Consider the following 144,179-nt stretch of genomic DNA (forward strand, 5'->3'; position numbering starts at 1 on the left):
ATTTTTACAACTTGATCTTCTGTATCTCTAAGTAATTCCATACCAACCAAGACTCGATCCATCAAATTGCTCCAAATCAAAAGAGTATCACCTATTTTTCCATACAGTGCCTCAAATGGAATCATTATTAATGAAGTACGATACCCATTATTATATCAAAAATTCTACTAAATGTAGCTAGTCCTCACATTTGGATGGTTTATCCATCACATACAACACTAATTTATCCCCAATCACCTGTTTAATGTGCTCAGTTTGTCCATTAGACTCTAGGTGATATGCATTACTAAAATTCAAATTCGTACCTAGCCCTTTAAATAGTCCCATCCAATAATTAGACATAAAATTCGTATATCTATCTAAAGTAATTTCCCGAGGCACACCATATAGCTTGGAAAATACCCTCATAAGATTATCATCCATGTTATCCACTTTATACGTTGATTTTACTGGAATAAAATGAGATGATTTGGGAAGCTTATCAACCACCACCATAATCAATTCATGCCCTTTTGTTGTCCTAGGAAATTTAGTACTAAAATCCATCGACACCACATCCCACTTCCATTCTGGGATGGGTATAGGCTACAACAAGCCCACTGGGTTATTTTGTTTATCCTAACCTTGTACACTCTAAATACCTTGCTATGAAATTCACCACATCCTTCTTTAACCTAGTCCAAAAATATTGTTTTTTTACTATTGTAGTAATCTTCTGATATCGTGAATGTCCTACATAAGGAACCCTATACATATTCTTCGTAATGAATTCTTTAACTTGTTGCACATTTGAAACATTTATACAAATTTCATAAAGAAGAATCCCATTTCATCCATGTCCATAACCCAAATATTTTTATTACTTTTCCTCCTGCTGAAAGTTATTCTTGATATCCAAATATTTCCAATCCAAATTCCTAGCTTCCAAGATTTTGTTCATTATATCAGTCTTACACACACTTACTATTGAAGCATGCATTAAGTGCACTCTCCAGTTGAGAGCATCATCCTTTTTATTCTCCTTTCATTTTATATACTTAATCTTGAAATCATATTCAACTAACAATTCTAGCGACCTAGTTTGGTGAGCATTCAAAATCAGCTACTCAAACAAATGCCACAATCCATAGTGATTTTTTGTAGCTCAACTCTTCAACCCACAAGATAATGTCTCCAAATCATAAGAGAATGAATTATAGGCACCAACTCTAAATCATGTACATCGTAATTATTTTCATGTTCCTTGAACTTCCTAGACTCATAACACACCATGTACCCATTTTTCATAAGCACCCCTCCCAAACCTTCGTTATACACATTAGTTCATACCCGAAAATATTCATTCAAGTCTATAATATTTAATACCATAGCAATTTTTAGAAAATCCTTTAGACACCGAAATGCCTCTTTACACTCATAAGCCCATTCAAACTTGATACCCTTCCTCTACAATAAAGTGATAAGGTAAGAAATCCTCAAAAATCCTCCAATGAACCTCCTATAATAGCTAGTCAAGCCCATTAAAGACCTAAATTCCGAAACATTCTTTGGTGCAAGCCATCCCTCAATGGCCCTAATCTTTTCTAGGTCCATAACTACCTGTTGTAGCGGTTACAACCACCCTTCAAAATTTTTCCCATGCTTCGTTTTCGAGCCTCGCTTCTAAATCACAACAGTTCATCTTGCACTAATCCAGGTATTTGTGCTTCGATTGAGCCTCATCCTTGAATCTTGGCTTGTGCTTTATTACTTGGTTTATTATCTAACCCACAAGCCGATCTCTTGACTTGGTTCCCATATAGTTCTAGGCTTGCCTTAGAGAAGTATGAAATCCTTTAGGGCAACCAACCTTGCTCTCAGGAATTGCGTTGTCCAAGATGACAATGAGTCTTGAGCTTAAGAATTGTGCAGTGCTAGTTGACATCCAGCCTTCAGCTGGGAAACTACACAGAGCATAAGAGGCATCCTAGAGCCACTCAGCCTGGAAATTGTGCAGAAGCATTCTACTCAAAAGATTCTCAGTGCATGAACTAGAAGTTTTCCCAGTTCCCCCCAGAACTACGCAATCTCTTTGGGCCATGCATGACAACTTTTCTTGAAAAAGGAAAAAAAAAGCAAAATTAATCCCTAAAAAATAGGGATCTATTTTTAGCAAACCGAAGGAGGCACTTTATTTATTTTGGAAACTATCACCAAGTGTCGCTTTTTCCTTGATTTTTGGCCTTCACGTCATAACCCCTAAATTGAAAAAATATATTTAATTGACGTTGCGAGAGCTAATTTTCACATTCGATCTTGGAGCTATGTCATTCCCAAGGAGGTCAAGGAACCTTCAGTGTGATCGTCATCGCTTTTCTGCGTAAGTTTTGATTTTCTAGTCTTTTACCACTTTTTTTGTCACTTCTACTCGCTTAGCTTGTGACAGTGTTGTTTCACTTGTTTTGTTGAATGAATGTTTGCGTTTTAACTTGATTTAGCTTGTATAAGTGTTGTTTCAAGTTTTTCATTTCCTTTCCTAAGTGTTGCACGCACTATCATATTTTTTCACTATTGGTCATTGTTGTGACAACTCCCATCACATGCTTCATTTTTCTTTAGTTTGATCAATTTCTACACTCGTTTTACTTGCATGCATGATCACTCAGTTAGATATGCACTCAACATCACACCATCCTTCAAATCTATTTGATTTCACACTCCCCTTAGGCAGATCTAGGCTCCCCTTGCCCGAATCTTGTATTCCCTGCCATGCACTACACATTCTGGGAGCTCAAGGCCTCTGCCTTGGCTTCTAGAATTGCACAGAGGATACCCTGACATGGCTCCAACTGCGCATTACACAATTCTAGTAGCCAACTATTACACAGTATTTTGTCACACCTCCTGCACTTCCTTGTGACATACCCCAAAGTGCTTGAAACATGACCATTATATAGTATACTCATCCATGTATACAACTCATATCCCTCCTAAGACTTTGATTGGAAAATTCCTTGCACTTTCCCTAGAAAAATAGCTCTTAAAACCCTAAAATGAGAATAGTCACTCTTATAAGGCTTTAAAAAGTGATGGTCACATGTTATAGTATACTTGACTAGCGATGGCATCACTCTGTTCTTTTGCATACCCGTGATGATCCCAAAGAGGATGGGAAGCTTCGTGATCTAGAAGCTTCCAGAGCGACGAGCTAGAGGTTGTTTGTTATAGATGAGGTTGAATCCTCCTCACTTGGCCTCTTAGTCTTATCCCTATGAGCTACCTCCTTAAGAAGAGGGCCTAATCCTATCTTCGGAGAGGTCCCAACTCCCTTTCCCAACCTATAAATTTGTCCTCTCCCATTCCCTAATGGTTGGTCTATGTCTATTTTAACCCTTATGTTAAGATTGTGCCTAGAGGCTATTCATTTGACTTGGAGAAGGAGTTCTTGGAGAGTTCTTGGCTTGGACTTGGATTACGACTCAAGGAGAGCCTATCAACATCAAGGCTTTGGTTGTAAGCTTCCCTTTATTTTCTAATAATATACAATTGTTGGTTCATCTTCCCAAAATGTATAGGTTCATTTATCATTTAGCTTGACATTCCTTGATCAGTTAAGTAGATTACTATTGGATTTTCTATCTATTTTGGTATGTTTTGTTGTGTTTTGATCACTTGTGCAGTTGCATAAACACTGAGAGAAGAAGGAACAAGCTTGTGACACAAGCGGTTCAGAGTAGTCAACAAAGGAAATTTGAATAGCATCAGAACGAGGTAGGCCATATCCTTCATTCTTCTTTTCAATCATAATCTAGGAAGATGTCTAGTTGATTGTCACTTCAGTTGCTAGACCCACTCATTGGGGTAGAGGGATCATCTCTGTCCATAGAGAGGATTAACCTTGTCATCCAAATGGTGACTCCACTGGGGAGCCTATGATCCTTTCCTTCCAATTCTTCACCTTGTCTTTTGACGAGTTTGATCAACCATTCATTCCCGGACTTCATTTTTTGTCTGTAGTTAGTCTCACTTCCTGGTAGATGCTTGAAGGTAGTTGATTTGAGTTGTTCTTGAAGATTTTTTGCTTTCTCCATTTTTCTCTCCCATCACATTTTGGCCTTGATAGTCGCTATGATATCGTGGATGTGTTGATTACAGTAGCGATGATAGCTTCTTTTCTCTTAACAAGTGTGATGATAACATGAGTTAAAGAAATTTAGGGTTTATCTTCTTGTTTTCATGCTTTTTCCTTCTCCCAGTGATTTACCAGTGTGTTTTTAGTTGACTCTTTCCTCGTCTGGTTACAATCACCTCTTAACTTGGTTTAAGTGTGTTTGGAGTTTGATTAGCCTTTCAGGGTTTCTAGGTATTTTAGGTCATCCTTCATCCACTTGTTGAGCTTCTCATTGTTAGGGCCTAAATCTACCTCAGGCTGAGAAAGGTAGGATCTAGGGTAACATCAAACCATGCTTAACCTGGTAGATAGCCGTACCAGGTTGGGAGAGGGATCTCTCCTTGTCAATCTAAGTAAAGATGGCCAATGAAGCTTGAGATGACTGATGTAAGGACTGATTTTAGGCTAGGTATGTGTACAAAGGTGTTTGATTGAATTTGATGATGTTTTGTTGGCTCAAATGTGAAAGGCAGATTTGAGGCCTGGGGAATGAGGCTTAGTTTTGCAGAGATCTCTATGGGGCAAGGTAGGAAAGTGATTTATTACTTCAAATTGAGTGATATGGAGAGGTTTTAGATAGATGAGGAGTTGAAAAGGGCTTCAAGAACTCAGGGATCCTTTTCAAACAGCTGAAAACATAGATAACTAAGAAAACCTTAGGTAGAGCACTGCACTTGCAATGTATTCTACCTTTATCCTTGTTTGATTTAGTTAAGATGAAATAAAGAGAGATATGGCATACATAAAACACATGTAGACTTACAATTACAGAAGAAAACACAATACCAAAGCAAGATGCCACATGAATCCCATAAAGTGCTGCAAACCACTGGTCTATTCCTTAGCCAAACTGCTGAAATGAATATACAATGAAGCTCCAAGCTTTCCAAAAAGTCTAACCTTCTGCCAAATTCCAACCACTACACTATGAAATTCATACAATATATTCATTTTATCATCCTTGTACTAAGGGAATTGAGCTCAACCATTTTCTTCAAAATAGAATCAATTACATTAAACTTGGGCCGAATTTCTGAAAATAGGTGTTGAAGATGACCTCATATCTCCTAAACCATAGCACCTGTTACAAAAATGAAAGTATTTTTTTTAGATAAGGTCATGTTGGAGGAAAAAATCTCTCAAATTTGGGAAATTCGTTTCCAGCTGCTCGCAATCTATTCCATAAAATCATCTCTAAAACAAAAAATCATTAAAAATTTAAATCTGTGAAAATGAGTTGTAAATATCTAGTCACATATCCCAATTCATGACACCTGTGAATAAAATGAAAGATGTTTTTGTTATATGGATCGTGGTTAACAAAAACCTCCTTGGGTTTTTCAAAATTACTTTCCATCTGTTGTGAAATGGCCCCGAACTAAATGACTAAAACAGTAAAAAATATGAAAAAATTTGCTTTGTTTTAATGTAGGATCCAAATATCACTGTATATCTCCCACATAGTAGAACCTGTGCATAAAATGAAGGAGGTTTTTGTTATTTGGTATGTGATGAACAAAAACCTCTTTCACTTTTGAAAAATTCCTTACCATTATTTCAGAAACTATTTTTTTACTAAACTTGTCATTGTGTGCAGTGACTGACCTCAAAACATGCATAACCAAGAATCACTCATCCATTTCGATCATATCTTCTAATCTGGGAGCTGGTTACGGGAGTGTGATATACCGTTGGAAATATTTTTCTGAGCTTACTCTGATGGACACACTTGTGACATGTTTTGTGCTGAACATCATGTGCAAAACATCTAAAAAAACCAAACATAATAAAAGCTCATGTTGATCCCTGGTGACAAGCTGCGAAGACTGGAACTAACATCGGCCCCATTGGGGATGGCAGCTCCTTGGAGGTGTCAAGAACACCATAGACCAAGTGCCTCATCCATTGGGCATGGATTCAAACAACTGTAAACCCAAAACAACTCATACCAATCCAAAAACATATACATACTGCAACATGTACATAAACAAATACCGAAAACTGAAACACTACCTTGGGCAGCTTATTTATGTACAAATCTAACCCACTTTGCTGCAAAATTGATAAATCAAGTACTGTTGAAATTCCATATCAACCAATCATGTAACTGTGAAAAGGAAACTGCTTGAAAGTGCTTCAACCAGGACACAAATGTAAATGCTGACAACCATACATGCAGATAACGAGTTTGGTTATGTAAAAGACAATTTGATCTATCATTCAAACTGAAAAAAAGGTTGCAATAGGATTAAAAAAACTAGACTCTGTTTGCTGCCCCAACTCCTCAATACATGCTTCCAGCTGCAAACTGTCAATGCAAACATCCACAGTCAGCTCTATTGTTTCTTATTTTGAAGGAGGGAGAGTTTCCAAGGACTTTTGGGGATCTTAGAATTCATATGATTGGATCTGATCATTTAAATACTGAATCTCCTTCTCAAATTTTTCAACAACTAACTCAAAGAAACCAGTTTTAGCTTTAGGAGGAAACTTCGGAGATCTCAAAAATTGAAGCACAACAATGAAAAATACTTCATCAATTTCAATATCCACTAACTGATCTCTAACTTCTTTTAAAACTTCACAAAGCGCAGGGTTTGCCACATACCCTACCATTTTATTTTAGTGCATGAATGGATCAGTGAGCACTGGAATCTCTGGATTGAGTTGGAGTCACCAGGTGAATGTTTCAGCCTTCATATGTGTCTGACTGTTGTCCACCATCAGCAATCAGATCTGCAACTTGAATGATCTTTCTCAGAGAAGATCTGTCACCTCTTCCCCAGTTTAATGTACTGGGGAAATTTGCAAGTCAGATGTTCAGTTCATAAACTAGACCGGAGATTGACTGAAGCAGCGTTTATCTACTTATGCACTTGCAAAGCAATGTGCAGTTCGAAGGCTTCCTGGCATAACTTCAGGCTCCATCTGTAGTTTATAAAACAAAGAACACTAACGAACAAACAATCTGATCTCCCCAGTATGGTCGCCATTATGTTAGGGCCTAAATCTACCTCAGGCTGAGAAAGGTAGGATCTAGGGTAACATCAAACCATGCTTAACCTGGTAGCTAGCCCTACCAGGTCGGGAGAGGGCTCTCTCCTTGTCAATCTCAGTAAAGATGGCCAATGAAGCTTGAGATGACTAATGTAAGGATTGATTTTAGGCTAAGTATGTGTGGAGAGGTGTTTGATTGAATTTGATGATGTTTTGTTGGCTCAAATGTGAAAGGCAAATTTGAGGCTGGGGAATGAGGCTCAGTTTGCAAAGATCTCTATGGGGCAAGGTAGGCAAGTGATTTGGTACTTCAAATTGAGTGATATGTAGAGGTTTTATATAGATGAGGAGTTGAAAAGGGCATGAAGAACTCAGGTTTCCTTTTCAAACAGCTGAAAACATAGATAACTAAGCAAACCTTAGGTAGAGCACTGCACTTGCAATGTTTTCTACCTTTATCCTTGTTTGACTTAGTTAAGATGAAATACAGAGAGATATGGCATACATAAAACACATGTATACTTAAAATTACAGAAGAAAACATAATACCAAAGCAAGATGCCACATGAATCCCATAAAGTGTTGCAAACCCCTGGTATATTCCTTAGCCAAACTGTTGAAATGAATATACAATGAAGCTCCAAGCTTTCCAAAAAGTCCAACCTTCTGCCAAATTCCAACCCCTACACAATGAAATTCATACAATATATACATTTTCTCATCCTTGTACTAAGGGAATTGAGCTCAACCATTTTTTTCAAAATAGAATTAGTTATATTAAACTTGGGCCGAATTTCTGAAAATAAGTTTTGAAGATGACCTCGTATCTCCTAAACCATAGCACCCGTTACAAAACTGAAAGAGATTTTTGTAGATAAGGTCATGTTGGAGAAAACCCTCTCTCAAATTTGGGAAATTTGTTTCTAGTTTCTCACAATTTGTTCTACAAAATAATCTCTAAAACAGAAAATCATTAAAAATTTAAATGTGTGAAAATGAGTTGTAAAGATCTAGTCGCATATCCCAATTTATGACAGCTGTGAATAAAATGAAAGAGGTTTTTGTTATATGACTCGTGGTTAACAAAATCCTCCTTGAGGTTTGCAAAATTACTTTCCATCTGTTGTAAAATGGCCCCGCACTAAAATTACTAAAACAGTAAAAAATATGACAAATTTGTTTTGTTTTAATGTAGGCTCCAAATAGCACTGTATATCTCCCACATAGTAGCACCTGTGCATAAACGGAAGCAGGTTTTTGTTATCTGGTATGTGATGAAAAAAAACCTCTTTCACTTTTGAAAAATTCCTTACCATTATTTCAGAAAATGATTTTGTACTAAACTTGTCATTGTGTGCAGCAACTGACCTCAAAACATGCATAACCAAGAATCACTCATCCATTTCGATCATATCTTCTAATCCGGGAGCCAGTTATGGGAGTGTGATATACCATTGGAAAGACTTTTCCGAGATTATTCTGATGGACACACTTGTGACATTTTTTTTGCTGAATATAATGTGCAAAACATCTAACAAAACCAAGCATAGTAAGAGCTCATGTTGATCCCTGGTGACAGGCTGCGAAGACTGGAATTAACACTCATCAGAGATCAATTACCTATGTTAAAGAGTCTTTTGTGTTTTTGGGCATCCTTTGCAAATCACTTTTGGTTCTTGTGTCTTAATTTGGTTTCATTAGTGTTAGATTGAGTAGATACTGTGAAAGTCACTTAAGTTCCATTTGGCAAACAATAGAGTACAAATTGATTGTCTCATTTGAATCAAAAGAAAGCGTTTTCTTTAAGTTTGTGTTTCAAAAGTTAAAGTGAAAGTGTTTACCTTTTCATAGTTTTTAAAGCATTTATTGTTGCATTCAAATCATTAATGTGAAAGAGATTTTCATGTTTGTTGGCTTGCTTGCATTCTCTTTTACTTTTTTGCACTAGATTACATTGATTGCACTAAAGTGAAAAAAAAAAAAAAAAAAAAAAATCATCATTATATCTTAAGGTATTTCGCTTTAAGGTTTTTGTTTTGGAATTACATTTGCTTATGATATGAAAGATTAGATTTCATGTTTTGCATTTAGCATTTGGAAATTGTCATTAATGCACTTTTTCTTGTTTGATGCATGATTTGAGTGTTTCTCTTCCTTACATAGGTAGCTTTCATCGAATTGAAGGAATTCATTTCATCATTTAGTTGCATTTTAGGAACATGTAACATCGCTAAGCCCTTGAAATTGAAACATAATTCCAAGATCAACTTTAAAATCTATCAATTAATCTAAGGATCATTTGAAACATTAACATTCATACTTAGTGGTCTAGGCTAGAGACGTGTTCATATGTCTATAAAACTTAGTAGTTTTCATTCGCTTTGGCATTAGACATCGCTAGCACGGACTTGTGCTCCCCATACCATCGCGTATATAAAGGGAGACCCTCATATGTTGCAAACCTTTATCCATAGGAAGTCGAGTCTGCTACCCTATAAACATGATACACCGAACACAACATTTGGGGAGATTTCCTGCACATAGGTCAAGTCGTTGGAAAAATATATTTTTTGAGGTGTATATTGCAATTCATGGTTACTTGGTACTCCTTTTTCCTACAGTTACCTGAGTAGTCATTTCGATCTTTTCTAACTCTTTAAATTTGAAAAGATCATCGAGCACTTGTCCTTTCAAGCCCACTAAACCATCGAAAGTGACTAGAGTCACCTTTTCTTCCTTTTCTCAACTCTTAAAAGATGAAAAGGAAAATTTTTGGTTTCTAAAAATAACTACCCACTATAAACATGTCGAACTCAAGAAGTTGCTTCTTGGACCAATATTGAGTAATTCCTTGTTAATTACAAGATTGTTAAAAAGCCCTCAACAAATCTCCTTTCCTTTTTTTATCTTGAGAGGAAGTCATCATGGTTGAGCCATTGAGTTCATCTCATAGTTCCTCTTCAATGTATGACACTGAAGGGTCCTCCCAAGGAGTTCATCCGAAGCTTCCTCAATCACTTGAAGATCAAGGTTTTGAACTTGGCGTTGTTCCAAGTACCAACCCATGCCTTCTCATCCAACTCCATTGGATTCTTGATCACCTCAAGAATATGATCCTGATACCGATAATCCTATACAGACCCCTCAGAGTCTGCAGACAACTGAGAGTCTGTAGACTCCTGAGAGTCCACAAAGGCTTGTTATTTATTTTTTGAATCCATTATTTCATTTTGTTGCGATATCTCCTTAGCATCCTTAGAGTCCTTACGATTGGCCTGGTATTCCTTTGGAGTTATCTCCTCACAGATCTCAGATTCCTTGTCACCAATTGTTTCCATTTATGGAGTTAGAAGGTCAAATCCCAACCCCTTCTCCGGGTCATTCAAAAGTTTCCACTACCCATACTCCTCATGTCTATGATGAACAAGGATATGAATTTCCTCCATAAGGCTTTCCTTTTGTAGGAAGATTTCCATCTCTCACCCTTCCAGAAACTAGTGAACCCATGTTGCCACTTGGTCATACAAACTTAGCTCAGTTAGTCTCAGCTACTCCTAGTGCTTCGTCATTATATCAAAATCCCATTTGGTCTTCAAATGCTATGCCTACATCCAATCCATTCATTCCGAACCCACCTGCTCGAACTTCTGTACAAACTGTTGTCACATTAGTTCCTATTCAACCTACGATTCCATCGCAACCTATCTCATCATTTCAACCGACCCGTCTGGTACAACCGACTATTTTAGGTCATGTTTCATTTAGTTCTTCTACCCCTCAGTCAAGTGGATAGAATGTGCCACCACCCGAGGGGAAAGATCCAAATATTCCTCTTATGTCAGGTGAAACCAATGTGAATGGATTACAAAATCACATAGTTGGAGTTAGTCAACCTTATTATGGTGGTATTCCTAACCCTTTTGATCCATCCGAGTTAGGTAACATCCAATATCAGCAGCCTTATATGCTTCAGATTCCACTCCAACAGGCTTACGTCCCATATGGTTTGCATGCCTTGGTTAATCTATCTTACATTCCTCAAGCAAGAGCTTATGTTCAGCCTGGTCAATCTATTATTCCTGGTGGATATGGTTAGATTTAATTTGGAAATTATCAATACCCACAGGGTATATCCCAAGGAACTGTCCAACAACCCTTGCAGTAGCAAATTCAACCTTTGTAGCAGCAAGGGCAACCTTCGTAGCAGCAAGGGAAAACATTGCAGTAGCAAGGGAAACTATTATAGCAACAAGGGAAAATTGTGTCGCAGTCTTAGCAGCCTTTGCAACACCAAACTCAGTTTGTTCAGCAGTCTACTCAACCTTTGTACTCCCAAGGCCAGTGTTTGAAACAAAAAATTCAACCTTTACAGTAGCAAAGTCAACCATTGTAGCAACAAGGTCAATCTTTGCAGCAACAAGCTCAATATGTATATCCACAAGGCTAGCCCTTGCAAACATAAGGTCAACCCCTGCAGTAGTAGGGTCAATCTCCTTATGTCCAAGGTCAACAGGTTCAACAACCTTACAACTCATATGATGTGTACCATGCTTATCAATGGCCTATGGTGGGTCAATATCAAACCTACCCTGGAAACAATCCACCTTATGATCAAGGTAACACTTAGTGGGGACAAAATCAGGTCCTGTATGGACAAAATCCTTCACTGTGGGGTAAACATCCTTACTAGCAAGGATGAAACCCACAATTTGGGTCTCCTCAAAGACCCTATATTTCGTTCAACGTGCAATTTCCTTTCTTGGCTACGTTGGAGTTTCCCGATGTCTCGAGGCTCACGAATGATCCCATTCTTCATTCACCTTACTGGCCTCCAATTCCAACTAAAATTCCAAGTGATTGCCCCAAATTCGAAGGAAAGTCTAAGGAGGACCCGCAAGCCCATGTGATGACATATCACCTAAGGCGCTCCTCCAATTTGTATGTCGACAATTCTATCCATCTTCACCTCTTTTAGAGAACCTTCACAGCTGTTTCCACAAAATGGTATATTGAGTTGGCTCAAGGTAATTAGGTTGACTTCAACTCTCTAGCTATGGCCTTCCTCACCCACTTCTAATTGTAAGTTCGATATGAAACTCGCACTCATTTTCTAACATCCCTTAAGCAAGGTACTGGAACCCACATTTCCAATCATATCCATGAATGGAGACGTCAGCGTCACCTCATCAAATTCGAGATTTCTGATGAGTTTTTGGCTGAATGGTTCACAAAATCATTCGTTAACAGGATTTTTATGGATAGAGCTATGGGTGGATGTGTTATGAAAGAGAAAGTTATTGCCCGTGCTCAGCATTTAGACTTAGTCTATTCGCAATCTGGCATGTTGTATGAGATGTTCCCTAATGCTCCGAGACCATCTTTAGATCTGACAACACCAAATTCTCCTTATGTGCCACCTGTTGATGGTGTAATTGGTTTTGTGTCTCAGACTTCCACGAAAGCTTCTTCAAAGTAGAAATATGTTTCAAGCACTGGTTCCAATAATCCTTCGAAAAAATCATCCAATCCTGGTAAAACCTCTGAGGTACATGATGTTCAGTCTACCACAGTAGATATGGCCTCTAAAGGTAAGAAAAAGGGAAAAGGTAAAGCCAAAGCCAATGCTTCAAAATAGGATCCACCCAAATCATCTGCTGATGATGTTTCTAAGAGGAAGTCGAAATATCATTGCCTCATCTATAAGGAAGATCATTACACCAAGGATTGTCCATGTTGTTCTGAAGTTAACCACTTGTTGAAAGGGACTCCAACTATTTTCAAAGAACCTTTTCCATCTTAGCAGACACATTTGGTAGACCAACTGTAATCCTCTGCCTCCTTTGGTTCCCAATTTTTCATGATGTAAGGTTCATCACCTATTTCGATTGCTACTCGAACAAAGGACTATCAAACCATGCATAAGCAGACGGTGGAGAAATAAGTCACCGATATACCTTCTACTTCCACTCCATCCAGTTCTGGTCCACTCCATATTGAGTGCCCTAATAGTGAATCCATAATCCGATGACCTCCCAAGGGTGTACTTCGGAAATCATCTTATAATCTGAATGCTAGAGATGCACAACGCTACAATATTGTTGAGGATTTAGCTCAAGAACCTTCACAGATGTCTACCTTGGAGGTTCTCCAAACCTGTCCAATGCAACGGTTGCCACTATTGTCTACTATAGGCACTATTGATCCTACTGATTCGATTCTGATTACCTTTGATCTTGAAAACCATGTTCCTCGTCTTCCTCATCAGATTGCTTTTCTGATATAGGTTCTTATCAAAGGAAAGACGATCCATCATACAGTTATAGATGAATGTGATTATACCTGCATCATGTCTGTTTCTTGTTGGAAGACCATTGGCTCTCCTTCTCTTAACCAGTACCCAAACACTTTGGAGGCCTTTGATGGTAGAGGCTCACGTCCATACAGTATTCTCACGAACTTGTTGATTACATTGGAAGGAAAGACCGTTGAATTAGAAGTAGAAGTTGTAGATGAAAATATCAACTACAACTTTCTTCTCAGGTGAAGCTGGACCCATGCTATGTTTTGTGTGGTTTCTTCTTTGTTCTAGGTGCTTCGTTTTCCTCACGAAGGAAAAATTGTCACCGTCAACCAACTGTCTTTCTTCTCTTCTGGTTCATTGAACGACAACATCCCTTACATGGGAAATACTGAGATTCCTTATGAGAGTGTGGGGGCAGGTCTCCTTAAAGACTCAGCTTTAATGGGTACTTTTACTCTCCCACCTTTGAATGTTACTTCAATCAATATGATCTTGGTTTCTACGAATCCTTGGATTATTCCTACCCCAGATCAAATTGATTCATTTGGTGATTCTATGCCTTTAAGTCGAATGGAAAAAATTATCAAGAAATTGTTTTAGCTTTGATGGATGCCTCATAAAATCACACTGTTTTCAATATGAACCTGGACACTTATGTGCCATCTCCTTGGCTTGGTTCTTGGGATTCTCTGGATCCTTTGAATGAGACATTCCCCACCAACGAGTGTATCATTGAGGTCATGTCTTTGGACAGAACGCCTAGGAACAGTCTCCATCATCATTCTTCATTTCTTCCCAGCCTCAGTGAGATGCCTTCATGTCTTGAAGCGTTTGTTTCTCATTGCCCCACACCTCCACTTCCAGTCCTCGTGTATGAATTCATGTCTAAGGGTAATATGGGAAACATTACTGCAACTTTGCTTGTTGACATTTCGATTCACTCTGAAATCATCAAGATCTTTCAACTAGGGGCATCTTTTCCTCATCATGAGATCAAGTTTTTCCCACCTCCTTTCATGATATTTTTTCATCGAGTCTCTACCATTTACCCATTATCGTAATGGGGTTTTCATGTTATGACTTATAACCCTCCCTCTCTTGGGGGGCATGGGGCCATAACTTTTTATGAGTTTTACTCTATTATTTGGGCGATTCGATGCTTACACATCATGTCAATGGTGAAAATCCAGTTTTATTCTTTGTTGATTTATTACCCGAGTCCGGAAATGGACTCCATCTGAAGAATTATTATGCGTGAAATTCGTGTAATGAATTTTGTACATTCGTGTGTTTTTTTTTATTTTTAGTGTGTTTGCTTTCTTTGAAGACATGCTTTTTCTACTTACCTTGTGTTCCACTCGGTTTGTAGATGTCGTCAAGCCATTACGTTGGTTTTGCTGATGGTGCTTGTCATAGCACACAGAACCTATCTTCCGCAGCATGGGTACTCTATGACCCTAATGGCAAGTTGATTAACTTACAAGGTATATGCCTTGGTTGAACAACCAATAATATAGTTGAATACAATGCACTCATCGAACTCTTGTAAGAAGCAGTTGCTCTTGGCATTAGGGATTTAGCTGTCAAGTTGGATTCACTGCTCATTGTGTTACAATTAAACAATCATTACTCAGTGAGAAATCCACAAATATTTCATATGTATCTACGTGTTATATTACTGGAAAGAAATTTTGATTTCATCACATATCAACATATTCCACGTAATCTAAATACATTAACAGATGCATTAGCAAATTTTGTTCTTGATAGGGATTTGCTTCATTTATAAAACTGGTCATATTATGGACACATAAGTAGAAAATAAAACATGCAGATATATATATATATATATATATATATATATATATATATATATATATCGCATCTGTTAGAGTTCTTACATCAGGATATAAAAAAAATAGAGTGTTCTAGGACATTTGGCTTTCAAAGCCTACAAAATGTGTAAAAGAGCTAGAAAGGCTATAGGCCTTCATGGTGCTCATGATAGCATGAGACTTCTCTGATCACTCGGCCTAACAACCAACGCAGTCTCGCAGATACTCCCACTATGTGTCTCTGCCAACACAGTGGCACCTCATCAATAGTGGCATACTCTGGGACTCCTCGAGTTATTGCCTCCAGGTTGCACTCCATCTCAATTAAGGGGTTTTCCCTTCTTCATAGTATGCACCCACTATCTAATGAGAAACTCGTTGTGCTATTGGCGACATTCCAGGTGGTCTATCTGGTCCCACATATGCACATTTATCACAATTTGAGTCTCATTTTAGACATTTACCAAAAAATCATAAAACTTGAAAAAATCCAAAAAACAAGTTTTTACCAGCATTAGTCCACTGTTCTTTTGGTGGTAGAGCTAGATTTGGATCCCACCTAAAATCCATGCTAGCATAAGCATAGTCATCTACCACGAGTAGTTGGCATTCTAGCGAAGTGAAAATTTGTGGTGGGTAATGCATATGCTGACCCGTTCCTCCTCAAGGCATGAGTTGACTCCATCTCACTAGTCTCGGATCTTGGGGGCAAGAATCTGGTACCTTTGCCCACTGATACCAGAATAAGGGAACTCACTCTAAAAATAAGACCACTAGTATCGAACTGAACCCAAAAATACTTCAGGTGTCCATGCTTCCCCTTGGTCAGTTGTCTTTTCATATTCGCTAGAAGGCCTCCACACCAGTTAAATATGGTGGGAGTCAAACATGCAATAGCATACTAGAACTGGGATTTCGACCTCATCCAAGGCTTTTGTGCCATATACACACACCATAGTGAACAAGATTGTTCTCAAGACAAGGTTGTTGGTGATTGTTGTTATCTTCACCTTCCCTCCATTGGTCATTTCAACACCTGGACAATGCCTCTGGACTAGAGTTCTCATACTTTCACCTCCTGGATGAGATCCAAAGAGTTGGATTGCTTCCCCTTTTCGAGACAATCCTATGATGAAGTTAATATCTGCCTCCTCAAGTTCTAGTTCTTGGCCTTTTATGATGAATATCTCTTGATCTACATCCCAGAGATTGGTCAAATAGGGTAGAAATTCCATCTATGCCCTTAACCTTGTGGTCCTAAAGAACTTTAGAAACCCATAATTCCTCAGAACGGTGATGCATTTAGGATTCTGAGCTACTTGGTGGTCTTTGGCCCGATGACCTCTTTCTTTCCATTCCAGAACAATGATCTCCTGCAAAATATCATTTAACACGAATTAATTCTTTTTTCATGGATTAAAATAAATAAAAAATTGCTTGAAAAAAGGGTTTTTCTTCCAAAAACTCCACCTCGGCACCATCGCTCCTACTTTACAAACAAAGAAATATCATCGCGCGAGTTTTTGGGCTCGAGCGCGATCATCGTGGGTTCGATGACCATACCCATGATGATTGTCGATGCCCTAAAAATTAAAAATCCTACATTATAACATATAAATTGTTGTTTAAAATGCATAAAAATGCGATAAAATGCAAGAGCTGGGATGGGCCTCTAACCTATTGTAGATGGTTCATGAAATGGTACTCTGGATCTCCCATAACAACCACTTGAAAATCAAGAAAATTAGGGCACAAATGCACTTTCAGAGATTACTATGGTAAAATGGTAAAAAAAAAAAACTTTTGGTTATTGATAAGTTTTGCAAGTCTTTTTTTTTAATATTTTAATAATATTTTAATATTTTTTCTATATATCAGTGATGGGTGAGTTTCTTTGTGTAGTTACAAGTACCTTCGAGTGAACAATGATCATTATTGACTGATTCTTGCGAGTTTTATTTTATCTCTTTTTTGGACTCATTAAATAAATGAAAAGGAAACCCGCTGGAGTCATCTTTGAGCTCTTTTTTGACTCTCGAAAAGTGAAAACATTGCTGAGTATTTGTCGTTTTGAACTCATTAAAGTAAATGAATTGACGTCACCTAGGTATAAGTTTACCCCTTTTTCGGGCTAAGATTAACTACTTACAACAAAGGTACACCTTGATCGATATGGTCAAGAGGTTCTCTTGGATATTGTTTTCTACCTTTTCAGATTCAAGGGACAATTTACGAAAAGGGACATGATGGATTTTTATTTTTCGCCTCTTTTTCAAACTCTCTAAATGTGAAAAAGATACCGAGTTATTCTTGCATCAAACTCGTTAAAACTTTATGATGAAAGACTCATTGCCATGATGAGACCAAGTTTCTCCTTCCTAGGGCTCATACAACTTACTAGGATGGATTCATTCGAGGAATGAACTTACATGACAAGAATATGCTATCCCCTTCAATCTTGTGATAAAAATAATTAGGGTACTCGCTAGAAATAGCATGGAGAAATGAAGATGAAACATCCTTTGTATTGACATCATGTATATCTTAAACATGACAATATTCTGCTCTCGTGTTAGGTTTGAGATATCCTCACTCAGTCACTTGTCCTCCCAGGTTTGGGTGATCCATTTTTTCCTCTCATTTGACTATTCCATTTTTTCATCATGAAATTTAGTACTATGTCGAGTCATATGCTACCACACTCTGGAGTCGTGTCGCCAATGTTCAAGAGAAGTCTAATTTGCAGTTATTTACCTATACATTGTTTGAGTCATTGTTACAGTCTTGAAAATTATTCCACTTTATTCCTTGTTTGGTGTTGATGATGGGGGATTCATCATTTCCCTCCTTTGACGGGTTGCTTCCTATCAATTTCAGCTCATTATCTAGGAAGATGACATAGAAACTCCCTTTTAGTACCATATACCTAGCATGCCTTAATGGCAAGTTCTTCACATCCGAAAACATGTCTTCATCATTGGCTTTCGATCGGGTGATTCCATGTGTGTTCAACTTCAACTTCATTATCACCTTCATGGATTGCATTGTTGTAATTTGAGATCCATTATAATTATTGGTGGTTTCTCTCGTACCTGTTAATGGTCCACATCATTGGCTGGTAATCAGGTGGTTTTCTAGCATGTTCGACTTCAACACATTTATTCGCATGTTAGGATCCGTACGTTGATCAGGTCGGGATCGAGTGCAAGACCCTGAGTCTTGTCTAGTATGACCCAGGCTGCATGGATTTATATGTCATTCATGATTGTACACATGTTTCTACTATACGACTGGTTATGACCATATCGTTGGACTTTATATTTATGATGTTCCTTGTTATATGGATGGTTGCGCCCATACCATCGATATTTTCATATAGCCTTCATCATCTAGATGGTTATGCCCATGCCGTAGATTCATGTCTTGATCTCAGATATGTATGTATATATGCTTCCTTGATTTACAGGTCTCCTGATAGTGCATGTCATTGTCCTTGTGTTGGCTTGAGGGGGCCTAACCCAAGTTCAACGTTAATTAGCCAAACAAATCCCTACACTATTGGCCCTCTCAGCATCATCTCGTGGAGTACAGACCGAAGTCTCACTCGAAGCCGTATGGGGGGATGCTGGAACTAAGTTTCCACACCATGAGATGGTTATGATGTCGTTTGATTCCCTTTATCCCTACCGTCGCGCAGGTGTCTTCGCTCTAGGGCTTGCAAGACAAACCCTCTATCCCATCCTTCAATACCTTCGTGAAAGTATATGATTGACCTTCGCACATGTAGGTTTTAATCCCATACAGAGATTACCTGCATAAAAATTCTAAAACACAGAAAATAAATAATGTGAGAGAAGAACACATAAAACACATATACACAAAGATTTTCCCCTGGATCCCAAAACCAGGACTACCAGCTTGATTTTTCATTATGTTCCTTTCAATGTTACAACACATATTTATACATGCTGAAGCATCCAATACCATGGACCGAAAACCATCGTGTCTAATACCATGGACCAAAAACCATTGCGTCCAAAAAACATGTGCGAAAATCATGCACAAAACCATAGGTGGGTCCGCCCAGCCTAACATAGGGTCCAAAACCAAAATTTTTCGGGGCGCTGCCCCGGACCCCATAAAGTGGGGTTATGGGTGCCCCTCAAACCCCCTGTTAACTACGTGGAAAGAATATAACACAACCCAACATTCTCCCACTTGTTGTTTTCTTTCCACAAGGGGCCACAAGAGAGCTTAGTCATTTTTTCAGCCCTAAAATGCCCATTGTCTCTCTACACCAAGAGAACTTCTCAGAGCTCACAGATTTTGTCAATGCATCTGCAATATTCTTCAAAGTGTCCCACCTTTACCAGCAACACCTTTTTGTCTTCTATGATATCCCTCATAAAGTGATATTGAACATCAATGTGCTTTGTCTTTGAATGATATGCGGGGTTCTTTGCCAAGAAAATTGCACTTTGGTTGTCACAGTCTATCCTTATAGCTTCCTGTACTAATCCCATACTTGAACACAATCTCTGCAACCAAACTGCTTCCTTGCTTGCATGAGTGGCTGCAATGTATTCTGCCTCTGTAGTTGATAGTGCCACTACAGTTTGTTTCTTACTCATCCAACTGACTGCACGTCCAAATAAGTTAAACACATACCCACTTGTAGATCTTCTCTGATCCAGATCTCCAGCCTAGTCTGCATCAACAAAGCCATGAATATCCAACACTTTGTCCAATCCTGGTCTTCCTTGGTAGCACAGACCATAATCACTAGTGCCACGCAAATACCTGAAAACCCGCTTCACTACTGTCCAATGCTCCTTTCCTGGTTTTGACATAAACCTACTCAATACTTCCACTGCATGTGCAATGTCTAGTCTAGTACAGACCATTGCATACATCAGGCTAATGACTGCACTTGCATATGGAACAAGGGACATGTCCTCTTCCTCTTCTTGTGTCTTGGGACATTGTTCAGCAGATAACCTCACACCTACAGGAATAGAAACCTTCACCGGTTTACTATCCTGCATATTAAACCTCTGCAGTATTGTCTCATCATACTTCCTCTGGTTTAACCGGAGCTTTTTCTTTGCCCGATCTCTTTTAATTTCCATGCCCAAAATATAGTTTTCAGCACCCATATCTTTCATGTCGAATTTGGAGGACAATTGGGTCTTCAAATCCTTGATAATTTCTTTGTCATTTCCAACTAGCAACATATCATCCACATACAAGACCAAATAAATAACACAGTCACCAATTAATTTAAAATACACACAGTGATATTCTTTGCTTCTGGTGAAGCCAAGTCCCCGTATAAATGTATCAAATTTCTGATACCACATCCTTGGTGACTATTTTAACCCATACAGAGACTTCTTTAACTTGCATACCAGTTCTTTCTTACCCTTCGCTGCAAAGCCTTCAGGTTGCTTCATGTATATTTCCTCTTCCAGATCCCCATGAAGAAATGTTGTCTTCACATCCATCTGTTCTACCTCAAAATCAAAAGCAGTAGCAACAGATAAAAGTAATCTAATAGAAGTTACCTTGCCAATAGGAGAAAAAATATCACCAAAATCAATTCCCAGCACCTAGGAATAAACTTTTGCTACCAACCGAGCTTTGTATTTCTCCACTTTTCCTTCTGCATTTATCTTGTTTTTGAATACCCATTTGTTGCCAATGGGTTTCCTACCAGCCGGAAACTCCACCAGATCCCAAGCCTCATTTTTGTGCAAAGATGCCATTTCATCAACCATGGCCTCTTTCCAGAGTTTTCCATCCTCTGAATCTACTGCTTCCTTCACAGTTCTAGGATCATCGTCAGTAATAGATAAAACAAAATTTGAATAGAAAGCAGATGGACTATACCTTTCAGGCTACCTTCTTTCTTGAACTGATCTTCTCACAGCTGGAGTTTGTGGCTCTTCATCTTCTGATTCCTCCTCTGCTATAGAGTCTGATTCTTCCTCCTTTAGCACAAACTCTATCTTCTCAGGTTCCTTTCATTGGACTTCATGTTTGATAACATCTTTCACCTCTCTGAACACCACATCACGACTGTACACAACCTTCCGTGTGACTGGGTTACAAAGCTTATAACCCTTTAAACCATCCTTATACCCAATAAATATGCACTTTCTATCCAACTTGGTTCGTTTCTCCTTTGGAACATGTACATATGCATCACATCCAAATACCCTCAGATGTGGAAGAGAGGGTTTCTTACCAGTCGATACCTCTTGTGGAGTCTTATCCTCCAACGCTGATGAAGGTGACCTATTGACCAGGTAACATGCAGTATCCACCGCCTCTACCCAAAATTCCTGTCCTAACCCGACACCGCTGAGCATGCTTCTTGCCCTTTCCATCAAACGTCTTATTCTTTCTTTCTGCAACTGCATTTTGCTAAGGTGTATATGGAGTAGTCTTCTATCGTGCTATACCACACTTCTTACAAAATTCTTCAAATTCCTTACTGCAAAAATCTCCACCATTATCTGTCCTCAGCACCTTTATCTTCTTCTCTCTTTGATTTTCCACCAGAGCCTTAAATTTGTAAACCTGTCAAAGACTTCAGATTTCTTCTTAAGGAAATATATCCATGTATTCCTCGAGAAGTCATCTATAAATGATACATAGTACATAGAATTACCCAGTGATGGAACCTCCACAGGTCCAAACACATCACTGTGCATAAGCTTTAATATCTGTTTCGCCCTCTTACTACCAGAGGGGAAACTCACCCGATTGTGCTTCCCATATACACAATTTTCACAGAAATCAAAATCCAGAGAACTATTACTCATACCTTCTACCATACCTTTACCATGAAGTATTCGAAGGCCCTTCTCTCCAATATGTCCAAGCCTTTGATGCCACAGCATGGTCTTCTCTCCAGAGACCACTAGATTTTCTACTCCACTTTCAGGAACCAGAGAACTATTGCACCCATCAATAACAATGCTACCTTGTAGCTTGTACAAAGTTCCAATCCGAACTCCCCACATCAATACTAGTGCTCCCCGAACCATCTTGCAGGTATCCTTATCGAACACTGTTTTTACACTTGCATCATCCAGCTTGCTAACAAAAATCAAATTTTTGGCTAATGCAGGAATATGTAGAACACCTTGAAGCATTCTAACCCTTCCACCTTGCAACTTCAACTTTACTTTTCCGCGACCAACGATTCTAGCCTTCCTATCATCCCCCATGAAGACATCACCACCATCATATTTCTCACACTCGCAGAACCACTCTCTATGGGGAGTGAAGTGAAAGGATGCACCTGAGTCAATCAACCATGCTTCATGATCTACATGTGTATTTGAAGAAGCCAAGTACACATCCCCACCTTCATCTGAGGTGGTTTTCGCCTCTACAAAAGGAGCCTCATCAGATCCCTTTCCTTTGTCAGGAGCTTTAGATTTACAATCCATTTTGTAGTGTCCTTCCTTTCCACATTTCCAGCACACCACCTTTATAGGTTTTCCTGGAGATTTAGATCTCCCTTTAGATTTAGATCTCCCACTCGATGACTTATTTTTGTTTCTGTTCTGGGTCTACCCTCGTACAGACAAGGCATCACCATTTTGGCTCTCCATATTTTTCCATATCATCTCCTCCGTCAGCAAGGAGGAGACGATTTCATCAAAATGCAAGGCAGTTGCATTGCTACCTATTACAATAACCAGACTATCCCACGAATCTGGTAGAGAACACAACAAGCTGATGCACTTATCTTCATCTAAAATTTTAATATCAATAGATGCTAACTGACTTACCACAGTATTAAATGCATTCAGATGCTCTGTCACGGAGTCTCCATCTTTCATCCTCAGGTTATATAGATTTTTCCGCAAGAACAGTTTATTCACCAGAGACTTAGATTGGTACAAAGTCCCTAACTTGTCCCACAAAGCCTTCGCCATAGCTTCCCTTGATACATTCAGCAATGCTAAATCTGAGACACACAATCATATTGTGCTCTTTGCCTTCTCATCCAACTTCTTCCATTCTTCATCGGACACTCCTGTTGGTTTAGTACCCGGATCTACCGCAATCCACTAATCTTTATCCACCAACAGATCCTCCATCTTGAGTTTTGACAACTCAAAATTTTGACCATTAAATTTCTCGATCTCTATCTTTCCACTACTTGCCATCTTCTTTCACCACTAGAATTGATCTTGTAGATCTCCCATTGAACAAGGTCTACCACAGGCCCGAGCGAAACCCCTCAGCAACAAAGGCGTCCCCTTGAAGCCAAAACTGCTCTGATACCAAATGTAGCTTTTAACCCCGTATAGAGATTACCTGCATACGAATTCTAAAACAAAGAAAATAAATAATGTGAGATAAGAACGCATAAAACACATATACACAGAGATTTCCCCTGGATCCCAAAACCGGGACTACCAGCTTGATTTTTCATTATGTTCCTTTCAATGTTACAATACATATTTATACATGCTGAAGCATCCAATACCATGGACTAAAAACCATCGTGTCCAATACCATGGACCAAAAACCATCGCGTCCAAAAAGCATGTGCGAAAATCATGCACAAAACCATAGGTGGGTCTGCCCAACCTAACATAGGGTCCAAAACCAAAATTTTTGGGGCGTTACCCTGGACCCCATAAAGTGGGGTTACGGGTGCCCCTCAAACCCCCTGTTAACTACGTGGAAAGAATATAACACAACCCAACAGCACAACCCTATCCTGTGCCTCAGGTACTTTTGCGCTGCTACGGCAGCGTGCCGTGCAGATTCCCCACTTGTCCTAAGTGATTTGCTTATCTCGTCAAATACTTAAATTTAATACTACGTAAACAAATATTCGTAATTGTGTTCAATTATTCAATGTAATTGCATTCATTCGCGCACCATATAAGCATAATATAGGAAATTCATACATAAAATGTCCAAACACATCAACAGAACAAAGACACAGAAATTGCAGAATAACTCCTTTTATTAATATCCTCCATGTTTTTATAGACTCTATCCACCCTACGCACAAAGTTGTAGGGGTCTGCACACTCAGCAGCAGACTTCTACCCTAGGCCTCTGCACACTCAGCTGCAAAGCCTCTATCTATGCTATGACCCAAGACTTAGAATTCTTCTTCAGGGCTATCACTCTATTACATGATCTACAATTCTATTCCTTGATTGATGTCTCTAAAACTTCTTAGCTCTTTTTATACAATCCCATGGTCCGCAGATCATGTGTCGATTTCTTATAGCCGACTTTACTTTACAAAACTAAGGGTTGACTACCCTTTTTGACACATACACCTTCATGCTCCGCGACCACAAAATGCAGAGTCTTTAGAATTATATTAAAAAAATTGACTTAAACATGAGCTTTTAGCCCCAAAACTGCGCTTGGGGGATCCCACTCCCAACAGACCCCCAACACAAACATCGTGACTCGCCCTTGATTCACTCAGTAGGTGTGGAGATCTTTGCGTGGAGCCCATCTAGCTCGACCCGGATGACTGCAACCTCGACCATGCACTGAGCTATTGCCTGCTTCGTATCTTCAACTTCATTCTCAGTTACTGCTCCTGCACTGTCAGCGTAAAGCTTTTGTTGCATCACTTGCAGATTTGCAAGCTTTCCTTCAATGTTTGCTATGACTGTGTAAGCTTCCTCTAGCCAGGGCATTAGTCGCACCTTCAACAATGCTTCCTTATGCAGCACTGTATCCACATGTTCCTTTAGCTTCTTGGCTTCCTGCATCTTGGCTAACCTCTGTGTCAGCGCGAAAATTATTTTTGTGCCCTTAACTTCGTCATAGTGTTGTTGGAGTTCACATGCTTCCATCTCTAGCCTCTCGATGTTTGGGTCCTCTTGCAAGCTGTTCAAGACCTCAAATGATCACTCGAACAACTGTGTGCAGTTTGCTACTGCACTCTCTACCGCCGCGACTACTTCTGTGATAGCGGTAGCCCATTGTTCCTTTACCTCTAGCGGTGTTGAAGGCTGGGCCCTCAACTAGAGATCTGTAATCTATAGGTTCAGCTCCAACTGAGCCTGCCCCATCTCTGTCCGAGTGTCACCCACCTCTGTGGCCAATTTGAGGATGCGAACCTCAACTGGCTCCTCCTCTGGAATGGCCAACTTTGGGACCATCCTACATGCCTCCTCCACGACCTGCATGATATTCTTACTCTGGTTGGTTGCCTCGGCCTCAACAACAATGGAAGCATTTCTCTGTGGGGCCATTTGTTCATTGTTTATACTTTGTTCGCTGATGACCTAGAGGATGCAGTGCTCATGGGCCCTCAACTCTGCAATTACTCCATCCCGCAAGAGGTGGAGTGCTTCGTGCGAAAGCACTACCATGTTCAGTCCAACTCCCTTCAAGGCACTGACATTGGACTTGTCAGCCTCATTTTCTGTGGTCAGTGCTCAATCTGACAGCACTATCGCACTGGAAGCCTTCATGCCCAGCATATCGACAGCATCTGAATGCCGATAGCCAAGCTGGTAGACATTGTACCAGCTTGCAATGCATGGGTCTGCAACTCCTGCAACCTAGTCTGGATGGCCCCTAGTATGATTTGTTGCTGCTTCTCAAATTGCTGCAAGGCCTTTGTGGTGACAACTATGAATATGTCACCGATGTCATATAAGTCACCCTACGTCAATGTGATAGGGTCTAGCGAGGTCTTGGTCACTTTTGATTTCTTTCTAGGCCCTCCCTTCTCTAGCTCTCTTGGGCGCTTAATGCGGGTGGACGTCACCTGAGGGTATGTGCCATGCTGCTTTTTGTCCTCCTCTTTGGTCTCAAGTGAAAGAGACCACGCACCTTTTTCAGAGCCCTGCTCTGTGCCACCTATCTATTTTCCTACCTCCTTTCCTGCCTGTTCTGCCTGGCCCTTCTCAGTGGCCTACTTTTTCCTCTTTTCAACCAGCTGTGCCATCTTCAGCTTGGCCTCTTCCTTCTTCTTCTATACAGCGAACTTGCTTCCACCCACCGCCAAGTCCATAGTAGTGCACCACTCCACTGACCATTTATCAAGCACCGCATTGATAGCATCATCTATGGTCGGGTATGGAAAGTCATACCACTTCTGCGGAGGGTCCTTCCATGCCCTGATTGATATTTGATGGAAATCAACTTTAAATTCGACATAACTTTATAGGTTAGCGGATAGCGTGGATGACAATCATGGCTTGTGATTGATGGCCATTCTGATATTCATTTCCATCAAGATCTAGAATATCTTGTTGTCCTGAACTCGCTCCACATCCTTGGTCACCCATAACAAAGCATGCTTCACTGCTTTAGGAAGGTCTGGCGTGATCGAGGGGAACTAGCTCTCCTCTGGTATCTCCCATGCTATCAGCACGATCGACAGCAAGAGCCACGCATAGTGGAAGGTCTTGCTTTTCTCTTTTGCTTCGTGGCAATTTGCTAGGAACTCTTCGCGAAGGTAGTCTAACCAGTTAAATTGGACTCCTTCCGCACACTGTTGTGTGAGTGTGACGACAGGTGTCAGCACCTCATTGACATGACACTTTTGCATCACCTTCCCTACAAGAATTTTTGTTTCCACTTTCACAGCAGGGTTGCAGATGCTGGAGATAGCGTACCTGCGCAGCTTCTTCACTAGCTTGAATTTCTCCTTCATTGAGTATGCGAGTGCCTGCTCGCCACCCTTGCCACCAAAGATCATAGCTGTATTTTCACCTGTATAAGGCAGGCACAGTATTCTATCAAACAACATATCGATGATGGGTATCGGCTCCTCCAGCCATAGACACCCATCATGCACCAAGCACAACAACTAGTTGATGACCACAACTATCACCATGGTGCGGTTATAGTGCGACACCCAGAGAAGTTTCAATAGTCCTCCCTTTTCTACCCCGTTGAGCCACCTCTGCGGCTCCAACCTGGTCATTCCTATATTTGTGTCTATGATGCGACGCATCAGCTTCTCAATCACCAGATGTGCGAAATTCTCGTGGTTTGCCAAGTCCCAGTCTTCAAGCTTCAGTATGGGCACTTGGGCCAAGCGCGGACCATCAAAAGTAATTTCATCCAGTAGTAGAGAGGTTTGTAGGGGAGTCTTACTCTCATCAATGTCCTTTGGGACCTTGGACTTAGGCTTGCGTGGAGGGACATACTCCAGCAACCGTGTAATGGGGCTCGCACCCTAGGTTTCAACCTCCTCTACTTCCACTCCCACATTCTCATCGTCCATCGGGATGTCTTCGATATCCTCCTCCTCTACTTCTAGTTTTATAACCTTGCCTTTCTCCTATGCAATGGGCTTCTGTGGGTTTCGCCTTGGCGAGGTGCACACCGATATGGTAGGCTATTTTCCCTTCTTGTCCTTCATGGTTTCCTTGGTCGGGATTGGCTTCAGTCTTGGCATTCTTGGGGTTTTAGGGACCTCTACCAATACTTCAACTACTTCTGCCTCTCTCTCCATTTCCTATGTCGGCTCCTCTAATACTTGTTGTGTATTGATAACTTCTAGGGGCGCTGACATGATCTTCCGCAAGAATTCCTGTGTGTCTACCAGAAAAGTCGCAAATACCCTAGAAACTATCAGAAGCTTTTATTTCTCACGATCCATAGGCACTTGAGAGCTCAACAGCTGAATACTCAAACTACCAAGTGTTTTTTGTTGGACCGCCACTTGTAATTTATAGGGCATTTTGAATTCAATCTGACCGTTACCCCCAAAATCAATTCATTAATTCCCAGATGTGGGTGCTCAACAAGGACATTGAAGTGGCAGTCGAACGGAATAGCATGTGGCTAGCCCACATGGCCTTCCGTAGTCTGGCACACTGGTCTAAAACTGGCATTAACAATAGCCATAAATGGCATTTAAGGGGGCACCGTCTCCAACCTGTAAGCAACCACCCACCTCGGCTCTAAGCAAATATGAATTCCAGGGATAATCTCACCACTGCACTTGTCCATCATCATCTACCACTGCAATGCCTCTACCCTCAAGCCGCTGCAGCACCCAGCTCTTGCACTACCACCGGGAGACGCTTCCACCTCCTTTGTTGCATTGATTTAGGCCCGGGAATTCACTTCACGCAGAGCCTGGCTTGCCATTTCGTCCTCCACTCAGCCTCTGCGGCTAGTCCCTCCTCTGTGCATCCCATAAATTCTACTGAGCTTCTGCATCACTCTGAGCCTAATCCCGAAAGAAATTATCAAACTTCTAAAGCCAACATGCTGAGAACACATCATCATATGCGCAATCGCAGGGGTGGAAGTAGAGGAAGCCTGACTTGTCCCCATCATTCTCCAGTTTTTTATTCCACTTCCTCTCTGGCCCAACAGACTACTGGGAGCTACCCAAACACCCGTAGTGGAAGAGGCTGCTCTCAATCCTACCACCTCCATTCGACGCCCCCTGCCTCGCCTCCCAGTGGCATTCCTTCCATTTCTTCTTCGCCTCCTAGAGGCACTCCAGCCCATCCACAACCGCATCTCTAGTCTGCCCAATTCACCTTTTGCTCATCCATGAACAGGCCCATCATCACCGCCACTATCTCCATTTTCTTTCACGAGACGGAGCAAGCAATTGAGGGACAAGCCACTGAAGGTGGTGGTCGCACCAGAGCAATTGAGGAGCAGACCACTGAAGGTGGTGGCCACACCAGAGAAGAACCAAACATGGCTCAGACGAGCACCCACAGAGCAGGGAAGTGGCAAACAGGGAAGGAGACGGGACAAATAGGGAAGGAGGCAAACCAGGACCAGCATGAAGAAGAAGCCACGGACCCTTATCATTGTTTCATTGAGGAGGAACATCCGGAGTAGCAGGAAGGCAACACGGAGGCCTTGCAACAGGCAAGTGTTGACATGGAGGATTAAAGGTGCTTCATCGTGGAGGAACACTCGTCATCTCCACCTCGCTCCTAGTCAGCCACATTGCTTGCCGAGTGTTTGCCACACAGCCCGCCACGTGTTTGCCACACAACCTGCCACGTGTATGCTTTTCTCAGGTTTTTAGAATTTTGCTTTCTAGTTTCTTTAATGGGGGTTCCAGAAAAACTGATGGTTTTAGGTCCCTTAGTTGGTTTCTATTTCACCTTGAACAACTGATAAAAAACTGTGCGCAATTGCTGGTTTCCCCTGCGTGGGCAGCAAGTTAAATTTTTGAAATCGTTTTTTGATTCGAACTGGTTTCCCATTATGGGTAGTCCAAACTTTGTCTCTGCTATTTTTTTCCATTACTCAGGCATGGATAGGCAAAGGCTTAGGCCTCAATGTACAATATTTTTTCAATAATATAATTATCCTAACTTATAAAAAAAAAAATCAGTTCATTAATGTCGAATTGGACGTAGATTTTCAAGGATCTAACCCATAAATTTCATCATAAATGCTGGCTGCCCACTCCATTCAGCCTCACTTTTGCCATCTTTTCATGAACAATGACTTTAATGGTCACTTTCTGACCGACCTGCATGATTTTGACCTGGGTAGCACAACTCCCTCCGCGCTATCGTGGACCTAATGACACATCCTTGCTTCACACCATCTTCCTATCATGCATCTCCCCAACACAGGCAGTGTATTTTATAGTCCCACGCCTCCTTTCAGCTGCCCAGAGTGCTAAGACTGTTCTACCTTTATTTAGTCACATTGTCGGACGGTCGGTGTATGGCTTCAAGCGACTACCATTCACCTTTCCGAGGAAAGGCTCTCCATTCAATTTGACCATCTGTATCTCTCCTCCATCAGTAATCTCCTTAATAACATAAGGCCCTAACTAGTGCATCCTGAACTTTCCTAGAAATTTATCAAACTTTCTATCATGTAGCAAAACCAGGTCATTTTCCTTAAACGAGCGCAACTTAATGTGTCAATCATGCCATGCCTTTTCGTGCTACTTCTGGACCTGCTAGTGAAATCCTGCTAAAAATATTTCTTCCTCCAATTCATTCAGCTTTACAAGCCTCTCCTCTATGGCTTCATGATCCATGATACCTGTGAGCATTGTTACACACAGGCTAAGCAAAATATACTCCATAGGCATTACCGCTTCCACACCATAGACAAGCCTAAAAGGGGTTTTTCCAGCCAACTTCTTGCATGTCAATCGATAAGCGCATGGTACTGCAGGTATGCATACTTCCCAATCACTTCATTGAGCATTGCAAACCTTGGTCAGTGCATTTTCGAGCACTTTGTTGAATGCTTCCACCATCCCATTACTTGTGGGTGATAAGGCATACCCTTTTGGTGGTATACCTGAAATTCCTCTGTCAACACATTGATTGTCTCATTCAGGAAGTATGTACCACGATCACTCATCAAGATCTTCGGGAAACCAAATCGCATCAATACATGCTCAAATAGGAACTTTGTGGCAGTCTCGCCCGTGCAATCCTTCATCGGCTGCACTTCTACCCAACGAGTCATATACTTCATCGTGGTGATAATATACCTTGCTCCTGTCTTTACTTATGGCTGAATGTGTCCTACAAAATTATCGCCCACTTTTCAAAGGGTTGTAACATCATTTGTGGATTCAAAGGCATCTCATCCTTCGACGATGGTCTTCATGTCCTTTGACACACATCACACGCCTTGCAATATGATTTTGAGTCGTGATGCAGGGTTGGCCACCACAACCCTACTCGTAGAATCTTCTGTGTGGTTTCTCTCCCTACTTACTGTCCTCCCATAATGCCCCCATGAGCTTCTGTGAGGATGCTTCTTCTTTCAAACTCAGGTACATACCGTCACAATATCTCATCAGTCCCCATCTTGTACAGATGCCCAGCAATGACAAAGGATTCTATCGCGCGCACCAATAATTCCTTCTTTTACTGGACAATGTACACTTCTGGCAAAGTTCCTACTGTTAGAAAGTGTATTATATCCTCAAAATGACCATTCTGGATGCGCACTGCAAATAGCTGCGCGTCAGGCAATCCTTTTTCCAATTTAGTAGGTTCCTCCCCTGTTTCAATGTGTGACATATGGTCTGGTCCCGCTTTCAATCATCCAAGCTTCACAACTACTTCAAAATCATACTCCTGGAACAATAAGAGCCCCTTGAAAATCCCCCCCCCCCCCATTTTGTTATGAGGAATTTTTCATCTACGGATAAATACTAATTCCATACGTAGGCATCTATACCTAGAACAATAGATTTAAAGTGCTTATCCTTTTTCTATATATGATAAATAAGACAAGGGAATCAAAGGACCTACTTGTTCTTTCGCTTTCCTTTTGTCTCCTTTGTATGACTCCTGTCACTCCTTCTCGAACTTAACTTGCTCAAAAAGTACCTGCAAGCATAAACAGAAGACAAAGAACCAACCAAAGCAAGAGATCTATCGACTATAATTAAATGGAATCAGATACATTCACACATATAAACATCATAAATCAAGATAAGCATATGGGAAAAGGTGTAAACAACTTTATTAAGTAGAAGGAATAATTACAACCATGAAGTTTGATCCATTTCTACTCTTCCAGCTTGGGTTCCAACCAACATCACATCAATAGCACAACACTCCGGCAGCATAACAATACTTGCTTATAATCTCAATCCTCACACCAATAGTATCTCCTTACAAATTCTTAAAGTCCATCCCCTGATCACTTAGATGAGTGCTCAATTTGTAGGCAAATGGAGGAGGTTTGGTCATAAACGAGGGTATTGAATGGCCTTCCAAACTTAGAGTTAGTTTCCATGGAGGAAGGGATGAGAGGATAGGAGGTTACTTAACTCATTCCCTATCCAATTTCGATCTCATAGGAGATGATAAGTGTGGGAATCTTCTAGATGGCTCCAAAAGATAATAATATTCCTAGAACCCTATGATGATTTCGCTCAAACTCGCCCAGCGTAGGTCAAAGTGGGCCTAACTGCTCTGTAGATCACCCTTGCATGGGCCTAAGTGCTCTACAGAGCACCCTTGCATGGGCCTACCTGCGCTGGTCCTTCCAGGAGGCAATTCTGGAGGTCTTCAGGCCAAGAAACTCTCAAGGAAGGAGGCATTCAAAGTGTTGACTTGTCCAGGGCATGTAGCAACTGAATTAGGGTTTGATGAGCCCTAATAGTATTGATCTCGATGATGGGAGTGATGTGCCAAAATGGATCTGTAACAGCTGCCCCCTAAAGCATGAAGTCGAAAAATGTTAATGTCGAGTGAAATGCTTTACGATGTGATGAGGAGGTTCCAAAGTGGATGGTGACCTGCATCGATTACAATACATCATATCATGATATTTTGATTTTTTCTTGTGAATCTCTGAGGGAAGGCATACCCATGCTCAGCATATAAACTTCCATTACAAGTACATATATAGTCGTCTATAGATATAGACCCATGATAGGATGACTATCAATGTAAATCCATTGTATGGATGATTTGGTACATTTCCTAAAATTGCAACCTAGATGGTTGAAACTAGATCCATGGTCTTCTATCTTGTTCAATCGTTCGCTCAAGTACGAGTCTAACCATGCAAATATGCGATCTCAAGTCGAACATGGGAAGACACCATCTCATTACCAGCTAATGATGTAATCCATTAACAAACGTGAGAGAAATCACCGATAATGATAATGTTCCTCAAGGTACTGCAGTACATTCTACATGGTCTGAATGGATGTTTTGATGTCGAACACGATACAAAGTCTTTCGGTCGAAGGCTAGTGATGTCAACCTATCGCCAGAAGAAAGAAACTTTCCATTGATGTATGCAAGTATCAAGGTACTGAAGGGGTGTTTCTAAGTCAGTGTCTTGGATAATGTGTTGATGTCGACAAGAAGTGACTTGTCAAAAGAGGGCCTTGATGTATCCCACATCAACGGCACTAAACGAGTGTAATAATTTTGGAGATGGAATTTGACTAACGACACAAAGTTCAGGAATGGTGGTCATGAAAATGAAGGTTTATGATTATTGCAAAGGATGAATTTCAAACTGAGTGACTTCTGTTGAACATGTCAGCGACACTGAATGGATTGGCACCATTGACCCAAAACAAAAGTAATGGATGGTATGATAGACCAAGGTATGATGATCATCAAGCAGATAACCCAACCCAAATAGTCACAATGATGAAGTGAAAGTGTCATGTTCAAGAGCGACCTGCTGCCATAAAGGGGTTTTTTACCCCTTTTCCTATTTTCCCCAGTCATTGCTGACTAGTACCTCTTTATTTTTATCAAGCTTGAGCAGGATAACATATGCTTGTTGTATAATTCCACCCTGCAGGTGAATCCTTAGCTATGTGATGTTTTAATGAGTCTAATGACAATGATAACTCAGCCCTTTTCATGTTTAGAGAGTTTGAAAAAGGGACAAAAAGGAAACTCCACGAGTCCTTTTTCGTATATTTGTCTCTCAAGTCCGAAAAAGCATAAAACAGTACAATAGAGAAACTATTGACCATGTTCAGTCAACATATTCATTTTTCATAAGTAATCTATCTCAGTCCGGAAAAGGGTTAAAATTGTACTAAGTAGATTTCATTTCCAATCCATTAACAAGCTGAAAAGGAAAAGCGCTTGACCATATTTTCATATTTCGAGAGTCTAAAAAGATCTTAAAGAGAACTCCACTTTGAGGAACGAGTGGTGTCTAGGATAGCGACTGGTTCTGGTGGTGTTGGAACTTCTCAAAACATGTTGATTTATTTGAAGAGGTTAGCTAATAAGACCACTCATTGCAACTGTTCCTCAAAAAGGGTAAAACAACCAAGAGAAGTCGTCCGATAAGCCCCACAAACTACTGCAATAGTTTTGATTGTTGCCTCATTTCGGACAACCTCAAGTATTTGAGAAACCCACATTTTTTTGAGGGCCTCAATTATACCCAGATAATTTAGGGAAACCATGTCTTGTTCTTCATGCTCTCTTTCTCGCCAAGTAATAGACATTATGATATGATTAAAGCCTGAAATCAAACCATAAGCTTAGTTAGGATCCTTTTCATGCAAACAACTAGAGAAATTTTGGGTCATTTTGGTGAAACAAGTTTGTGAAACTCGCCCAGCGTAGTCCAGGCAAGGAGACACTGCACTGCAGTGCAGAATGCCTTCTGTTTGGGTGCTCCCCAATGGAGTCACCAATTTTTTATGAGGAATTTTGCATCTATAGATAAATACTAATTCCCTAGGTAGGTAGCTATACCTAGAACAACAGATTTAAAGTGCTTATCCTTATTCAAAAGATGATAAATAAGACAAGAGAATCAAAGGACCTACTTGTTCTTTCACTTTCCTTTTGTCTCCATTGTATGACTCTCGTCACTCCTTCTTGAACTTAACTCACTCAAAAATTACCTGCAAGCATAAATAGAAGACAAAGAACCAATAAAAGCAAGAGATCTATCAACTATAAGTAAATGGAATTAGATACATTCACACATATAAACATCATATATCAAGATAAGCATATGGAAAAAGGTGTAAACAACTTTATTAAGTACAAGGAGGAATTACAACCATGAAGTCTGATCCATTGCCACTCTTCCAGCTTGGGTTCCAACCAACATCACATCAATAGCACAGCACTCCAATAGCATAACAATACTTTCTTATTGTTACACAGTAATTTTCCACTGCCTTCACCCCAATCCTTCTACTATGTCATGTGTCCAATAAGACATGCTCATATTAAACAAATGCTCTCTTATGTTTCCAATTGACCCTAATTTCCTAAGTTTTATGCCTCATCGCGAGAATACATTTAATACACGCGACGGACCCCTGTCATAAACAGTCCTATCGCGACCCCATCGCCAAAATACACATGTTTCCCACGACGGTCAGATTTCATTCCCCAGCGTGAGGCTATTAGCTATCTTTAGCGACGGTCGGTCTTCATATATTGCTTCCTAGTGGTGTCGGCACTAAAGCTTAGTTAACGACTAGTGACGACCCAGATTGGGCAAATTTGTTCCAACAGTCAGCCTTCTGGATGTCTCCAGACCTGGTTGTTGGGTTAGTTTGGGTCACCCTTCCCCCTCTGGCATGGTAGTTTCGTCTTTTATGCTGCTTGCCTTGAGGATAAGCTCCCTCTCCCTCATTTCATGGAAACTCCTTCTCCTATAAAATCACTCACCATTGCTATCGTCTGCTAGTTCTTTTGATTGTACAGTGTTGTTGCTACTTTTGAGTTTGGTAGATAGTTTTGGTGTGAGTGTGACAAGTGTGGGATTACTACATATTTTGCAAGAAGGTGTGGAGTTCCCTTAGCGTTATGTTAAAGCTTGTGAATGAGAGAGAGATATATTGTTGTTTGGGAGACCCATCTTTGAGAGTGAATGCTTGAAGAAACATATTGGTTGGACCCTCTGAGAAAGCTTGCGACGTCAAGACTTGGTTGTAAGCTTTGCTCTTGATTTATTATTAATACAATCAATGATGATTTCCTATGTCTGGTATGTAATTTACTTGATAGCTCATGACTTCTTGAATTTATGAGTAAATAGATCATTTTTCTTTCTCGGTTACATGCTCTATTGTTTCCTTGTGGTATTTCAGGTTGATTGCTCATTAAGGAGAAGGAAGCAGAAGCTGGGGCAGCGCAGCAGAACTTCATTGACCACTGGTTTGAGGTAGGGAATTAATTGTTGTTTTGTCCTTGTTGTGACTAGACCCAATCTAGGGCTAGAGGGGTTGCCTCTATCTGTAGAGGGAAGACTTTCCTGCATCACAAGTTGGCAAGTCCACTGGGGAATCCTTTGCATGTTTCTTCTCTTGTTTGCTCTTGTTTTGGTTTTGACTTGGTGTATCTTGAATTGTGGGGTAAACTATCAATGTTTTGGGTTACCTAGGTCAATCTGGGAAATCCCTCTATTACCTGTAGGATTCACTGGTCTTTGTTTGGGAGTTTCCTGTTTGTCTTTCATTGTTTTTAAGATCGTCGCTGAAAAAAGTTTAACAGCCGCGCCGACGTCGCCTTGTCTCTATTTTAAAGTTCTGTGCGTCACTGAATCCTGTCGTACAGTAGCGACGATTCCTGAAATTGGCCCATCGCGGAAGAGACGTTTACTCTCATGATGACATTGCTTTGTTGCTTCGGCCACTGGCTGATTGTCCCTATCTACTGGTGTTATGCCCGCGACAATTCCTGTAGAGTTGTTTTTTCAATTCTACCTCCTGAATTCACCAGTCTTGTTGATCCCCTATTATCTTTCTCTTGCCCATTAGCTTGTATTTGATTGCTTATGGTTAAGGTACTCTCTCTTTGGTTTTATCAAATGAATCTTGCATTTTTGGCTTTATGACCTAGTTTTTCAAATTCTTGAATTACTTGACTTGGTTTCTTGTTTTCCCAAGGTTCGTCTGCAACTTTCTTGCTGATTTATTTGAGGCTTCTCCATTGCTTGTTTCCTTCTGTTTGATTTTTAATGATAATTATTGAACCAATATTTGGTATTGATTCGATTTCTTTTTCACTACTGAACATAGATTACAATTGTTTGGATCGACCAGTTTTACACTTGCTTGTTTGTTTCTTTTAAATTCAAAACAATCGAAATCAAAAGACTGCATTCATTTAGTATATGAAAGTGAAAGTGTATTTGCATTTCGAGTTTCCATATTAGAAAGCAAATGATAAAAATTTTCATCAGTAGTATCCATGCACTGTAGGGTTGATGTGTTTATGCATTGTGTCTCTTAGCTTATCTTGGTTTTTCTTAGTTTGGGAATGATCTCTCTACCCTCCTGTAGGTAGGTGTTCATTGAAGTAAAAGATGCTTTACTCATTCTAGCTGCATCCTAGGTTTTTGTATACATACGATAAGGTCTGGAAATTGAAACGTAATTCAAGATAAACTCTAAAATGAACGAATCAACTTAACAATGCATTGGAACATAACGCACATTATTTAGAGGTTTAGGCTAGAGACGTGCTTCGGCGTCGTTAAACCTAGTCACTATTGTTTTCACTTAAGGTTGGGTGATTCCTCCTCTTGTGCCTCAATAGAGGTCTAGTACGGAATTGTGCTCCCAGTATCATCGAGTATACATTGGGAGACCCCACTAGGTTATCATCCTATATCCCTAGGAAGCCATGTCTACTGTCTTACAAACTGTAACGCACCAAACACAACATTCAGGAAGATTGACTGTCGTACAGAAAGTCCTTGGTTTTCATATGATTGCCAAGGTGTATATGCAGTTTTATAGGTTGTTTGGTAAACCTTTGGCCTAGTTTCTCCATAGTAGTAACTTTCGTTGCTTTTCAGACTCCTTAAAATAAAAGGTCAACCTGAGCACTTGCCCTTTCAGGCTCATTAAATATTTGAAGGCATGTAGAGTCATCTTTTCGTCCTTTTCTCGACTCTTTAAAGATGAAAAGGTCAAGTTTTGTTCCTGTGTCTTAAAATTTATTCGGTCACGTTCACACATACCCTGTTAGATCTTGTTGCGTTTTAGTTTGTGTAGGGTTGTTTTTTCCTTACTCAATTAGTTTTCCCTAGGGATTTTGAGTTAAATCATCCTGGTGGAATCAGTGATCACGTCTCCCATTCCAAGTGACCAAGGATCTCCATCTTCTATCGCTCCTGAGGTACCAGTTGCTAATGATACTCTTCCTATTATTCTGAGTATCCAACCGATTAACTCTCTCACTTCGGAAGACGAGTCTTACGATATCCATTGGAATCCCGTTTGGGAGCCTTCTAAAGAAAACTTTCCCCTTTCTCCTCCTAGTGTTTCGGTCCCAATGTCTTCTTCTTACATGGATGAGACGAACCCCGTCATGAGTGAAGAGTCCTTTACGGCAAGTGGTGAAATTCCTATACCTGCGAAAACTTCACCCTTTCGTGTCACCTCTCTTGGTATCACACCACCTTTACACTCTAATGCTCTGGCTGATATCATAGGTTCTAGGCCTCCCCTTACAGGTTCCATGTGGTCTCGCACTGTCACTCTGACTTCGGGACCTTTTACTCCCTAGATTCACAGTGTAACTGTCACGTCTGTCCCGATTATTTCAACCGTTTGTGTGGCTTCCTCAGCCCCTGTTGTTAGTGTTGTCACTGCATCTTCAGTTGTGACCACTATCGTCGGACCTTCAACAGGTCCTTCGAATAGTGGCCCCTCGGCATCCATATCTGGGGTTGTTGACCCTAGCCTTAGTTCCCCACCTTCTTTTGGTTCCATTCCAGCAGGGGGGGCATATAATCAATATCTTCAAGCTCTTCAAAATCCGGATCCATAAAATCCATTTCATTATTATGATTCTCGAGGGGCCCATATCTACCACCCTGGACCTGTAGCATCTCAGCCTGTGGTTGAGGTCTCGGTTCTGTTATCTGTCGCTTGGGGTACCATAGCTTATCACGGTGGCCGAGCATACTCTTCAAATTTTCAAGGTCCACCCAATCAAGGTCAGCCATCTTATGGGCAACAGTCTTATAAACAGCCGTACTACGGGCAACTTTATTCGGGGTAACCTGTCGGCCCACAAGGACAACCCATTTAGGGACAACCTTCGGCCTTCAGTGGCCCTTCTTTCACATACTTTGGGCAACCTTCTGGTAACCCAGGACAACCTTACATTCAAGAAGGCCAACCTAGTACCCAGCAAGGCCACCCTTCTGGACAAGTTGGTCAGCCTCAAATTCAACAAGGCCAACCAATTGTTCAGCCTACTCAACCATCTGGTCAGGCTGGACAACCTTCAGTTGCGCAAGGCCAACCCAATATCTAGCAAGTTCAAACTTCTAGGCAGATGGGCCAATCTCAACCTCAACCGAGCCAACCTTCTAGCCAGATGACTCAGCCTCAGTTTTCTTAAGGACATCCATCTGAGCCTACTCAACCGGGCACTCAAATGCTCGTTACTTCTCAAGCTCCACCTGGTTTTCAGCCCCAACCTGGGCTCCAGACCCAATCTGGTCTCCAAACCCAGGTTGGATCCCAAACCCAACCTACTTATCAAATGCAGCCTGGTCCCCAGGCTCAGTTTGGAGCCCAGCCACCTTATGGTTTTCAGCAATCCCAAGGGAAAACTCAATTTGCCCCATACCAAAATTATCAACAGCCACGGGTTAATCCTTATCAAAATTTCCAGCAACCATATGTTGCTCCTGCAGGCCTAGTTGGTAATCAGTGGAATGCTAGGGGTCAAATCCAGGGGCAACCGTCCAGTTACAGTTATAATCCCTATGGACAAAATCCCTACGGACAAAACCTTTATGGGCCAAATCTGTCCAGAAAAAATCAATGGGGGCAACAAGCAACTGGATGGAACTCTGGTGCTACTTCTTACTTGCAGCCTCAGATTTCCTTCAACCCTCAATTACCCTTTTTAGAGATGTTGGAATTACTTGATGTGTCCAAACTGACAAATGATCCCATTCTTCATAATCCATATTGGCCACCGGTTCCAACTAAAATTCCAGGTGATTGTCCCAAATTTGATGGTAAAGCTAAAGAAGATCCCCAAGCTCATGTCTTGATAATTCAATCCAGCTCCGCCTTTTTCAATAGACTCTCACTGGCTCTACCGCAAAATGGTATAATGAGTTAGCTCGCAGATCTTTTCAGGACTTTAACTCGCTAGCTATGGAGTTTTTAACTCATTTTTAGTTGCCGATTCGATATGAAACAGGAACACATCTCCTGACATCTTTGAAGTAGAACACGACCATGCATATCTCTGATCATATCCATGAATGGAGTAGCCATCGTCGTTTGATTAAGTTCTGGATCCCCGATCAGCTTCTCACTGACTGGTTCACAACCTCATTTGTCGGTCTGATAGCCCGGGACATTGCTATGGGGGCATGTGTAACTAAAGAGCAAGATATTGCGCGTGTTTAGTACCTTGACTTGGTTTACTCCCAGTCTGGTACGCTATATGATTATTTCACTGATGCTCCAAGACCCAGAACTTCTAAAGCCCCATCAACACCATCTGTTGATGGTGTCATCGGTTCTGTCAATACGTCCTCTAAGAAATCTTCTGTGAACCCTGGGAAGAAAAAGTCGAACGCTCCGAATGAAAAAGCTTCTCAGGCCGTATCCAATTCTGGTAACACTTCTGAGATTAACAACGTTCAATCCACCACAGCGGAAAAAACTTTGAAAGGGAAGAAGAAGGGAAAAGGAAAGAATAAGGCCGATCAGCCGAAGCAAGATTCCCCTAAACATCCACTCGAGGAAGGTGCCAAATGCAAGTCTAAGTATCCTTGCCTTATTTGTGATGAGGATCACTATACTAAAGACTGCCTGAGGTGGTTTGAAGTTAGTCATTTGTTAAAAGGTGCCTCTGGGACTCCTGTCGTGCTCAAAGAGCCTTTTCCCTCACAGCAAACTCAAATGGTGGATGATCCATCTCAATCCTCCTCTCCCTTTAGTTCTCAGGTATTTATGGCTGGGACAATTCCCATCCATATGAGTACCTGATCAAAAGAGTATCCTTCATCTGCCAGGAAGGAAACTGAGGTCCCCTCTAGTTCTCCTTCATCTAGCTCTGGCCCGCTCCATATCGAGCGACCTAGTACTGAGTCAGTCATCTGACCTCCTCCTAAAGGGGTACTTCAGAAGTCTTCTTACAACCCCAATGATCGTGTTGCACAACACTACAACATCATTGAGGGCTTAGCTCAAGCTCCGTCATCTACGTCTGCATTAGAAGTCCTCCAGAGCTACCCCTCTCAGAGGAAGTAATTGCTATCGGCCATCGGTGGCATTGACCCAACCGACTCGGATTTAATCACTTTTGACCTAGATAATCATGTACCGAGACTGCCTCACCAAATTTCCTTCCTTATTCAAGTTGTCATCAATTCTAAAACTGTCCATTGTACAGTCATTGATGAAGGTGCTTCTACTTGCATTATGTCTGTTGCTTGTTGGAAGGCTATCGGTTCTCCGACTTTGAGTCAGTCTCCCACTACCTTGGAAGACTTCGATGGGAGAGAGTCTCGTCCTTATGGTATACTCTCGCATCTGCCTATTACTTTGGAAGGGAAGATGGTCGAAGTGGAGGTCGAAGTTGTCGATGCCAATTTAACTTAAAATCTCCTTTTAGGACGAAGCTGGACCTATGCCATGCGAGCTGTAGGTTCATATCTATTTCGTGTTATTCGTTTTCCTCATCAGGGGAAGATTGTCATGGTAGACCAGTTGTCCTTCTTCGCCTCTTCTTCCTCCGATGGCAATTTTCCTTTCGTGGAGCATACCTCCGTTCCATATGAGAGTGTGGGTGCTGGACTCTTTAAAGATCCTGCTCTTATGGGTGTTTTTTCACTCCCACCTCCCAACATTGCTCCAGCTAACATGATTTTTGTTTGCTCTAATACTTGGGTTCTTCCTCCTGTTGATTAGATAGAATCCTGGGGCAATGAGATGCCATTGAGTCCTACCGAGCTCAACTACGTCGAAATTGTTTCTTTATCGGATTCATCTCTTGAACCTGCTCCTTCGAGTAGGGCTCTCAATTCATACGTTCAATCCCCTTGGCTCGGAGATGGCACTTATTCATACCCTTTACAGGAAATTTTCCTTTTGATGAAGTGATTATTGAGACTATGTCTTTTGAGGAACCCCCTTGGTCTAATCATCACCATCATTCCTCATTTCTCCCTACCCATCAAGAAATGCTTACTTGTCTTGAGCAGTTTTCTCCTTGTCTCCCCTCTCAACCCCTTTAGACACCCATCCAAATTCGTCAAGTTTCTTTTGAAGGGAACATGGGGAACATTACACAAACTCAACCAATCGACATCTCTGTTAAACCAGGGATTGTCGAGCACATTCATGTTGGAGTAACTTGTACTCTGAAGGAGATTCAACTTTATACTAATCGTTTTCACGAATCTCGTGATGTGTTTGCTTGGACTTATGAAGAGATGCCCAACATCGATCCTAGCGTCGTGGTGCATGAAATACCTACATATCCAGGGGCCAAACCTGTCTGATAGTGTCTATGCCCTATGCACCCCTGAAAGGCTACAGCTATTAAAGCGGAAGTCGTAAATCTTCTTAAGGTTAGCTTTATTTACCATATCCCGCTTATAGATTGGGTTTCTAATATTGTCCCTGTGACTAAAAAACAGGGCACTATTAGGGTATGTGTTGATTATCGCGACATTAATCGTGCCTATCCCAAAGATAACTACCCTACACCTTTCATTGACCAGCTCATTGATGAGTGTGTCGGGAGTTAGATATATTCATTCATGGACGGCTTTTCTGGTTATAACTAGATTAATATCTCACCTACAGATCAACACAAGACCGCTTGTATCTGTCTGTGGGGAACTTTCGCTTATAAAAAGCTCCTATTCAGTTTCAAAAATGTCAGTGCTACCTTATAGAATGCAATGTATTATGCGTTTCATGATATTTGACACATTGTGTAGCCTTACCTGGATGACCTTCCAGCTCATTTAGCAAAACTCCAAGACCATCCAAACCACCTTCGCGAAATTTTTCTTCGCTGTCGACACTATCGTATCCGTCTTAATCCGCATAAGTGTGTCTTCTGCGTGGAATCTAGCCGACTTCGTGGGTTTATTGTCTGCCAGGAGGGTATCCATCTGGATCCCCTTAAAGTTGAAGCCATCTTGAATCTCCCTCCCCCTGCTTCTTTGCAGCAATTGCAGAGTCTGCAGGGAAAAGCAAATTTTCTACGTCGTTTCATTCCGAATTATGCTGAAGTGGCCAAAGGCTATACATGGTTATTAAAGCAGGACATCCCATTTCTTTGGGATACCACTGCACAAGAGTCATTCGAGCACCTCAAGGCCCTCCTTGTTTCTGTTCCATTGTTACATCTGCCTAATTATCACCGTGACTACACTCTTTATTTAGCCACTGTCGATACCACCATCGGCATGGTTTTGGTCCAAGACGACGATGATGGTACTGAACATGTCATTTACTATCTCAGTTGCAATTTACTTGATATGGAAACTTGATACACCTATGTCGAGAAGTTGGCATTGGCCGCCATTTGCGCCATCCAACGTTTCTGCCACTATATATTATTGTGCACCACGACAGTGATTTCTGATTGCAACCCAATGACGTACATCTTGTCATGTCAGCTGCTGGGGGGAAAGTACTCAAAATGGATTTTCATCCTACAAGAGTTCGACTTGGAGTTTACTACAACCAAGTCTAAGAAGTCCGTCGTCTTCGCTGAACTGCTTTGCTCCCTACCATTTATTACCACGCCCTCTCGGTTAGAGGACCATATTCCGAATGAATCTATGTTCTTGTCAGCACCCTCGATCCTTGTAATGGGGACATTATTGTCTATCTTTAGACGTCCTCTTTTCATCCATATTTATCTAAGGATGCTCGGTGACAGATTCTCCATCATTCTCAACCTTATCACATTATTAGGGACACCCTGTACCGTCTTAGCACTGACTCTATTCTTCGTCGATGTTTGACGTTCGAGGAACCCGAACGAGTTCTAAACAACTGCCACTCTAGTGCCTGTGGTGGTCATATGTCTGGATACGCTACTGCTCAGAAGATCCTCTGTGCTGGTTATTTTTTGCTATCTATTTTTAAGGACTGCATTCTTGCTGTCTGCTCTTGTCATGAGTGCCAAATCTACCGATGGAAGATGTGCATGCCTCTTGCTCCTTTACACCCTGACATTACTGTCGATCCTTTTTCCAAATGGAGCATTGATTATATGACCTATAACCCTCGCTCGGCCGGGGGGCATGAGTATATTATCGTTGCCATTGATTATTTCACGAAAAGGGTCGAGGTGATGCTTACACTATCTGATGACAGTCAGACAACAGCGCAATTTTTATTCAATCATGTCATTTGAAGATTCGGAGTCCCTCAGGCTATCATCACTGATCACGGCAAACATTTACGTAATCATATGATGATTGAGTTAACAACCCAACTAGGCTTGTGGCATGATAGCTCAACACCGTAATATCCTCAGGCCAATGGCTGAGTGGAAGTCATCAACAAAGTTTTGGTCACGATGCTTCAACGCACCATCGACATGCACAAGTCCAACTAGAATTTGATGTTGTTCTCCACCTTATGGGCCTACCAAACTTCAGTGAAGGATGCCACCAGGTTCACCTCATTCCAATTGGTTTACGGTCTAGAGGCCACCCTTCCAATTGAGTGTGAAATCCCTTCTCTTAAATTAGCCATCGAATTGCTCCCAAACACTACTCCAGTACAAGAATTTCTTCTTTACCTACAACGGTTAGACGAGACTCGTTGACTAGCCTCTCTAACCATTGAGGCACAGAAGAAGAGAGTGAAGACTCACTTCGACCAAGCCGTCAATCCTCATTCTTTCATTGAAGGAGACATAGTCCTGCTCTATGATCAAGCAAATGATAAGCTAGGGGCAGGAAAATTCGAGCCTATGTGGCATGGGCCTTATATTGTAAAACATGTTTTGCAAAAAGGGGCCTATGAGCTGATCGATTACGAAGGGAATCCTCTAGATAAGCCCCGAAATGGGCTTTATCTACAAAAATATTATGCATGAATCTCGTGCATCTGATTTGTACATACATGTGTTTTCAGCAAGTGTGTTGTCAGTGTGTGTTTTCATGTTTGGCTTGGTGTGTAGGCATAATTTCCTCTTATCGTGTCTTTTTCTTCTTGTGCAGATGTCTAGTATACCTTACGTTGGTTTCATTGATGGTGCCTGTCGTAGTACCCAGAACCTTTCTTCTACGGCGTGGGTGATCTACGATCCTCACGGCGAGTTAGCAGACCTTCAAGGTGTTTGTCTGGGTTACACAACAAACAATGTCGCTAAATATAGTGATGTCATTGAATTACTGGTCAAGGCTGTCAACCTCGATATTTGTGCATTGGTTGTGAATCTAGATTCTCAACTTGTTGTCCACCAGCTTAACGGGTGGTATTCCATTAGAGATCATTAGATTTTAAGGTTGTATTTACGTGTTAAATTATTGGAAAGAAATTTTGATTTTATTGCATATGAACACATTCCAAGAAGATTAAACACATTAACTGATGCATTAGCAAATCATGTATTAGATAGACAGTTACACAACATGTAATTAAAACAATATATAGAAGCATTCAAAACACGATAATGAACCATAGAAATATGTATGTATATCTATATATATATATATATATATATATATATATATATATATATATATATATATATATATATATATATATATCGTGTGGTGCACCGAGGCGCTCAAAAAATAAGTGTATATGTCAAAAATAGAGTCTGTGCTCTCCATACATCCAAGACACATGTCTCTCAAAAAATCAGCAAAAAGCAAAACCTAGGTATCTATTGCAGTGGGTTCTGCTCCCTATAGCAGACCACTGCTCATGAAACTTGTCTCAAGAGCCTATGCATCCTAGGTGGAACTCTGACAGTATGTCTCTGGTACTCTACAGGGACCTCCTCGATCCCCCTGTAATCCGAGATCCCATCCGTCAAGCCCTCAAGGTTACGAGCTACCTCCTCCACTGCATTGCCACCAGGGTGAACCAAAGCTAGATCCATGTTTCCCTGTAGGTCCCTTCGTGCCTCGGGAGCTAGTCCTACCAGCTTCCCTGGTCCCACATCTACAAGTAACATAAGAGACATTATTAAGACATATGCATGATAAAATCCAAAAACATCATAAAAATCAAAACATAAATAGTGTGGTTTTTCGATCAAGTGTTTACCTCCCTTGTCCCACTGCTCGCCTGCAGGAAGCTGCATGTCAGGGTCTCCACAAAAATCTGTTCCAGCATATGGCCAGTCCTCGACTATGACCTTTTGCTAGTCCATCCACTCTCGGAAAAACATCCCCCATCATACCGGTCAACCACTGCCCCCTCGTGGCATGACGTGTGCCCAGCGAGTGATGCGGGTCTCTCGTGGCCTAGGTACGTATAAGTCCATGTCCTGTAGCTAAAGGATCAGTACCCACTCTAACATGAGCAGGATCAGGATGGATCCATACCCGAACTGTTTCACCTCCCCGCACCGGCACCTCGTCAGTTGTCTCTTCATGTTGACAGCCACTGCCTCCGCCCAGTTATACATGGTCAGGTTGAGGCACTCGAGCGCTAACTGGAGATGGGTCTTTGTGGCCTCATGTTGGGCTTGGGAGCCTTCCATCCTTGTCACCATGAACAGTACATAGCGAAGAGTCAAGTTTTCCATCGTCGGGATTTGTAGTTTTCCGCTAGTGGATGGTTTTCATTCCCCTGGGCACACCCGTGCTATCAGCATGTCCAAGGTCTCGCCTTGCACTCGTTGGCCCTCTAAGATTAGCCTTTCATCGTGTCAAGACAATCGAGTAAGAAAATATATGTCTGTGGCATCAAATTCAATGTCTTTTCCCCAAATGACGAACTTCCCATCTGTTGGGTTCTACGAGTGGATTATCAGATCTAGTAGGTCAAGTTGTGCCCGAAGATGAGGAGTGAGGAATAATTTTAACAATCCGCACTCAAGAAGGGATCTTCGACACCCATCATCATTAAAAGCTTGTTTGTCATTGTCATCATGAGTTCTCTCTTGCCACACAAAAGCCATTTTGTCCTACGTCAGAGGAAAATTTGATTAGAACACATTTCATAAGCTTAAGATTATAAATTATGAAAAAATTTGACTTTACGGCACCGTCACTGTTGTTTTTAAAACATCAACGATTACCCGAGGTCAATCGTTGTTTTTTTCGGCTACTGTCGTGGGAGTACATCTATATCCCGCGACAATCTCAATTGTAGCCAGTGTTAACAATCGCGGTCGTCGCTAACCCAAGTGGATCTTCCGCGACGACCGCGAGGCGAATTTGGTTTTCAAAATTCACCCAAAAACCACCTATCTACCACAAAATTGCATGAAAAAAGCTTTGAAACAGAGCACAACTAATTACTTGGTGAAGACCTCGGGCGAATTTGTTGACCAACGGTGTCGGAATTGAACTCAGAAATTCGCTCAGTTTTGCACTCCAAATGCCAAGGTAAAACTCACGATGGTAATGGTAAAAATGAACTTACCATACCTCTTTTTATAGTGTTTTTCTTCAAAAAAATTACACAATATGTTTTGGGTTTTTCTTTTTATTTTAGGGTTTTGGTTAGGGCTTTTGAGTTTTTCCCTTGTATCCACGCATATAATTTTTTTATGTCGAATGGGTCTTATGATTGAAGTGTTTTGTGCAGAGCTACAGGTGGCAGGATTATGTCATTCTTTGTATACACTTGGTCCACATTTGTAAAAATTCTTATTTAATGCTCTTCTCCGACTTAAAAGACAAAAAGATTGCTAAGTTTACCCTGTTGACTTGTTAAATGGAATAAAAGGCGGTCCACTTTGAGCTCTTTTCCGACCTTATAAATGTGAAAATATCATTAGACCTTTGTCGTTTCGGGTTCGATACTAATTACAAAACAACATGTCTTCAATCACTTTTCTACTTTTTCGGATTGAGGTCAATAATTGCGAAAAGTACTCCTTGATCGTAATGGTCAAGTGGTTCTCTCGAGTATTGTTTTATACTTTTTCGGACTTCAGAGACACAAATCTATGAAAAAGGACCCCCCTGGAGTTTTATTTTCCATGTCTTTTCAAACTCTCTAAACATGAAAAAGACTCTGAGTTTTCCCTATGTCAGACTCGTTAAACCCTGACGACATTGGACTCGTCACCATGACGAGACTTGAACTTCTCCTCCCTAGGGCTCGTTAAACTATCACTAGGTTGGATTCGTCTGAAGGTTGAACTTATATTACAAGCATATGCTATCTCCTTCAAGCTTGTTCTCAAAAATAATTGGGGTACTCTCCAGCAATGGGAGGGGGGAATTTGGAAGTCATCATTGGTTACCTGTGGCAGCTAGTCACTCTTGAACATCGACACTTTTGCTTCTTGTCAGGTTGGGATATCCATGCGTCATCATTTGGCCTTCCGGGGTTTTGGGTTGCCATTTAGCCTCATTCCATCTGATCCATGTTGTCTCCATCGAGCCTTTGATCCCTTGGTACCTGAATGCTGCCACCCTCCACAGTCGTGTCGCCGATATGTTCAACAGTATAATCCTTCTGTAGTTCACACCCTTACCTCCTCTTCTGATACTCTACTTCACCATTTACCACGTGTTCGTTATCTTATGTCGTTGATGAGGGAAACATTATGGCCCTCCTGCGACGGATCGTCTCCTATCGATGCCAGCTCATTATCCAGGAGATTGATCTAGAGATCCCCTTTGGTACCTTGGAGCTTGCATGCCTCAATGGCAAGTTCTTTGCGCCTGACGATAGACTTTCATCATTGGTCATCGATTGGGTGATTCCATGAGTGTTTGACTTCAACTCATTTTTCACACTTAGTGGATTGTAATAGGTAGTACCTTGAGAGCCATTGGCATTATTGGTGGTTTCTCTTGCACTTGTTAACAATTTTCATCATTGACCAGTAATCAAGCGACTTTCTATCATATTCAACTTTAGCACATCTATTCACATGCTAGAATTTGTACTATGGTCAGTTGGGTTTCAAGACCTTGAATTAAGATTACACATGTTCGAGTCGTGTGGATTGGTTCGTGATTACATACATGACTCTTTGATGGATGGTTGTGACCATACCTGAGTCTTCACGGATGGCTGCAACCATACCTTTATCTTTATCATGGTCTTATCCGCTGGATGGCTGCGTCCATACCACAAACCAAGTTCGTATGTCTTTTGGATGGCTACGCCCATGCCTAGACTACATGTATTTCACTATCAGAGACATCAGTTGTACTTGTGCCTGCAGGTTTTCCAGGTGGTGTTCCAGTTTAGATAGTTTCGTAAAGCATTTCACCCCTCTCACTCTCTTGGGCTTCATGCTTTAGGCAGCAGCTGTTACACAGTAATTTGTCACTTCCTTCACCCCAGTCCTTCTACTGTGTCATGTGTCCAATAAAACATGCTCATATTAAACAAATGCTCTCTTATGTTTGCAATTGACCCTCATTTCCTAAGTTTTCTGCCTCGTCATGAGAATACATTTAATACACGCGACGGACCCCTGTCATAAACAGTCTTCTCGCAACCCCATCACCGGAGTACACCTGTTTCCCACGATGGTCGCATTTCATGCCCCGGCGTGAGGCTATTAGCTATATTTAGCGATGGTCGATCTACATACATTGCTTCCTAGCGATTTCGGCGCTAAAGCTTAGTTAACGACCAGCGACAACCCAGACTGGGCAAATTTGTTCCAACAGTCGGCCTTCTGGATGTCTCTAGACCTGGTTGTTGGGTCAGTTTGGGTTGCCCTTCCCCATCTGGCATGGTAGTTCCATATTTTGTGCTACTTGCCCTGAGGATAAGCTCCCTCTCCCTCATTTCATGGATACTCATTCTCCTATAAAATCACTCACCATTGCTATCATCTACTAGTTCTTTTGGTTGTACAGTGTTGTTGCTACTTTTGAGTTTGGTAGATAGTTTTGGTGTGAGTGTGACAAGTGTGGGATTACTACATATTTTGCAAGAAGGTGTGGAGTGCCCTTAGCCTTGTGTTAAAGCTTGTGAATGAGAGAGAGATATATTGTTGTTTGGGAGACCCATCTTTGAGAGTGAATGCTTGAAGAAACATACTGGTTGGACCCTCTGAGAAGGCTTGCGACGTCAAGACTTGGTTGTAAGCTTTGCTCTTGATTTATTATTAATACAATCAATGATGATTTCCTATGTCTTGTATGTAATTTACTTGATAGCTCATGACTTCTTGACTTTATGAGTAAATAGATCATTGTTGTTTCTCGGTTGCATGCTCTGTTGTTTCCTTGTGGTGTTTCAGGTTGATTTCTCATTAAGGAGAAGGAAGCAGAGGCTAGGGTAGCGCAACGGAACTTCATCAACCATCGATTTGAGGTAAGCCTCCAATGATGACTATTTAAGGGAATTAATTGTTGTTTTGTCCTTGCTGTGACTAGACCCACTCTAGGGCTAGAGGGGTTGCCTCTGTTCGCAGAGAGAACACTTTCCTGCATCACACTTATAATCTCAATCCTCACACCAATAGTATCTCCTTACAAATTCTCAAAGTCCTACCCCTGATCACTTAGTGAGTCATAAATGAGGGTATTGAATGGCCTTCCAAACTTAGAGTTAGTTTTCATGGAGGAAGGGATGAGAGGATAGGAGTTTACCTAACTCATTCCCTATCCAATTTCGAGCTCATAGGAGATGATAAGTGTGGGAATCTTCTAGATGGCTCTAGAAGATAAGAATATTCCAAGAACCCTATAATGATTTCACTCAAACATGCCCAGTGCAGGTCAAAGTGGGCCTAAGTGCTCTGCAGAGAACCCTTGCATGGGCATACCTGCGCTAGTCCTTCTAGTAGGAAATTTTGGAGGGATTCAGGCCAAGAAACTCTGAGGGAAGGAGGCATTCAAAGTTTTGACTTGTCTAGGGTATGTAGCAATTGAATTAGGGTTTGATGAGCCCTAATAGTACTGATCTAGAGGATGGGAGTGATTTGCCCAAATGGATGTGTAATAGGCCACCACAACCCTGTGCGTAGAATCTTCTGTGTAGTTGATCTTCCTACATAATGTCCTCCCACGGCGCACCTATGAGTGTCCATGAGGATGAAGCTTCTTTCAAACTTAGGTACATACCGTTGCAATATCTCATTAGTCCCCATCTTGTATAGATGCCTAACAATGATAGAGAAGTTTATCACGCACACCACTAATTCCTTCTTTGCTAAACAGTGTACCCCTCCAGTGCAGTTCTTGTTGTTAGGAAGTGTATTATATCCTCAAAATGACCATCTGTGATGTGCACTGCAAATAGATGAGCATGAGGCAATCCTTCTTCCAATTTAGTAGGTTCCTCCCCTGTTTCGATGCATGACAGATGGTATGGTCTCACGTTCAATCGTCCAACCTTCACAACTACTTCAAAATCATACTCTTGGAACAATAAGAGCCACCTAAAGATCTCCTCCCCAACACAGGCTTATTGATCAGGTACTTCAACGTGGAGTGATCTGTATACATCTTAAAATGGCCTCCCAGCAAGTAGTGCCTATACTTCTTGAGCACATGCACCATAACTAGCCCATCGCACTCAATGGTGGAATAATTATTCTCTGCTTTGGATAATTTTTGGTTTGCGAATGCAATAGGATGATTCAAGCCTTCCCCCTCAGCCTGTGTCAGTACTGCTCCAAGCACTATACATGATGCATTGACATGCACATGAAACTCTTTCTTCAAGTCCAAGGAGACTAGAATCGGCACGGTAACCATCTTTCTTTCAATATATCCAAGCTCTTCTTGTAGGCATCATTCCAACAGAATGTGACATCCTTCTTCAACAATTTCTCCATAGATGCGGTGATCTAGGGCATATCCCTCGATAAACTTTCTCCCATATATCCCAAGGTAAAGCACAATTGTTTCACAGTTCTCGGTTCTTCCAAGTTTATCATCACTGCGATCTTCGTAGGGTCTACCATCAATCCATGTTTGCAAACCACATTCCCCAACAAGTTTCCAAAAGGAACACAAAACAAACACTTCTTGAGATTGAGCGCAATCTAGTATCTTCGACAGGTATCTAACATCAGGCGCAGGCTTGCTACATGGCACTTAATTAGCCCAAATACAGTCCAGTGATCAAAATTTACCTCGAGGAACTTATGAATAAATTCCTTGAATTCTGCAACAACCACGCGTGAGAAGATCGCATGTGCATTCTTCAATCCAAACAGCATTACAGTGTACTAAAAACAACCACACTTAGTCGCGAAGGTTGTCTTGCTCCTATCCTCCAGTGCGATTTTGATTTGGTGGTACCTAAAGAACCCATCAGTAAATGAATATACTTCCTGGACACTTACATTGTCCAACAATTCATCAGTGAATGAAGTCGGGAAAGGATCATGCACACAAGAATCACTCAGTTTTCTGAGATCCACGCATATCCTTATCTCATCCTTCTGCTTCTTCTCTTGCACCACCATTGGGCTTACCCAGTCAGATTTTTCCACAAGCTTGATGATACCTACCGTGAGCATCTTTTCTAGTTCTAAGTGGACCTTCTCCTTATACTCTGGATTGAGACGGTAAGGCCTTTGCTTAAATGGCTTCACGTCGGGTTTCAATGTGATCTTCATCACTCCTAGGTCCCCGATTATCCCTTTCAGATTAGTAAACTTGGTAGGGAATAAGTCTTGATATTTGCGGAGTAATTCAGCGACCTTAACCACTGTCGCATTATTCCAGTAGTCTCCAATCTTCGTGAATTTTGGCTCTGCTTTCGTACCAATGTTCACTTGTTTTGTTTTCAACAGCATAGTTATATCGGGGTTCTCAATCTACAGTCCCTGAACCTCACGGTGCCCTTCTATTTCCAGAATGTTAATTTTCCATGGATCCTCATCTTCTTCTTCAGCGTTTACATTATAAAATTCTAGTGTGTGACTTAGTTGAGTAGCCCATTCAGGATGAATCAGGTCTAAAGGATCATGTGGTATCCTAAAGATTGCTACTTTCACCTCTTGTAGTGCTTCATCAATACTGTCAAACCCGTCCTCAAAACTGAACGTCATCATGAATCCCTCACATGGGATATCCCATTCGCCTATCCCATGGCGGAGCTCTATTTCTACATACCAATTCATGGGGACAACATCCAGGGTATGACAGAACAAGTGCACCCACTCAGGTTGGGGCTTTTCTGCATAAACCTCAGTCCATTTGGCTAGATGCGCATGTGGATCAGCCTTCCCATCATACTTGTCTATCAGTTGCATCTTAGGTTTCCCAAATCATGTTCTCATCATCCTCCTACATTCACACCAATCATCAAAGCTCCCTTTATGCTTACCCAATCATCTTGCGGGTGTAGCGTATAGTGCCCAGTCCAATGCCTGGAAGTGCTGCTTTTCTGGTACCTCCCTTTCAAATGCATCAAAAAATATATCTACCTCATTCAGACCATAATAAGTAGGTAGATTTCTTACCTCTGAGGACACACAATGCAGCGATCGGTTCATCATGTTGAACTTCATCATAGTTACTTCATGTAACCTATTCTGTCAACATTCTATTTCTTCATCAGAGTTAGAAGTGCAGGAACTCTCATGATCCCATGTAGTCCATACATCCGTAGTGGGATTCACCCAATCTTCATCTCATGTTGTTATACTAGGTCCTCCTCTGCCTCGGCCTCTTCCACACCCATGAAATCCTGTCCACGCCATCCCTGCACTTTGGTCAAGGGGCCATGTCTCAACATGAACCCTATATGTAGGAGTTCTATCCATCATCAGTTCATAACTCCTAAAAGTATGCTCATCATGCCCTACTGACCTACAAAATTTGCAGAACAACTGTTGCGGTGTCTGTACAAACTTCTGTAGAAAGTGACAGTTATCTGTGGCATGTTTTCCGGCTACCTAACAGGTAGCGCACCATAATGCAAGCGCCATGCTAGTTCCTTATTCAACTTCTGGCCTTAAAAGGCATCAGTCCTCCTCCTAAAATATAGTTCGCAAATATTGGGCAATGGTTTTTGTCATGAACCTGAATCTTGCATTTCAAGCACTGTACCTCCTCATGCACCTCTGGTCGAGCCGTCCTATCCTATTTCAGTCTTTAAATCTCAAGGCACAGATTCTTCAACTGCACATGGATCTACTGAACTCCTAGATTTGGAGCTTGCATCGGAGTTTCATTTAGTCTCATGGAAATCTCCAAGGCCTTCACTTGAGTGGTTATCTTTTGCTGTGATAATGCACTCCTTAAGTGTGGTAGTAGCGAAGCTACAAACCACTCGTGATGTTTCCATTTGTCAAATTCATGTTGGCTTCGCGAATTATACACTTCAACCTCTGATCTAATTCCTAAGGCATCTCACTTGGTTGCATCGCGATTTATTTGAATCCCACAATTGACCGTGCCTCAGATTTAGGCCTACTAAATTCCCTATTCAGTGTTACCTAGATGTCTACCACTCTAGCATTCAGGTTATCGTTAGTGTACTTAATATACTAAGTTAGCACGCAATCTTGCAGAGCACTAACTAGTGTCACCTTCTTTAAATGATCATCTGTAACACCTTGAGTTTCCCATACAGCCCTCACAATGAACCAGAATTGGTCCAGGTCCTCATTTCCCAAGCCTTTGAACAAAGGAAATTTCACTGTATTTTCCATACTGAACTATGATGGAGGTGGAGGTGGTACAAGTGACGTTGGAGGTGAGGGTGGTGAAGTTGGAGATGGTGTGGGTAGAGGTGGTATTCACGGGAATCCTTGTCTTGTTAACTGAATATCACTTCGTGGAGAAACCTTCATTATCCCTTCTTCATTGCCTCGTAGAGGTGAAATAAGGGGACTATACTCCGGACCATTTTTTCCTTCATTTATGTACTTTTTTCCACTTCGCATAGTTCTGAACATCAAGGTATCTACATAACCGTTTTTTCACACAATAGCATTTTAATCCATGTATTCAAATAGTTTACGTACTTAGCTCACGGTCCTTTGAAAAAGCATCGCTCCGCCTCGCTGTAGCTGACTGAGGTGTCGACCGCGAATTCAGTCACAAATCCTCCTATGATGCGATCGAGCCAATGATCGATAGAGTGGGCTATCTTATCCTTCGATACTTCCAACCTTCGCACTAGCTTCGGGGTCCACACAACAAGACCGTCAAGTTTCCACCTTCCTTGGCTATCTGCTGGCTTCGCAACCCACTCGTATATCTCAATAGGGAAGGAGTAGAAAAAGATATCGTGGATCTCTATATACATGTATATGTCCAACCATTGTTCCTTTGTCAGTCATGGGTTACTGTTCTCCTGCACTATGAATTCGTGGATCTTTCTATCCAACCAATCTCCAATCTCCTTCTTAGTTGGATTCTAGTGACATGACATCGCACATCTCTTATGTAGATTCCAGTCTCGACAATGGAACCATTTGTTGGCTTGAGGGGGCCTAACCCAGGTTCAACATTAATTAGCCAAAAAAATCCCTACACTACTGGCCCTTTCAGCATCAGCCCACGGAGCACGGATCGAAGTCTCACCCAAAGAAGTATGGGGGGATGATGGAACCAAGTTTCTGCACCCTAAGATGGTTGTGATGTCGTTTGATTCCATCTATCCCTACCTTCGCATAGGTGGCTTCGCTCTAGGACTTGCAAGACAAACCCTCTATTCCAGTCTTCAATACCTTCGCGAAATTATACGATCGACCTTCATGTAGACCTATCATGTGGCTCAAGTACTTTCACGCTACTATGGTAGCGTGTCATGTAGATTCCCCACTTATCCTAAGTGATTTGCTTATCTCGTCAAATACTTAAAGTTAATACTGCATAAGCATATATCTGTAATTGCGTCCAATTATTCAATGTAATTGCATTCATTTGCACATCATATAAGCATAATATAGGAAATTCATACACAAAATATCCAAACACATCAACAGAACAAAGACACAGAAATTGTAGAATAACTCCTTTTATTAATATCCTCCAAGTGTTTACAAACCCTGTCCACCCTGCACACAAAGCTACAGGGGTCTACGCACTCAGCTGCAGACTTCTACCCTATGCCTCTGTGCACTCAATTGTAGAGCCTCTATGTATGCTATGACCAAATACTTAGACTTCTTCTTTAGAGCTATCACTCTATTACATGATCTTCCATTCTATTCCTTGATTGATGTCTCTAAAACTACTTAACTCTTTCTTACAGCGGACTTTACTTTAGAAAACTAAAGGAGGACTACCCTTTTTGACACATACACCTTCACACTCTGTGACCACAAAATGTGGATTCTTTAAACTTATATTACAAAAATTGACTTAAACATGAGCTTTTAGCCCCAAAAATGCCCTTGGGGGATCCCGCTCCCAACACCTTGCAAAATTTCATAAAGCATCTCAGCCATCACTCCTCATTCTACCTTCATGCTTTAGGGGGCATCTGTTACACAATATTTTGTCACACCTCCTGCACTTCCCTGTGACATACCCCGAAGTGCCCAAAACATGACCATTATAAAGTATACTCATCCATGTATACAACTTAGATCCCTCCTAAGACTTTGATTGGAAAATGCCTTGAGCTTTCCCTGAAAAAATAGCTCTTAAAACCCTAAAATCAGAATCATCACTCTTATAAGGCTTAAAACATCAATGGTCACATTTTTCACTGTACTTTACCAATGATGGCATCACTATGTTCCCTTGCATACCCACAATGATCCCAAAGAGGCAATTTTCCCAAAGAGGATGAGAAGCTTTGTGATCTAGAAGCTTCTAGAGCGACAAGCTAGAGGTTGTTTGGCATACATGAGGTCGAATCCTCCCAACTTGGCCTCTTGGTCTTATCCCTATGATCTACCTCCTTGAGATGAGGGCTTAATCCTATCTTTGGAGAGGTCCTAACTCCCTTTTCCAGCCTATAAATTCATACTCTCCCATTCCCAAATGGTTGGTCTATGTCTATTTACACCCTTATGCTAAGATTGTGCCTAGAGGATATTCATTTGACTTGGATAAGGAGTGCTTGGAGAGTTCTTGGCTTGGACTTGGATTAACACTCAAGGAGAGCCTATCAACATCAAGGCTTTAAGCTTCCCTTTATTTTCTAATAATATACAATTCCTAGTTCATCTTCCCAAAATGTATATGTTCATGTATCATTTAGATTGAAATTCCTTGATCAGTTAAGTAGATTACTATTGGATTTGTTATCTGTTTTAGTATGTCTTGTTTTGTCTTGATCACTTGTGCAGGTGCATAAACATTGAGAGAAGAAGGAACAAGCCCGTGACATAAGTAGTTTAGAGTACTCAAAAAAGGGAATCAAAATAGCATCAGAATGAGGTAGGCCATCTCCTTCGTTCTTCTTTTCAATTGTAATCTGGGAAGATGTCTAGTTGATTGTCACTTCAGCTGCTAGACCCACTCATTGAGCTAGAGGGATTCTCTCTGTCTGCAGAGAGGATTAACCATGTCAACACCAACCTCCCAACTTCACCACTAAGATTGCGCAATGTGCAGTCTCTCCCGGCCCTGGCCTAAGACTGAACGACACATTGTGAAATTCTAGTCAACAAGCCTCCCGAATGACTGTTGGGACTGCACAATGTGCAATTCCGAAAGGAAGCTAGTGACATCTATGAAATAGAATTGCGCATTCTATCCCATTATTAGCCCAATTTATTTCTTGGTCTTGTCTTGAATTTGATTTTGGTTTTAATCTAACATTTTCGTGCCATGATTGTCTTCTCTGTCTCCAAGTACAATAGTTGTTGAGCATATCTCTATCATTTACAGTTAACATGGTCTCCAATAGAGTTGCATCAAAGGAAACCGTCAAGAGCAGTACAGGCAAAGAAGTTGAGTAGACGTCAGTTAATCTACCAATCTATGCAGACACTCAGTTGTCCATTGAGAAGGGTACAACATTAACATGGAATCAAATCATGGATACTTTTGCAAAGGAATTAAAGGAATATTGAGAGGAATGACAGGTTTACCTTAGCGTCCACTGGTTAGGCTTATATAAGGTTTCATGCAGGTACCTCGTCTTCCCATGTGCAGACATTATCAGCTGGATTGTCTCACACATAGATGAACCAACAATTACTTTGAGTAGTGCCAACAAGAAAGAGCTTTCCACCTTGAGGGTGAAGAAATTTCAGCAGATGTATCATTTACCTCAACCGGTGAAGCACATGGATTCATTTTTCTATTCCACCCACAACTTTGTGAACACTAGAGACATCGTTAAGAACTGGGTGAAAGAGTCGTCAAAGTTTCTCTAGACACCCAATCATGTTTACAAGACAAAGTCTCTCAGGAAGGCTTATCAATTCTTGATCATATTTTCATGCAGAATATATGGTCAAGAGAACATAGAAGCCTTTCCTAAAGGTTGGGTAGTCGTTCTGGACCAATTGGTGAATGATGGGACTCCATTCAACTGGTCATACTTATTGGTTCATCAGTTAAAGATCCATGTGACTACTACTCAAAATCCGCCCAAGAATGAGTAAGCAAGATTCTACATGTTTGCATACTTACTTGATGCATTTTTTTCCTAGCAACATTTCCTTGGCATAAGGTGGACTTGGACACCTAAGGAGTCTATCGTCAATTTTTATTGCAAGTTTGTTTCCAACTACAACTATTGAGGAGTGATGGAAAAGCTAATTGACCATTTCATCATCCCATTGTACAAGCTTATTTTTTAGCAGGACCCCCCTTGCATATCCCAAGAACTAATGGAGGTGGTAGTGAACATCATAGATTGGTATGCCTCACCAGGTCGCACCTTCATCAGAGTGTATGGTAGAGAGAGGCCTTCATATTTTCTACCAAGGTATGCCACTAACAAGTTCGTCTTGCAAGAGGTCTCATATCACCTCTCCACAGGGTTGTTAGCAAGATTGCATAGGAAGAAGAAAGTGCCATGGATCGCTCTTCATTTGCAAATCAAATTGTACGATATTAAGAACTTGAATTATGAGAATGTCGAAGCTAAGGAGATAGTAGGATTCGAGTTCGGCACCAAATATTTTAATCCATATGATCCACATGGTATTTGCAAGAACGATTGTGTGAAGGTGTACTATCCTTGGATCCACGAGACATTTCACTGGCACGAGGGGGACCCTTGGAGGTACTATTACAATGAATCCAAGCTCCATGATCCTGTTAGTATAACTACAAATTGGAAGGCTTCTCTAGAGGGAGAAAGAGTGTAAGAAGCAACAATAACAACAGTAATAATCAACAATCTAGTGTATGAGAAGGGAAAGAGGAAGATTGCCGAGAACCCAGAGGCAGAGAAAAGTTGAAAGATGAGGGAAGATCCTATCATGGAGAAAGAAGCCTTGGCATCAGAGGAAAAGAGGGACAAACAGATAAAGAGAGTAGAGCGAAGGAAGAGAGAAAAGAAAAGGTTGCAGGAAGAATAACTAAAGTTATAGGAAATGGAGAAAAAGTTGAAGGAAGAGTAGGAGATGAGGAGGAGAGAAAGATAAGAGAATCAGAAAGAGGAGGAAGAAGAAAGGAAAGGCATGATGAAAAAGAAAAAAACACCCATATATGTTAAGGAGTTATAACAACTAATAGTTGAGGAAGACAATGAATAGATGTAAGATTGGGAGCTTTCTCAAAAGATTGAGCAACTAATTGAAGTGACAATCATGGAGTTGGAGTAGGAGCCACAGAATGAAGACATTCACCTTATTTCATGAGCATTGAAGGTCACCTCTCAGTCTCCACCACCTCTGGTGTCAGAACTAGTCCCGAGCGAGCAAGGATAAGTTGTTCTCATTGATGATGATCTAGTTATGGATGTGTACAATCTATCATATGATGAGTTGTAGAAAAATATTTTACAGGCCTTGAGGAAGCACTTTCCAGATGATCACACGTCACCTGCATTTATGAAGGAAAGGGTGATTATGTCATACACAAGAAAGCATTTAGCTTCCCTTGTCGATTCCATATTATTCTATGTAGGAGCCAAAAGCTAAAATGTTAATTCCTATTAGCCAAGAATGAACAAATGGAAAATAACTTGTAGGATTCCTGGCAAGAGAAAAAACATCTTTCGAGATGATAGCACAGTTTCCGCAATGGTAGAGATGAGGAAATCGATACTTGATAAAGCATCAACTCCTGATACTAACTACCATGTAGAAGTTCTATGATGGATTTGTCACCGTTCATAAAGCAGTTGTCCATGAGCATGCCTTATAGCAGCGGAGAAAAGAGTTTGTTCAAACTCTCAGGAATGTACATGTTTCCATCACCCATGTGTAAGAGAGGACAATGCAGCACAAAGGGGCCCCACTTCACTTGCCAAAGAAGATGAAGCCATAGGAACAGCTAGAGAAAGAAAAGGTCCATATTTTGATCTAGAAGTATGAGAATCTCGCCCCATTCGTCAGTAGCATAAAGGCCTCACATGCATAGTTGTACAAGAGTTTGGATGTCATGGTGAGAACACACATGATCCCGTCAATCGGTTTCTTCACTGAGGCTGGACCCAAGAACCAATTCCGGCTAGAGATCGATGGGTACATGGAGAAACGAAGGCGAGAGACCACCAGGGATGACTTGTAACTGAGTGCACATAACATGCGAAAGTACATTGGTGGTCCTATCATGGTCAACACTATGTTGCACATTCTTGAGGACAATTTGGATACAGGTTCCAAGACCATATACTCGAGTGTTATGGAGGCAAGAGTCCGCTACCAGAAAGACACCATCAAGCAATTTGGGGACATCATCACACAATACCAAGCTTGGCATCAATATGTGACCAAGAAGCACCAAGTGCAGGTTGTCAAATTGGTCTTTCCACAAACTTCGAATTCATAGTGTTTTGTCTTGTTAGGCTGTCTCTAGCCTATTTTGTCTTACATGGGTACATGTGGAAAACATACTATTATTTGTAAATATGTTGTAAGTGAAATTCCAAGTGTCATTAATGGAATATGAAAGGTCATCATGTGTTGTAATGAGTTATTTGTAAAGAATTTGAAGAGTCATGAGGGTATTCAAAAAGTCACTAAGGGGAATGTCAAGGGTCACCCCACCCTTTGTTATAAATAGAACCTCATAACTCATATAACAAGCTTTTGGGAGTCAAGCTTTTGGCTAGGCTTAGGCTTAGAAAAGGCTTGGAAGTATTGTGACGAGCCTTAGCTTCTCCATAACGTAGAGTTAGTATACTTCTTTGGACGAGAAGGTGTTCTTGACTGTAATGTTCCACTATTGGGGCTAGTGGTTGTCAATGGTGTATGTATGGATGGAAGTTTCACTTATAATAATAATAACAGAGCCAACACACTTTCATTGTAGTTGTATTATTCTGGTTTCTTTAGCAATGTATGTTGTTTAATTGATGCATTTACTTATGAACTACTTTGTATGAATTGTATGAATCTTGTTGGATGCATGTTTTGGATTAACCCATCACTTTAATTTTTGTACTATTATGCATTTTAGCTTGTCATGTCATTCCGCTCATGTCTTCCTTTCAAGCTACATACTATTTCATGCTTCTAAGGGGTAGACTTCCTTTTCCCCTCTATGTGTTAGAACCCCCATGCATCACACTTGACTCTCCATAGGGTCACACACTTGTTTATGCCCAAAGTTATCATACTTTTCTTTGCGTGCTACCATGATCAAGGCATTAAATTACCACCCACTATTGGGACTCCTAATCCAAATGGTTTAAGGTCTAGTTGGGACTTTTTATCGAGGATATCCCCTGAATATTGGCAGGTCCAGCGTTGTCAACAATACCCCATTCTCCAAAAGAATGTGGCCTAAATATAACCTCAGATGTTTCAGGTACACCTACTCTGACTTAGAATACACCAAGATATCATCCAAGAAAACAATAATGAACTTATCTAAATATTCTTTGAAGACATCATTAATTAAGCACATAAAAACGCTTGCTGCATTGGTTAATCTGAAAATCACCACCACGAACTTGTAATGTCCATAACAACTTTGGAAAGTTATCTTATCAATATATTCTTCCTTGATTCATAATTGGTGATATTATGACCTTAAGTCTATCTTAGAGAATAACTTATTTGTCGATCAAATAGATCATCTATCTTCGGTAAAGGATATTTGTTTTTAATTGTCATTTTTTTTAGCCGCTGAAAATCCAAAAATAACCACAATGTTCCATCACTTTTCTTAAAAAATAGAACTGGGGCACCCCATGCTAACACACTAGGTCGTATGTACCCCTTCTTTAGAAATTCTTCCAACTGCATTTGTAATTCTCTTAGCTCTAGAGTTCTCATTTGATATAGTGCTTTAGATACTGGAGCAGTTCTAGGCACCAAAAGAATGGAAAAATAAATATCCATTCTTGGAGGTAATCTATGAATATAAAAAAACATACCAACATATTCTTTTAACATGGGATAATCCTCCTAGTTAGCTTGTTGATCCCTATTGCGTTCCTCCAAATGAACTTCCATGAGAATCTCATAACCTTTCCTAAAATTCTTCCTTAGTTGTTGGGCTAATATATTTCTATAGATATTAGTCTAGGAACTCCTTGGACTCGTGTCTATTTTCCTTCATCATCATTATAGGTAAAATACTTGCTATAATAGTCCAAAACCACGTGGTGCCTTTCTAGTCAATCAATGTTGATTAAAAAACTATAAGATCCCAACCAGGTTATATTCAATTGTACCTTAGTATTCAACCCAATCAAATTAATTAAATATTCATTCACCAATTATGTAACTTTCCCTTTTATACCAGTAGTTAATTGCACCAGTCATGCCCTACAGTGCTTAGATTTCTTCAAATTAAATTTTTCCACCAATTTCGGATTAATATAAATATGACTAGCATCAAAGAAATTTAAATGGTAATAGGTTGATTTTTCAACTTATCTCCGACTTCAATCATATGCGCATAGTGCTTAGTCTGATTTTTATCCAACGCAACATAAACACTAGGCATGCTTCAACCCACATTCTCTATTGTATCAATTGCCTACATATTATGCATAATCTTCTGATTTCCATCCTTCTGAAGACAGTTCTTCTACCTATGGTTTAATTCACAACAAACATTTAAGTGGTTTGAACTAGGGATTCTTGTTCCAGATATTGTTTCCTTTGGATTCAGCAAAAGCTAGAGTTGACTATTGCTTCTATTGTTACCCATATCTAAAAGGAGGGGATTTGAACTATGCTCTATAAAACTCTTCTTCTTATTATCACAAGCCCTCTATATAGTTTATTTATTCTTATTCTACTTGTATAGTTCTTCATCTTTTCTCATGTTTACATCTAGAGTCTTGAGCTCATCATACTTCAATTTTTCTACATACAATGAAGGTAATCCACTCATATACCTCTGAATTCTCACTTTTTTGTCCTTATTGAAGTCCACATATCTTAAAAGTTATGTGAACTTCCAACCATATTCCTACATAGTCATATTACTCAAATTAGGTTTGGAAAGATCTTGCATCTTCTTCTCATAATAGCACTTGAACAAATAATTTTGTTGAAAATATTCCTTAAATTTATGCCATGTCAAAATTTTCTCATCCAAATGCTTAACCTCCTTAAGTTGTTCCCATCATAACTTAGCTTTACCATTAAGGTGGTAAATGGCTATTTGAGATTCCATATTTGACGAATAAGTAAATATTTCCAACAACCAAGCCTAGCCTTCTTCTCCCTTATGTTCTTTGTTGAAAGTGGGAGGCTTAATCTTCCGTAATTCCCCCTAGAGGTTGTCCCTATCAGACTTTCTTTTCCCATACTTTTTTTCCAGTGACACATTGGGCCTTCTATTTGACACTGAGGTAGTGTAATCCCTGTTGTGTGTCACGTTTTTTGCATACAAATATTGTTGGTCATCACTCTTAGTTCACCTTGAACTACCAACACCCTTTCCACCAAACTTGTTTTCCATCTCCCAAGCATGTTTGGATTCTAGTTGTTGTTCCAAATCATGCTTAATTCTATTCAGGATTAGCAAAATCGAGGTGTTGAGTTGTAGTTTCTCTCTCACCAATCTATCATTCTCATCTTTGAAACTGAGAACCTCCATCTTAAGGATTCTTGTAGTCTCCTCTAGGTCTTTGTTTTGTAGCCTACTCACTATGTGAACATTTTATTCAATCTCGACATACCCCACACTAATGTATACTAACCTAACTTCTTTTTTTGGTTTATTAATATCTGGTACATCCTAGGTCTCTTCAATTCACATAGTGTCAATTATTTTTCGAGCATGTATATTTTTCTAGAATTGTTTTTCAAAATTTATGTCTAATTCAAAATTTTGTGGCTACTAGTGTGTTCTACTCACTAGTAGCTTTTCGTAAACTGTTTATTTACGAAATTTTGGCACCAAGGAAACAAGTTACATCCTCTAGAAGTTTCAATTGAACTCTAATTCTTCTTTAGAAAATTCATGTAGTTATCTTCTTATTTTTTGCAAATATTCTGCCACTGAATTCAATTTATAATTGTCTCGATGCATTATTCTTGAAATTCCCTTTCCTTTGACTACTCACACACAAAAGTTCGACTCTAGAGCACAAATATATGTCTCTAGAAATTTCATTTTCTCTTCTTCTTTATTCATCCATTATTACAGAGTTGTAAAACTCAATTAATCTCCCAAAAACAAATTCCAATTTAACCCTTAACACCATACCCACTTCTTTCCTACTAGGATAAAATCCATGCTTCTGGAACCTAACCAACCTACTTTGTCCAGTTCCCTACCTATCATATGGCCCTTTCTCTTCTCAAACTCCACATGGATCGCTTATAACTATGCCCCGAGGGGTCAAACACATACCCATCTGCTCACAACTTTGAATACAAATATAAATATATATTTTATCAAATGTGTGTGTGTGTGTGTGTGTGTTTGTATATATATATTACAATACATTTTAACTACCTGTGACATCAAAACGTTGTGTGTGGCAAGTCAACAGTTGCCAAGTGGAGGTAGACATCCGACAATGGACATCACGATGGGCCCCTTTACGTACTTCCCTAATAAAAATAATTTTATATCACAAATCATGAACCAAAGAGATAAACCATGGTTTCAAAAGGGTTATACCGAATCACTCAAAGGATGATTTTCTGGGGCATTCCTCTGAGCCAATATCCAATAACATGAAGTAATTTCAAGGGGTGGTGGGGACCAACTCTAGCCATCAAATCATCCTACCCTTGTTAAATCATGTGCATCTTTGCATCGAATATCCAAGTCAGATACATGGTCCTTGGCGATGGGGTTTATGGTGTTTCTTACGTCGTGTGTGGTCCACCTCACGCCATTCCTCCATCATTCCTTGTCTCCTTGACACCGTGCCACCATGGCACCGATCCCACTGACTCACGCCCGCCTCGCTCCAACCAAACACATTATCTCTATTCCCTGGTGCCCTGATGACCTTGCCTGCAACCCCCTTTTTTTGTCGTACTCTAACCCTTATGCATTATGCTTGTTTGCCCTGAAAGTTATGGAAATTCCTGCCATATTTTGAAAAAATATGATAGGAAGTTTTGTAAATCCAAGTAAAAGAGTCAAAAGTCATAATTTTAGATGCCTTAGAAGTTTTTGATGGTGTTGAATCCATTTCCACCATCAAAATATTTATTCAAAATCTGCCTCTACAAGATTTTTTGAGATTGTTTTTCCCAAATTCCAGCCACTTTTGATTGTCCAAGCAATTCCTCTGCCTCTATAGACGACTCCCTTTTTTCTTTGACTCAAACTTCATTTCCTTAGCAATATGGCTCAAAAAGATTTATCCCCATGGCTTGAGCCCCTGGCCATCGAAGTTCATGGCTTGCAGCCCACCCACGAGACCCTCACATGGCACTCCGAGCATTCTCGACCACAAACAATTTAATACACCACAATTTGAATGAACTCGACAAGATGGCAGGGGTTCTGCCCTGGAACCCTTCCCCAAGCTCATTATATATATAAATCTATATATGTATATAAATCTTTCGATTCAAAATTTTAAATGATCATGCACATCACTATTTTGATTTTATACACCCTTTCTATATATATATATATATATATATATATATATATATATATACCAATTAAATCTTGATAACAGGAATGGCATCGTGCACATAAATTTTGGCTTTTAAAGGATAAAAACTTAGCCACTCCTTATCAAATTTGCATGATTTTAGTTCTATCGAGTTCCTCTCAACTCGTATGTCTTTTTTTCTAAGTAAAATTTAATGAATCCTACCACTATATTTTTGCCAAACAATTGGAAGGCATCCTAATATTTCTCATTTTTCCTTGTATCAAGGCTAGTGTTGAAAATTGGGCTTTGGTACCACTTTGTAACATCACCAATCTCCAGTCAAGCAATCATACCACGCCCATACCGCTCATAATGCCAAAAATTAACTATAGAAGCAAGACATGCAACATTTGAATTACGTTTAAATGCATAAATGAAACATCAATACATATAAACCATTGTACATTATAATACAAGATTTTCATAGTGGAATACATAAATAATTAATGACCATTTAATTACTAAATTTCACAATAGAATAATTTTAACAATAACTACATTATTAGCCATAACAAAGCATATAACCTAAAACCCCAAGGTTTCCAACATATATTCAAAAATACTTATAGTCTCAAGTATGAAAATTATAAAGATATAAATTATTATAGTAGAGAACAAGAACACTTATTTGTATAAAATGAAGCAACTGGTTGGAGGGTCTCCACGTTCCATCCAGCCATAGACCTTATGACCCATCACTCTCAAACACGAGTCACCACTGAGTTGGGGCTGCAAATCCATAGGCAACAAAAATAACACAAAAATAAAAATGCTTCCATGGCCAAGGCACCAACCCAATAGACACGAATCCAACTGCTACATTTTGCTTCCCTGAACATGCACCCAAGTGGAACACCCTTCTCTATGCCCTGTTGGACCCTTTGTGGTTACCACCTTCCAAGGTTCCTTATGACCAGCTGTGAACTTCTCAGCAACAGGACTCAACAAGCTTATGCTACTTTCTGGGCTTCTAGGAACCCTTCCAGGCCACAATTGGCTCGGTCAGTTCCAGAACCCAAGTAGCACACCCTTCTTAGATACCTTCTAGTCCCTTGGTGATCCCCACCTTCCAAGGCTCACCAACTAGTCACAAGCAATCCACTCTATTCTATAGTCCAAGCACAGGATTCACTGACTAAAAAATTCCCCAGTCAGTTCCAAAACCCCCACACTAGGTTCACTAATTAGTTCATTATTGAAATTGTTGGCCAACGTCAACCATGCATAAAAATGTCTGAAAAAATAATTTGCATACTCCTAAAAAATGATAATAATAATCATTCCCCTCATCCAAATATTCATTCTTTATATATGCATAGCCTTTCTCTACCATGTGGCATTTACTAAAGCCTCATGAGCCGTAGGTGCCCCTTTCACCCAACACCGAACTCATCCAATTGTTGTCTTTTCCATGGAGTTGCACTACCCCTCATACTCTTTTCTATTGAGTGGGCTATGTAGCGATTCTTTATTTTATTAATATAAAAATATGTGCAATATTTACAATATTCAAAATCGTAGCCCTTTGGCCACTTTTCGAACACAACATATATGTCCCTAGGAAAGCTAGCCCCCAAATTCCATATACACATATACATAGGCATGCAGACCCGCAAAAATGACTTTGGCTCACCAGCCTAATCATTATGTACATCAAGTTCACCATCCTATATATATTTACATCATATATTAGTAGGGGTATTACAAAGAATGTAGGCCTCTAGAAGGTTAGATGATACATTAACTGTTATGAAACTAGCTCAAGAAAAGATAGAAAAGATAGATCAACGCCTTAGAATTCAGCCTCTTCGAGGGGGCAACCTCCTTTACATTACATAAATGAACAATTCTTGGATGATACAAATGACAAAACCTCCTTTCTATATATAGGAGTCTAAGGAGTCACAATATAATCCAGCCGACCTAACAATAATAATATAAAGCCACAAAAATAACAATAGAGGGATTCTATGGGGCACAGAAATAATAATATGGGGGTAATAGGGGCACAACAATATAAATAAGGGGTATAACTACAATAGTAATGGGGTAATCACTAGTATTATAGGGACCCAACATGCCCCTCTCCTTCAAAAAAGTGTTGTCCTCAACGCTTGAGTAGTTCTGGATACTTCTGCATAAAATTCTCATCCTCCCATGTGGAATCTTCAGCGGATAAGTTCTTCCACTTGATAAGATACTCTGAAATTGATCGATTTCGTAGCTGTCGAGTTCTTGTTTCTGTGACTGCTTCCGGTTCCAATATAATTTTTCCTTCCTCGTCAAGTTCTGGCAATATTGTTTGAACTGGGAGCTTGTCGCCTATAACCTTCTTTAAACATGAAACATGGAAAACTGGGTGCAATCGAGAAGCTGCAGGAAGCTCCAATTTGTATGCCATAGTACCAATCTTTTCCAACACCTTGTACGGACCATAATACTTTGGTGATAATTTATTATCCTTCTTAGCTTGCTTTAGGGACATTTGCTTATATGGTTGTAGCCGTAGGAATACCCAATCACCTACATCAAAACTTCTTTCACTGCGATGTTGATCTGCCTGTTGTTTCATTCTATTTTGTGCCAACACGAGGTTATCCTTTAAGAGTTGGAGGACTTGTTGTTGATGTTCGATGTGATGTTCCACTGCTTGAACCTTAGAATTTTCTCTTAAATATGATGTGATTGATGGTGGTTGATACCCATAAAGTGCCATAAATGGGGTCATTTTTGTTGCTGTATGGAAGGAAGTGTTATACCACCATTCAGCCAGAGGCAACCATTTGACCCATTGTGTCTGTTTATCAGATACAAAGCAACGAAGATATCCTTCCAAACATTTGTTTACTATCTCAGTTTGCCCATCAGATTGAGGATGATAAGATGAGCTATGAGCTAACTGAGTACCAAGACAAGAAAATAATTCTGTCCAAAAATTTCCAGTGAAAATGGGATCTCTGTCACTTACAATAATCTTTGGGTTTCCATGTAGCTTTTGAATTGTTTCCATAAATGCAGTAGAAACTGTACTGGCTTTAAATGGATGTGATAATGCACAAAAGTGTGCATACTTGGTAAGTCTGTCAACTACCACCATGATGACACTCTTTCCCTCAGACTTGGGTAAACCTGTGATAAAATCCATTGAAACCTCCTCCCAACGTTGGCTTGGAATGGATAAAGGTTGTAATAGACCCGGTGTCTTAATTGTTTCAACTTTATTTTGTTGGCAAACCAAACATTCCGCCACAAACTTTTGAATATCTGATTTAAGGCCATCCCAAAAAAATTCCTTCTTAACCCTGTGGTAAGTTTTTAAAAATCCTGAGTGCCCTCCTAAGGGAGAAGTGTGCAATTCCATAAGAATCTTTTGTTTTAGCTGGGAATTCTTACAGAGGTATAAGCGATCTTTGTACCATAACGAATCATTTTGCCAGCTAAATGTATCAAAAGTACTGGAATCTTGTTGTAGCTTTCGAATAAGTGCCCACACTTCTTCGTCATTCTTCCATTCCTCCTTTGCTTCGTTTATCCAATCTGGTTGGATAATAGAAATGGCACACAACAATGCTTCCATATCCTCATCCTTTCTTGAGAGTGCATCTGCCACCACATTTTGCTTCCCTTTTTTGTAGATGATTTCAAAGTCATAACCCAACATCTTTGTGACCCACTTTTGTTGCTCTTCAGAGGATAATCTTTGTTCTAAAAAGTATTTAAGGCTATCATGATCCGTTTTTACCTTGAAGTGTCTTCCCATTAGGTAGGGTCGCCATTTCTTAAGTGCATGGAGTATTGCCAACATTTCCTTCTCATAAATAGCTTTGCTTAAAAACTTTCCCTTGATTGGACGACTTTCAAAAGCAATGGGTCTTTCATCTTGCATTAGAACAACACCAATTCCATTTCCTGAAGCATCACATTCCACAATAAAGGTTTTTGTGAAGTCCGGTGTAGCTAAGACCGGTGCTTGGCACATTGCCTCTTTAAGATGTTTAAAGGCCTTTGTTGCTTCCGGAGTCCATGAAAATGAATCTTTCTTCAATAATGTTGTTAGAGGTGCTGCTATTCTCCCATAATTCTTAACAAACTTGCGATAATACCCTGTCAACCCAAGAAATCCTCGCAGATGCTTTATGGATGTGGGGATTTTCCATTCCTTAATGGCTTTAATTTTGCTAGGGTCTACCTTAACTCCTTCATGAGATACAATATGACCCAAATATTCCACCTCCTGGACTCCAAAGAAACATTTGGATCTTTTTGCATATAATTGTTTCTCCTCCAATAGTTGTAGCACCTTGTCAACATGTTCAACATGATCCTTCCAAGACTTGCTGTAGATTAGTATATCATCAAAAAATACTAACACAAATTTTCTAAGGAATGGTTTGAAAATTGAATTCATCAAACCTTGAAATGTTGAAGGTGCATTGGTAAGGCCAAAAGGCATGACCAAAAATTCATAATGACCCTCATGAGTTCTAAATGCCGTTTTCGGAATGTCTTCAATCTTCATTCTGATTTGATGATATCCTGAACGAAGATCCAACTTGGTGAAGTAAATTGATCCATGCAATTCATCCAGTAATTCATCAATGACAGGAATGGGAAACTTATCTTTAATAGTGAGCTTGTTGAGCTCCCTATAATCTGGACACATGCGCCATGATCCATCCTTCTTGTGCACCAATACTACTGGAGCTGAGAAAGAACTTTGACTCGGTTGAATTATACCAGCCTCTAGCATTTCTGCAACCATACGTTCAATTTCACTTTTTTGGACATATGGATATCTGTACGGCCTGATGTTTGGAGGAACACTTCCTGGAATCAGATGAATAGCATGATCATGATCACGCATAGGTGGGAGACCTTTGGGAGTCTCAAATACCTTGGAATGATTGTCCAGGACTTTTTGGAGATCTGGAGAAATAGATGATTCCAATGTGGAAACATCTAGCGAACATAATTGTGCAATTACACCTCTTTGCTCCTTTTTTAGAAGCTTTGTCATGCCATTAGAGCTGATTATCTTTCCTGGTTTCCCTGCAATACCCCTTAATTCAACTTCCTTTCCTTCCACAGAAAATTTCATGAAAAGTTCTTGAAAATTAAAAGCTATTGTACCCAAGGATTGTAGCCATTGGACTCCTAGTACAACATCAGCACCTCCCATTGGAATGGAAAGCATTGGGCTAGTCAATACATATTCTCCCATGGATAGCTTGATATTATGGCACTTTCCAGAACAATTTATTTTTCCTCCATTTGCAATCATCACTTGACACTCTGGTGCTGGATATAGGAAGCAATTCAATTCTTTTGCTACCCTACAATGAATAAAATTGTGGGTGCTTCCTGAATCAATCAACACTATTACCTTTTTCTTCTTGATTTGTCCTTCTATCTTGATGGTTTGAGGAGTGGTAATTCCCGCCAATGCATTACAAGATATGGTCGGATTTATTTGTTCTTCATCTAGGCTTTGTTCCTGGAATATATTCTCTTCTTTTGACCTTTCTTGCTCCTTTTCTTCTTCCTCTTCACAATCTATGTAGAATAATTTCTTCTCAGCACACTTATGACCTTTTGTGTATTTGCTATCACAATTGTAACAAAGCCCTTTTTCTCTTTTTTCTTCCAATTGTTGTGGTGTCAACCTTGTAGGTTGTGGAAGACTATGGGCAACAACACTTCCGTCTTTATAGTTGTGAATGGTATGCTTCCTAGTTGCCATAATTTTGCTTTCCATTTTTCTTGCTAACCTGAATGCCTTCTCTAATGAATCAGGTTCCCAAAGGCGCACATCATGTTGGATATTATCCTTTAAAGACCCTATGAACACATCAATCCTATGCTCCTCTGGAATATCTTTTACCCTTATGTTCAATTTTTGGAACTCCTCAATGTGCTCCATTATTGAACCCTTTTGTTTGAGACTTATCAATTGGCTAAAAAAAGTGTTGCTTTTTGTATCCTCATAATGTGCTATCAATTCTTCCGTAAAAATTGCCCAAGTGATAAATTGTTTACGAGAACAAAGCCATTGATACCATACAAACTGATTTGGTTCCAAATATAAAGTTGCCATACGTACCTTTTGTGTGTTTTGCACATTATTGAGATCGAAGAATTGCTCCATCTGTAATATCCATGTGGCGGGATCCTTGCCATCAAACTTCCTCATATCGATTTTTGGAATGTGGTGATTCTTCGATCCAACATTAGCGTCTATGGAATCATGATTAACATTTCTTTTGTTCTCATCATGAGTTTCCTTTACTACCTTTTCACCATTAGTAAGTATTTCTTGTAGAAAATTAGTCAAATATGTCTTCAAATCTGCCATGCCTGTCTTCAAATTTGTGTTCAAATCTATCTTCAAATTGTCCATCTTAGCTTCCATGCCATTCATCTTAGCTTCCACGCCATTTATCTTAGCATCTGTTAACTTTTGTGAGCGTGACATTTGTTGCACTTGTTCTTGTAATTTTGATATATCATGTAGCATTTCTTCCTCTTCTTCATGAGTCATGCTAGAGCTTTCAGGTTCCTTACTAGGTGTTTGCATTTTCTTTCCTCGGGGCATCAGTTACCGATAATAATTCTCTACTATGCCCTTTGAATTCCTTCAAAATAAATTTTCAAACCAAGCTTAAGCAAAAATTTAAAAAAATCTACACACCTTTTTTCACTTTGTAGGAGCTCGATATTTCCTCTGATGTATCTCTGTACTTTCCAGTAATCTAGTTCTAAACTTGTGACCTGTAGTAGCTCTCTGTGTCCTCTTTCCAATGCCACAAGTCTGACCCAAATTGGATTCTCCAAGGAAGAGTTTTGCGAAATCTCCCACAGTGACTTGATTATAGACTAGTTCAGTAGAGCTAACTTGTACGACGTGCCGCGACTCACTGTTTCGACCTTTGGATCTAAAAACCACCCACAAGAAACTAAAGTTCGTCCTCTTTCTGTACCTTTTTACGAAATTTCAATCCGATCCTCAGAGAGAAAGTTATGACGATTTTCCCCAGGTCACCTGTTTTGAATGTAATTCAGGAGTCTGCAAAAAGACCAACTTCCTCAGATCATATCTCCGAAAATATCACGCGAAAAGCTCTGAAATTTGGACCCAAGGTTCAGCGTCAATTTTTCTCAAATGGGTTTTTTTTGTGACTTCTGAAACGTCACAGAAAAAAAGTTATAGCGAAAATGCCACGATGACCTGTTTGGAGCAGCGAAACCCTAGAATCCAAAGCTCTGATACCAAATGTTATGAAACCAGCTCAAGAAAAGATAGAAAAGATAGATCAACGCCTTAGAATTCAGCCTCTTCGAGGGGGAAACCTCCTTTACATTACATAAATGAACAATTCTTGGATGATACAAATGACAAAACCTCCTTTCTATATATAGGAGTCTAAGGAGTCACAATATAATCCAGCCGACCTAACAATAATAATATAAAGCCACAAAAATAACAATAGAGGGATTCTATGGGGCACAGAAATAATAATATGGGGGTAATAGGGGCACAACAATATAAATAAGGGGTATAACTACAATAGTAATGGGGTAATCACTAGTATTATAAGGACCCAACATTAACTTCCCAGGGGTGTAATAAACTCCTTTTATGGTGTTTCTTGGCCCATTACAAAGATAAATCCACTCTCTATTAGTGGAAGGTAACAACGATTATATGGCCTACATCAACTGCCAAAAGTATTCAAGGAATATGCTTGAAAATGTGCCAAAAATTTAGGACCTAAAAAACTAAAGTTTTTCTAACAAGATTTAGAACCATTATTAGTTAGTGGAATAGATGGGTGGCTATCGGTATCTATTTGAATCACTTATGTATCTCATTTTCAATATAATAATCAATTTATCAATTTATCCATGACTACTCAAATATTTTGAGATTGCAATGGTAACCCTGATGTCTTTAGTCACCAAGGCTATCTCTGGGGTATTTTCACCTTTAAGACTTTTCCTTTTGCTTGAAACCCCCTCATTTTGGTGTCGTTGTTGTATATCTAGTAAATTGGGGGGGATTTATTTTGCAGTAGGAATCTTCCAACATCCAATATAAGGCCATTGCTCCATATCTATCAAATGTTTTAGTCTTCGTGAGGCTGATCTTAAGGGTTACCCTTTGTACACAAGTGAAAGTTGTTGGCTTTGTCTCTACACTCAATTAGAATTAAATATCACATAATAATCCCCTTCATCTCTATGCAGCTCCTACATGAGGGTAGGTATCTCCAGGAAGGGAATTCGCTCAGAGATTACAATATCACTAAGGATGCCTTAATATTCCTAGTCTCAAGATTAAATGGAGGAGCCAAAGGCGTGTGCACTCTTCTTCTCCGTCACAATCCTTCAAGGATGCTCTAAAGCTAGGGCATTGATAACCAATTTCCAAAGATATTTTAGGGCCAACCTTCATTATTGAACAAGAAAAATATATTCCAAATTTGGAGGTGGATAACCCCCACTCTAAGATTTCCTGCATAACATATAAGTGGAATGTCATTATTTTCCATTTTCATGGGTTATGGTCATCATCATGTACACTTGAATAATGGGTAAATCACATTTGGTCCCTGAATATAGAACTACTTTTCTATTCGAAGGGTTTCTTTGTTTTCTACTTCAAAAATCTATAGGATTGTCAAAGGGTTTTTTATGAAAGACCCTAGTTTTGGGGCCACTTTGGGCTCTCCTTTCAGGCATGGTTTCCTAAATTTAACTCTCTATCCATGACAACATTGGCCACTGCAGTTTGGGTAAGACTCTCTAATTTTCCCATTCATTTGACAAATTTGGATATCTTAGATTCTGTGAGAAAATCACTCGATAATTTTACTAATATAGATACATACAAGCTTGGGAGAGGTATTATAACATTTTCCCATGTTTGTGTCAAAATAGATCTCAAAAAAGGGTTGCATGACTGAATCCTCATCAATTGGAATAATCTAACCTTTTCGCAACCAATGGACTAAGAAAACATAGCTTTTCTCTACAAGATCTATCAACATCCATCTCATATCCAAAATGATTTCGCTTCTTCTAAAGGGATTTCTCTCCCCCCATATGCAAAGAAAAAAAATAAAGGATGGAAATACCTAAAAGATCCAAAAGGATCTAATAATTCCTTAGCTCATAAGAAAGAAAATATGCAACAAAAAAATCTTCTCAAGCCAAATCTAGTCCTTCAACCTCAACTCAACCCCACGTAGCACCAACTCAACCCTCAAACCCTGGTGTCCATCCCTCAAATGGAGAAGAAAGAGACACAACCATGATATTTGCTTTTTCAATGAGCGAGCACAATTTTTTTCATGAAATAGATCACTCAAATAGTTGTGACAAGGAAGGAACCACCATTGCAGACCCTTTAGAACTAGAATTTCCTTAAGGAAATGCAATCCATGTGTCCACGCCCTCTTCTCCTAACAACTCCGTGGAATGTGTTAGCACTTGAAATTTCACCTCAGGCTGAGAAAGGCAAACCTCAAAGCTACATCAAACCATTCAGCCTCGTAGCTAGCCCTACGGGGCAGGAGAAGGCTCTCTCCGGTCAATCTCGGCAGATCTTCAATGAGATGAGATGAACAACACGGTAACACTGATATTAGGCTAGTAAACTGATTAAAAAGATTGATTTTGGGGTTTTTGGGTTTTTGGTGGCAAATTGAGGAGAGGGCAATTTTGGGTGCGGGGATGGGACACAGTTTCTGCAGGGGGTTCCTTGGGGCGAGGTAGGAGACAGTGCTGATGTCTTTGACTGAAGTGGATGGTTAGGAATGAAAGATAAGAAGGCTAAAGAGAGCAAACAATGAATTTTAATTCTCTTTAGACAGTAGAAAACATCGAAATTAAACAAACTTAAAAGCAGAGCATGGCAAGCATGAATTCTTACTTTAACACTTCATTTGTTTAATATGCAGAAGTATAGAAAGGAAATGAATCACATAACAAAGCTTACAAGAACATGAAGAAATACACTATCAACACATGAGTCCACAAGAATCCCAAAGATGACTGCAAAACCCTGGTCTTCCTTAGCCAAAAATTGCAGAGATACAAGTGAAATAATACAATGATAGCTTCTCCCTCAAGAGTCCAACCATGAAAATGAGCAAGAAAGTACATAATATAGATGATCTAACCTCTTTCCCTGCCTCCATGGGTCGAGCTCACTATCCTAGGAGCTGTTTGAACCACTTCTAAACTAAGCACTACAAAATAGGCAGTCAAAACAACTTGCCTCTATAAACTTGGAAACCAGTTCATACATTCAATTTTTACCCTTTACATGAGAGAATCTTCTAGAAGAGTTAAACAAGAGTAAAAGTATCCAAAAAGTGTCACAATTACATCCAAGAGGACCACCATCAACCTCAAAAAGTCAAACTGGAGCCAAACTGCGTTTTCTGGGCTGAACTGGTCAAATCTGGCAAAATTTCCTCAACGGGTCGCGCACATTTTCTCAACGGGTCGCGCACATTGGCAGCTCTATTTGGAGACCTTCCCGGTATCAGAATTGAGTGCAGGATAGCTCGTTGGAAAGCTCTGCGAGTCTACTTTCCAACCCAACTAGAATTGTTGAATTTGGAGGTCATTTGCCTAGTCAAAACTCAATTCTCCCAAGATTGCTTTCTGCAACTCAAAAAAGGGGCAGAAAGTCAAATTTTTCATGTATTTTGACCTTCTGGAGGCCCAAAACTCCATAAAAACTCAAGTCCATCCATGGGAATATGTAACTTTTCATAAAAAATCAGGAAATGCTGAGTTTTTGTGAAAAGGAGTTGCCATGACAAAGGGTCTCACCGGGGGTGAGACCCGTTGAGGAGCCAAAACCTGTAAATTTCCAAAAATTGCCAAAATTACCCAAAATTCTCAAAAAATTTTGGGATTTGAGCTGTGGCTAGGCTATTGAGTGCCATGATCTTTGAGTGAAGCCTCAGCCAAGATATGGAGGGGATCGTGCCTCTTTCTTCTTTTTTGTGCCTTGGCCAACCGCCTTGGATCCGGCGATTGTAATTTTGACATTTCTCTAAAACCATGACACCTGTGCAAAAAGTGAAGAAGGTTTTTCTTCTTTGGCATGTTTTGGAAAAAAACCTCTCTCAGGTTTCCAAAATGCATCTTTTATTGCTCTAGAACATCATTTGAGTGCGACTTGTCCCGATGTGTGAAACAAGGAATTTTGTCGAAATGGAGCGAATTGAAGGGGATAGGGGGCTTCTAAATTCTTGGGGAAATTTTTGGAAGTAGTGAGGGATGTTAGGAAGCAGGGAAAAGTGGAATCTCAGAGATTGAGTGAGGGGAAGGGATCCAAAAGGGCAAAACACAGGCCCAACCTAGAAAATTGCCAGGTTGTAGCTAGAAACTAGGGTTTGTGCAAAAATGAGGAATTTGGCGGATCTAAGGGATGGGAAGTGTTTAATAAGGTACTTTAAGGATAGGGGAAGGTGTATGAACATCAGGAAACAAGTTTTGCCGATAATTTGACCGTCCAAGAGAAATTGGCTTTCAAAACCCTAGGAGAGGGAAATGACCTTACCTAGGCACAACTGAAGCATGAATAAGGTGTAAAATGACTCATTCGACACTGACATGATAATGACAACCCTATGAATGATGATAGACTCAGCTGAATGATGACATGGACTAACAGTTGGGCAAACCATAGACCTAATGCCTAGTGACCAAATTTTGCTTGAAGACTCACTGAAATGACAAAATTTGACCTTGACACTCTGAGAACACTTTGTAAGAGCACATTTGATCACTGGAGGAAGGCTGGAAAGACTGACACTAACATTGGCTCCAATGGGGATGGTAGCTCCTTGGAGGTGCCAAGAACGACAGATCTCTGGGAGAGCAGACCAGTGCTTTCAACCATTGGGCGATGGAGTCAAAAACTCAAGCTGAAATGCATGACTGAAAAATGATGACTTGATAACACAAATTGACTCTCACTCAACTAAAAACTGACTCAACACTTAAACACAACCGACAAACTGAAAATGATGCTCAAAGGGGAGCTTATTCATCACAACCTACTCTAACAGTTTCATTCATCACCTGATCAAGTGAAATGAAACAACCAATGCAACCAAGTAAGTATCTCGTCTGCTGTTTGAATTCTCCACAAGTGCTTGCTTATGAACAACAAGAGAGAACTACTGAAAGGCAACTCCCATGACAACTTAGAAACAGATCCGTTGAATGATATGAATTCTCTATCCACCTCCAAAAACACTGCATAAGGATCTTGAAATTCAAGCACACTGGAACTTAGCTCATCTAATGGATTACTTCTCTTTTCCTCATACCATGAATGCAAAATTTGATCTGAACCTTGTGATGAGACCTCTGCTGAAAATGACAAAGAAACCGGTTGCCGGATCAAATTCATATCAGCACATGTTTCAAGCTCACATGTGGTCAATGGAGAAAGACTTTGACTGCAAACCTCATCCAAAACATCAGCTATTGGATCATGAAAAAATTGAAAAGACCACTGCAATGTATCCATTGAAAATGTATGACATCCTTCTAGCTGTTCATCTTGTTCTTGAGAGATTTTATGAGAATTCTGCCTTATAAACTGAAATGCTTCAAAACAAAAGGGTATAGAATCTCCTGTATCATCAAATCATGTATTTCGGCTGCCACAGCTTCATCTGTAATCTGCCTTTCAATTTCATTTGGTGGCTGCAAATCTGATGCTACAGGCTGCTCAAGAATTTGGTTATCTGTCTCATCCTCAACATTTACACTGAGAGATTGTTGATTTGTTATAGGTTGTTCATTTGAATATTTACTATGCAATCTACCCTTCAAAAACTGAAATGATTCAAAACAGAATGGTACGGAGTCACCTTCTTGTATCATTTGATCAAATATGTCAGCTTCCATGCTTTCATCTGCAACTTGAAAACCAATGGCATTTGGGGGCTGCAAATCTGAATATGAGAAGTCTGGAACAAGGTTTTTATTGCCTCCAAGATGGTCTAGATCAAGACTTGTTGACAGTTGATTTCTAATTTCATGGAAGTTGTCTTTAATGAACTGACATGAATCAAAACAAAAAGGTAAAGATCCTTCACTTACTTCAAAATTTGCTGCACTTTCCTCGTCACTGTCATAGCTGATATGTGATGGCTGAACATTGTATTCAAGCTGCTGAAAATGAACTTCTTCCTCCCACAAACTAGCTGCTGATTTGTCTGTAAGATTAGCTTTTGTTTGGAGAACATAATCATCATCATACTCATCAAACCGAGGCAAATCATCATCAAACATACACATCATATCAACAGCTCTCTCTTCTCCAAGATGATTAATAAGACAATCATCATCAAATCTATAACAAATGGCATCAGAAAGAAAATGATTTGAATCAGCAACTTGTTCTTCTTCAATCAGCGAGCCATGAGCTTGAATATTATAATCATTTCTTGCGTTGATCTTCTCCATCATCTTTTCCACGGCACTTACCAAAATGTCAAGCTTTACCTCTAGAGATGTTGATTCGGCCGGATCTATGTTTTTCATCTCTTCTTCCTTCAACCTTGCCCTTCAAATCAGCAGATGAGCCTCTACATTTACTGCACTGTTTTGCATCTCGTGAAGTGTTGCAATATCCCTTTCTCTCAGCTGAAAATTCATCTCCGGATCAAAGGCACCCGGATGGTGCAAGAGAGCAGATCTAAGAGTAGGTCTTATATCAATTGGGATCGAATAATAAACTTGGTTAAATTTGGCAGAAAATTGTTGTACTGTCTCCCCTGGCAATATTTTCAGCTGGTTATACTCTTCTACAATCAAGAAAAGGTTCTGCCCGATCATCCACCTGTTGAGAAAAACTTTGACAAACTGTTGGAAATCTGAAATGCTTGCATCAGGCAGGGCTTTGAACCAACTCTTCACCTTGGCTTGCAAATAAAGAGCAAAAAGCCTAATACTAACATCTTCATCATCAACTTCAAAAAGGTCTAGAAAATTCTCAAAATTCTGCACATGTTGCTCAGCGTTGACATTCTTACATTCACCATCAAACCTCGGCAAGTATAGATCATAGTTTTTGGGGAAAGCATGAAGAACAGAAGGTAAAACAAGAGGTTTATACCGATCTGGAATTTTACTAGGGGTATGTACAGCAGGTATAGAAATAGTTTTGGTCACTTGAGGTTCATCAATCTGAAGATGGTCGTCACAAAATTTAGAAGAAAGGTCTTGATCAAGCTCAAAGGTATGCAAATCTTTGGTATTCACAATCTTCAAAGGGAAAGAATCAACTGCAGGCCGAGGATCTCTTCTCAAATACAATATACTTTGCAAAGCCCTTTTTACATTCTCAGGAAAAGAGGAGAAATAATTTAGAACAAAGAACAAAATATCTTGGATGAAATTCCAACTTGAGTACCTGATCTGTCCATATTCTCCTTTCATGTTTTTGCTGGTCGAGATCATCCTCCAGTGGAGTCTTTGGATCTGATCTCGAAAATGATTTAGAGTCGCCGGGTGAATGATTTCAGCCTTTCAAGTGTCTAATCGTTGTCCACTATCAACAATCAGATCTGAACTTGATATATGTGCTGGGGTGAAATGCAAATGAAGTGGTCGTATTCACAAGCTCACGGAGATTGACTGAAGCAGCGTTTATCTACTTGAGCTGATGCAAAGCAAGAGCGTTTTCGAAGGCTACCTGGCGTAACTTCAGGCTCCATCTAAGACTTATGAAACAAACACATCAACCCACAAACAAGTTTGTTCTCCCCAGTATGGTCGCCAGTATGTTAGCACTTGAAATTTCACCTCAAGCTGAGAAAGGCAAACCTCAAAGCTACATCAAACCATTCAGCCTCGTAGCTAGCCCTACGGGGCAGGAGAAGGCTCTCTCTAGTCAATCTCGGCAGATCTTCAATGAGATGAGATGACCAACACGGTAACACTGATATTAGGCTAGTAAACTGATTAAAAAGATTGATTTTGGGGTTTTTGGGTTTTTGGTGGCAAATTGAGGAGAGGGCAATTTTGGGTGCGGGGATGGGACACAGTTTCTGCAGGGGGTTCCTTGGGGCGAGGTAGGAGACAGTGCTGATGTCTTTGACTGAAGTGGATGGTTAGGAATGAAAGATAAGAAGGCTAAAGAGAGCAAACAATGAATTTGAATTCTCTTTAGACAGTAGAAAACATCGAAATTAAACAAACTTAAAAGCAGAGCATGGCAAGCATGAATTCTTACTTTAACACTTCATTTGTTTAATATGCAGAAGTATAGAAAGGAAATGAATCACATAACAAAGCTTACAAGAACATGAAGAAACACACCATCAACACATGAGTCCACAAGAATCCCAAAGATGACTGCAAAACCCTGGTCTTCCTTAGCCAAAAATTGCAGAGATACAAATAATACAATGATAGCTTCTCCCTCAAGAGTCCAACCATGAAAATGAGCAAGAAAGTACATAATATAGATGATCTAACCTCTTTCCCTGCCTCCATGGGTCGGGCTCACTATCCTAGGAGCTGTTTGAACCACTTCTAAACTAAGCACTACAAAATAGGCAGTCAAAACAACTTGCCTCTATAAACTTGGAAACCAGTTCATACATTCAATTTTTACCCTTTACATGAGAGAATCTTCTAGAAGAGTTAAACAAGAGTAAAAGTATCCAAAAAGTGTCACAATTACATTCAAGAGGACCACCATCAACCTCAAAAAGTCAAACTGGAGCCAAACTGCGTTTTCTGGGCTGAACTGGTCAAATCTGGCAAAATTTCCTCAACGGGTCGCGCACATTTTCTCAACGGGTCGCGCACATTGGCAGCTCTGTTTGGAGACCTTCCCGGTATCAGAATTGAGTGCAGGATAGCTCGTTGGAAAGGTATGCGAGTCTACGTTCCAACCCAACTAGAATTTTTGAATTTTGAGGTTATTTGCCTAGTCAAAACTCAATTCTCCCAAGACTGCTTTCTGCAACTCAAAAAAGGGGCAGAAAGTCAAATGTTTCATGCATTTTGACCTTCTGGAGGCCCAAAACTCCATAAAAACTCAAGTCCATCCATGGGCATATGTAACTTTTCATAAAAAATCAGGAAATGCTGAGTTTTTGTGAAAAGGAGTTGCCATGACAAAGGGTCTCACCGGGGGTGAGACCCGTTGAGGAGCCAAAACCTGTAAATTTCCAACAATTGCCAAAATTACCCAAAATTCTCAAAATTTTTTGGGATTTGAGCTGTGGCTAAGCTATTGAGTGCCATGATCTTTGAGTGAAGCCTCAGCCAAGATATGGAGGGGATCGGGCCTCTTTCTTCTTTTTTGTGCCTTGGCCAACCGCCTTGGATCCAACGATTGTAATTTTGACATTTCTTTAAAACCATGACACCTGTGAAAAAAGTGAAGGAGGTTTTTCTTCTTTGGCATTCTGTCGACAAAAACCTCTCTCAGTTTTCCAAAATGTATCTTTTATTTCTCTGGAACATCATTTGAGTGCGACTTGTCCCGATGTGTGAAACAAGGAATTTTGTCGAAATGGAGCGAATTGAAGGGGATAGGGGGCTTCTAAATTCTTGGGGAAATTTTTGGAAGTAGGGAGGGATGTTAGGAAGCAGGGGAAAGTGGAATCTCAGAGATTGAGTGAGGGGAAGGGGTCCAAAAGGGAAAAACACAGGCCCAACCTAGAAAATTGCCAGGTTGTAGCTAGAAACTAGGGTTTGTGCAAAAATGAGGAATTTGGCGGATCTAAGGGATGGGAAGTGTTTAATAAGGTACTTTAAGGATAGGGGAAGGTGTATGAACATCAGGAAACAAGTTTTGCCGATAATTTGACCGTCCAAGAGAAATTGGCTTTCAAAACCCTAGGAGAGGGAAATGACCTTACCTAGGCACAACTGAAGCATGAATAAGGTGTAAAATGACTCATTCGACACTGACATGATAATGAAAACCCTATGAATGATGATAGACTCAGCTGAATGATGACATGGACTAACAGTTGGGAAAACCCTAGACCTAATGCCTAGTGACCAAATTTTGCTTGAAGACTCACTGAAATGACAAAATTTGACCTTGACACTCTGAGAACACTTTGTAAGAGCACATTTGATCACTGGAGGAAGGCTGGAAAGACTGACACTAACAGAATGGATTAATGTTCATAAGGGAAAATGAAAAAAGGACATTTGGAAATCCCCATGATCATTCATGGCCTTAAAGACCATAACCGTAGTATATGTATTGGCATATTCAATCTCCGGTTAAATCATCTTTTGATTTTTGATTTGGTTGGATTTCCTCAGTGATCAACAAATCCAAAAGTGTCAAATTTTCATATAATATCTTATTTATAAGGTAATACAATATATATATATATATATATCTTATTTATATATATATATATATATATATATATATATATATATATATATATATAGACACACAACTAACAACCAATAAAATATTTCTTCCTCAAATTTTATCCAATTCTTAAATGCAAAAATACGAGTAAGTTTGTTTAAATTTTATTATTTATAATTTATTGTCATATTGTTTAGTGTTTAGGGATACAATAATAACAAGGAGAATAGTTTCAATGCAACAAAGTCCTTAGCTCTATCACTAATTACATGGGGTCTTCATTTTTCCCCGCATTTTTGTCTCCGCACATGCTTTCTCCACACAACCACATATGCACATCTTCTCTACATCGCAACCTCCACAAATCTTCCTCCGCACACACTCTAGGTTGGACTCCACCAATGCTTTCATGGTTGTCAAGGTGTTGCAATGCATTTCCCACCTGCATTTCATATTAATTATGTTAATTTTTCATAGGTCTATATTGTTCATTGCTTCGATAATTTCATTTCTTAATTAATACATTAAGTTCATCCCATAGTATCATAAGATTATACAGATTTACATCATTATTCATCAGCATATGCAACTATGTAGAAAGAAAAATAACAACATCATCAATGTAGTGGAACATAAAGGAACAAGAGAAGAAAAGCATACACACATAGAGACACCAAGATTGGTAGGAGACCAGGGAAAAACCCACTATGGGGAAAACCCTTGCAAATATTCTTATAATAGATTGTCATCAAATGATTCAGAAAAAGAGAGTACAATAATCCATATCTTCACAACAACTAGAATATCCATGAAATGCATCTAAACATCAAAACTCTAATTCAAATGACTGTAATATACTGTCACTGCCTATAACCTGTTGCTGAACACTTTTGTCACTGAGCAAGATCTTCGAAACACTGAAATATCATCTTGGAGTCTGTTGTGGTCACCAACAACCCCCCTCTTTGTTTGGTATTAGCAATAACACCAAGCAAATGGGGACCCTTAACAAAAAATCCAAAAAACATTTTATCAAAATTTTTGTATTTTAACTCCCTAAATCTGTATCGCATCGCGAGAAGAGAGTCAAGCGTTTCCTATGCGCATAATAAGCTGCGAAGAAGCGACGCGAAATTCATCGCATCACATATATTGTGAAGCGCTCTTAAATGAAAACTTAAGGAATCGCCAATGGCCGATATGCGACGTCGCATATCGCAACATCGCATAAAGCAGCACACAATGATTGGATGACTAAGCGCGATTTGCGATGTTGCGATGTTGCGATCTTGCAATCTGCGATGAATGCGACCATCAATTGCTGCGATGACACATCTTGACATCGCAATCCTCGATACTGCGATGCGAGTCGTAGAAATCACTCATCGCAAAATTTCCTCGACATATTGTTCAAGGAAAGCTGTCTGTAGACCAAAATTGGGTGCGCACCTTAAAAGAAATTAATGATTGTACGCCAAAGTATCCAAGAAGGATTGTGTTGTGTTTTTCGAAGAGTCAGTTCATTATGAGTGTCATGATTATGCATTCATTAGAGCTTAAAGCTTTCATGTCAATCTTTTCGTCATTACTCTTTTCCTTTGCGTAAACTTTAAGACAGCAACTAATATAAATCAATGTGCAGGAAACATCTAAGGAAAAGGGGAAAGCGTCAATACTCGGAGAACAGAGAAGAGATGCCTTCGCAAATGGATGCCGCATGCAGCAGGACCGTGGATTCCAGAGTATCACTCAACAGATACTGATGGAAGTAGACTATCCAAGACTCAGATTCAAAGGCGCACAAAAGCAGCATGTTTACAAAAGATCCTAAAGCTTAGACTGGGTAAAGCAAAAAGAAAAATGCTAAAGAGGGAAAACGCTCCAGAAAAGCCTGGAACAAAGAACGGAAGCAGTTTTCAATACAGAAAATTGTTCAGAGAGCAAAGTCCCTAACTTATTCAGTCATTCGCACGGCCGGAAACTAAAATAGCAACAGCACAATCAATTTGAGAGAAATTGGGTTATTACCAAGTATACACACAGTGAATACGCCAAACCAGAGGAAGATTTTTGAAAATATCTTCTAGTTTGTCAGAAAGCGGTGCCAGCTCTTGTTATTTTTATTTTCGTAGCTCAAACAAAAGGAGAAGACAACCATCCGACTCTTTCCATGCGAATGTTGCATTGCTTACAACACTAAGGAGAAAATATAGAAACGGTTAGAAATTAGATTCAATTTTTAGAAATAAATTTGCTTTAGTAGAAGGGCGGTCATTTGAAACCGTGTCCTAAATTTATGTAATTAAGATTAATTAGTTAGCAATATTTAAACCCTTCTCAGGCATTTGGAGAAGGATCTGGAAATTTGTCAAAAAACTTGTCCTCAGAACATGCATTTTTGCACCCTCGGAGGGGGTTTTTGATGAATGGATGGATCGAGATTTATCAATGTTTGCATTTAATGTCTGCTACTGATGTTGCACTTTTGTACTCTTAGTAGATGTTAGAACAAGTAGAGATAAATCGTTATTGCTTGAAGCTTATGAGTGGAACCAGTCATAAATGGTACTTTTATCTCTTGACCAATTTCTGCTTATATTCTTAAAGTGATATGCAGTTTTCAGTTGTTTATATGTTAATGCATGAATGTGTGGGTTACCATTTGGCACTTCTGTACGGTGGAGTCATTTATTTGTGCTTGACATATGAATAACTTATTATGCGATATGTTGTTCACAACTGTTTTGCTTAACTTTTTATGCAGAGTGGTTTATCTTAATTGATTTCTATTCTTATGATAGCTGAATGATCTTTATTACCAGTTATTGTTCGAAATCTCTTTAGATCGCATAATAGAAGAAATACACCCCGGGTTAGCATAGATTAGATGTGTTGTTTCTTATTAGATTACAATAGCATAGAGTCAGTTTAGAAGTTTGAATTAAATTAGCTTTAAATACTCCTAGATCAACATCATCCAACTCTACACACACACACACCCTTAGATTGGGAAACTGGTCCCATTATCCCCAGTCGGACCCGCTATACCAAACGGATAAGGAGCTGCCAACCAAGGTCCGGACCGGGTGGGTATCCCCCTTGTTGTCGACCCGATTTTCGGGGCTTCAACATATTTGGCGCTAGAAGGAGGGCACGAACTATGAATGGCACCTAAATCAAAATCTAAATACCATTCTGAGAGTAAATCGCCTTCGTCAACTCCCCCGACTTCCCCAGTACGTTTAAATCCAGAGTCAGAAGTCGCTCAAGTATCAACCGCTGCTGCATACCCTAATATTTTAGACCAATTTATCATTGAACCCCCTGAAGTTCAAACTCTGATTCGTAAACTCCAGGGATTCTCTATTTTTACTCAGAGGTCTGATAAATCTCAAAGCAGCGTGACTTCGTAGTACAATCCTGCTCATCCCCTGACCAGATTAAAGAGCGAAAAATTTGGCATCCAGCCAACTGAATTCCCTCTCCCCACCAGGAAAAGAGCAAGGAAAACACCACCAGAGTCTGACAGTGAGACTCTTTCATCTACGTCGTCCATTTCAACTCCCTCACCGCGAAGTCAGCCACCCACATCTTCATTCCAAATCACTCATTCATCTTCCACAACCCCTCCTCTTCAATCATCAAAGATCATAATATCTTCATCTTCCCAGCATCATGGATCATCCTCTGCACTTTCATTTACTAGCATCTCAACGATGGCCCAGTCTCCATGGAACAATCCTGGGGCAGTTTTAATGCCTCCACCCCTGAGCCCAATACCGGCCCATCCTGAGAAATGGTTACCCAAATTCAATCTAGAAGCAGGCATGCTAGCTGAAGAGCATATTAATAATTTCATGCTTTCTGTAAATCTCAACGGAGTTACCAACGAGGATGCTGTCGTCCGGCTTTTTCCCTACACAATGCAAGGAACAGCCGGGTCATGGTACTTTTCATTACCTTCAGGGTCTATCACAAGTTGGGACATTTTTCAAAGTCAATTCCTTACCAAGTTTGGTGATGACAGATCAACGACGACGTTGATCAATGACCTATCCAATCTTAAAGCCGAGGCTAGAGAACCCATCAAAGATTTCAATTTACGGTTCAATAAAATCCTCAACAAAATTCCTGCTGCTTCCCAGCCCAGCGAAGAAGTAAGATGTGAATGGTACATTACGGACTTACCATCAAACTTGGCAATCTTCGTGGATAGGGAAAATAAGACAACCTTAGTTGAAAACTTGACAGAGGCGATAGCAGTAGAGAAACGCGTAGTAGCCCTGGAAAAAAGATCTGTGATAGAGGAACGCAAATCTAAGAAAGTCTCCTACAAGGAAGACCCCAAGAAGAAGCAAACGAAAGATCCTTTCGATTTGGAAGGATTACAAAAAGTGTTAAAAACCATGTCCAATGAGATGATTGACATAAAAAAACTAGCAGAAACTTCTTCAAAAAAGCCCTACAGAGCTTTTAAAAGAAATCCTTCAATGGATGTGAAACCACCCAACACTATCTCAAACATCGAATCCGAAGAAAAGGAAGAAGAAGAGAATACCACTGAAGGGTAGACCGATGACGAAGAAGTTGTGGAACTACAAGGAATGTGGGATTTCATCCTCCCACAAGAAGAAGATCAAGAATCATTTCCGGTTAGCACACAAAGCAAAAATCAACTTGATCCTCCCCAAACTACCCCTAAGCAGAAGGGCGCAAGCCCTACAGCAAAAGATAAAGTCGCAACAAAGAAAACAACTGCCAAAGCGACTCAATATAGCCCAGTCCAATCAGATCAAACACCTCCATCAAGAACACTCATTGTGTCGGATGAAATGGAGTACAACATTATCGATGACATGAAAAAGACTAGGGCTAATATCACTCTTTATGAGTTGAGCAAATTGAAACATCAACAGAAGATAATGATGAAAGAATTACATGCCGTGCCTACTACATCTTTGCCTACAGTTGTAGCTTCTCACAACATGGGAAGACCTCCAACCAACACGATCAATAAGGTTGACCCAAATGACATCGCCTTGATTGGAGGAAGATCAAGGTCTCACACTCCCCCTTTTCTTCTCACTTATGAAATTTTCAATAAAAACGTGCACAATTGTTTGGTAGATTCTGGTGCTTCAACGAATATTTTACCCAGATCAATATGTGCCAAGTTGAATGTTCAACCACAAAAATCCGCAGTGCGCATAGTTCAGCTTGATCGATCCCAAGTCGAAGTGATTGGTGAACTTAATCAAGTGACCATAATATTGTCGTCTAACCCGAAGGTATGTCAGGTTATTGACATTCTAGTAGCTGATATCCCTGAATTCTATGGTTTAATTCTTAGCAGGGATTGGTCCGAAAAACTCCATGGATACATCTCAACCGATTGGTCACACATGTGGTTACCCTACAATGGTAAACCGAATCAAATAAAGGTTGAATGAGAGTTACACCAGAAATACATAGTGACAGAATTGGAGGGAGAAAATGAAGCAATAGCATACAACAGAAGTATCATAGGCAATTACTCGGTAGATTCTTTCCTCGGCAATTTCAATGCTCATACCTCACCTTACTTAGAAAATTCAGTTTTGTCCCAAGTCGAAAATTTTTCCCAAACTGATAATTCAAAGTGTGTTAATTTTTTAGATAACCCTGTAAATACATCTTTGTTTTGGAAATTATATTTTGATGGCTCTAAATCTAACGAGGGAGCAGGAGCAGGATGTGTTCTGATTAGCCCAGACGGAAATAAGACCATGCTTATGCTTGAATTCGATTGGAATACGAGGCCTTGGTGCAAGGCCTATACAAAGCAATCGGGTTGAACGTTAAGTACCTTCAAGTCTTCGGAGACTCTGAGATTGTCGTCAAACAGGTACGTAACACCATACATTTCCTATCAGGTCATTTAAAACACTATCAATCTTTAGTACAAGATCTGACTGCACATTTCATAGCATTCAATATTTCGTCAATCCCAAGACTCCAAAATGCGAGCGCAGACCTGTTAGCTAATGTAGCCTCTAGACTTATTCCCTCCGAAGATTTTAGTCCAGATAGATTCTCAATAGAATTAATCTTTAGACCGTCCATCCCTGACAACATTACAAACTGGAGAGTATTCAATGACGATCCTGACATTGTAAATTTCCTCACTTCTGAAGGATCCTACTCAAATCAAATAATTGACGAAGACCATCATGATCACCAAATACAACAAAATAGCACTGATAATGCTATACCTAAATCGGTGGTTAAGTTAGAAGACTTATATGATTTGAAAAGTCGGTTTAAAAGGTCTACCAATTCTAAACTCTACAGTTCGACTCTGAACTACGAATTAGTAAACCTAGGAACCGATGAGAAACCACAAAACGTTAATCTAGGCCACGACCTAGCCTCTGAAGAAAAATTAGTGTATATCCGTCTTTTGAGACAATACAAAAATGTTTTTTCCTGGAATTACGATGAGCTGAAGACATACGACACTTCTATCATTCAACATAATATCCCTATGATTGACAATGAAAAACCTGTCCAACAGAAACTCAGAAAAATCCACCCCAATTTAGAAAATCAGATAAAAACTGAGCTAAATAAGTTGTTGAGAGCCAGAATAATTTTCCCTGTTAGACATTCCAAATGGGTCTCCAATATGGTACCCGTTAGAAAGAAAAACGGAGATATTAGAATCTGTATCGATTTCCGGAATCTCAACAAATCCTGTCAAAAAGACAATTTTCCCCTCCCACCTATGGAGCAGATATTACAGGCAGTAGCAGGCTCAGAATTAATGTATTTTTTGGATGGATTTTCAGGATACAATCAAGTGCTGGTACATCCCGATGATCAGTTAAAAACCACATTCCGAACTAAATGGGGCACATACGCATATCGGAAGATGCCATTTGGTTTGATCAATGTCGGCGCTACATTTCAGAGAGCCATGTACATCGCATTCAAAGGTTTAGTCAATAAATCTGTAGTGATTTACCTGGATGATATAAAAGTGTACTCCAAGAAGCGAAGCGACCATCTCAAAGACTTGAAACAAATCTTTCAACGATGTTTAAGGTATCAGATTTCACTTAACCCAAAGAAATCTTTTTTCGCATTAAGTGAAGGAAAACTTCTAGGATTCATAGTGTCAAAATATGGTATTCACATTGAACCTGACAGAATCAAAGAAATTTCTGAAATATCCATGCCTCATGACAAAAAAGCCATGCAATCTTTCCTTGGTCAGATCAATTTTGTGAAGAGATTTGTCCCAAACTTCTCACGTATTGTTTCTCCTTTGCAAAATATGATTAAAAAGAATTCAAATTTTAAATGGGGTCAAGATGAGCATGAAGCATTCAACTTGATCAAACAAGCTATCATTAACGCTCCAATCTTTAGCGACCCCGAATTTTTCAGAATCTTTTATCTTATACACATTTGCCTCAGAAAAATCTTATGCCGCGATTCTAACTCAAGCAAATCAAGAGAAAGCGGAAGCTCTGATCGCATTTTTTGGCTCGAATTTACAAGGTGCTGAACTCAACTATTAAGACGTGGAGAAACAGGCATATGCTGTTTTCAAAGCGATCAAATATTTCAGACCTTTCTTACTTAAAGCCCATACTAAGGTCATAGTACCATTTCCAGCGGTAAGAAACCTTCTGATACAGAAGGATGTGGGCGAAGAAAGAGAAAATTGGATCACCGCTTTACAAGAGTACGATCTTGAGATCAAACCAGCAAACATTGTAAGAGGTCAAGGCTTCTGCAAAATGTGCTGGAGCATCGCAAATTCCTGAGAACTCATCTGAAGAGGTACATACGTATGAGGTAAGCCTAAACGATGCAGAATCATTATATGCTGACACCATTTATTATCTTAAGAATGGGTATGCTCCATCACACCTGGATCATACCAAGAAAAGAGCTCTGAGATTGAAAGCTAAACAATACCAGCTCATAAATGATGTTCTGTTTAAAAGGAATTACGATTCTGTGCTTCTTATATGTCTTGAGAAAACTGAAGCCGAAAAGGTTTTGCAAGAACTCCACGATGGACCAGCAGGCGGACACTATGCTGGAGACGCTACTGCACATAAAATCTTACGTGCAGGATATTATTGGCCCACGTTGTTCAAAGACTCACACAGTTACGTGAGGAAATGCCAAGTCTGCCAGACTGCTGCAGGGAAACAAAAGAAACCGTCCATGCCACTACAGCCGGTTAACATCGAGCAACCATTCAGTCAGTGGGGCTTGGACATAATAGGTGAGATCGTTCCTCACTCTTCTAAGCAGCATAGGTACATCCTCACGGCAACAGATTATTTTACTAAATGGGTAGAAGCAGTTCCTCTCAAGACAGCTAATTCTGAAAACATTATTGAATTCATAGATCAATTTATAATCACTAGGTTTGGATTGCCAACGGCCTTAATGTTTGATAATGCTTCATACTTTTCTGGAAATACAATGACTGAGTTTGCACTTAAAAGAGGGTTCAAACTGAAATATTCGGCCAACTACTATCTGCAAGGTAATGGATTGGCTGAATCAACAAACAAAACCTGATCAGGATTATTAAAAGAACAGTCGACCAAAACCAAAAGAATTGGCACAAAGCGTTGGTAAATGCTTTATGGGCAGATAGAATAACGAAGAAAGCTTCAATCGGCACTTCTCCCTTTAATTTAGTTTATGGGAAAGAAGTGGTTCTTCCAACTCACTTAGTCATCCCCTCTTTGTCTTTAGTACAACACATCGATGAGGTATCTACCTCCTCCATACAACTAAGACAAATGGAAATAATAAAATTAGAAGAATGACGAGAACAAGCTAAGAAAACCCATGCCCATCACCAAGCGCTGATAAAATCCTCTTTTGACTCAAGCATAATGACCAGAAAAAACTTTCAGATGGGAGATTTAGTTTTGAAATGGGATAAGGCTCATGAAGAAAAGGGCAAACATACGAAATTTTAGAAATTGTGGCTTGGTCCTTTTCAGATTGTAGAAGTCATAGGCCCATCGACGTTTGTGTTGCAGGATTTGGCAGGTAGAAGAGATTCTTTGCCTGTTAATGGACAGATTCTTAAAATATATTTTCCATAGAAGATCACTCTTCTATTTTTGTAGGATAGTTTTAGTTTTTATTTGTTTTTCTCTTTCTTATAAATAAAACCAGTTGTAGATGGTCACTAAAAGGGTTCATGAAAAAGACACTAATTCTCTATCAGATTTTGAACTTTCCGCTTGTACAAGTAGCAAAAATTTTCGAAAATCTGATTTTTATTATTGACAGTTAGAGTTAACTTTAGCCTAGACATGATACTAGTTTCAACTTCAAAAAATTTGATGAAAGCAACCTTTGGTAAGAAATTGTTTTATATCAGCTCAATGAAAGGTATCAATAATAAAATAAATATTCTCTGTAAAGCTACTGTTTTCAAACTCTATTATTGTCGTCCAAAGCTTTCTTAAGGAAAAACAATGACTTCCTCCCTGCTAAAGGAAATCACAGCATTCAAAGGAACAATCCAAGAAAACACTATATCTCAAAGAATAAGAGGTCTCATCACGAGCCGGCTTATCATGATCACAGATATTATAACTTGCTGACTTTGCCAATACTGTCTACCAAAACAGGGCAACGACTCAAGATTGTTGCAATCAAAAGACAAGGGGTCTCATCACGAGCCAGCTTGTTCAGCAAAAGTGTAAATCAAGTGAATGACTGTGTCATAATTTGGCCACCAAACCAAGACATTGTTCTTTAGAGAATAAAAAAGGGAAAAGTGTCAAAAAGGGTTTTTCTCTGAAAAGTTGTAAATAACCTTAAGCAGGATAAAGGATCATTGCTGGGTACCAAGTAACCCTGTCGAGGCTATGGACGCTTGCGGGCAGCAGAGGCTCTACCTACGACAAATGAGCATATTCTAAAAGCCAGCACGCAGAGAAGACCTTATTTTATCTTTAAAAGACCAAGTAATGTCTGGTGTGAATACAAGAACTAAGCCTGAGGAAACAAACAATTGGAATATGAAAAGGTTGAGACAAAGTATCATTGATAGGATAAGGCGTAATGTACTCTATCTGTCCATAACAAAATTTATACATATGAAAATTTTTCTGCTTCGGAAGTTGAAATTCAATAGAAAAGTAGAGATAACTAGTTCTTCACAGTGAATCGCCATTGTTGTGGTCACCAACAACCCCCCTCTTTGTTTGGTATTAGCAATAACACCAACAAAATGGGGACCCTTAACAAAAAATCCAAAAAACATTTTATCAAAATTTTTGTATTTTAACTCCCTAAAGCTGTATCGCATCGCGAGAAGAGAGTCAAGCGTTTCCTATGCGCATAATAAGTTGCAAAGAAGCGACGCGAAATTCATCGCATCGCATATATTTTGAAGCGCTCTTAAATGAAAACTTAAGGAATCGCCGACGGCCGATATGCGACGTCGCATACCGCAACATCGCATAAAGCAGCACACAATGATTGGATGACTAAGCGCGATTTGCGATGTTGCGATCTGCGATCTTGCGATCTGCGATGAATGCGACCATCAATTCCTGCGATGACACATCTTGACATCGCAATCCTCGATACTACGATGCGAGTCGCAGAAATCACTCATCGCAAAATTTCCTCGACATAGTGTTCAAGGAAAGCTGTCTGTAGACCAAAATTGGGCGCGCGCCTTAAAAGAAATTAATGATTGTACGCCAAAGTATCCAAGAAGGATTGTGTTGTGTTTTTCGAAGAGTCAGTTCATTATGAGTGTCATGATTATGCATTCATTAGAGCTTAAAGCTTTCATGTCAATCTTTTCGTCATTACTCTTTTCCTTTGCGTAAACTGTAAGACAGCAACTAATATAAATCAATGTGCAGGAAACATCTAAGGAAAAGGGGAAAGCGTCAATACTCGGAGAACAGAGAAGAGATGCCTTCACAAACGGATGCCGCATGCAGCAGGACCGCGGATTCCAGAGTATCACTCAACAGATACTGATGGAAATAGACTATCCAAGACTCAGAGTCAAAGGCGCACAAAAGCAGCATGTTTACAAAAGATCCTGAAGCTTAGACTGGGTAAAGCAAAAAGAAAAACGCTAAAGAGGGAAAACGCTCCAGAAAAGCCTGGAACAAAGAACGGAAGTAGTTTTCAATACATAAAATTGTTCAGAGAGCAAAGTCCCTAACTTATTCAGTCATTCGCACGGCCGGAAGCCGAAATAGCAACAGCACAATCAATTTGAGAGAAATTGGGTTATTACCAAGTATACACACAGTGAATACGCCAAACCAGAGGAAGATTTTCGAAAATATCTTCTAGTTTGTCAGAAAGCGGTGCCAGCTCTTGTTATTTCTATTTTCGTAGCTCAAACGAAAGGAGAAGACAACGAGCCGACTCTTTCCAGGCGAATGTTGCATTGCTTACAGCACTAAGGAGCAAATACAGAAACAGTTAGAAATTAGATTCAATTTTTAGAAATAAATTTGCTTTAGTAGAAGGGCGGTCATTTGAAACCGTGTCCTAAATTTATGTAATTAAGATTAATTAGTTAGCAGTATTTAAACCCTTCTCAGGCATTTGGAGAAGGGTCTGGAAATTTGTCAAAAAACTTGTCCTCAGAACATGCACTTTTGCACCCTCGGAGGGGGTTTTTGATGAATGGATGGATCGAGATTTATCAATGTTTGCATTTAATGTCTGCTAATGATGTTGCACTTTTGTACTCTTAGTAGATGTTAGAACAAGTAGAGATAAATCGTTATTGCTTGAAGCTTATGAGTGGAACCAGTCATAAATGGTACTTTTATCTCTTGACCAATTTCTGCTTATATTCTTAAAGTGATATGCAGTTTTCAGTTGTTTATATGTTAATGCATGAATGTGTGGGTTACCATTTGGCACTTCTGTACGGTGGAGTCATTTATTTGTGCTTGACATATGAATAACTTATTATGCGATATGTTGTTCACAACTTTTTGCTTAACTTTTTATGCAGAGTGGTTTATCTTAATTGATTTCTATTCTTATGATAGCTGAATGATCTTTATTACCAGTTATTGTTCGAAATCTCTTTAGATCGCATAATAGAAGAAATACACCCCAGGTTAGCATAGATTAGATGTGTTGTTTCTTATTAGATTCCAATAGCATAGAGTCAGTTTAGAAGTTTGAATTAAATTAGCTTTAAATACTCCTAGATCAACATCATCCAACTCTACACACACACACACCCCTTAGATTGGGAAACTGGTCCCATTATCCCTAGTCGGACCCGCTATACCAAACGGATAAGGCGCTGCCAACCAAGGTCCGGACCGGGTGGGTATCCCCCTTGTTGTCGACCCGATTTTTGGGGCTTCAACGGAGTCCCAGTCACAGGGAGGAGGAGTTGTGTGAGCGAATATGATAGACATGGTCACTCTCCATGAACTGCATGATAGTGACTATGGCAGCTGATCCGCTCCCATACCATTATGTGCGAGCGACCGGGGACCAAACTAACCCAGACTCTCGGTTGCTCTCATGAAGAATCTGTTCCAATGTCCAAGGACCCAATTTTGCTGTCATGACCACTGTGTTCTAGCATCGAGGGACCCAAATTCTTAGTTCTGTGCCAGCAACTTTGAATCAAAAAAACCTAGTTCAGTGCAAGCATAATCCTAAAGTTTCGTACCCTTGAGCGAACTTCCTCTGTCAGACATGTGCGAGCCAAGACGAAATAGAAGAGGAGAAGAGAGATTGATGTGTTTCTAAATGAACTTGAGGTCTCTTCTATTTATAGGCTTCCATGAGGGTCCACTTGACCTGTGCATTGGTACATGTGCATAGGGCCAACCTAATCCAGAAAATAAAATAATTCATAACTGAACTTCCGCTTGTCCCAATGAGGTGATCTTTCGGTCGATTTTGGTCCTATCAGAGAGAGGAATCTGATGCCATCATCTTATTTATCAAATGAGTAGTCCAAAGTATAATTTAACGTAGTTTCATATTTTAACACTCCCTCTCAACTAGGGAGAATTCCACCTTCCAATATCGGACCATCAATCAACATGACATACATCCCATATCAAGTATCTCATCATCTCGGATCATCAATGTACATCTCTTGATTATTCCTGCTTATTTGTCAGTTGTTCATGCTCATATGTTGAATATTCTCGAATCTAGAAGAAGAATAATTTGTTATCGGAGGGGAAGTTAAGCTACCACCCTCTTTTCATCGAGCTACAACCCGAAATCTCTATCAATGGGCTACTACCTGAAATATCTGTCAGTGGGCTACTACCCAAAATATCAGTCAACGGGCTACTACCCGAAATATTTTTCAATGGGATACTACCCAAAATATGTCAATGAGCTTCTACCTAGAAATATTTCATCAGGAAACTGCCTGGAAATTTCATCGGGCTACTACCCGAAAATATTTCATCAGGCTACTACCTAGAAATCCATCATCCTACTACCTAGAAATACCATTGGGATACTACCCAGAAATATCATCGGGCTACTACCTGAAAATACCATCGGGCTACTACTTGGAAATATCGGTGAGGAGTCAGATCTATGATCCGCATCAACATCAGAGAGCATATCATCAAGGAGAACATATCAACCTAGAACCACATCGGGGAGCTACTACTCAACCCAGAACCACATCAAGGAGCTACTACTACGACCCCATATTGAGCAATAGGTGATATAGGAGAGCTACTACTTAACTAATCTTATTGCCTACTGATATTCCCATCAATGACCCTGAATATTGAAGTGGTAGAAAACTTGCATCATAATCACCTTGGGTTGTACACCCCCAAGAACACTCTCAACTCGTTGGCCAGATGAGGAGTTAGTACTCACAACAATCCTGGCTTGTGGGTATGATGCCAACTTGGGTATACTCTGTAAAGACCCAGATAGGGTGAGTTACTACTCCATTAACCCTATGGGTAAAAGATAGGGGTAATGCCCTATTTTCCAGAGTTCCATCAACCCTAGGAGCCCTCTATATAAATTCCATACCCTGGGAGCTCAAACAAGGGGGAATAGTATGGCTCAATGTCCTTGATCAGTGTTTCTCTAATCATACTCATATCATCTTGCTTGTATCAAGTAATCATCATCTATCAGTATAAGTTGTCACTTGTTTATACAAGACATCAAATCAAGTATCATGTTAAAGCATACATAATCATATAAATCACAAAAGGATACCATAATCATCCTCCCTCTCAAGGAGGTGCCAACCACAAGCCTAAGCTTGTCTCACACATATGCACTGTCTCAATATATGAGAGTATCGTGATACCAAATATATATATATATATATGGGATTCTATGCGAATCAGACCCCACTCTTTATTATCACAATGTATCCATATCCTATCCAGATTGTACTCATACAACTCTCTAAGGAGCTTCTTCAACCTGCTCATAACTAGTCATGCTAGCAACATCATACTCAACCTTGTTTGTGTCTCATTATGTCATATTTAATACTAAGACAACACTCATATGTGCTCATCTCATCAACATCAGCATATCCATGCAGGCATATATCATAGGAAGAATATCTCAGACCAAGAATAGATCATATCATGCAAACATGTTGAAGGATTCTTGGAAACAACTCAATGTTTATGAATAGGCTCAATCATGAACTTATTCATGTTCTATGCATATTATATATATACAGATGGATGTTCAAAATGGAACATAAATGATTCAATCAATTGTCAGATGCCATGTCAAGTTTAACAACATCTTGAACTTCAAATCAGAGTATCCAAGGATTTCCATTTCCACTTTTGAATGATTCTTTAATAGCTTCACAGTATAGATTATCTTATCCCAACTTGAGAAATCGATTCATCATGCCATGATACATTATTACGAGCTTCAGAAGATATATCCCCCTTACTTATATCATCAAAGGATATTTACCTGAAAATAACAGATCGTCAGTATATAAAAACCAAAAATAAAAATCAAAGTCATACCTTGGAACACTTCTAAGGTAAAGGCTTGAATCAACACATCATCTAGCTTTGTCAGATAATTGTCAATGTGGACATATTTGGATCGGGAGAGCTTGCTTCATGCAATGCTCACTACAACGATAACACTTTACCAAATCATCATCCTTTCATAAATCATGATTTTGCAATCAAATCAACTCATCAAAGTTTAGAAATCAAATCAATACTAATATCAAAAGTCATCAATATCTCAGTGTCAATTATTTGAACCAGATGATAGGTAGGGCTTTCATCATGTCATGCCATCATCTATTACCATGCCAATAGATTATCATCAACCATGCAATATCAATCAAGTAATTCCCATAATACAAGTCATAGGAAGTCACTATGCTCATATATCATTGTCATCAAGGAAAATCATCAATCATGAAGTCAAAAAATTAGACATCATGTCAATATAGAAATTTTTTATCATAGTAAGATCTATAGCCCAAGAAATATCTCAATCATTGAGTTAGAGATTTAGGTCATCATTAGACATCATACAACTCATATATATATCAATCTTCCAAATAATGTTAAAATCTTATAGCACAAACTTCAAACATAATGACATATCTATATGTATGTCATGGTCACCTACAAACATTCAAACTTCCCTTTTTTCAAATATTTTAGATATCTGCTATCTATGGAATTGACATCCTCCGAGTGAACATCTTGATTTAGAGTTCTGACAACTTCAATAATCTTCAGATGATGGTCAACAATAGTCAAACCTCTGGTTTCTCTCATCAAATTAGCATGGGAGCGACTTTAGTTGCCTGGACGCTACCTTGGCCTTAGCATGTGTGCATCTAGGGACGAGTATTCCCAGTTGTATGCCTACATTCGAAGCAGAAAACCTAATTTCTGTACAGGCTTCAGAGCTTAGACATTGTTGCAGATCAATAATGTCAGATGCACATAAATCATATTTCAATAGTACATAATGCAAATAGTAATAAGAGTAAGAATCTTGAGAAGAGATTCTCCCTCTGACTAGGAATCTACTTCTTTCGACTTCTTTCATGTCATCAATATGTATTTACGAGATTCATGCAACAACATATCTATTAGATCATAAAATCAAACACATACCCATCATGGTCATAACATGCTCACATAAGCTACTATGCCATATCATGACATCAACTTTTCATCAAAGGTTAGATTCACGTGATAGGGATAATGAACACGTGTGACAACATAATTCAAAGATCATGAACAAAATATCACTTCTATCAAGTCAATCCATCGGGTTTAGGGAATTTAGTTTTACCATATTCCATAATTAATCTCAAAGACATGACCACGGTTAATAAGAGATCTAGAGTATCAATCTAATAATTCTATCATAAAGGTTACCATAGGACCAAATCAAGTCATTCAATAGAACTTTACCAAAATAAAAAGAGTACCAACATACTTTCATCATCAGTATCAATGAGGTAACATTCTATAAGAGATCCATCATGTCAAGTGCATGTCAAGTGTCAAGAGTATCATCTACTAGAGTCAACGCATCAACCTTCTTCATAGAATCAGGATACCTAAGAATAATAGATGTTAGAAAAACATCAAGTCATGCCACTATATCTAAGATCAACAATAAGTAGCCTCATAAATCAATAATGTCATCATGATCTAAATATTCAATACCAATTACACCATTTCATTATAGGAAACATAAATCTAAATATCTTTCATATGTAAGCATGAGCCATTTGCGAAGGAGACATTCTTAACATACATGAGGCTTACCTAGTAATCCATAACATTGAAACAATAAACCTTTCATACCTTGTAGTGTTAAAATACCTGTACACCTTCTCATAGGTAGCTTGTAGTGCTTGTCACTTTTTCATCAAGTGCCTCTTTACCTCTTTCCAAATCTAGATTTTCTTTCCTGCATCTCAAATGATCCTCAATAGGGATCTACTTATCACATGTCATCAAGGAGGTTAGATACATCCATATACTCAAATATACATTCAAGAAGTATAAACAATGACCAAAACAATAATCATAATAATCAGATCCATAAGTCTAAACAAGAGTAAATACACAAAGAAACATCATAAGTCAAGGAGTACTTATCTTCAATGAGAGGTGATCCTCTCCCTCTTGAACCAACCTTCAAGAGTCATCACTATCCATAGTCCACATAAGATGTTTCCTTCAATCAACTTTATCAACAACTGGCCATCTAGGGCTTCATCAAATCTATCCCAAGTGCTTGAGCATCTTCACATAGTACATGCTAGAGTTTCATACATCAAATCTCAAGTCTTTTCCATAAAACAAGGTTTATCTCAAACCCTAACCATATTATCCTTATGCACTAACTATCTAGGGTTTCCTTCATACCCTATGATTCTTTTAGGTCTCCACCATCCTATTCTTGCTTCCATCAAAAGTGTATCCATGGGGGGTGATCTCCATGGATTTTCTTTAGCCCATCTCTAATACCATGTTAATTTTTCATAGGGCTTTATTGTCCTTTGCTTTGATAATTGCATTTCTTCATTAATACATTAAGTTCACCCCATAACATCATAACACTATACAAATTTACAACATTATTCATCAACATATGCAACAATGCATAAAGAACAATAACATCATCATCAATGCAACAGAACATAAAGGAACAAGAGAAAAAAAGCATGCACACATAGAGACACTAGGATTGGTCAGAGAGCAGGGAAAAATCCACTATGGGGAAAACCCTTGCAAATATTATTCTAATATATTGTCATCAAATGATTTGGCAAAAGAGAGTACAATAAACCATATCTTCATAACAACTATAATATCCATGAAATGAATCTAAACATCAAAACTCTAATTCAGATGACTGTAATGTACTGCCACTACCTGTATCCTACTGTCAAACACTTCTATCACTAAGAAATATCTTTGGGCCATTCAAATCTCACCTTGGAGTCTCGGCTGCAAGGAGGAGGAGTTGTGTGAGCAACTATGATAGACAGGGTCACTCTCTGTGAACTGCATAATAGCGACTATGGTAGCTTGGTCACTCCGATACCATTCTTGGTGAGCGACCGGGGACTAAAATCTCGGTCGCTCTCATGAAGACTTTGTGATAGAGTCTAAGGACTGAAATTCGCTCTCATGACCACTGTGTACCAGCATCCAAGACCCAAATGCTCAGTTATGTGCCAGCGACTTTGAATTATTAACCCCTAGTTCAGTGCTACTTTCATCCTGAAGTTTCAGACACTTGAGCAAGTTTCCTCCGTCATACCTGTGTGAGCCAAGACCAAATAGAAGAGGAGAAGAGAATTGATGTGTGTATAAATGAGCTTGAGGTCTCTTCTATTTATAGGCTTCCATGGGGGTCCCCTTAACCTATCCATTGGTACATGTGCATAGGGCCGACTTGATCGAGAAAATAAAATAATTCATAACTCAACTTATGCTTGTCCAAATGAGGCGATCTTTAGGTCGATTTTTGTCCTCTCATAAAGAGGAATATGATTCCATCATAATATCCATCAAATGAGTAGTCCAAAGTGGAATTTTACTGCAATATCATATTTTAACAAATTAGAATATGACGAGAAACTTATATGCATATAATTTATACTTTTCTTACAATTCTTACTAACTAAGGTAGGAACTAGATTTCTTTATCTTCTGGCTCGTGGTTGCATGATTGGTGAATTTTGTCTTATGGAATTCATTTTTACGATAACGAAATGACCAAGGTAAATGATAATGGTGAAGCAGAAACAACGATAATAATAAACCTTGTCAATATCACACATCCAACAAACCCATTTATTTCGCCAATTTACCTCATAGAAGTAGTGATAGGGCAAGCCACCTCCTGTACTACCCATAGTAGTTGAGGGGCTAATCAAGTCACTAAGTTTATTGTCGATTTTAGTACATATTAAATTGATGTTGTAGTAAAAATAAGGAAAATAGTTCAGATCTCCAAAGGGATTAGATAATAGAATATTAAACTGAAATTAGTAATCATAAACTCAAAAGCTAAAACAAACATCGAAGAAGGAGTCAGAAAAAATTTGAGGATAATTTTAATGTTTCTAGAGATGATTCATGATTCCAAGCATAATAATTTAAGGAAATATTTTAAAGCACATCGATGGGCGAGACAAAGGCATAATAATTTGATTGGTGGTGGTCCCCACAAGGCATATGAGGTTATGTCCTCTGCATTTGCATTTCCATTGTGCGAAATTTTAACTCATTTTGCAAAGGTTCCACACAATGCGTTGAACTTTCGCACAATGGAAATGAGGATGAAAAGGACATTATGTGTTATGCCTTGTGGGGACCACCACTATTATAATTATTATGCTGCAAAAATGTCACACAACACAAAAAAACACAACAAAATTGTGGCTAAATTCCACACAACACACATCTTTGATTGAATCTTCTATAATTATGTTGATACAGTCTCTTGACTGCCACAACATGCCATTCCCTAATAGATTCTTCTCATTGAAGTAACCGTACGACTGTTTCTGTACAAAATCAATGGATACCCTCATCCAAATAACTAAGAAAGACGATCATCATGTATGGCATGTTGATGCATTGATTCTTTCAACAATTTTTCTTGAAGGTGCTCTTTGTATTTCACTTTTTATTACTTGGACAATAAGGATGGCCGTTTAAAAATCTAATTTTCCATGTAGGCCAAGTAGTATATTTGTGCACAAAAAGATGAAAAGAGGTGGCATTAAATGTTGCTTAGTTTCATCCAAGCTGAGAGTGCCTTGATTGCCCCCATTTAGTGGGGAAATTTCATGGAATTTGAGCCCTAAAGAGACAACATTAAAATTTACAGGTTAGGCTAGGATTGCCTTCACTACTCTATTTAATGCCCAAATTTACCAGAAGCTGACTCCAGAAAAAACAACAAACTCTGGAAAAAGCGGTTTGCTTAGGCTTAGTATAATTGGAGAATTTTTTTTTTCAAGGTAGATTTTTGGTTTAATTTTGTTGAAAATTAAAAAGAAATTACCCATCTTAAATTTTTAACTAGTAGTTTTTTGGTTTAATTATGTTGAAAAATACAAGTATTACTCGTCATAAATTTTAAACTTATTAAATTATAAGTTTATTTGTAGAGGAGGTCAATGGTGACTATCCGTAAAGTGCAATTAAGCAATTCATGCCACATGTGAAGCTTTATAATTAGAAAGTATGAAGAGGATGGGTTGTACGAAGATGTGCATTGTAATCCAAAAGCATGCGAAGGATGGGTTATAAGGAGGTGTGGAGGATGAATCATCCTTGGCACAATTAAAGCTTCTACACAATAGTTATATGTGTCGTGTATGGACAAGTGATCATCTAGTAACACTGCCTAATCCATGTGATAAGAAATCCCTTCCAACAACGGTGCTCTCCAGCATAGAGGGTTTCTTGGAGCTTTGTCATCCTATTGTAGCTTCTACAACACCCTCAAAAACTTTGGCTTACACAATTTCGAAGCCTTCCTTGGTATTTCATATTTTCTTTGCGAACACCGAAACTGATTTCATGAACTTTGTTGAAGTATTTTTCTCCCGTTTGCAAGTTGGATTAAACTTTCATCTTTTGGCATGATTGGTTGTCGCAAAATGTGTAGAAGCCTATTTTGACGGTTTCAAGGGTATATATTTGTGTATATGAGTTGTTCTAACTATGTAAATATCTATCGCGCTCATTCACAAAGTTTTAAGCATTGTCACACAAGTGTTCTCATGGTCATCCCAAAATATATCTCAAGTGTCGCACCTATCGTAGCTGATCATAAGGTTGTCATACTGAGGGAAATTCATTGTTCATGTCCTAGGTGATCTATGTTGTTGTGTCGCCAAGTATTCTAACTGTGAAAGCATAGTTGAAGTCTTATTCACATCAGTCCAACCTATCTTACACTTAGCTATTTCTAAGAAGGATATTCGACTAAGAAAATTTGCTTCACCCGAACTCTCTGAACTATGCACTCCGCAGTTCTAGTCCTCTATTTGTGACCTTTCCCCTTGGCACTACTCAATGCATAGTTCCTTCCTCCCTGGACTGCTCCACTACGCAGTTTCTGTGCTCAAGCTTCGACCTTAACCTTCAGAATTGTGAAATCCTTCCTCCCAGCCTAGCCTTCATTGCACACCATGCAATCACAAGCCTCGAGCTCATTCCCTTAGCCTCTGAACTATGCAATTGCGTAGCAGCCCTTCCTCCCTCATCTCATGAAACTAAACAATGTGTACTCTCAGTGCTCATCCCCTCAGCCTATCCCACTGGCTCTCATAACTAAGTAGTTTTTTCCCTCAGTCCTCCCTGAATTGCACACTACACTGTCTCATAGCTCAAGCCTCACCCCTGGCTGCTAGAAATACACAACTACATAGTCACTAAGCCCTCTCTCCTGACCTATCATCTGGTTCCAACTCAATTAATGGATCCAAATGAACTATCTAATACTAGGGGGTTTTCAGGCTAATTTCATTGTGTCATGAGTGAATTGTAGATGTAGGTACTCTATCATACCATGGAAATATGATGAAGAAGGATATGAAGGAGGGAAGAATGTTGAAAGACACACTTGTATCTGAACATGCAAGTTTATCAATCATAAGAAAGTGAAAGGGAAATCAGTTTGTGATCGCAATTCAAGACTTATGATAATTAAAGATTCCTTATCGCTAAGTCATACAGAGGTGAAAAGAAGAAGTAGACACTCAACATTCAGCAACAATAGTGACTTGACATTTTCACATCATCATATATTCCATGTCAGCAGTGTCATGTCATGAGTAGTCACATGCCACACCTTGTGCCTAATGATGTAACATATGTTTCAAAAATGTATTGTAAAGTGAAATTCCAAAGGACATGTGTGGAATACTAAGAGTCACGTAAATTTGAAAATTCATAGGAAGTAAAAAAGTCATGAGGGTAGTTAAAGATTCACAAGGAAGGGGAATCATCACCCCTTGGTTATATATACTCCCTCATTGTAAGAGAAAAGTACTTTTCAGCTTGGCTCCTCCTGCAAAGAATTAGAGAGATAAGCTAGTTCTTTTGGGGAGCAAGGAGTGGCTCCAATTATCCACTATTGGAGCAAGTTATTTTCATTGTCTACAGGTGTCTTGGAAGTTTTACTTAATAACAAAATCCTTCAAGGCCAACACATTCTTCATGCATGGATTATGAATGTTTGTAAGACTATCTTGCGGATGTTTGTACTTCATGTTTTCTCTCACATGTGCTAAAAAGGTTGAACTATTATGGTTGTTTTAGTACTTATCTTATTAAGAATGTGTTGTAATGGGTTTTATTTTTATCCCATCCCTATGGACTATTCCGTAGGATATTAGATATTTTCATTTTTTGGTTCTAATGATCATCACATCCTATATGGAATATTCCATTGGATGTTAGACATATCCCTCTGGTTCATGTGTGTCGCTTCCTAGGTAATACTACCTCTCTCTTAGAGGCTCACTTTCCTCCCCTCTCAGTAGTAGAAGAAATTTGAGACATTTACAATTGAACACTCACTAGGCACACCTTCTTTCTTTTTGAAGGCACCATTGCATCCCTCTCTTGCTGATAGTTAGAGCCAAGGAAAAGGTTTAAGGATTTGACAACCGAGACTTTATACTAGATGGGACTCCTACACCAAACAATGTGAGGTCTAATTGGGACTTCATGTTAGGGAGATCCCCTAAATTTTTATGGGTCTAGCACTGCCAACATTTCTAGTGCTAGAAGGAGGGAAACTCGAATTTTATGGTTAATAACTTGACCAACCCCAATCTTACTTCCTCTGGTCAAGGAAGTAACATTACCAACAAATCCCCTACACAGATTCCTAAAGTTGGTACTTCTTCTCAGCCCGAGACTGTACAACCTTACAAACTCACATACGAACAACTCAGGACCATCTGCCCCATCACTTGAAAGTTTTGCGAGAGCTATTGGATTGATACCCAGAATAGAAACTCGTCCATATTTTCCAAAGAAGAACCAAACCACTCCCATTGGGATAATGGTCTTAACCATTGAAGAGTTGGTTGTTGCCACCCTTGAAGAGTTAGCAGACTGAAGAAAACATAGAAAAACTAGAACAACCTCCCACCTTCAACAGTGGTGACGGTGATAACATGGTGCTCTGGGATGATAATTTCCACGAGTTGGGTGGAGAAGAAGAATAAGAAGATCAACCATATTCTGAAGAAGAAGGGGAAGACAACGAAGAATACATGGCATACCAAGATATGGATTGGATGTCTCAGGGTCCACTTGCACTACCAGGTGTGTTACACAAGATGCCAAGGCATATGGAAAATCTCCTAATGAAGTATTACCCTGACAAAATAGTAATGGCGAACGATCATTTAGGAAAATTCTACCTACATCTTCAAACACTTGATGTATGGTATGATGATGTTGCATGTAGAAATTTTCTGTGTATCTTATATGGTAGAGAAATTGTGTGGTATCATATTCTTCCTTTGAATTCCATCCAGAACTGGAGGGGGTTTAAGAAAATTTTCCTTGAGAAATTTTTTGATGACAATACCCCCACCATGCTATTGAAAGAGCTAGGTAGTCTCAAGATGGAGGAAAAGCAAGAACTGAAAGATTTTAATCAGAGGTTCAACCGTATTTTGAATAAGTTTCGAGTAAACACTAAACCTCATGACTCCATCACCCAGTATTACTACATTTCTGCCTTGCCAACCAGCATTGCATAATTTGTAATGAGAACTGTGAAACAAACTTTGACAGAAAATTATGAAGAGGAAATCACTATTTAAAAGGACTTTGTTAGGGTCCACCCCTAACCCCCTTATTTATGTAATAGGTTCAAGTCATAATATAGTTAAGTAAAGAGTCAATAAAGCCCATATTAATAATTGTAAGTGGTTGACCTGCATTTAAAGAAGGGACCACAGTTAGTTGCAAATGGGCCATGGTATTAGATAGATGGTATTAATAAGAACCATGGTATTGACCCATGGTATTGTTTGTATGAATCCTATATAAAGGATAAAGACTCCCCTCGAGGAGCATCGTGTCTTATTTTGTAATTGAGCCCAACTCTATTGGAGGTTGCCCCCTCGAAGAGGCAAGTGAACATTGCTTTCCTTTCTGAATAATAAAATACTTACAGTTATTTCTTATTGTTCTGTGTTCTGGGTATATTTCTTCGCATATTTGGTATTCTGGTATCTTCTCGTAGGTCAAGAGCATAACAAGTGGTATCAAAGCACTTTCCAGGGCTGGTGGGATCTCCATTTTTAGCAAAAAAAAAATTGGCTAGAGACGTGTTCCGGCGTCTTTAAACCACAGGATCTTTCATTGAGCGCATAAACCTGCAGATTTGGGGAGGCATGCATGCAGGAAATACAAGAGGTGGTCATGCTTGTTGGAATCCCTTGTAACCCCTGTGGGTACCCCTTCAAGTAGTAGCGCATTAGACAAAACTATGCATTGACTGTCTTCCAAGTACCCTCTGGGTATATCGGAAGCCCCCTAGGCTCTCTTGAAACCTCACCATAGATAAACTATCGGTCGTCTTACTGCTATAGTACATCGAGAACAACACTCGGGGAGATTACTCACGCGTACGATAGGGTAGTCGAGTTATATGGCTAAGGGTATGGTTGATCCTCCTTGGTTAATGCCCTGAAAGATTGGGCCAAGTTGTCACACAAAAATATCCTCACCATGATTATTTGCAGTCAGTATGGGTCTATCATCACTTGTACTGTCCTCCTAAGCAAGTCTCAGGCCTCAGCTCTTCAATTCAAGCTTTGAAATTGAGGGAAAGACATTGAAAATCAATGAAACTCTGGTTCCGCACTTTCTCTCACTGTTACCTGCGGTCCCGCACCTTCTGTTTACAAAAGTTGCGGACTTGCCCGCTCTGTCCCTAAAGGTGTGGGTGCGGACCCTTGTGAAAGTCAAAAAGGCGCAAGTTTATTCTAAAAAACTCACTTTGGGTTAATTCTAGATGATTCTAGAAGGAATTTTGACGTGGATTGGCCGCTCTTAGGTGGTTCATGCATCCCAAAAGAGAAGGAGCTAATCCCTTGATGAGAGGAGCTATCCCTTTGAAGGAGGGCTTTATCCCTTTGAAGGAGGACCTAGTAACTTCCCTTCATTGTACTATAAATTCAGGCATTGGGCTGGTTGCTGGGGAGGTTAGAAGCTGAACATTTTTGAGGGTAAATGCTGGTGAAATTAAGACTTCCTAGTTGAGCTCAAGAGGAGAGATCACATACCTTTTTGGCTTCATTGGGAAGAGAGTGAAACTTGTCAAAGTAGAGGAGACTTCTTGCTGGACCCTGGGAGGAGCTTGTACAACGTCAAGGCACAGGTTGTAAAGTTCTTCTTCTTTCGAATTAATACAATCAAACTCATTTTTCTCAACAAATGGTCTCATGTTATTTTTTTCATGAACTCCTTGACTTTCATGTTAAATATGTTTTATGATATTGGCTTTCCAGGTGCTATTTAATTTGTGTGTTTGTTTGTGTTTGCAGATTCGCGAGAAGGGAGCTCATTTGGATCGAAGGAGCGAAGGCTTCCACAAACTTGCGTTGGACCTAAGGTAGGCCTAAAACACTTGTTTGCCTTTGTTTATAAAAGCATATTTAGAGAAAGATAGTGTGTGATTGGTTTGCTTGTCATTAGGTCTTCTTTAGATTCTAGGAAGGTCTATCTTGTCTGCAAGATCGACTTATTCCGTGTGACAAAATGGCGACTCCACTGGGGACATGAATTTTTCCTTGTTTTTACTTTGACCTGAGAAACTGTGTTTTTGTTTCTGTTTTTGGCTTGTTGTGTGTGGAATTGGGTAGGTTTAGTAGTTTTTGAATTGTTTTTGTTTTTTCAAGTTTTTGAGAGAGGAACGCACCTACTGTGTGTAGCATAGTGCGGGCACACCCGCACTATTTCTGTTCTGCACAATGCGGTACCGCACCTGTTTCTACCAGGGGCCTATGGACCCTGTCAAATTTTTGAAAAACTTAAAATATTTTCATTCAGTCAGTTTAGGATTTGTTTATGTGTTTTTAGCCTCTGCCCAGATCTGCACGTGACTTGTCAGGAACTTTTCTTAGGTTAATTCCATTGGCATTCTTGTTTTAAGCTTTTATCAATTGGGTGTTTTAAGTCTCTTTTTTGAGAAATTCTTAATTTGATTTCCTTTGGTCATTACTTGGAGGTTTGTCTCAGTATTTTCACAATTTTGCATGAGGGGAGGCTAAATTGTGTATGAGTGTTAATCACCTTTGAGTGTTTTTATTTTTTGATCTTTGGAACTCTCACCCAATTTTCTCGACTTGCACTTGATTGGTTCTTAGATTACATTAGAATCATCTTGTGTTTGAGAATTCTCTTGCATAGACCACATTTTCATAATTAGAATTCTCATTTTCAGAATATGAATGAAAAATGTGCATAGATTACATTCGCATACTATTCAAGTGAATTGTGCATAGATTACAATTGCATAGTTTACATTCTGAAAAATCAATCGTAGATTTAGATCAGTTTTCTTTGATTTGAATTTACATATTTTTATGCTTGTTTTTAACACATAAAAATAAAAATAAAAAATGTTTTGAAATTGATTTGCATTAGTTTTTCTTGATGAAATTAGCGCATTGGAGAATTTGTTATATTTTCTCTTAGTGATCAATTTTTGCATTGTTAGAAGTGAATGGAAACTCTCTCCTTACTTTAGTTAGGATTCATCGAATTGAAAGGATTACATTATCATATTCGATTGCATTCAGTTTTGGGTCGGGTCATAACACCATTGGTTTCATATCCATTTACCCCTTCGAGTAATAACAGCCTAAATAACACAGCGCTTAATTAAAATTCATCTAGTAATTTTTACATTTTTAGGGCTCTTTCCACCAATCTCGCTTAGGCTAGTGTCTTGGAATAGGTTTTAGTTAACTCTCCAATACAGTAAAACAAACAAGTAGCTGTATCTTGCGGTAGGAGATAAATTCCAATTGTTACATCTATGCTCTGGGAAAGCTCCTCTTAAAGGAGAAGCACGAGATCATATCTGAACCAGTGTGGGAATCAATCCTTCCTCATTGGGAACGATAGAAGATATTCACGTATTAAAAATGGTAAACCTCGGATTGACCATTGTCGAGGAGCCTGGGGTCACTTGTTGGTAAACCTTAGATTATGTCAAGTAGCCTTCAAGGGGATTGAGCTTGTTACTCTGCCCTTGCGTGCGTATCGGATCGTAGATTGTTCCCCTAGGTATATTTGTTTCAGTTGGTAACCTTAGTGGCTATAATCCATAGGATTCTCTCCTAAGGTGATGGTGGAGGGAAGATCCCACTGTACCTGGAGCAGACGTCGACTAGACTCACTTGGATTTTCTGGGGGTTTCTCTTCACTCGAGACAGTTTAGTGGAGAAACTTGTGCCAGTCTATTCATTAAGCAGGTTGTCGGGGTAACTGTTCCAACTGCCATTTCTGTATTGAATTCCGCGACGTTGGATTTCATCACCAACTAGTGTTTTCGGTACGGAAAGTTACTGTTTGTGTGTGGTTTGACTCCTAGATTTGATAGTGCATGTTAATTTGTTTGTTTTTACTTTTATAGACCATAGGTGTGAATTGTGAATTTTAATTGTTAAGTGTGAATTGTGAATTGTTAATTTTAGTTTTAAATTGTTAATAAAATTCACTGAAGTTGAATATAATGGCAACTGTTCCGGAATTTACCGACCAAGGAACCCCTCTTAATGAGGATCCTAGTACTTTTCCTTTCTTTGGAAATGTTGGTCCTCCTTATATGGCTACTTTGTCATTACCTGGATTTACAATAGGTTTACCGATATGGTTATTTTCAACTTCGTTGGCCCCAAATACTCCAATTGTTCCACCTCAACCGAATGCTTCACCTCAACAGAGTTCACCATCTCAACATCACCAACCTTCTGTTGACCCTTTACCTTCTTCACCTAATTTTTCTTCCTCCATTTCTTCCTCTTCGCTTGGTAAAAGCCTTGACGCTAGTAACCAGGTGTCTAAGAAGAAGAAGAAAGGGAAGAAGAAGAAGAAGAAGAAGAAGCAAGATAAGAAAGAAGTCAACCAACCAACCATGGCTGTAAGTGTTAGTTGTGTTGAGGAAAACTCCGACATGCATCGTAAACCCAAATACCCTTGCAGGCTTTGTAAGGGTGACCACTTCCTTATCAATTGTCCTGGTATTCCAAAAGTCTTAGAAGTATGGTCAGAAAAATCTCATCAACTTTCCATTGATCCATCAACCAGTGATAGTCAGGTTCCTGGGAAAAAGGGTAAAGTTAGGTTTCCTTGTAAGTAATGCAAAGGGAGTCATCAAACTCACATTTTCCCTCACATGGATGAAGCCTCGAAATTGTTGGAAAACCTTACTGTTCCACAGCAAGAATTTCCAACTAGTTACCGTAAACTTTCTCCCAACCTACCGTCAACTGATGGAGTGATTGATCTAATTTCAAGTACAGTCGATCACACTCTTCCATTGGAGAGTGAAACTCATGTCACTCAGGTTGATGATCCATTAGTTGATCAAGTGGTCGATTCAATTTCACATTCGGTCGATCCCACTTTCCCTTTAGAGAGTGAACTTCATACCGCTCAGGTTCTTTTTGTTACATCAGATTATTCTATGCGAGGGGGCATTTCACCTGTTTCTACAGAACCCCCTCAAAGTACTGAGGTCTTTTCCTTTGATTGGAATAGGCTGACAGAACCTCGTCTTCCTTCCTCCATCCCTTTCCAAATCATTGTCAAGGCTAGTGGTAGGGACATGCGTCACACACAGGTAGATGAAGGTGCTTCTGTTAGTATTTTATCCTCAACTGCTTGGAAAGCTTTGGGTTCCCCTCAGCTTGCGCCTATTACGCAGAATTTGAAAGCTTTTAACAGAACCATTAGTGAACCTTTAGGGATCCTTCCTAAGTTTCCTATTACCTTGGAAGGTAAAATTGTCTGTATTGATCTTATGCTAGTTCGAGGTCCCTTGGATTTCAATTTACTCCTTGGGTGAGACTATGTTTATGCAATGAAAGTTGTCGTATCGACACTCTTTCACGTGATGTCTTTCCCTCACAATGGAAATATTGTGACTGTAGACCAGCTTTCGTTCCCTAGTCTTGTTTCAACTACAAATAATATGACACCCCTAAATGTTCCTAATTCTAAAGTGGCATCTACCCTGCCACGGGTTAATTATGTGGCAACTGGTCCCATGTTTTCAGTTACCGATGTAAGTGAGCCTCTCACTGTTTGCTCATCTTCTTTTGATTTAGATCCGATAATTGACATGGAAAACTCTATGGGATTATTTGAACGTGATGTTCTTATCCCTTTGGATTCCCTTGACATGTGTTCCTTCCAGAGAACTATTCTTCCTTCTGATGAAGACCTTTTGGAAGCCATGATCAGTGAGTGCGAGGATAGTTTTTTCCTGTATCAACCTCATTAAAAAATGAAACAGGTTGTGCGAGGATTGTTTTTTCCTGTATCAACCTTGTTAAAAAATGAAACAGGCTGCCATGAGGACAGTTCTTTTCCTGTGTCAAACTCGTTAAAAAATGAATCAGTTGGTCAGAGGATAGTTCCTATTATTGAGTCAACCTCGTTAAAAAATGAATCAGGTTCGAGGAAAGTTCTTGTTACTGAGTCAACCTCGTTAAAAAATGAATCAGGTTCGAGGATAGTTCCTTGTCTTGTGTCAACCTCGTTAAAAAATAAAACAAGGATAGGTTATATAGGTAGATTGTAGAGAGTAGTTATGAGCATAGTTCCTTATGTTGTGTCAAGCTCGTTTAAAAAATGAAACAAGGGTTTTGAGGATAGTTCTTTTCCTGTGTCAATCTCACTAAAAAATGAAACAACTCCCACGAGTCTTTCCAAGATTTCGAAAGTAAACCTTCATTTCATCCACCTGGTTGAATGCAATGAATCTTGGGGGTCATGTACCTCGATTTGCGTCATTATGTTGGGGGCATGCGAAATTATAACAAGCATAGTTTTTCGTTTCAAGCTTGCGTAAACATGAAACCAATTCTGAGCATAGTTCTTTTCCTGTGTCAAGCTCGTTAAAGAATGAAACAAATCCTCCTCTAATTGAGTCAAGAGTTTGACTAGATCTCATAAATGTTAAGTTGTATATTTAGGTTAGTTATTTCAGTTTTTTTCATAATTTTCTTACAGTTGTAGGTCGAGTCTTTCAAATGATCTCGTAGCTGAACCTTCATTCCATCCAGCTATTAATTAATGTACTTAGTTGAATGAAATGAAGGTGGGGGGCATGCGCTCTAACAGTTATGCTTAGGGGGCATCAAGCACAGTTTTCTCTCTATTTCAAGCTTGTGTAAAAATGAAACTACTTTGAAGCATAGTTTTCCTCTGTTTCAATATTTTGTAAAAATTAAACCTATCTCGAGTCAATTTCAGTTATTTTCAAGACTCATTAAACTCATGAAAATCCCGAGATTATTTTGATATCTTTCATTCTCGTAAAACAAATGAAAACGCTGAGTTCTTTCCATCTTTTCCTGCTCGTAAATTAAATTGAAAGTCGGACATATGAGTACATTTTTATCATTTTTTCGAACTCATTAAAACTTGCAAAAAAGTGAAAACCATGAGTACATTTTTATCATTTTTTCGAACTCGTTAAAACTTACGAAAAAGTGAAACATTAGAGTCACCTTTAATCTCTCTTCTGACTCATAAAACATGAAAAGATCGCCGAGTTTTTCTTTTTAAACTCGTTAAAACAGAACTAAAAAGACAATCCACTTACAGCTCTTTTCTGACTGTAAAAACATGAAAATATTGCCAGATTTTTGTCATTTCAAATTCGATATTGGTTATAAAACGACGTGTCATTGATCGCTTTTTTACTTTTTCGGATCAGGGGCACTAATTATGAAAAGTACTCCTTGGTCGTAAAGATCAAGCGGTTCTCTCAAGTATTATTTTATACTTTTTCGGGCTTGGGAGACACAAATTTATGAAAAAGGTCAACCCTAGAGTTTTCTTAAGTTTTTTCAGACTCTCTAAAATTGAAAAACGCCGAGTTTCTCCTATACTGGACTCGTTAAAATTTCACAGTAAAGGACCTGTTCAATTACAAACAGGAACGAACCACTCCTTCTTAGGGTTCGAATTTAAACTAAGTTGGACTCATCCGAAGGATGAGCTTATAATCAAGCAAATGTTATCCTCCTCAAGCTTGTCAAAAATAAAGAGGTACTTGCTAGAAATGGTGGGGGAAAAGAGAGAAAAATGATCCTGTTTGTCATACTTTGTAACCACTCTTGAACAGGACACTTTTATTCACCTGGGTTGGGAAATCCTTTGCCTAACAGTTGATCAAACCACATTGAAAGTCTTCAGCCTGTTTCTGGGTATTAACTTTGGGTCAATTGTCACCAAACCATATGTTGTGTCATTATGTGTTCAAGAGGTCACTGCCAATAAAGCCATTCATCTGCAAAATATCTGTCATCCATCTTGACCATCCCTGAGTCAGTCCTTGCAACTAAATTTCTTCAACTTGATCTATGATTTCGTGTTGTAGGCTTGCCTGCGACGGATCGCTTTCTATCGACTTCAGCTCATTATCTAGAAAGATGATCTAGAAATCGTCAGTACCTTGGGATCTGCATGCCTCAATGGTAGGTTTCTCGCCTTTGACGACAGGTTGCATCATTGACCTTCGATCAAAGGATTTCGTGACATGTTCGACATCAACACATTTATTCACATCTTATGGATTGTACTGGGTACTTTGAGAGCCATTGACATCACTGGTGGTTTCTCTCACACTTGTTAACAGTTTACATCATTGACTGGTAATCAAGTGGTTTCTACCATGTTCGACATCAACACATTCATTCGCATGGATAGAATCGTACTGTTTCGGGAAGTAGAAATGAAGACCCTGGAACTAGTTTCTACAATCCAGGCTGCGAGGAATTTTGTATTCATTATATAATGGATTATTCATAAACAGATGGTTGCGTCCATACTGTGTCCACATGAGTCTATACTTGTGATCTTTTACAAGATAATTCCTGTATCAGAGCAGTAGCTAGTTTTCTAAGTTAGTTTTGATCTGAGTATGGGAATGCCTACCTCAGCGATGATATGATCTCATATATATATCTTGCATTGAATGTTTTTACAAGTTCCAACCGGGCTCTCCACAAGATGATCCTCAAAATGATAAAGTACTTCACTCTTCCTAAATGATAAATGAAATCCTCATCTACTATAGACTTCGCACTTTAGGGGGCAGTCTGTTACACAAAAATATCGTCACCATGATTATTTGCAGTCAGTATGGGTCTATCATCACTTGTACTGTCCTCCTAAGCAAGTCTCAGGCCTCAGCTCTTCAATTCAAGCTTTGAAATTGAGGGAAAGACATTGAAAATCAATGAAACTCTGGTTCCGCACTTTCTCTCACTGTTACCTGCGGTCCCGCACCTTCTGTTTACAAAAGTTGCAGACCTGCCTGCTCTGTCCCTAAAGGTGTGGGTGCAGACCCCTGTGAAATTCAAAAAGGCGCAAGTTTATTCTAAAAAACTCACTTTGGGTTAATTCTAGATGATTCTAGAAGGAACTTTGACGTGGATTGGCTGCTCTTAGGTGGTTCATGCATCCCAAAAGAGAAGGAGCTAATCCCTTGATGAGAGGAGCTATCCCTTTGAAGGAGGGCTTTATCCCTTTGAAGGAGGACCTAGTAACTTCCCTCTATTGCACTATAAATTCAGGCATTGGGCTGGTTGCTGGGGAGGTTAGAAGCTGAACATTTTTTAGGGTAAATGCTGGTGAAATTAAGACTTCCTAGTTGAGCTCAAGAGGAGAGATCACATACCCTTTTGGCTTCATTGGGAAGAGAGTGAAACTTGTCAAAGTAGAGGAGACTTCTTGCTGGACCCTGGGAGGAGCTTGTACAGCGTCAAGGCACAGGTTGTAAAGTTCTTCTTCTTTTGAATTAATACAATCAAACTCATTTTTCTCAACAAATGGTCTCATGTTATTTGTTTCATAAACTCCTTGACTTTCATGTTAAATATGTTTTATGATATTGGCTTTTCAGGTGCTATTTAATTTGTTTGCTTGTTTGTGTTTGCAGATTTGCGACAAGGGAGCTCATTTGGATCGAAGGAGCGAAGGCTTCCACAAACTTGTGTTGGACCTAAGGTAGGCCTAAAACACTTGTTTGCCTTTGTTTATAAAAGCATATTTAGAGAAAGATAGTGTGTGATTGGTTTGATTTTCATTAGGTATTCTTTAGATTCTAGGAAGGTCTATCTTGTCCGCAAGATCGACTTATTCCGTGTGACGCAAGTACTACTGTCAGACCCATATGTATATTCCGATCTGTAGCACCTAACACTCCTTGAGACCATAGTTCCCTTGTCTATCTCTAGATCACGCATCATCTTTGCCAAATCATATCTAGCAGGTGGGTTGTTGTCATAGCTGCAACAATTAGTTCCACCATTCGAGTCTCTCAGATATGCCATTCAGATCTCTTAGATCTACCATTCAGATCTATCAGATCCACCAATCAACTCTATTAGATCCGCCATTCAGATCTAGTAGCAAGGGTTCGATCACTGCCACATTCATATTCATACTCTATAGTTGAGGGTTAGGCGAGAGATCAGGCTATTTGTGTGGGCCCCTATACCTAGGTGAGATTCTAGTAGGACATTGGGAAAAATTGACTTTTCTAGGATTCGGCTATTGCAATATTCCTAAGTGAGGAGTAAAACTCCTTTTGGAGTAAAAAAAAATAAAAAAATAAAAAAATTGAGACCCTCCTGGGACACTTATCGGAGACTTAGCCCATAAGAATCAGGTCGACGAGCTGAGCAAGGTGGTACCATTCACTTGTTAGTGTCAAAAATTTTAGGTGGTCCCAAATTTTAAGTGTGCCGGATCGGTGCATGGTACAAACCAGAGCTCAAGCTATGGCCAATGAGAATATCGACACCCTTGAACAAAATTTGGACGCAGTACTGATGTCGATCAAGACCTTAGCTAACACACTCACAAAGGGAAAGTTGGAGGAACACTCAGAGGCATATGCTTTCAATGAAAACATTGAGGGTGAGTCTAGCCATTCTCTTCACCTCTTTGGCAACCACCAACAATCCCAGCCATGACCACCCAAGTTGGACATGTATAAATTTGATGGCTCTCAGCCAACCACATGGCTAGCACAAATGGAGCAATATTTCACACTAAATCACATCATAGATGATGCGACTTAGCTTAGTGTGGGTAGCATGTACTTGGACAACGAAAGATGGCAATGGTGGTAGTGGCATCAACGTTGCTATGAAAGGCCCCTGACTTGGCAGGTATTCACAAAAGCCCTTACGGATTGCTTCGACCATGAATCTAATTTTTTGGGTCGTCTTACTAAGCTCCAACAGACAGGAACAATGCAAGAATATATTACAACCTTTGAAGCCTTAGCCTTCTGCACAGCAGGTCTATGAGATGAGTTCTAGTTGGAATGTTTTGTCAACAGTCTCAAAGAAGCCATATAAGCCCATGTCTGACTGCAACACCCAATCTCATGGCTCGATGCTTGCAAGGTAGCTCATGAAGTAGAACGTGTGTTAGCGGCTCAGTAAACTCGTCCAAATTTCATAGCCAAGGGTCACCCCACCCAGGCTCCAAGAACTACCGAAACACTTAAGGTTCAAAAGGTGTCACCAACAGAAATGGCGGAAAGAAAAAATCAAGGATTGTGTTACTACTGTGATGAGAAATACTCCCCAAGGAATAAATGCAAGGAACCCAAATTTTTTCAAATTGATGCTACTGATCATAGTTCAATGGAGGAAGCCCCACCATTTTAGGAACCAGAGGAGGAAGATGAGGACAACCAGCCCGACAATACGCTCCCAACTACACCTGATGAACTAGTTATCTTGCTTCATGCTTTGGTAGGGATTTATTCTCCCCAAACTCTCAAAATCAAAGGTTTTATTAAGCATCGCCCTATAGTAGTCTTGATTTATAATGGCAATACACATAACTTTATCCATCAAAGAGTCGTTGAAGCAATGCATTGTTTTGTTAGAGCAGTCTCTAATTTCCAGGTCCAAATTGCCGATGGGGGGACAATGAAATGTGAAGGCCGCTATGAAACTGTCAAACATCAAATGGGGGATTATCAACTAAAGACCCACATGTTTTCCATACGCATGGGAGGGTGTGACATTGTCTTGGGTGCTGAATGGCTCCACACACTTGGCCCAATCACCATGGATTTCCGGGAGTTATATATGAGCTTTAAGCAAAACAACCACACACATACCCTCCGAGGACTCCAGGCGGGTGCTCCCTCTATCATCAGCTTGCATAGGATGTAAAAATTGTTAAAAAAGGGCCACCATGGAGTTATAGCCCAATTTAATGCAATCCAGGCCTTCGAACCCACTTCTCTTCATATTCATCCTGAGATGCAACAAATCTTAAACAACCATCTGCCGGTCTTTAACAAGACTCATGAGCTTCCACCCTCGAGAGGGTAACATGATCATAGCATTACTTTGGTCCCAGGGGCCCAACCACTAAATGTGTGCCCATATAGATATCTTTTCGCCCAAAAGAATGAAATTGAAAAAATCATCAAGGAATTCTTGGAAGCAGGCGTCATTCATCCTAGCATTAGTCCTTATTCATCATCTGTGGTCATGGTGCTCAAGAAAGATGGGGAATGGTATATTTGTCCAAACTTCAGGGCCCTCAACAAGCTGACGGTCAAAGATAAATTTCCCATCCTGGTTTTCGATGATTTGCTGGGTGAATTAAATGGGGCTCAATTCTTTACTAAGCTCGACCTTTGCTCGGGCTATCACCAAATTCGCATGAAAGAAGTAGATATTCCAAAGACTGCTTTCCGAACTCATGAAGGCCATTATGAATTCCTGGTCATGCCATTTGGCCTTTGTAATGCCCCATCCACTTTTTAGATCCTCATGAACCACCTGCTCAAACCATATCTTAGAAAAATTTTCCTTGTTTTCTTTGATGACATCCTCATCTACAATCGCACCTGGGCCACAAATCTTCAGCATGTAGATCTACTCTTGCAACTGCTCCGGAAGCACAAACTATTTGTCAAGATGGCCAAGTGCTCTTTTGGCATGGCAGAAGTTGAGTATTTGGGCCACATTGTGGGGCACGAAGGTGTTAGCGTGGACCCCAGAAAGATCCAGGAAATGCAGAATTGGCCTCAACCAAAGACCTTGAAGAGCTTGAGAGGATTCTTGGGTCTCACGAGCTACTATCACAAATTTGTCCACAAGTATGGTGACATTGCTAGACCCCTCACTCACCTTCTCAAGAAAAAATCATATATCTGGAATGATGAAGCGCAACAGGAATTTATAGCCCTCAAACATGCCATGTGTTCCACTCCCGTATGAGCACTACCCAACTTCATCAAATATTTTATGATTGAATATGATGCTTTAGGTACGGGTATTGGGGTGGTCTTAATGCAGTAAGGTCAACCCTTGGCCTTCACTAGCCAACAACTAAGTGGGACAAATCTGGGACATTCTACCTATGAGAAGGAGATGATGGCCATCTTACATGCAGTAGATACCTAGAGGCCATACTTATTGGGGCGGCTTTTCCAAATCCGCACAAATCATCAAAGCCTTAAATATTTTTTGGACCAATGCCTATCCTCGCAACAACAAAATAAATGGCTCGCCAAAATGTTGGGATATGATTATGAGATAATTTACAAGAAAGGGGGTGAAAATATTGTAGCAGATGCTTTATCACGCCAATTTGAGGAAGAAAGCACCCTTCTCACAATCTCCCTTCCTATTCCAAAATGGATTGAAGAGGCTTGCAAGGAATGGTTTTCACATCCTTTGCTCTCCCAACTCATTAATAAATTGCAAGTGGATCCAAATTCCACAGCGGGCTACTCTTGGCAGGATGAGATTCTTCGCTACAAGGACAGAGTCATGATATCACCAACATCCACCCTCAAAAGTTACATTTTGGTGGAGTTTCACTCATCTCCCACTGTAGGCCATTCAGGCTTTCAAAAGACTTATGCTCGCACTAAACGTTCATTCTTTTGGACATGCATGAAAAATGACATTCTTGCTTTTGTAGTTGAGTGTGATGTATGTCAGCGCCACAAAGGAGAAACAATCAAAGCCCCAGGAACATTACAACCATTTCCCATCCCAGCCTCAATCTGGATGGAGGTTTCTATGGACTTCATTACAGGTCTTCCGAAGTCAGGCAACAAGTCAATCATCATGGTGGTTGTGGACAAACTTTCTAAGTATGCTCATTTTTGTGCCCTACCCCACCCTTTTACACTGGCTTTGGTGGCTCAATATTTCATGGACCAGATCGTCAAATTGCATGGCATGCCCACTTCCATTGTGTCTGATCATGACCTGATCTTCTTCAGGCTACAAGACACCCAACTACAACTCAGTACTTCCTATCATCCCCAAACTTATGGTCAAACTAAAGCAGTCAACAAATGTCTAGAGACCTACCTTAGGTGTTTCACTTTAGAAAAGCAACATCTATGGGTACAGTGGTTACCTCTAGCCGAATGGTGGTATAACACTAACTATCATGCCACCACCAAAATGACTCCATATGAGGCAGTTTATGGTCAACTCCCTCCTTCACCTACTTCTTATATCCAGGGAGGCTCGAAGGTACAAGCAGTGGATCAACTCCTACAGAAATGCACAAACATGTCAGCCCACCTTAGAGAGAATCTCCATCAATCTCAAAACCGCATGAAGCAACAGGCAGATCAACATCATTCAGAACGAAAATTTCAATAAGGGGACCAAGTATTTTTGAGGCTGCAACCATATAAGCAAACATCACTCAAAGACAAGGGTTGCCAGAAATTATCTCCAAAATTCTACGAACCGTATCAAGTACTTCAGCTCATCGGAGAAGTAGCGTACAAGCTAGCTCTGCCACCCATGGAAAAAATCCATCCAGTCTTCCACGTCTCATGCCTCAAGAAAGTTATTGGGAACCATTGCTGAATTCAAACCAGTCTACCGGAATTGGATGAAGAAGGTTCAATCTGGCTCCAACTTGAATAGGTTCTTAACAAGCGAAAATGACACCTGCACGGCCGCACGATCAAGGAAGTCGTCATCTAGTGGAAAGACACCTCTCCAGAAGATGCGACCTGGGAACCAGCCACTATCCTTCAGCAGTTTCCGCAGCTTTAGCCTTAAGGACAAGGCTAATTTTATGGGGGAGGGCATGTTAGGGTCCAACCCTAACCCCCTTATTTATGTAATAGGGTCGAGCCATAGTATAGTTAAGTAAAGAGTCAATAAAGCCAATATTAATAATTGTAAGTGATTGACCCGCATTTAAAGAAGGGACCACAGTTAGTTGCAAATGGGCCATGGTATTAGATAGATGGTATTAATAATAACCATGGTATTGACCCATGGTATTGCATGTACGAATCCTATATAAAGGATAGAGACTCCCCTCGAGGAGCATCGTGTCTTATTTTGTAATTGAGCCCAGCTCTATTGGAGGTTGCCCCCTCGAAGAGGCAAGTGAACACTGCGTTCCTTTCTGAATAATAAAATACTTGTAGTTATTTCTTATTGTTCTATGTTCTGGGTATATTTCTTCGCATATTTGGTATTCTGGTATCTTCTCATAGGTCAAGAGAATAACAGACTTGCATACAATTGGAGCCATTGTAGATGATTTACTAGCCAAAGACTCCAAAGATACGGGTAAAATGTCTTAGGACTCCATAAGCAAGGCTAAAGAGAAAGAAACTATTGATCTTGAGAGCTTGACTCGTAATGTCAAGACTCTGTCAAATGAGTTGGAAGAAATGAAACAAAGGTCGAGCGAGACAACCATGAGCAGCAAGCTCACTAAGTTCAACTTGTTCAGAAGGACTACAAATTCTTACAGTAGCAGTAACCAACCGACTAATTCTGCACAGAGCTCGAACATTGTATTTAATATTGAAAGCATGGGCATAGACCAATAATTTTTGTATCATCAAGAACATCATTATGAGAAAACATGCCCGCAATGGAATCATGCCATGAGCGTTCTTGCTATGCATCTTTTTTATTTAATAATGGTTGATGAACATACCAACCCTGCAGAAGAAAAGCAAGAAGTTGCTGCAACCAAAGAGACTCCAAGTGTGGGGCACGCAGTAAACATGTTCAATTGCATACTCAAAGCCCAAAAGAACATGGCCGAAAAACAAACTCCGAGTGATGGTTTGGCCCAAAAGAAGACCAACCGATACAATTTGAGAAGCCAAGGGCCGACCACTAGACCAGACCTGACAAAGAATAAAATTAAAGAAAATTTGTTAAGGAAGATCAGGCCACCTGTTAGCTCAGCATAGAACACTCAGAGCAAGTTTGGGAACACAACTACAACAAAATGTGCTTCCGTAAGTAGTAAGATTAAGACCAACATTCTAGAAGTCACAAACCAATTCATTCCCCAAAACACTTCGACCATTTCTCCCAGTTTGGATTACAATATAATTGAAGACATGAAGAAGGCTCGCGTGAATATCTCAATGTTTGAACTAACAAAGATCACAAGCCATCGTGACATCCTCTTACACGCCCTTGGGTAGTCCACAATAGGTAATGATGCTTCTTCAGAATAGGAATCTTGTATGTCCTCTCGTTCCCTTGAATTCGTACTTAACGCTTTGAAAATGGATTCAACTACACTCTGCCTTCCTTTTATGTTAATTTTTGAAATCTTCAATTTCAATGTACACAATTTATTGGTTGATTATGATGCATCAATAAACATAATGCCATTATTTGTCACCAAGAAAATCAACTCAAAATGGGACAAAACAGATGCACAAATCATTTAGTTGGAATCTTGTCCACACATTTGGTGAACTCAGAGATGTGCTTATTCATTTATCATCTGATGAGCGAGTCCACCATTGTATAAACATAGTGATTATGGAAATTTAAGAAGCATATGGAGTATTGTTGAGTAGAGATTGGTCTAGCAAGTTACACGGGTATTTTGACACAGACTAGTTACATTTATGGCTTCCTCACAAGGGCAGAAACAATTAGATCTAAGTGAATTCAAAAAGATACATGAAACATACTATTACTCCCTTGAATGGACATAATGAACCAGTGGATTTCACAGAACTTATCTTTGGAAATTGCTTCTTGGAAACTCAACTGGGGTGCTATCTTGTGCAGCCATCCCCAGTCCCACCAGATACACAGTTGGAGCTCCTTCCCAGTCCAACTGGTGAAAATGACATTTGTACAGTTAGTAGTGATAGTAATAATAGTACTAGTGTAGTTACGATTCCTTATACATATGATATGTGGACTTTTCATTTTGATGGTTCCAAAATGCAAGAGGTCTCTAGAGTTGGTTGCGTTTTAATAGACCCACTACAAAGAAAAAATTTGATCTATATCCACTTGGAATTTGAGTGCACGAACAACACTGCAGAATACAAGGCACTTATCTTGGGCTTGCAAAGAGCCATTGACCTCAACATTGTGATACTAAAAGCAGTAGGTGATTCAGAAATTGTTTGACAACAGGTACATGATACCATACATTGTGTATCACCTCATCTTAAAAGCTATCAACAAGAGGTATGGTGTTTGATTTCGTAATTCCAATATTTTAATACTATTGTTGTTCCTAGAATGTGTAACACATTTGCAGATACATTGGAAAATGATGTTGCTAGTTTGTCACCGTTAAGGGATGATTTTTCTGTTAAAATTCTTTATAAGCCATTTGACCTTGATAATATCACCAATTTAGGCATTTTCAATGATGACCATCAAATATTGCACTTCATGGCAAACACTGATGTTTTCAAGGATGTAGTGATCGATGAAGACGAGCGCGAAAGAACGTTGCAGGATACAACTAGCTCAAGCAAAGGAAATCTCATGCCGAAAGGCATGGTATCACTAGAAACATAGTATGACCTACAAAACAATTTTCGTGGACCTGTTAATGCTAAAACCCATAGTTCCACAATGTCGCACGAGCAAATTGATTTGGGATAGAAAAAGATCTAAATTTTGTTAATCTTGGTACCTGTTGTACACCACAGAAGCAATAAGCCTTTATTTGCTTGTTTAAGCAATACCTAAACATATTCACATGGACGTATTATGAAATTAAAACTTATGACCGGTGAAATATCCAACATGTGATTCTAATAAAAGAAGGGGCCAAATCAGTTCAACAAAATCTACGGAAGGTACATCTCATGCTTGAGCCCCTCATTCAAAAAGAGTTAAGGAAATTGTTGGACACTTGGATCATATACAAAGTGTGACACTCCACCTAGGTATCAAACTTTGTCCTAGTAAGAAAAAATTTCAGGGAAATACGCTTATGTGTTGATTTCAAAAATCTAAACATGCCTTGGACAAAGATAACTACCTCGTGCCATATATGGAGCAAATATTGAAAACAATATAGGGGTCTGAGATGTTTTCTCTCTGGGATGGATATTCAGGATACAACCAAGTTTTGGTCTCAGAGCTTGACACACTTACAACTTTCTGCACAAAGTGGGGCACGTTTGCATTCAAGGGAATACCATTTGGGTTGACTAATTTTAGTGCTACATTCCAATGTGCTATGGAAATAAAATTATGGGGATTGATGAGACAGAAGATAGTGGTCTATCTTGATGATGTTACAGTGTTTTCCAAACAAAGATCCGATGACATATGCCACTTGAATAAAATTTTCGAGCAATGTCGCAAGTACAAGATATTTCTTAATCCCAAGAAGAGTATCTTTGTAGTGTCTGAGGGTAACCTCTTGGGCCACATCATCACTAATAGTGGGACTAAAGTATACCCATAGAGCGTAAAAGCAATTACGCAAACTCCCTTCCTAGTGAAAAAAGAAGTTATGCAATCCTTTCTAGGGAAAATCAATTTCATCCGCAAGTTCATTTCTGATTACACTCAGACTGTTAAACCAACACAGGAGGTGATAAAGAAGTATGCAACATACATATGTGACTTATATCAAACAATTTATTACAGAAGCACATATATTATATAGCCCAGACTTCAGCAGAGAGTTTTTTCTCTACACCTTTGCTTTTAACACTTCTCTTGTTGTTGTGCTCACACAAAACGATGATCAGAATAATGAATGACATATATATTTTATGAGTTCTAGTCTTCAAGGACCTAAAATAAATTATCCCGCCATTGAAAAGTATTCTTATGGAGTGTGCAAGGTGGTGAAGCACTTTCGACCCTGTCCCTTGAAAAATAACTTATTATATTTGTTCCCCACCCAACAATCAGATCATTGTTTTGTCCAACAAGAGTTGGGCGAGAGAAGAATGAACTAGATGATTGGTCTACAGGAATATGACTTATATTTAAAAGTAGTTCACACAATAAAGGGCCACAGTCTACGTCGACTAGTAGCAGAATCAGTGGATGCAAAGGAGGAAGAAGATCTCTGAGGATGGGAGTAAGAAATTGAAATGTACAATGTTGAGCAAGGCTTCCCCACTACTGTCATGAACTCTTGGTACACAGATGTGCACTAATACCTTGAGCATGACACCGTTCCCTCCCTTATATCCACACAATAAAAGATGGCAGTCAGACTCAAAGAATTATCTTACCAGCTAGTGTATGGGGTGCTTTTCAGAAACCACCATAATTGAGTACTGCTTAGGTGTTTAGAAGCACATGATTCAAAGAAAGTATTATGTGATCTCCACGATGGACCAACCAGGGGACATTTTGCAGGTAACACAATGGCACATAAATTCATGCAGGCTGAATTTTATTGGGCTACATTATTCAGGGATGCTCATGCTTACACCCCAAGTGTCCAATCTGTTAGAGGTGCATTGATAGAAACAAGAAGTTAGTTGCCCCATTGCAACCTATTGTAGTGGAACAACCTTTTCAACAGTGGGGATTAGATATTATTGGAGAAATATTTATGCATTCATCAAAGCGACACTGCTATATTCTCATTGCTACGGATTATTTCATGCAGTGGAAAAAAGTAGTTCTGGTCAAATACATGAATGACCAGGAAGTCATAAATTTCCTTCAGCAAAACATTATTTCTAAGTTCAACATTCCTACTTCACTTGTTTTCGACGATGCAACATACTTTTCATTATTAAGGCTTTGCGATTTTTCATTGGAAAATGGTACTGTGTTGTAACATTCAGCTAATTATTATCTGCAAGGGAATGGTCTTGTTGAATCGCAAATAAGAACCTCATCTGTATCATCAAAAAGACCATATTTTCTGACCATTGAAACTATAACTCCTCTTTGGTGAATGCTTTATGGGATGACCGAGACATTCCAAACCCATCACTAAACACCTCCCCTTACTTCCTAGTATACAGAAAATAAGCCATCCTACCACCCAACATCTACTTTCCTACACTCCAAGTTTCGCAAGAATTTCAAGGCAAGACATGCTTATTAGTGCAACATAGGATGGGCACCCTTCAAAAATTATAGGAAGAAAGGTTGAAAGAAAAAAAATATTTTCACTTCATCGAAACCATATCAAGAGGTGGTTCGACAAGAAGTCTACAAGGAAGAATAACTTCAGTGTGGGTGACTTAGTCTTAAAGTACAATAAATCCCACAAGGACAAAGGCAAACACACTAAGTTTAAATCCCTGTGGATTGGGCCATTCACAGTCCATGAAAAGCTCGACCAGCACACTTATCATCTTTAATCACTTGACGGGAAGATTGACTCTCTCCCTATTAATGGCCAAGACTTAAAACATTACTTTCAATGGTGATATGGAGTTGTGCCCTACACTATGTACATATTATTTTCTTTCTTGTTTGTTTGAATTTTGCTTTGTTTTCATTATGTGAATAAGTTTTGTGCATGAACATGTTGTGGCTTCTTAGTATGTGTGTGGCCGAACTCTAAAGAGTCTTGTGACACTTCAACATTTGGCTAACCTCCTATCCATATTCCTTGTGTTGGTTATACCTTTTGGCTAATGAAGTTTTGATATAAAATATGATCTGTCCATAAGGAGAGTTTTGGTCCAACCATGAACCTATGTCTATTCAGGAAACCTTATGCCCACAATCATTTTTTGTGTTTCGGTGTTTTCATGCTTATCAAATCAATAGAAGAGGAGAAGGGGAAAAATCTGAATGAGCAAGCCTGAATCAGAGGTCTCCATATGCTTCTCTGAAGGAAAAACCTCTTATTCTCCCAATAAGTGGGGATGCCTCTTCTGCCCCAAAAATGAATAAGTGTCGGTGCATATTCCTCTTTAAAAAAGAAAAGGTGAAAGAAGAGAAAGGCTTCCTACGCAGAGAGGTGAAGCAAGCAACTCCACCGAGGTACTTTCCAAGCTTGCTGGTAGTGAAGCTATGTTTTTTTTCCTGTGTGAATCTATCGGGGCACTGTCCAGGCCTGCTGGCAGTGGAGAAACACCAAAGATAGAAAATTATACTCTGAAAATATTAAGCTCGTGAGCTATACTACCCTTCCCAACTCAAAACATTGTGATATCGTGAATCTTATGTTGTGTTTAACTGAAAATGCATAAAGGGGACCATGTCTATTCATGGGGTAAGTGGGGAGACCAAAGTAATATGCACGATGAACCAATACTCCCTGAAGAACCAAGGCCCTGTAAACAAGAATTTAACCGAGGAAGAGAAGCTGGAATTCTATTAGTATGTCACCTAGTGTTGTAGCTTCTACAAAACCCTCCAAAATTTTGGCTTACACTAAATTTCATACCCTTCCCTGGCCTTGCATCTTGTCATCACGAGCACCGAAACTCATTTCATGAAATTTCTTGAAGTACTTTTTTCCCTTTTGCAAGTTGGGTGAACTCTCATCTTTTGGCATGATTGGATGTTTCACAATGTGTGGATGCTTGTTCTGATGGTTTCAAGAGTCTATATTTGTGTATATGAGTTGTTCTAACTATGAAAACATTTGTCGCACTCATTCACAAAGTTTTAAGCATTGTCGCACAAGTGTTGTCACGATTATCCTAAAATCTATCTTAAGTGTCGTACTTGTCGTAACTTGTCATAAAGTTTTCACATGGAGGAAAATGCATTGTTCATGTGTCCTAGGTGATCTATGTTGTTGTGTCATCAAATATTATAAAAAAAGTGTAAGATCAAAGGTGAAGTCTTATCATTGTTCATATTAGTCCAACCATTCTTACACTAATCCATTTCTGATATAGCTTCATGACTAAGAAACTTGGCTTCACACAACCTCCCTAGAATGTGCACTACATAGTTCTAGTCCTCTAGTTGTGACCTTACCCCTTGGCACTATGCAATGCGTAGTTCATGCCTCCTAGGAATGTTGCTTTGCATAGTTTCTATGCTCAAGCTCTGACCTTAACCTTCAGAATTGCGCAATACTTCCTCCTAGCCTAGCCTTCACTACAAAATGTGTAATCACAAGCCTCAATTTCATTCCCTGGCCTCTGAACTACATAATTTAACAATAGCCCTACCTCCCTTGTCTCTCGGAACTATGCAGCGTGTCATCTCAGTGCTCATCCGCTCATCCCATCCCACCAGTTCTTAGAAATGCATAACTTTTTCCCTCGGTCTTGCCTGAACTACACACTATGCAGTCTTAGAGCTCAAGCCTCACCCCTAGATGCTTGAACTATGCAATTGTGTAGTCACTAATCCCTCTCTCCCGGCCTGTCAACTAGTTCTGGCTCAGTTAATGGATCAAAATGTGTTATCTTAGACTAGGGGATTTTTAGACTGATGTCATCTCATCATGAGTGAATTTCATATGCAGGTACTCTATCATACCATGGTAGGGTGATAAAGAAGGATATGAAGGAGAGAAGTGTAGCACCTTCCTCCCACATCTACCTAAGTAACTGGCCAACTGAGATAAACATGTGACGAAAGGCTACTATGATTAGATTCAACCTCTTATGTGACCTTAAGGAAGTGTAATCAATGGAAACACAACATAAAATCCTTCCACATCAGCTATAAGAATCCCAGGAACCATCCCAACCACTAAGGTAGCTAGCCCTTAGGTCCCACTGAGGTTTTAAACCACTTGACCCCCAGACGCTCCCATTATATGGACCTGACAACATCCAAGAGGCTCTGGATGCTCTCATGCCAAGGCATGCCAACATCTAGGGACTATTTTTCTCAGTGCTATGCCAGTGTCCCTGTGATTTGAGCTAATTTTTCAGGCCTAGATCCCAAGTCATTGCCCATAATTGAATGACACCGTCAGAACAGAAAGATGACAGGGAAACAATGATGCAAATGTAAATACTTGAACAAGCCCTTAACCGAACCCCTACTAGCCATGATAGGCATTTCGTCAAACATATCACAAATATGTAATATACAGGTGTAAACATTAGATTTAAGCATAGGGGTCTCATACTTATCTAGAATCACTATGAAGCATTGTTCTCTTATATCATTTCCTGCATTATCATCTATTAGGTAATAGATACATGGTTCATTCATTTACAAGTAAAAATGTGATGAGATCCATACACAGCCATTGTCATAAAATATATACTTAACCAACATAATAGCAACATAAATACCAAGGAAATCACATCCATATGATCCACATATAAACCAGTATAATACTCATAGAATTAAAAGGAGAAATAACCTCATATTGATGATGCAAAATCCAAACCCGGGATGGGACTACCACATTCCACCTGACCATAGATTAGCTAAGTCAAATCTCTCTTCATCCATTCACCTCCGTGCCATATTTGAATCCTGAATGTGGGACTCAACTAAAAGAACCAACCAGATCATCCCATGGCTAAACCATCCACCCTCATCAATAGAAACCAGAATTTACTGTAATCCATCCCGGATCACTATACCAACACAATGAACATGTAATAATAGGATTTACCATGATCTCCACCTGATCACTAGGCCAAACAAGCATGAATGCCATCGGATTTATCCACCTACACCATGAGGAATTTTCCCGTCTCCTAGTCACTCAGGCTTTACCACAATCCACATCGGATCACTATGCCCTAAACCAAGACCCACTCTTTAGGATTTATCGCACATCCCAATCCGGAATTACTAGGCCCAACGAAGAGAAATCCACTTCTTGGCTTTACCATATATCTTGCCCTTCACTGGAAAGTATTCCTAGGCCCGCCGAGGCAACACAATCTTCGCTTTACCATAACCCACAATATGGCTCAAGGGTTAGTAGACCAATGGAATTACCGTGATCCATAGTCTCGTTCAGGGACCACTAGGCCATGTGCTCTATCATTCAGAGATCCATCTCACTCAGCTTCGAAACCATCCAACAATCTGGCTCAACCAAAACATGAGAACCCCATCACACCACGGCTATCTAGAAATGGCAAGGCTAGGTTGAAAACATTGTCACTCCTAGAAAAACCCATGCCATAACAGAAAAAGAACCACATACAATACCATGCATTCCAAATATAGAAAGGAAAATACACACGCAAATCGATACCTGCAAAGAATACTTTGGTAACTTCTTGATCCTACTCTTCCTTGCTTTCTCCTTCCATCCAATTGCCTTCTTTTCCTTTTTTGATCCAATGCCAAAATGCTCCAAGAAAACTCGAAGTGTCCAAGAGTGAGAGAGAGAGAGAGAATAATGAGATATCTCCAAAACTAAATTGAAAAAAGGTTACAAATTGATCCTTAGAAGCCTTTTTATCAATTAGGCATCTATTTTCTTCATTTTCCATTATTTTATTTCATTTTCCTCCTCACATGCAACCTGTGACCTTTCACCTTCCTTTTCTCCTAATTTCCATTAATTTCATAAATAAATGTGCCAAAAATGCCATTTTTCCTTTCCAAAGCCTTAGCCATTTCCTTTTCCAATTTCCTTAGCCATAATAAACCAAATTGACATCCACACTAAGATGTCTTACCCAACATTCAGCTTTGAATAAGTGTCCCATCAACCATGGTTATTATTTTTCCTTTATTAACTTTTATTACATGAAATTTTCACTAGGGTTGTTACAAAACCCTCCCCCTTGGGGGACACCTTCCTCGGTGTTCAACCACAAGTATACCTCAACAAAACCATTGAAAACAAACATACTACCCATGGATATTTATAACATAGCTTGATGCAACATTTATAATGATCACCCTGCTAAAAAGAAAACCAACATGACAACATAACAAGCATAACATCATAATGACATGACACCATACCGCTTATTGGAGCTTTATAACATAGCTCATGGTGGTGTTTACATCCATATACATTTATACATATACCAAAACATCACCAAACATGTACCAAAACATATACCAAAACTGCTTTGCCTCAACCAACAAACAATGAAGGATACATAGCCCACATCTAATCTACCATCTCCCATGTAGCTTCATCAGGCCCAAAGTTCTTCCACTGCACTTTAACCTACTCAATTGTTCGGTTTCAGAGCATGAGCACCTTTTTCTGCAATATACACTGAGGCTCTAGCTAGAATTCTCCATCTGGTTCCACCTGCAATACAGACCAGTCAATCACATGATCAACATATTTAACATACTTCTTAAGTAATGACACATGGAAAACATCATGGAATTTCATTTTCGAAGGCAGTGCAAGTCGATAGGCTACTGGCCCAATCCTCTCAATAATTTTGAAGGGTCCATAAAACCGTGGTGCCAACTTGGTACATGATCCAATTCGTAAGGAGCTCTTCTTTGGTTTGATGTGCATGTACACATGTTCCCCAACCTGGAACTCCTTGACCAACCTGTTCCGATCAGCATAGCTCCTTTTCCTATCATGTGTTGCCTTTAGATTCTTCTTTATAACCTGAATTTCATGTTCCATGTCCTCCAACATGTCAGTCCAATCAACACCCTGTTAACTGGATCACTCCAACTGATGGGAGTATTGCAACTCTGCCGATACAATGCCTCAAACATAATCATCTTCAAATATTCCTGATACCCATTTTTGTAAGTGAACTCTACCATTGGAAGATACCCTTCCACTTTCATTTTCAATGCATCACATACATCCTCAACATGCCCTCCAATATCCTATTGACCCTCTCAATTTGTCCATCTTTCTGTGGATGATAAGTTGTACTGAAGGCCAAATATGTGCCCAAACCTACAAACAACTCCTTCCAAAACTTGGAAGTGAACTTTGCATCCCTGTTTGACACAATCTTCTTTGGAACTCCATGAAATCTGATCACATCTTTGATGAATACCTATGCTACATCGCTAGTTGAGAATGTAGACTTCACTAGAATGAAGTGCACAACCTTTGTCAAACTATCCACAACAACCATGATGGAATCATGTTGTCTCGCTGTCCTCAAAAAACCTATTATAAATTCCATGGAAATGAACTCCCATTCCCATTATGGAATCATAATCAATTGTAGTAGTCCACTTGGATGCTTAAACTCTGCCTTCACATGCTAAAAATTGAAACACGTAGCCACGTCCTATGTTACATCCTTCTTTAGATTCGGCCAATAATAAATTTTCTTCACTACGGTCAATGTTTTATGATAGCCATGGTGACCTGAATATGGTTTCACATGAAACTCCCTCAAGATCACCTTCTTGAGCTCGCTACTGTCTGTCATATATATCCTATCTCTAAATCTAGCCAATTCAACTATCCTGTGCACCTGCACCTGTACCTGTACTTGTACTCTGCTGAAATCTGTGCATAATCTCCATATACTTGACATCCTACTGGCCTACTTGCAAGATCTTATCCTGTAAGTTTGTCCCATATGAACTCATAGCTGCTAAGTGATTTACTTGTACCTGTTATGATCTTGACCTACGAGAAGATTCTAGCATACCAAATATGGAAAAAAATACAACCCAGAACACAAAACAAAATGAGAAAAACAGCAAGTATTTCATTATTCAAAGATGAAAGCAATGTTCACTTACCTCTTTGAGGGGGGCAACCTCCAGTAGAGCAGAGCTCAATTACAATTTAAGACATGACCTTCCTCAATGGGGATTTTATATCCTTTATATAGGATTCATACATACAATACCATGGGTTAGTACCATGGTTCTCTCAATACCATCTATCTAATACCATGGCCCATTTGCAACTAATTGTGGTCCCTTTCTTAAATGTGGGTCAACCACTTACAATTATTAATACTAGCTTTATTGACTCTTTAACTTAAATTATAACTATGAATCGACCCTATTACATAAATAAAGGGGTTAGGGTTGGACCCTAACATGTCCTCCCCCATAAAAATCAGCCTTGTCCTTAAGGCTAAAGCTGCGGAAACTGCTAAAGAATAGTGGTTGGTTCCCAGGTCGCATCTTCTGGAGAGGTGTCTTTCCACTTGACAAGGACTTCCTTGATTGTGCAGCTGCGCAGATGTCATTCTCTCGTATCGAGGACCTGTTCAGGTTGGAGCTAGAGTGAACCTTCTTCATCCAATTTAGGTAGACTAGTTTGAATTCTGCAATTGTTCGCCACCACTTTCTTGAGGCATGATACATGGAAGAATGGATGGATTTTTGAAGTTGGTGGCAAGGCTAGCTTGTAGGCTACTGCTCCAATGCGCTGAAGTATTTGATAAGGTCCATAGAATTTTGGAGCTAATTTTTGGCATCCCTTGTTTTTAAGTGATATTTTCTTATATGGTTGCAGCCTCATGAATACCTGATCCCCTTCTTGAAATGTGCGCTCTGAATGATGTTGGTCTTCCTATTGCTTCACGTGATTCTGAGCTTGATGGAGATTATCTTTGAGACGGGCTAGCATGGTTGCAAGGTTCTATAGGAGCTGATCCACTATTTGCACCTTAGAGCATCTAGGGATATAAGAAGTAGGTGAAGGTGGGAGTTGATCATACACCGCTTCATATGGAGTCATCCTGGTGGTTGCATGATAGTTAGTATTATACCGCCATTCAGCTAGAGGTAGCCACTATACCCATTGATGTCGCAATTTTGAAGTGAAGCACCTTAGGTATGTCTCCAAACATTTGTTGATTGCTTCAATTTGACCATCCGTTTGGGGATGATAGGAAGTACTTAGTTGGAGTTGGGTGCCCTGTAGTTTGAAAATTTCTTGCCAAAAGTTCTTGGAAGTGAGCATGCCATGCAGTTTGAAGATCTAGTCCATGAAAGCTTGAGCCACGAAAGTGGGGGTAAATGGGTGGGTTAGAGCACAAAAATGAGCATATTTAGAAATTTTTTCCACAACCACCATGATGACTGACTTGTTGCCTAACTTCGGAAGACCATAAATGAAATCCATAGAAACATCCATCTAGATTGAGGCAGGGATGCGCAATGGTTGTAAGGTGCCTGGTGACTTGACTGTTTCTCCTTTGTGGCATTGACACACATCACATTTAGCTACAAAGTAAGAATTTTAGTTTTCATGCGTGTCCAAAAGAAAGAACGACAAGTGTGAGCATAAGTCTTTTGAAAGCCTGCATGGCCTGCAGTGGGAAATGAGTGCAACTCTGCCAAAATGTGCATTTTAAGGGTAGATGTCGGCGATATAACTACTCTATCCTTGTAGCAAAGAAGCTCATCCTTCCAAGAGTATCCAACTGAGGAATTAGGATCTTCTCTCAAGTTATTAATGAGTTAGGGGAGAGAGGGATGTGAAAACCATTCCTTGTGGGCTTCTTCAATCCAATATGGTATGGGAAGAGAAATTCATAGCAGGGTTATTTCATCCTCAAATTGGCGTGATAAAGCATCCGCTACTACATTGTCACACCCTTTCTTGTAAATTATCTCATAATCATATCCCAGCATTTTGGCCAGTCATTTATTTTGTTGGGGCGAGGATAGACGTTTCTCCAAAAAATATTTCAGGCTTTAACGGTCTGTGCAGATTTGGAAACATCGCCCCAATAAGTATGGTCGCCAGGTATCTACTACATGTAAGATGGCCATCATCTCCTTCTCATAGGTAGATTGTCCCAGATGTTTCCCACTTAGTTGTTGGCTGGTGAAAGCCAAGGGTCGACCTTCCTGCATTAAGACAACACCAATAATAGTACTTGAATCATCACATTCAATCACAAAATATTTGGTGAAGTCGGGTAGTGCCAATATGGGAGTGGAACACATGGCCTGTTTGAGAGCCATAAATGCCTATTGCGATGCATCAGTGCAGAGGAATGATTTTTTCTTGAGAATTTTAGTGAGGGTTCTAGTAGTGCGACCATAATTGCAGACAAATTTGCGATAGTAGCCGGTGAGACCCAAGAATCCCCTCAAACGCTTCAAGGTTTTTGGTTGGGGCCAATCTTGCATTTCCTGTATCTTTTTAGGATCCACCCGAACACCTTCACAACCGACAATGTGGCCCAAATATTCGACCTCTTCCATGCAAAAAAAGCACTTGGACAATTTGACAAATAATTTGTGACTCTGGAGCAATTGCAAGAGCAAGTCTACATGCTGAAGATGTTTTTCCCAAGTGAGGTTGTAGATGAGAATGTCATCAAAGAAAATGAGGAAAAATTTTCAGAGATATGGTTTCAGCAGGTGATTCATGAGGCTTTGAAAAGTGGATGGGGAATTACAGAGACCCAATGGCATGACCAAGAATTTATAATGGCCTTCATGAGTTTGGAAAGAATTCTTGGGAATGTCTACTTCTTTCATGCATATTTGGTGATAGGTAGAGCGAAGATCTAGTTTAGTAAAGAATTGAGCACCATGTAGTTCATCCAGTAAATCATCAACAACTGGTATAGGGAATTTCTCTTTGATCGTGAGCTTGTTGAGGGCCCTGAAGTCTAGACACATGCGCCATTCCCCATCTTTCTTGAGCACCATGACCATTGGTGATGAATAAGGATTGATGCTAGAACGAATGACACTGGCTTCAAGGAGTTCCTTGATGACTTTTTCAATTTCATTCTTTTGGGTGAAAGGATATCGATATGGTTGCACATTTGGTTGTTGTGCCCCTAAGACCAAAATTATGCTATGATCATGTTCCCCTCTAGAGGGTGGAAGCTCTTTAGGTTTGTAAAATACCTGTTGGTTTCGATTCAAGACCTGTTGCATGTCAAGATGAATATGAAGAGTAGTGGGCTCGATGGCCTGGATGGCATCAAACTGGGCGATAACTCCATGATGGCCCTTTTTCAACAAATTTTCCATGCAATGCTAGCTGATGATAGAAGGAGCACCTGCCTGCAGTCCACGAAGGGTATGCATTTGGTCATTCTGCTTAAATCTCATATATAACTCCTGGAAATCCATGGTGCTTGGGCCTAGTGTGTGAAGCCATTCAGCCCCCAAGACAATGTCACAACCACCCATGTTAATCGCAAACATGTGGGTCTTTAGGTGGTATTCTCCCATCAGAAGTTTGATATTTTCATAGTGGCCTTCACATTTCATTGTCCCCCCATCAGCAATCTAGACCTGGAAATTAGAGACTTCCCTGACAAAACAATGAACATCTTCAGTGATTCATTGATGGATGAATTTATGAGTGTTGTCACTATCAATCAATACTACTATAGGGAAATGTTTAATAAAGCCTCTGATTTTGAGAGTTTGGAGCACAGAAATGCCCGCCAAAGAATGTAGCGAGATAATTAGTTCCTCTAACGTAGTTGGGAGTTCATTATCCTTCTAGGTTTCCTCAACTTCGTCCTCTGGTCCCTCAAGGGGTGGGGCTTCCCCAGATGATATGTGATCAGTAACATCAATTTGAAAGAATTTGAGTTCCTCGCATTTATGCCCAGGGGAGTATTTGTCATCACAGTAGTAGCACAATCCTTGTTTTCTTCTTTCAGCCATTTCTACTAGAGACACCTTTTGAACCTTAAGTGTTTGGGTATGGCCCTAAGCCTGGGTGGGGCATCCCTTGGATATGAAATTTGGATAAGGATACTAGGCAACTAAAGCACGTTCCACTTCGATAACCTTGTTGCAAGCATCTATCCATGTAGGTGGGTGGTGCATCGGGATATGTGCTTGGATAGCTTATTTGAGACCACTTATAAAACATTCCAAGCAAAATTCATCTCCCAGACCTTCTGTGCGGATGGCCAATGTCTCAAAGGATGCAATGTATTATTTTATTGTGCCTGTCTATCGAAGCTTAGTAAGACGACCCAAAAAATTAGAGTCTCTATCAAAGCGGTCACAAAGAGATTTTGAGAACACCTGCCAAGTTATTTTCCCGGGATAGCATTTCTGATGCCACTACCACCATTTCCATCTCTCTTGGTCCAAGTAAAGGGCTCCCACACGTAGTTTAGTTGGATCATCTTGGATATCATTCAGAAGGAAATATTGTTCCATTTGTGCTACCCATACTGTCGTATTAGAGCCATCAAATTTATACATGTCCAGCTTGGGTGGCCAAGGGTGGGAATGTTGGTGATTTCCATGGAAGTGAATATGATGGCTAGATTCTCCTTCAAGGTCTTCATTAAGACCATGTGCCTCTGGATGCCACCCCGACGTGCTCACTTTGAAAGTTTCCATGAATTTCTACATCTGGTCCACTATGTCCTTGAAAGAAGCTAGCTTTTTTTCAAGGCTCTCAATCTTCTCGTTGGCCATGGCCTGAGCTTTGGTTTCTACCATACATAGATCTTGGTCACTTGTCATCACTTTGAAAAATTTGGCACCGATCAAAAATTGAAGCTGACAAGTGAATGGTACCACTGCGATCAGTTCATCATCCTAATTCTTATGGGCTAAGTCTCTTTTTTTTTTACTTTGAATGGAGTTTTACTCCCTGCTTATCAATACTGTAGTGGCCAATTTCCAAAAAACTTGATCCTGCCTAATGTCCTACGAGAATCGCCCCAGGGTATAGGAGCCACAACCCTCACTACACAAATGGTCATATCTGCCAGTAAAACCCCCAACTGTTGGATGTGAGTTGGACTATGGCGGTGACAGAACCCCAACTGCTAGATCTGAATGGTACTGCGGGTAGAACCTCAACTAGTGGATCTGATTGTTGATGAGGCAACAAAACCCCAACTTCTAGATCTGATCTGGCAAATAAGATAATAGGTGATCTTCATAGAGTCAAGGGAACTATGGTCTCAAAGGAGTGTCAGGTGCTACAGATCACAATATACATAAGGGTCTAACAATATTACTTAGCCCAATATTTCAGGGCACTAACTAAGGAGAATCAACTGTACCCTTAGCCGTACTACCTGACTATCCTATCATACGCATGATTAATCTCCCTGAGTGTTGTTCTCAGTGTACTATAGAAACAAGACGGCCGACGATTTATCTAAGGCGAGGTTTCAGGTAAGCCTAGGGGGCTTCCGATATACCCAGAGGGTACGTGGAAGGCAGTCCATTTGCGGTTCTATCTAATGTGCTACTACTCGAAGGGATACCCACATGGGTTACAAGGGATTCCAACAAGCATGACCACCTCCTATATTTCATGTGTGCATGCCTCCCCAAACACGCAAGTTTATGCACTCAACGACAGATCCTATGGTTTAAAGATGTTGGAACATGTCTCTAGCCTAAAAAAATTCTGCCAAAAATGGATATACCACTGGCCCTGGAAAGTTCTCTGATACCACTTGTTATGCTCTTGACCCACAAAAAGATTCCAGAATACAAAATATTCGAAAAAATATAACCCATAACACAGAAAAAAAAATGAGAAAAACATTAAGTATTTTATTATTCAGAGATGAAAGCAATGTTCACTTTCCTCTTCGAGGGGGAAACTTCCAACAGAGTAGAGCTCAATTACAAAATAAGACACGACCTTCCTCAGTGGGGAGTCTGTATCCTTTATATAGGATTCATACATACAATACCATGGGTCAGTACCATGGTTCTCTCAATATGATCTATCTAATACCATGGCCCGTTTGCAACTAACTATGGTCCCTTTCTTAAATGTGGATCAACCACTTACAATTATTAATATGGGCTTTATTGACTCTTTAACTAACTATAACTATGACTTGACCCTATTACATAAATAAAGGGGTTAGGGTTGGACCCTAACATACCCACCTGCTATGAGCATCTGCCACCCTATTCTCCTTTCCTTTGATGTACCTAATATTGAAGTCAAACTCACTGATCATGAAAAACCATCTAGCTTTTTGAGCATTGAGATTTAGTTAGTCAAACAAATACCTCAACCCAATGTGATCACTCATCAACACAAATCTACTGCCAAGAATATAGTGCCTCCATATCTTCAATGCATGTAAGATTGTTTCTAACTCAAGATCATGTGTCGGTGCTCATGTACATTCAGTTTTCATGTCTCATAGCATACCACCTTTCCATCGTGCATAAGGACTCCACCAAGTCCTTTCTTGCAAGAATTTATGCATACTACAAACTCTTTGTCCGAATCTGCAATATTTAACACTGGTGCATGTGTCAACAACTACTTAAGCTGATCAAAACTAACCTCACACTCCTCTTTCCATTCAAACTTCTTACATTTCCTTTCCAATGATGTAATAGGATAAGTGATTAGTGAGAAGTTCTTGATGAACCTCTTGTAATAACCTGCTAACTCCATGAAATATCTCACCTCATCCACATTCCTGGGAGCTACCCACTCCATGATGGCCCTTATATTTTCTAGATCCATTGTTATGCCCTCCTTGGAAACAACATGTCCCAAGTACTGTACCTCAATCTGAAAGAAACTGCACTTACTGAGATTAGCATATAATTGATGCTATCTCAACAACCTCAACACTACTGCTAAATGCTTGACATGCTCTTCCTCATTTTTAGAATTTACCAATATGTCATCGATGAAAACAATAACAAACTTGTCTAAATACGGACTCATCACACTATTCATCAAACACATAAATATAGCTAGAGAATTAGTCAAACTGAATGGAACTACAACAAAATCATAATGCCCATACCTGGTTTGGAAAATTGTCTTGTAAATGTCTTCCTCTTTGATGCGTACTTGGAGGTATCCGGATCTCAAATCAATCTTCGAGAACACCACTGCTCCCTTCAACTGATTGAACAAGTCATCAATCCTCGGTAACAGATACCTGTTCTTGATAGTCACTTTGTTTAACTACCTATACTATATAGTCAATGCACATTCTGAGAGTACCATCCTTCTTCTTTACAAACAATATCAATGCGCTCCACGGCGATACACTTGGTCTAATGTATCCCTTGTCCAACATTTCCTTCAACTGCAACTTCAATTCTACCAATTCAAGTGTGCTCATCATGTAAGGTGCTTTTGATGTTGGAGCTTCCCCTGGCACTAACTCAATAGAAAATTCTACTTCCCTGTGAGGTGGAAACTATGAAATCTCTGCAAGAAACACATTATGAAACTACTGTAGAATTGGCTACTTGCTAAAAACATCTGCATCCTCAACCTCCTTACCTTTTTCACTATAAATGTGCATTGTGAATCACACACACCCTTTCCTATGACTACACTTTTCCTGCATAACTATCACCATCCTAATTGATGTGACTTTATTCTTTCCCTATAAGACTCTTGGTTCCCCATTTTCATCCACACACGCAATGGCTTTGTCATAAAAATCCACCTTGGTCCTATGAAGGTACAACCAATTGATGCCCAATGACATATTATATGATCCCAATGGTAATACGTTAAAATGTACTACGACATGCATACCATTCAAATCAAATGTACAAGCTCTTACCCAATGATGAACTCACTGTTTTGTACCTGTATCCAACTGCACTAACCAATATTTTGCATGAATTCCTTACTCAAACCACACTTATCCACCAAGTTAGGACTAACGTAACTATTATTAGATCCAGGGTCAATTAAAATAGAAATAACTTGATCACAAAACTTACCTTCCATATCATTGATAGATGCCTGATGGTATTCATGTTTGATATCTAAGGCTAATAGATATGAGGAACGCTCTGAAAAACATCCCCAACACTCTATGCCACCTATGCACTATATATTTGCGGTCTACCACCCTCATTCTATGGAAAATCTCTCTTAAGGTGCTCCTTACCGCATGTCCAACACTCCAACTAACCAATACCCTCACCTCTATGTTGTTATTCCTATCTAGATGCATTGAACCTCTTTTGTAGTGCCACATTTTCTTTCTCATCTACATTCTGAGGCCTTTCCCTTTTCGGATGTCATTTACCTTTACCTTTGTCTTTCACTTTCCATCCTTGCTAAGATTCATTCTTACACTTTGACGATTCATAAAAATGCTTCAATTTCCCAATAACTTCCTCAAGTGACCGAGGCTCATCATATTCAATCTGATCTCTAAATGCTAATGGAAATCCATTGAAAAATCCCTAAACTTTAGCCTTCTCATATTTAAGATACGATACATATCTCAATAGCTCCAAGAACTTAGTCATGTATTCTTCATCTGTCATTGATCCCATATTTAGCTCATAGAATTCTTTGGCCTTATTGTCATAATACATTTCTAACAAGTACTTCTTCCTGAAAATCCTCTAGAACTCATGCCAAGTCAAGTCATATGTTCTGATGTCTCTAACTCGCTTCACATCTTCCCACCAGATGTTTGCTTTACCTCTCAGATTGAAGATAGCTATTCTGGCCTTCATATTATTTGTGTACTCATGCAACTCAAAGAACTTCTTCATCCCAAGTATCCAAGTCTCTGCATCTTCTGACTTCTTCACATCTCCATCAAAAGTAGGTGGCTTTTCTTTCTTAAAATCATATGGAAAGTATACCCTATAACTCCTCCTATAAGGATGATAACGATGATGATCATGATGCCTGTCATAACTAGAACTAGAATAATACATGTATCGATTACCTCTCCTATCCAAAGTATCCAACAATCTGCCATCTCTAATCGGGTCATCTTTGTCCGACCTGTGACCACCATGAGACTTACTACCATATGCCCTATTATTTTTGTCCTCCTGTCCATGTCTGATCCGAAGTTTCCCTTGTCGCTGCAATTCTAACAAACTCTGAAGGAGTATAACATTAACTTCTGCTTGTTCCTTTTGTGCCCGTATGAGCTTTTCATTGTCCGCCTTACAACTCCTTATTTCTTCCTTCAAGGTTCTCAATGTGTTTTCAAAATCATAAGAGTGATCAACACCATGCTACTCATATGATTCATAGGGAGAGTCTTTGTAATCTACCATCTTGCTAGTCCTTTGATCTCTTTCTTACAAGGCATACTATGTCAGTTAAACCAAGTCACAAAAAACTTGCGTACCTTGGCAAAGTTCGGGGAGGATATCTCATCTGCATGATCAATCAATCAACATAATACATGTATAACATAATCATAATAACATATAGACATATAATACATAAGCACATAACCATGTAACCATTAGTCTAGCTAGAGTCCAATCATCAATGCATGACCATGTGAACTACACATACCATGACCTTATGCATAACAACAACAACCATACCAACATATACTAACAATACGCAATCATAAACAACATGTAACCAATCATACACTCATGAAAACATACTTCATAACAACAACATCCTCTTTCACATGGCGACATCACTACAACCATGACTCGAAACATGCATATGAAATAAGTACATAGACGACAAGGATGATTAACACACATGCAAATGACATGAATGAATGACCAACAAACTGGACATCTAGTCTGAGGGGTGAACCATGCTCTGATTCGAATCTGTAACACCCTCCTCCCACATCTACCCAAGTAACCGGGAAACCGGGGTAAACATGTGACGAGAGGCTACTATGATTGGATTCAACCTCCTATGTGACCTTAAGGAAGTGGAATCGATGGAAACACAACATACAGACCTTCAACATCAGCTACATGACTCCTAGGAACCATCCCAACCACTCAGGTAGCTAACCCCTAGGTCCCATTGAGGTTTTAGACCACTTGATCCCTGAAAGCTCCCATGACATGGACCTGACAACATCCAGGAGGGTCTGGACACTCTCATACCAAGGCATGCTAGTGTCCAGGGACTATTTTTCCAAGTGTTGTGCCATATTCCTTGGAATTTGAGCCACTTTTTCAGGCCCCAATCACTACCCAGAATTGAATGACACCTTCATAACAGAAGGATAACAGGGAATCAATGATCCAAATGTAAATACTTGAACAAGCCCTTAACCGGACCCCTACTAGTCATGATAGGAATTTCATTAAACATATCACAAATATGTAATCTGCAGTTGTAAACAACAAATTTAAGCATAGGGGTCTCATACTTATATGAGAATCTCTATGAAGCATTGTTCCCTTATATCATTTGCTACATTATGATCTATTAGGTCATAGATACATGGTTCATTCATTTACAATTAAAAGCATGATGATATCCATACATAGTCGTTGTCATCAAACACATACATAACTAGCTTAATAGAAACATAAATACCAAGGAAATCACAACCATATAAGCCACATATAAACCAATATAATACTCATAGAATTAAAAAGAGAAATAACCTCATATTGATGATGAAAAATCCAAACCTAGGATGGGACTACCATGTTCCACCTGACCATAGAATGGTTGAGCCAAATCACTCTTCAACCATTCACCCATGTGCCATATTCCAAGCATGAATGTGGGACTCAACCAAAAGAACCAACCAGGGCATCCCGAGGATAAACCACCTCAACCTCATCAATAGAAACTAGGCTTTACCGTAATCGATCCCGG

The sequence above is a fragment of the Pinus tabuliformis genome, chromosome 3_2 (assembly GCF_031772625.1).
Source record: "Pinus tabuliformis cultivar Carrire ecotype Pingquan chromosome 3_2, CPIR1, whole genome shotgun sequence".
Lineage (NCBI taxonomy): Eukaryota > Viridiplantae > Streptophyta > Pinopsida > Pinales > Pinaceae > Pinus > Pinus tabuliformis.